The 129,386-nt window shown below is 37.3% G+C and overlaps 32 protein-coding genes across 55 annotated transcripts in view; 17 read left to right on the plus strand and 15 right to left on the minus strand.

The window, feature by feature from the left end:
• Positions 1-7,111: 7,111 nt before the first annotated feature.
• Positions 7,112-8,339, minus strand: LOC109852513 (mitochondrial fission process protein 1). Its single transcript, XM_020423727.1, has 3 exons — positions 8,020-8,339; positions 7,686-7,813; positions 7,112-7,590 (listed from the first exon to the last, which is right to left on the minus strand). Exons 1-3 carry the CDS (start codon positions 8,075-8,077, stop codon positions 7,276-7,278), a joined length of 501 nt encoding a protein of 166 aa, XP_020279316.1. The 5' UTR covers positions 8,078-8,339; the 3' UTR covers positions 7,112-7,275.
• A 637-nt stretch (positions 8,340-8,976) lies between these two features.
• On the plus strand, positions 8,977-11,164 carry LOC109852494 (N-acetylglucosaminyl-phosphatidylinositol de-N-acetylase). Its single transcript, XM_020423691.1, has 5 exons — positions 8,977-9,512; positions 9,646-9,727; positions 9,984-10,180; positions 10,266-10,396; positions 10,498-11,164. The coding sequence occupies exons 1-5, from the start codon at positions 9,194-9,196 to the stop codon at positions 10,636-10,638; spliced, it is 870 nt and encodes a 289-aa protein (XP_020279280.1). The 5' UTR covers positions 8,977-9,193; the 3' UTR covers positions 10,639-11,164.
• On the minus strand, positions 11,156-16,026 carry LOC109852492 (neuronal membrane glycoprotein M6-a). 2 transcript variants are annotated; one of them, XM_020423690.1, is made up of 5 exons: positions 15,948-16,026; positions 14,617-14,753; positions 14,357-14,539; positions 14,114-14,264; positions 11,156-13,988 (listed from the first exon to the last, which is right to left on the minus strand). In XM_020423690.1, exons 1-5 carry the CDS (start codon positions 16,006-16,008, stop codon positions 13,675-13,677), a joined length of 846 nt encoding a protein of 281 aa, XP_020279279.1. In that variant the 5' UTR covers positions 16,009-16,026; the 3' UTR covers positions 11,156-13,674. The 2 variants fall into 2 exon arrangements, with proteins under 2 accessions (XP_020279279.1, XP_020279278.1); XM_020423689.1 differs by lacking the exon at positions 15,948-16,026 and adding an exon at positions 15,117-15,930.
• Positions 16,027-16,375: 349 nt separating this feature from the next.
• On the plus strand, positions 16,376-17,649 carry LOC109852491 (tRNA (adenine(58)-N(1))-methyltransferase catalytic subunit TRMT61A). The gene is made up of 4 exons (XM_020423688.1): positions 16,376-16,750; positions 16,813-17,085; positions 17,192-17,361; positions 17,467-17,649. Exons 1-4 carry the CDS (start codon positions 16,396-16,398, stop codon positions 17,626-17,628), a joined length of 960 nt encoding a protein of 319 aa, XP_020279277.1. The 5' UTR covers positions 16,376-16,395; the 3' UTR covers positions 17,629-17,649.
• Positions 17,650-17,968: 319 nt separating this feature from the next.
• On the plus strand, positions 17,969-20,010 carry LOC109852490 (syntaxin-5). The gene is made up of 5 exons (XM_020423687.1): positions 17,969-18,562; positions 18,646-18,902; positions 19,116-19,307; positions 19,414-19,535; positions 19,618-20,010. Exons 1-5 carry the CDS (start codon positions 18,187-18,189, stop codon positions 19,775-19,777), a joined length of 1,107 nt encoding a protein of 368 aa, XP_020279276.1. The 5' UTR covers positions 17,969-18,186; the 3' UTR covers positions 19,778-20,010.
• A 730-nt stretch (positions 20,011-20,740) lies between these two features.
• On the minus strand, positions 20,741-28,134 carry LOC109852519 (transport and Golgi organization protein 1). 2 transcript variants are annotated; one of them, XM_020423734.1, is made up of 17 exons: positions 27,906-28,134; positions 27,660-27,793; positions 25,746-27,456; positions 25,505-25,639; positions 25,361-25,425; positions 25,142-25,285; positions 24,830-24,946; positions 24,662-24,739; positions 24,349-24,573; positions 23,973-24,140; positions 23,642-23,864; positions 23,364-23,523; positions 23,193-23,282; positions 22,945-23,041; positions 22,739-22,862; positions 21,814-22,350; positions 20,741-21,286 (listed from the first exon to the last, which is right to left on the minus strand). In XM_020423734.1, the coding sequence occupies exons 1-17, from the start codon at positions 28,024-28,026 to the stop codon at positions 21,231-21,233; spliced, it is 4,185 nt and encodes a 1,394-aa protein (XP_020279323.1). In that variant the 5' UTR covers positions 28,027-28,134; the 3' UTR covers positions 20,741-21,230. The 2 variants fall into 2 exon arrangements, with proteins under 2 accessions (XP_020279323.1, XP_020279324.1); XM_020423735.1 differs by lacking the exons at positions 20,741-21,286; positions 21,814-22,350 and adding an exon at positions 21,540-21,635.
• A 569-nt stretch (positions 28,135-28,703) lies between these two features.
• LOC109852531 (BTB/POZ domain-containing protein 6-A-like) lies at positions 28,704-31,810 on the plus strand. The gene is made up of 2 exons (XM_020423758.1): positions 28,704-28,898; positions 29,428-31,810. Exon 2 carries the CDS (start codon positions 29,475-29,477, stop codon positions 30,420-30,422), a length of 948 nt encoding a protein of 315 aa, XP_020279347.1. The 5' UTR covers positions 28,704-28,898; positions 29,428-29,474; the 3' UTR covers positions 30,423-31,810.
• Positions 31,811-31,916: 106 nt separating this feature from the next.
• Positions 31,917-34,020, minus strand: LOC109852530 (dolichyl-diphosphooligosaccharide--protein glycosyltransferase 48 kDa subunit). Its single transcript, XM_020423757.1, has 3 exons — positions 33,814-34,020; positions 32,867-33,493; positions 31,917-32,776 (listed from the first exon to the last, which is right to left on the minus strand). Exons 1-3 carry the CDS (start codon positions 33,959-33,961, stop codon positions 32,232-32,234), a joined length of 1,320 nt encoding a protein of 439 aa, XP_020279346.1. The 5' UTR covers positions 33,962-34,020; the 3' UTR covers positions 31,917-32,231.
• An 88-nt stretch (positions 34,021-34,108) lies between these two features.
• On the plus strand, positions 34,109-36,312 carry LOC109852507 (28S ribosomal protein S5, mitochondrial). Of its 2 annotated transcripts, XM_020423714.1 has the most exons (7): positions 34,109-34,181; positions 34,284-34,366; positions 34,453-34,545; positions 34,633-34,980; positions 35,190-35,420; positions 35,513-35,712; positions 35,797-36,312. In XM_020423714.1, the coding sequence occupies exons 2-7, from the start codon at positions 34,297-34,299 to the stop codon at positions 36,175-36,177; spliced, it is 1,323 nt and encodes a 440-aa protein (XP_020279303.1). In that variant the 5' UTR covers positions 34,109-34,181; positions 34,284-34,296; the 3' UTR covers positions 36,178-36,312. The 2 variants fall into 2 exon arrangements, with proteins under 2 accessions (XP_020279303.1, XP_020279304.1); XM_020423715.1 differs by lacking the exon at positions 34,109-34,181 and having other exon boundaries at positions 34,194-34,366.
• Positions 36,313-37,182: 870 nt separating this feature from the next.
• LOC109852501 (MKI67 FHA domain-interacting nucleolar phosphoprotein-like) lies at positions 37,183-38,389 on the minus strand. The gene is made up of 4 exons (XM_020423705.1): positions 38,152-38,389; positions 37,700-38,044; positions 37,519-37,627; positions 37,183-37,445 (listed from the first exon to the last, which is right to left on the minus strand). Exons 1-4 carry the CDS (start codon positions 38,284-38,286, stop codon positions 37,201-37,203), a joined length of 834 nt encoding a protein of 277 aa, XP_020279294.1. The 5' UTR covers positions 38,287-38,389; the 3' UTR covers positions 37,183-37,200.
• A 165-nt stretch (positions 38,390-38,554) lies between these two features.
• LOC109852499 (serine/threonine-protein phosphatase 2A 65 kDa regulatory subunit A alpha isoform) lies at positions 38,555-42,799 on the plus strand. Its single transcript, XM_020423704.1, has 10 exons — positions 38,555-38,797; positions 39,690-39,881; positions 39,987-40,206; positions 40,318-40,478; positions 40,557-40,712; positions 40,821-41,092; positions 41,179-41,373; positions 41,464-41,707; positions 41,792-42,035; positions 42,136-42,799. Exons 1-10 carry the CDS (start codon positions 38,714-38,716, stop codon positions 42,138-42,140), a joined length of 1,773 nt encoding a protein of 590 aa, XP_020279293.1. The 5' UTR covers positions 38,555-38,713; the 3' UTR covers positions 42,141-42,799.
• A 611-nt stretch (positions 42,800-43,410) lies between these two features.
• Positions 43,411-48,627, minus strand: LOC109852498. Of its 3 annotated transcripts, none has more exons than XM_020423702.1 (10): positions 47,992-48,627; positions 47,219-47,404; positions 46,857-47,096; positions 46,542-46,781; positions 46,365-46,460; positions 46,004-46,272; positions 45,839-45,937; positions 45,465-45,738; positions 45,129-45,373; positions 43,411-45,053 (listed from the first exon to the last, which is right to left on the minus strand). In XM_020423702.1, exons 2-10 carry the CDS (start codon positions 47,357-47,359, stop codon positions 44,897-44,899), a joined length of 1,761 nt encoding a protein of 586 aa, XP_020279291.1. In that variant the 5' UTR covers positions 47,360-47,404; positions 47,992-48,627; the 3' UTR covers positions 43,411-44,896. The 3 variants fall into 3 exon arrangements, with proteins under 3 accessions (XP_020279291.1, XP_020279290.1, XP_020279292.1); XM_020423701.1 differs by lacking the exon at positions 47,992-48,627 and adding an exon at positions 47,903-47,925; XM_020423703.1 differs by lacking the exon at positions 47,992-48,627 and adding an exon at positions 47,530-47,874.
• A 168-nt stretch (positions 48,628-48,795) lies between these two features.
• On the minus strand, positions 48,796-50,029 carry LOC109852520 (THAP domain-containing protein 1-like). The gene is made up of 3 exons (XM_020423736.1): positions 49,853-50,029; positions 49,447-49,656; positions 48,796-49,337 (listed from the first exon to the last, which is right to left on the minus strand). The coding sequence occupies exons 1-3, from the start codon at positions 49,939-49,941 to the stop codon at positions 48,995-48,997; spliced, it is 642 nt and encodes a 213-aa protein (XP_020279325.1). The 5' UTR covers positions 49,942-50,029; the 3' UTR covers positions 48,796-48,994.
• A 119-nt stretch (positions 50,030-50,148) lies between these two features.
• LOC109852510 (nucleolar complex protein 2 homolog) lies at positions 50,149-53,773 on the plus strand. Of its 4 annotated transcripts, none has more exons than XM_020423720.1 (12): positions 50,149-50,248; positions 50,457-50,723; positions 50,824-51,053; positions 51,137-51,243; positions 51,360-51,481; positions 51,588-51,742; positions 51,815-52,036; positions 52,106-52,294; positions 52,371-52,490; positions 52,575-52,706; positions 52,785-53,000; positions 53,091-53,773. In XM_020423720.1, exons 2-12 carry the CDS (start codon positions 50,516-50,518, stop codon positions 53,604-53,606), a joined length of 2,217 nt encoding a protein of 738 aa, XP_020279309.1. In that variant the 5' UTR covers positions 50,149-50,248; positions 50,457-50,515; the 3' UTR covers positions 53,607-53,773. The 4 variants fall into 4 exon arrangements, with proteins under 4 accessions (XP_020279309.1, XP_020279308.1, XP_020279307.1 ...); XM_020423719.1 differs by having other exon boundaries at positions 50,158-50,335; XM_020423718.1 differs by having other exon boundaries at positions 50,158-50,292.
• Positions 53,774-53,794: 21 nt separating this feature from the next.
• Positions 53,795-55,912, minus strand: LOC109852512 (protein TSSC1). Its single transcript, XM_020423726.1, has 6 exons — positions 55,442-55,912; positions 55,099-55,324; positions 54,728-54,945; positions 54,438-54,619; positions 54,059-54,355; positions 53,795-53,975 (listed from the first exon to the last, which is right to left on the minus strand). Exons 1-6 carry the CDS (start codon positions 55,487-55,489, stop codon positions 53,807-53,809), a joined length of 1,140 nt encoding a protein of 379 aa, XP_020279315.1. The 5' UTR covers positions 55,490-55,912; the 3' UTR covers positions 53,795-53,806.
• Positions 55,913-55,931: 19 nt separating this feature from the next.
• LOC109852511 lies at positions 55,932-58,424 on the plus strand. 2 transcript variants are annotated; one of them, XM_020423725.1, is made up of 5 exons: positions 55,932-56,016; positions 56,178-56,372; positions 56,459-56,690; positions 56,888-57,872; positions 57,973-58,424. In XM_020423725.1, the coding sequence occupies exons 3-5, from the start codon at positions 56,466-56,468 to the stop codon at positions 58,131-58,133; spliced, it is 1,371 nt and encodes a 456-aa protein (XP_020279314.1). In that variant the 5' UTR covers positions 55,932-56,016; positions 56,178-56,372; positions 56,459-56,465; the 3' UTR covers positions 58,134-58,424. The 2 variants fall into 2 exon arrangements, with proteins under 2 accessions (XP_020279314.1, XP_020279313.1); XM_020423724.1 differs by lacking the exon at positions 55,932-56,016 and having other exon boundaries at positions 56,150-56,372.
• A 1,742-nt stretch (positions 58,425-60,166) lies between these two features.
• LOC109852504 (la-related protein 6) lies at positions 60,167-63,829 on the plus strand. Of its 2 annotated transcripts, none has more exons than XM_020423710.1 (5): positions 60,167-60,217; positions 60,480-61,438; positions 62,321-62,642; positions 62,773-63,003; positions 63,136-63,829. In XM_020423710.1, exons 2-5 carry the CDS (start codon positions 60,713-60,715, stop codon positions 63,429-63,431), a joined length of 1,575 nt encoding a protein of 524 aa, XP_020279299.1. In that variant the 5' UTR covers positions 60,167-60,217; positions 60,480-60,712; the 3' UTR covers positions 63,432-63,829. The 2 variants fall into 2 exon arrangements, with proteins under 2 accessions (XP_020279299.1, XP_020279298.1); XM_020423709.1 differs by lacking the exon at positions 60,167-60,217 and adding an exon at positions 60,227-60,313.
• A 1,355-nt stretch (positions 63,830-65,184) lies between these two features.
• On the plus strand, positions 65,185-66,970 carry LOC109852486 (odorant receptor 94a-like). The gene is made up of 4 exons (XM_020423682.1): positions 65,185-65,546; positions 65,729-66,064; positions 66,175-66,376; positions 66,532-66,970. Exons 1-4 carry the CDS (start codon positions 65,185-65,187, stop codon positions 66,703-66,705), a joined length of 1,074 nt encoding a protein of 357 aa, XP_020279271.1. The 3' UTR covers positions 66,706-66,970.
• Positions 66,747-69,757, minus strand: LOC109852538 (prenylcysteine oxidase-like). Its single transcript, XM_020423771.1, has 7 exons — positions 69,529-69,757; positions 68,854-69,060; positions 68,640-68,778; positions 68,247-68,559; positions 68,042-68,165; positions 67,615-67,967; positions 66,747-67,503 (listed from the first exon to the last, which is right to left on the minus strand). Exons 1-7 carry the CDS (start codon positions 69,605-69,607, stop codon positions 67,261-67,263), a joined length of 1,458 nt encoding a protein of 485 aa, XP_020279360.1. The 5' UTR covers positions 69,608-69,757; the 3' UTR covers positions 66,747-67,260.
• Positions 69,758-70,411: 654 nt separating this feature from the next.
• On the minus strand, positions 70,412-72,614 carry LOC109852540 (DNA-directed RNA polymerase II subunit RPB9). Its single transcript, XM_020423777.1, has 4 exons — positions 72,479-72,614; positions 71,282-71,482; positions 71,037-71,110; positions 70,412-70,698 (listed from the first exon to the last, which is right to left on the minus strand). Exons 2-4 carry the CDS (start codon positions 71,408-71,410, stop codon positions 70,509-70,511), a joined length of 393 nt encoding a protein of 130 aa, XP_020279366.1. The 5' UTR covers positions 71,411-71,482; positions 72,479-72,614; the 3' UTR covers positions 70,412-70,508.
• LOC109852539 (broad-complex core protein isoforms 1/2/3/4/5-like) lies at positions 70,675-83,299 on the plus strand. 4 transcript variants are annotated; one of them, XM_020423776.1, is made up of 4 exons: positions 70,675-70,744; positions 75,756-76,153; positions 76,351-76,813; positions 76,910-83,299. In XM_020423776.1, exons 2-4 carry the CDS (start codon positions 75,779-75,781, stop codon positions 77,185-77,187), a joined length of 1,116 nt encoding a protein of 371 aa, XP_020279365.1. In that variant the 5' UTR covers positions 70,675-70,744; positions 75,756-75,778; the 3' UTR covers positions 77,188-83,299. The 4 variants fall into 4 exon arrangements, with proteins under 4 accessions (XP_020279365.1, XP_020279362.1, XP_020279364.1 ...); XM_020423773.1 differs by lacking the exon at positions 70,675-70,744 and adding an exon at positions 73,008-73,165; XM_020423775.1 differs by lacking the exon at positions 70,675-70,744 and adding an exon at positions 73,611-73,733.
• Positions 83,300-87,313: 4,014 nt separating this feature from the next.
• Positions 87,314-93,807, plus strand: LOC109852469 (putative ankyrin repeat protein RF_0381). Of its 4 annotated transcripts, none has more exons than XM_020423662.1 (7): positions 87,314-87,452; positions 88,180-90,068; positions 90,349-90,419; positions 90,992-91,335; positions 91,479-91,719; positions 91,865-92,108; positions 92,370-93,807. In XM_020423662.1, the coding sequence occupies exons 2-7, from the start codon at positions 89,933-89,935 to the stop codon at positions 92,921-92,923; spliced, it is 1,590 nt and encodes a 529-aa protein (XP_020279251.1). In that variant the 5' UTR covers positions 87,314-87,452; positions 88,180-89,932; the 3' UTR covers positions 92,924-93,807. The 4 variants fall into 4 exon arrangements, with proteins under 4 accessions (XP_020279251.1, XP_020279252.1, XP_020279254.1 ...); XM_020423663.1 differs by having other exon boundaries at positions 88,180-88,648; XM_020423665.1 differs by having other exon boundaries at positions 87,315-87,452; positions 88,180-88,479; positions 90,349-91,335.
• A 1,277-nt stretch (positions 93,808-95,084) lies between these two features.
• On the plus strand, positions 95,085-102,991 carry LOC109852468 (serine/threonine-protein kinase 11-interacting protein). Of its 5 annotated transcripts, none has more exons than XM_020423657.1 (19): positions 95,085-95,310; positions 95,412-96,027; positions 96,121-96,420; positions 96,556-96,749; positions 96,860-97,172; positions 97,458-97,832; positions 97,910-97,988; positions 98,108-98,282; positions 98,347-98,479; positions 98,565-98,717; positions 99,175-99,255; positions 99,738-99,873; positions 100,042-100,166; positions 100,226-100,366; positions 100,469-100,653; positions 100,741-100,838; positions 100,925-101,127; positions 101,206-101,510; positions 101,627-102,991. In XM_020423657.1, exons 2-19 carry the CDS (start codon positions 95,571-95,573, stop codon positions 101,825-101,827), a joined length of 3,654 nt encoding a protein of 1,217 aa, XP_020279246.1. In that variant the 5' UTR covers positions 95,085-95,310; positions 95,412-95,570; the 3' UTR covers positions 101,828-102,991. The 5 variants fall into 5 exon arrangements, with proteins under 5 accessions (XP_020279246.1, XP_020279249.1, XP_020279250.1 ...); XM_020423658.1 differs by having other exon boundaries at positions 95,093-95,175; XM_020423659.1 differs by having other exon boundaries at positions 95,175-95,191.
• Positions 102,992-103,450: 459 nt separating this feature from the next.
• LOC109852487 (carbonic anhydrase 9-like) lies at positions 103,451-104,843 on the plus strand. Its single transcript, XM_020423684.1, has 6 exons — positions 103,451-103,532; positions 103,651-103,822; positions 103,872-104,045; positions 104,134-104,277; positions 104,398-104,401; positions 104,532-104,843. The coding sequence occupies exons 1-6, from the start codon at positions 103,451-103,453 to the stop codon at positions 104,772-104,774; spliced, it is 819 nt and encodes a 272-aa protein (XP_020279273.1). The 3' UTR covers positions 104,775-104,843.
• LOC109852466 (tail-anchored protein insertion receptor WRB-like) lies at positions 103,959-106,414 on the minus strand. Of its 2 annotated transcripts, XM_020423650.1 has the most exons (6): positions 106,109-106,414; positions 105,742-105,922; positions 105,504-105,571; positions 105,169-105,372; positions 104,851-104,935; positions 103,959-104,254 (listed from the first exon to the last, which is right to left on the minus strand). In XM_020423650.1, the coding sequence occupies exons 1-5, from the start codon at positions 106,175-106,177 to the stop codon at positions 104,915-104,917; spliced, it is 543 nt and encodes a 180-aa protein (XP_020279239.1). In that variant the 5' UTR covers positions 106,178-106,414; the 3' UTR covers positions 103,959-104,254; positions 104,851-104,914. The 2 variants fall into 2 exon arrangements, with proteins under 2 accessions (XP_020279239.1, XP_020279240.1); XM_020423651.1 differs by lacking the exon at positions 103,959-104,254 and having other exon boundaries at positions 105,169-105,337.
• An 88-nt stretch (positions 106,415-106,502) lies between these two features.
• On the minus strand, positions 106,503-109,934 carry LOC109852463 (aspartate--tRNA ligase, cytoplasmic). The gene is made up of 12 exons (XM_020423648.1): positions 109,804-109,934; positions 109,433-109,470; positions 109,195-109,270; positions 108,896-109,082; positions 108,718-108,820; positions 108,312-108,633; positions 108,066-108,237; positions 107,765-107,912; positions 107,493-107,682; positions 107,180-107,260; positions 106,993-107,104; positions 106,503-106,830 (listed from the first exon to the last, which is right to left on the minus strand). Exons 2-12 carry the CDS (start codon positions 109,468-109,470, stop codon positions 106,667-106,669), a joined length of 1,593 nt encoding a protein of 530 aa, XP_020279237.1. The 5' UTR covers positions 109,804-109,934; the 3' UTR covers positions 106,503-106,666.
• Positions 109,935-110,114: 180 nt separating this feature from the next.
• LOC109852464 (thioredoxin-like protein 1) lies at positions 110,115-113,554 on the plus strand. Its single transcript, XM_020423649.1, has 4 exons — positions 110,115-110,360; positions 111,301-111,580; positions 112,518-112,801; positions 112,954-113,554. Exons 1-4 carry the CDS (start codon positions 110,263-110,265, stop codon positions 113,165-113,167), a joined length of 876 nt encoding a protein of 291 aa, XP_020279238.1. The 5' UTR covers positions 110,115-110,262; the 3' UTR covers positions 113,168-113,554.
• A 137-nt stretch (positions 113,555-113,691) lies between these two features.
• Positions 113,692-120,112, minus strand: LOC109852462 (mediator of RNA polymerase II transcription subunit 16). Of its 2 annotated transcripts, XM_020423647.1 has the most exons (14): positions 119,633-120,107; positions 119,400-119,546; positions 119,043-119,241; positions 118,583-118,829; positions 118,347-118,502; positions 118,100-118,269; positions 117,677-118,013; positions 117,356-117,563; positions 117,099-117,276; positions 116,763-116,909; positions 116,426-116,642; positions 114,303-114,412; positions 114,006-114,151; positions 113,692-113,907 (listed from the first exon to the last, which is right to left on the minus strand). In XM_020423647.1, the coding sequence occupies exons 1-14, from the start codon at positions 119,686-119,688 to the stop codon at positions 113,787-113,789; spliced, it is 2,439 nt and encodes an 812-aa protein (XP_020279236.1). In that variant the 5' UTR covers positions 119,689-120,107; the 3' UTR covers positions 113,692-113,786. The 2 variants fall into 2 exon arrangements, 1 of the variants encoding a protein (XP_020279236.1); XR_002250005.1 differs by lacking the exon at positions 113,692-113,907 and having other exon boundaries at positions 114,063-114,151; positions 116,445-116,642; positions 119,633-120,112.
• Positions 120,113-120,838: 726 nt separating this feature from the next.
• Positions 120,839-123,519, minus strand: LOC109852502 (prohibitin-2). Its single transcript, XM_020423706.1, has 6 exons — positions 123,313-123,519; positions 122,599-122,861; positions 122,200-122,517; positions 121,892-121,969; positions 121,644-121,740; positions 120,839-121,266 (listed from the first exon to the last, which is right to left on the minus strand). Exons 1-6 carry the CDS (start codon positions 123,440-123,442, stop codon positions 121,079-121,081), a joined length of 1,074 nt encoding a protein of 357 aa, XP_020279295.1. The 5' UTR covers positions 123,443-123,519; the 3' UTR covers positions 120,839-121,078.
• Positions 123,520-123,713: 194 nt separating this feature from the next.
• Positions 123,714-124,985, plus strand: LOC109852517 (40S ribosomal protein S13-like). The gene is made up of 3 exons (XM_020423732.1): positions 123,714-123,823; positions 124,167-124,294; positions 124,468-124,985. Exons 1-3 carry the CDS (start codon positions 123,801-123,803, stop codon positions 124,770-124,772), a joined length of 456 nt encoding a protein of 151 aa, XP_020279321.1. The 5' UTR covers positions 123,714-123,800; the 3' UTR covers positions 124,773-124,985.
• A 343-nt stretch (positions 124,986-125,328) lies between these two features.
• LOC109852516 (mitochondrial 2-oxoglutarate/malate carrier protein-like) lies at positions 125,329-128,261 on the minus strand. Its single transcript, XM_020423731.1, has 6 exons — positions 127,809-128,261; positions 126,966-127,181; positions 126,755-126,885; positions 126,488-126,658; positions 126,276-126,375; positions 125,329-126,166 (listed from the first exon to the last, which is right to left on the minus strand). Exons 1-6 carry the CDS (start codon positions 127,865-127,867, stop codon positions 125,965-125,967), a joined length of 879 nt encoding a protein of 292 aa, XP_020279320.1. The 5' UTR covers positions 127,868-128,261; the 3' UTR covers positions 125,329-125,964.
• A 485-nt stretch (positions 128,262-128,746) lies between these two features.
• Positions 128,747-129,386, plus strand: part of LOC109852526 (proteasomal ubiquitin receptor ADRM1-B) — a 4,411-nt gene continuing 3,771 nt past the window's right edge. For both annotated transcript variants that reach the window (XM_020423745.1, XM_020423746.1), the window contains exons 1-2: positions 128,747-129,068; positions 129,312-129,386. The exon at positions 129,312-129,386 is cut by the window's right edge and continues 42 nt beyond it. In XM_020423745.1, the coding sequence (XP_020279334.1) occupies positions 128,871-129,068; positions 129,312-129,386 (273 nt within the window). In that variant the 5' untranslated portion in view covers positions 128,747-128,870. The remainder of the gene's footprint in view (positions 129,069-129,311) is intronic.

Below are 129,386 nucleotides of genomic sequence, written 5' to 3' on the forward strand. Positions count from 1 at the left end.
CCCCGTAGCCCTCCACCTCCCCAGCCGCGACAGCGGCCACCCCTGCCCCCACTCCCTCGCCGGGCCCGGGACCACCACCAGGCCCACCTTCGACGGGCCCGTACCGGCCGAACGGTCCCGAGGGCCCCAGTGCACCCACTTTTACTGCGTTGTTATCCCAACGGCCGTTAAATTGCACTTCTCACACTTTCCCCCCCGATACCAGTAATGCCAGCGTTTCCTTTAAAACTTCCCCTCGGCACTCACTGCAAAATTCCCGCCGCGGTTTGCTTTGGTGTTTTCTTTTTCTCAGCACCCTTCGGCGCGGCACAATTCTGCAACTCGTGCTTTGAAGTTGTTCACTGAAGACAAACTTGCACTTTCTCGAAAATACAACGCGTGTTCTCTCAGCTGTCGTCCTGAAAGCGCCTCGCCGTCCTCATGGCCGATCCTGCTCCGTTCCTCTCGCGGATCTTTTTCAGGTGTCTCTTCTGTGGAGCACAACACCCTCTCGCTCACGCTCTCGCTCCGAAAATCTTAAACACCATGACGTTTCGCTCGCTCGAAACGTTTGTCTCAAACACAACCGCGCGACGACGAACGACCTTGATCCAGGAGATGCGTGTCCTTCAGTGGATTATCTCTTTGCTCAAGATACTTGTAAGATACAAACAAAAACTCTCGAAACTCAGATTGCCGCGAAAGGCGATTTCTTTCTCGGATTCTCGTTTCGACACAATTGACCACGCCGGCGAATCAATCCCGGAAATGAGAGAACAGCGGCTTTGGGTGCTTCCGTCGCGTCCGTTTCGCGCACTCCAGGTGCGATTCCCGAGTGTTTGTCGCGGCGACTTGTAATCGCGAGCCGCCGGCCAATGACGCTCTCTGTCTTTCTCTCTGTCTCTCTCTTTCTCTCTTTCTCTTTCTCTTCGCCGAGGTGGGACCGAAGATGCCGGCGCGATACGTCACGTCACGGCAGCGGCGGAGCGAACACGACGATGACGCGAGCACGCTCGCCTCGAGTTCGCCAGCCAACTGGCTGCACCTGCGGCGTCGTCGAATGTGCCCCCCCTCCCCTCGTATCGCCGAGTCCGCTCCTGAAGTCGCGCAAGCCGACGCGAGCCAGCTACGCCCATTGGCCACGACCACCGTGGCCGACGTTGCACGCCGGTGCCGGATTGGCCGTCGACGAGTGGCACGGGCGTAGCCAAGCGGTTGCGCCGCCAGACATGGCCGTGGAATGGCTGCGGTGCTGCATCGGCTTGCGGAGAGGCGCTTCTGTCGTTGCTACTGCTGCTTCTGCCGGCGCTGCTGCTGCTTGGCTGGCTGCTGTGTGTTGTTGCTGGAAATAGGCTGGTGCTGCCGCCGCCGCCGCCGCCGCCGCCGCCACCGCCGCAGCCTGCTTGCTTGCTTCTCTCTTCGGTCCTGACACGCTATCGATCCCGCGGCGTCGCGAGAGACGAGAGGGTAGAAGAGACTGCTTCGCGAAATGCCACAGGTTTCAGGGAATCTTTACCTTTCGCGCCCGCCAAGTGTGTTCCACCTCCTCGTTTTCCCTCCCCCTCCGTCCCGTCCGCCCCCTGTCCTCCGCCCACCGCGTCGTTTCCACCTTGTCTGTTCTATCTGCTTTTCTGCATCTACATGCCTCCCTCTGTTCTTTGTCTATATTTCTGTAGGAGTCGTTCCCGTTGTCTTCTCTCTCTCTCTTTCTCTTTCTCTCCTCTGTCAGACTCGATATCGCAGTTTTGCCTATGAACATCCACCGACTTCCACAGTTTGCTTCTCTCCTCCTCTTCTCTTTTTCGGCCTCTCGTCGTTGTCGCCGGTGATTCCTGTTTTCTTCTCTGTTTTCTCTGGCTGTATCTGCGTCGGTCTATATTCGCACGTCGCTTTTCAGGCATCTTATTAGTTTTCCTCTTCTGACGCTTTAACGTTCTGTCATTCGTGAGCGAAGCGAGTGTACGGCTCTTAGTTAGTCGTTTGTCGACGATTCATTGCATTTTTATTCTTCCGTCTCTTCTTTTGCATCGACTTTTTTCACCTCACTTTTTTTAATGCTTCTCTTCCTTGTTCAGGTGTGCCTTATCATTTTTTTCTCTTTCCTTCAGCGTCCGCAGTTCTTTATCCCCCTTCTTTTATCACTCCATCATCCTTTCTTCCTCCTTCTCGCTCTTCGGACGCTCTTCTTTGTCCTCCTCCGCCTGTCGATCATGTCCGTTCTTTCGTACACACAGCCTCACTCTCTCGCTTCCTTCATCGTCATCGTCGCGATCTTCTTTTTTTTCTCTGTCTTCTGTATCCTTTCATCGTCCTTTTCCTTTTTCTTCCTATCTTCTTTCGCCCATGTTTCTCCGCTTCTCTTTTCTCCGGAGTCTCTCTCTTTTGTTTGCCAGATTATCTTCCATTTTTTCTACAATCTTCAGAATATACAAAGATGTTCTTTCGTACATCTTCATATCTTCTTCCATTTTCTATTTTTCACGCTGTCTTATTCCACTTGTTCATGTTTCATTATTCACTACGCGCAGGAATACAAAACGCGCGTGAATATTTCAGCTCTCGAAACGCGGTGCGTTATCGCACAGACTTGCCGAGCACCACTACGCGTTCCTTTCTATCGATTAAAGGACTCCACGTGCCATTAACCGAGTGGCCGAATGTTACTGCCGCTTGCTGGCGACAGCCTCCTTTTCCCGAGGAACGGAATCAACGAATCGACCGAAGTTAAACACCACCCGAGTGGACGTGTTTGTTTTAACTCGGTCGGGATTGATTAACGCGTCAACAGTGTGACATTTTGAGTCTCGTAATTCATTAAGTAGATTAAAGCACATTGTGCGCGCTTCCATCTTCGTCGATTAAAGTTACCTCTATATTCGTGAGGTTCGAATATTTAATTGGAAATTTGCTACCGCTACCGTTTTCGTTTGATAATTATCTCTTCTCCTCAACATCACACTTTTGAAACGTATAAAAAAATTTATAATATTAAAAAACTGTGCCTTTTATTTGCTTTCATCCCCCTATCGGGAATGTGCGCGATCGATAATCATACGACGTTGTACAGTTCAAGTTATTCCAGTAAATTAATTGTTACGTGTAGTTGCGTATTTGATTTGTCATTTTTATTTGTTTTTGCTACACAGTAACTTACACCGACTGTATCCCAACAAGATTACATTATCGATCTAATCCATTTTACATCGTTGACAATAATACAGTGTCTCACATACGTGTGTAGTTGTTATTTCCTTTATTGACAACAATATACGTATCACATATTGTTATTTTGGTGGAATACGAAATTATTGTATGACATGTTTTCGCGCGTGTATTTCGTTCGGTCATTTTTATCTTTTATCTTAACATCTTATATTGTAAGATATTTTTGCCGAAGAGAGAACGTTCAACCTTAAACTAGTTATTTACTTGATAAAAACATATCCTGCCCGGATTCGTAAATCCCCTTGATGAATATTGGTGTGTTTTGTGATTTTACCGAATCGGAGGATGTTTTTATACTTTGTTTGTTCTCAACATTGCTCAATATTAACAAATAAAATATTTCTAACCGGGACAGGACTTAATATACTCGTCCGAAAAAGAGAGTAAACGCGCGAGATACAGCTGGACGTATAACGGAGGATGTTTCACGCGAGATAGAAGTGCGGGGATCGGAGATAAACTGGCGGACATCGTGTTCGCTTTACCGCGCGTTTCGTCTTCTTCTCTTAATCAGGACCAGCGCGACTTAATGGGCTCTCTTCTCCTCGCACGACCGTAATTCGCCATAATTAGCCGTAAAGAAGTGACTTCTATAAATTATATTGTTGCGCTCGGTTAAGCTTATTATGAGGGTCGAGGGGCCACACGAGACTACCGAAAAGTTAATTCGAGATTATTGCGGAGAGGAAGACTCGCCGTGAAAAATCGTTTCGCTCGGTTTGAAAGTGTCAATTCGTGACGGTGGGACAAATATCATCATCGGTCGTCACACACGTCGTTCTTTATACGCGACTGAAGAAGCTACTTGATGGTTCAGTAAAAAAACAAATTTATTCTTCTTCGCACATATTCTGCTTCCCCTCCTCCCGAAAAATAGAAAATTTAAATATAAATATATAAAATAAATATATTTTTTAAACTGATAGTAGATCAAATCATATATTATTATTGCTATGTTAATCAAAAATCTCATTGTTCGCGCATTACTTGCAATTAAACATTCCCTGTATTATAGAAAATAGATTTAAAAAATTCTTAAATTAACACAGACGGTTGTAATTAACAATGTAACGCAAGATCAATATGCAGAAGGGAAGAGAGGAAGAGGAGGACGGAAACGCAAAGGTTTTCGACCACCTGGAAAGCTTCTGAGACGCGGCTACCTATTATAACTCGAACATATTTATTCCGGGGGATTATCAAAAGGCTTCTGTCTATTGATGATATTTACGGTTCGCCGTGTTCGCGCGCGGGCGAACGAACGACTTCATTGCAATTGCACGCCCGTAGGGGTATTATGGTGAGAGTCGCGCGAGAGTGTGCCGCGGGTATTTATAGTAAGGGCCCTTGCGTTATTAGCGCGGTTAAAACTTTACGGCTAGAGCTAGCTGCCTCATTTACGGCCGTAGCGGCGCCCCGTAATCGCGTAGTTAGAATTATACGATTACGAGCCCCCGGTTCTCGCCGGTATATATTATCGCCGATAGCCATTGAGATTCTTTACGCGCGCGCCCCGCGTAATATTCCGCGCAAGCGTAAAAGACGAGGTATATACCCACGCCGAGACAGGGTTAATTATTAATTATCGAACGTGCGACGTGTCGTTTAAGAGCCGAGAGCAAGCTTCCCCTCTCCTCTCCCGAGCTCGTCACCGGGTTAAGAATTGCTTTGTCACGTGGCCGCAAAATATATTTGTTTAAAAACACAAACATAAAAGCAAATTTTTAATTTAAACAACGTAAAACTTTTTTGAGAGTGACTTTCTGATTATATTTTGCTATTAAATCTCTTTTATCATAAACTTCCGTATTTTCTTGAGGTCACTTCCTAGAAAACTTCCTCGCGCGTTGCCTCAAGTTGCGACACGCATTTTATCGATCGTATTTTATCAACGGGAGAAAAATAACAGCGTAACGCGTGTTTGTGGAACGATAATAACGCAAGGGACATTATCCTCGAGGAAGCGGAATGTCCTTTCTCATCGTGTCGCAAATTGCGCGGAATTTCCCAGCCGTTTTCCGAGACGAGTTGTTCTCTTTCAGAGAAAGATTGTGAACCACGGGACTTTTGCGCGAACGAAGAAATACGATCGCTTCTTCTGACTGACGCGACAAACATTGCGCCATGCGCACGTACACACAAACCGAACAAAAAAAATTGTGACAGGCTATTCGTTTCTTCGTGGTAACGTCATTCAGCGAGTAACACGACGCAAGGACAATAAACGCGCACTGGTTGATTGAAAAATTATATTCGTCCTTTGCGCAAGGACTACAAGAAATTGTAATCACGAGAACACGGAAATTCAATTGCAACGTTTTTAAAAACGTTTTTAAAAAAGCGATATTATTCGATTTTTCCGTTTCTAGCCAACATCGCGTCGTGATTTGCAAATCACGCCAAGTTGCCGCGATGTAACTAAAAAAAATATAGCGCCATATAAAATAAAAAAAAATTTGATATTTTTATTTTCACATAAAAATTCCTGTTTTTTTATAAATGAATTAAAATTCAGTTCAAATTATTCTCACAACATATCGCGCTGTCTATACAAAGAATAGACGGGAAAAAAGAGCGGTCTTAGATTCCAGAGAAATGATTTCTCACGAAATCAGATAGATTTCACGGAGATCAATTCCCTACAATGGGCGCACACGTCGATCGCTCTTATAAATTGTGTATTTTTGCGGAAAACTCACGCGCGGGTCGTTATCTCCGATCGCGAAAATAGCAACGCGCGGAAACACCTAGTCGGTGCCATTGATGTCTTAATGCGGAACTCGCTCGGGGTCGGCTGTTAAAAAATGCGCGTCGATTATAATCGCATTTATCACAAGCGCGGATTTTAGATTTTAGCGCGCGATAGCGGGGAAAATTGTGCAGTACGGAGAGATAATATCTCGTAATATCAGTGCTACTTACGTATAATTATAACGCCGCCACGTCTTGGGTATCATTCTTTTTTTTTTTTTTTTTCCTTTTTTTTGCATGATGCATTTTCATGGAACGGGTGTTGCCCACGTCGCGCGGAGTTATTAACCGTCGAGCGCCGCAGAAACCTTTCGCCGTGTCTCTTTCTCTCGTTACTTACGAAACTATGTATATTTCTACTTCGCGGAAACGTAAATTCTTTCTGAAATCACAAGCACATTTTACTACTTTAGCATGTACAACGAAATGCAAACGTGAGCTGTTTTTGTTCTGATGTAATATTGTAACATTGAGTAAAAAAAAAAAAAAAAGAAACAAATAAATGAAGGACAAGTTGTTAAATAAAATCAAAATCAGCAATGTGACATAATGGTGTTACGCGTATAGTGGAGAATGATCGTGTATGATCAGACAACGGCGGGGTGATGCAGGAAGTGTGTATATGTAGGATCGTAACTTTATTCAACAACTTAACAATATATATTATAACGCAACCTGAAATCTTCTGACATACATACATACAATATTCCACAATATATGTGCGCGTCATAACAAAAATATTTAACAATTTTCTAAGAACACTATTGTTGTACTATTTTAGAATATATAATCGGCAGTAAAAGTATTTCGCTTTTTTTTTTTCTAAACCAGGAGAGGTCACGTACGAAGTTAAGGCCAGTCTTATATTTCTTTGGAATGTTTCGGTAGATTTTAGTATAAAGCTTCGTCTTTCTCTCTCTCTCTCTTTTTCTCTTTCCTCATATTTATATCTTAATAAATATCTTTCCATATTACTTACTTCGTATTTTACTTATCTCGGATAGTAAGCAGGAATTTAATTACATTTGCGTTAATTTACATTTATAGTAGTTAATAATTTCAGTAGCACTTTCGGACAAATTTAACCATTATTGTTTTTTTATACACATAGTTCGTCATGAAAAAATATAATTATATTTTTCCATTACGTTATATATAAATTTAATTACGCTCGCGCACAGGGTCTCTTTATATTATATATTCCATTATAAATATAAGAAAACCTTTTTTAAATTCGTTAATTAGTAAATGATTTAAATACATGTGACCTCTCTCAGGTTGTAATTGCGTACTATAATTTTAATAAGCTATGTGCTTCAATTACTCATGTTTTACTCCACATAAAGGCGCGTTCGGATGGTATCCCGTCCATTTCCTGTATGTAACATCCATCACATCTTCCACAGCGTGGTCTATGGGATGTATTATCAAGGGAATGGACACCAAACCGATAAGCGTTGCGATCCAAGGCTTTTTCAAAGCCACATTTGTACTTTTCTTCTGTGCGAATAGAACTGCCGCGCATATTCTATTTATGGTGAAACCAGGAACTATCACAGATGCAAATGACTGCCATATCAGGGTGTCCGATGTGGACAATAAAACATTTTTGATTTTCTCCGCACTAGTATCCGTCTGTGTACAATAAAATACATAGTTTTTGTTAATCGTCAATTAATTATTTTTGTAAGATTGATTGACCCAATTGGAATCTCATTATTGTCACTTACTCGATAAACTTTTGCACCTCTGTGCATCGTGTCTGCGACAACATATCCGCTGGCTAGTACGTAACTAAACCAAACCACAGTCTTTGGTACTAAGCTTCTGAATGCTTCGCCAACCTCGTTCGCATAACCTAAAAAACACAAATTTACTTTATCAGTTTATGTAAAACCTGTGTTTTAATGTTCAATACACAATTTTTATTGTCTCGTTGTTATGGTATTGTTATGCTTTGAACATGTTTACGTTTTAGAGATTGCAGAGAGACATAAGACACATAACAAGAAAAACATGACAGAAAATTTCAATGACAGCAATTAACATTCTGCTTGTGCTAACCTAAATATCTCACGTATGTGTCCCGATAAAAATCCACCTCTTTCTTACTGTTCTCCATTTCAGAAATGCTCAACTATTCGACCGTCGCGCATATGACATAACCTGTGGCAATTTGCCGGAATGACATTTCACAACGCTCAATGCCAAAACAATTTTCGACACATTGGCGTAGACACGTCAGATACTACATTATGCATACACTCACTAAAGTCTCTTCTAGATACGCGCGAAAATTCTTAAAACAAGCGCAATTGTTTATATTGAGCGAAAAATTGACTAAAGAAACACATCGTTGTAACGCAATTTACAAACCGTACAGAATCTGTGATCCAAATTCCAAGGAACTTCAATAAATCGATAAGCACACGCGGTTGCATTTCGATATATACGCATCGATATATTATGCATCGAGATATCAATGTGTATCGATATTCAAAGCTTTTCTTATTTCTATCTGCTGTGTTCACTTACGTATGTGAAGTTTATAAAATTTTTATACAATTTATTTAAAACTTGTTTAACTTGTAAAACGCGCGCGACAACGTGCAAATCTAATCCATATATCATCACGTTAACGCGCAAAATTATAAAAGAGTTAAGATAAAATATGACAAGAAAATTATTTTTGATAATTACACAAATAAACGAACTTTCAGTATTAAAAAAATAATAATAATAATAATAATACAATAAATAGGAGCCAACGTTAGATGTGTGAAGTATATTTTTTAGTGTAGATTTTACATATACAAATTTCAAATTCTCGAATTAAATTAAAAAAAAAAAATTATTTTTGTCTCTCATTATGTCACACATGTCTAGAGATTAATAAACAATAACAACTGCTGTTTATCATATTTCTTATTTTCGCGTACCTCTCCCTAATCTCTCATTTCGTATCTCTTTTTCTTTCCACAAATTTCTTTCTTTCGGTCTTTTTTTTTTCTTTTCGTTCCGCCGTGCATCTTTGCGAGCAGAATGGCGACTGGTCCGATCATCCACCCTAACCTAACCCGATTGGAGCGGACGTAACCTCAAAACGCGACGATTGCATCGCGACGATGGCGGGAGCGCGCGTTCTCGCACGATAAAACCCGCGGCGCGACATGGCTAATCCGTGACGAGAGTTCGTGTCGACGAACGCGCGTGTTTTTCCACGCGGATCTTCCAAAGGATGATGTTACTCGACCTGGATTACGCGTGGCGTTACCTCGGTCTGCAGATCAACGAGGCGATCTGCTGGTGGTGGTACTACATCAGGGAGATCTCGTGGCAGTTGCTGATCGCCCTGGTGGCGTATCTCTGCGTCTGCGTCTTCCTCTACGCGGTCTTGAAACGGGTGAGCCATGCCGCTTGGCAGCTACCAGGTCCGCCTGGACGATTGCTTCTGGTCATCGCTCATCCGGACGACGAGGTGATGTTCTTCGGGCCGTTGGTGTACTGGCTGGCGCGCGCCAAGACCAGCGAGGTCTACCTGCTCTGCTTGTCCATGGGTACATGTCACTGGCGACCTGTGTTTTACTGTTCGAGATCGCGAGCAACGATCCGGAGAGTATAAAACCAGGCAGGCTCCAGGATAACTCACGCGAACGCTGTGTCTATTGATGTTTACCAGTGTGTTTGCAGGTGGGGACAGAAAGCGAATAGACGAGCTATGGGCATGTACAAAGGTGCTGGGCATTCCAGAGGCTAATGTAACTATTATCATGTGAGTGTTGCGCAAAGTACTCTTGATAACACTCTCACTTAGATCGCTTACATGTCTGAAGGTATAAAAATCTCTCTATTCTACTTGCATATTTAATGCTAAATGTAATTGTTCAATTTCTCTTTTTAAAAAAAAAAAAAAAAACAAGAATTGGACTATATAAATTTTTCATTTGGTACTAAATATGCAGAGAGGATGTAACGAAAATAGAGGTATTAATCTCCCGAGTGATATAGTCCAATCAATGAATGCACAGGAGTAGCGAGTTACCAGATGACCAAAGCGTGCAATGGCCAACAGATACTGTGGCGGAGAGTGTATTGCAATACATAGAGATGTATAAAATCAATGCCGTCGTGACGTTCGACAAGTACGGAGTGAGCGGACACAAGAATCACGTCTCTCTGTACTTTGCGGTCGCCGCACTGTGTATAGAGAAGAAAGTACCTCCTTGTGAGTCTCTCGGTCTGGTCAATTTATGCGCCAACACGTAGCGCGTAGAAGCTGTCGCGATATATTTCAATTTGTCATGTTTCAGATTGTAAATTATATATCCTAGAGTCCGTTAATATAATCAGGAAGTATGTTCAGTTCCTAGATTTGCCTATCAGTTTGCTCTCAGCCTCGTACTGGTATCTCGTGACATATGAGCAGAAACAAACAATCAAAGTAAGTCAAAGCGTTCTAAGAGGATATATCATTTCACGATAAGTCTTATATCTCCGTTTGACTTTCTTCTCTCTTTCTCTCTGTGATTGTCTTTCTTGCAGAGTGCTATGGCCGCGCACAAGTCCCAGTACGTCTGGTTTCGAAAGTTGTACATGATTTTTTCACGATATACATTTATCAATACCCTCCAAGAGGTCAATGCCCTCGATCTGGAGCTGGATCTCCAGTTTGACGAGGACTGAGCGTCGTGTAAAGAACGAAGAATTGTACAAAAACAAAAAAAAATGTGTAATTTAACAATTAAACTGTACATAATTTATCTATTAACTATCGCTATCTTAGCTAATACGTATAAAGTGCATAAAACAAATATTGTAACACACAAAAGAGTATATCGAGATTTTAAAATATACACGCATGTAAACGTAACTTTTTTATAAGCGGGAAATATTTTTTTATTCAGTGCTATAATAGAATATACATCGTAAAGTTGTTTCCGAACGAGAACAGTAAATCGACTTTCTTTGTTTTTTTTTTCCTCGATATTATATATAATGTTCTATTTTCTCTCTATATATATATATATTGATATTGTACACAACCATTCGTACTTGTAATAATTAATAATATATATATAAGTCCAAATGTCACAAAATTGTCACAAAATTTGTCATTTGATATGTACTTATCAGGTGTGTATAATACTTAATTTATATAAATCTACAATTACATATCGTAGATTTAAAAAAAAACAAAAAAACAAATTATTCACAAAAAAAACACGAGAATTATTGCCTGCACATTTCACGAAAATTTAATTGTATAAAGATTTGAGCAAGTAATAACATATAAACAAGAAGTTCTCGAAGAACTCGCGATTGTTCAGAGCCAAAGTCTTTTCTTCTTTCAATTTTTGGCACAACTAACGTGCATAGAAGAATTCAATCTTTTCTTTTTATACATTTAATAGAAATTCTTTTATTCGGAAAAATATAAATTTTTTTTATTTGTGTTTGTGCTTTTTTCACAACAAGAGTCGATATACACATGCACAGGTAGCAGAGAGATTTTGATTTCTTATCAGAATCTATCAATCTAGAGATATATATTCTTCCGCGTGCACATTTTTACGTTTTTTTTTTTTTGTTTTGTCACACTTAATTTTCAGGACAAATTTCTTATTTAATTATAAAAAACTGAGCTTCCTATGTATAATTGCACAAGTGACATAAATATATCGAATATGTTGGAAAAAAATTATTCAACGCAACTTTAATTCGCAACAACAACGTTTAGAACAAATATGAATTACTCTCCTAATTACAATGTTATATAAACAATGTTAGTAATAATTATTCTTTTTGTTAACGTTCGCGATTTTAGCTCCCACACATTTTTCCAACATACTCTAAATATTCGGAATGTAACGAAAATATACATATGCTTTGTTCGGTATGTAAACATATATGTATATGTATAAAAAATACCTTGTAAAAAAATCTCAGTACTGAAGACATTTAGAATACCGTTTGTACGTACACGTACAAGTTCAAGAACAATTAGTACCTAATACCGAAAACTATTAGACCGGTGACGATTTTAAATCGTTGTTGAATCTCGTTAGGCGGTAATATCGGAAAAACAAAATAAAAAACAAAATTAAAAAAAACAAAAAATTCTTTGTGCGCTGCATTCTGTGTGCGTTTAAACCACGTACACGTCAGGATTTCACGTATTTGTAGCTATGTGCGCAAGAGTTTACAAAATGTCATCTAAACATAACTTACATACGTCCGAGATCACAAAAAAAGTTTGCAAATTTACGGATTTAAATCACTGTGAAAAAAAAAAAATCTTACGTATGAGCCGACATGTAAAAGTGAAAAATAACAGAAAATTATTGTATCTGGGAACAGACAGTGTGCTAATTCTTGCTCGATAATCAAAATGTCAACTCAAATAAGAAACGAACGAAGAAACAGACGCGAGATATGTGGACAATCTTAAATATTCAAGTCCAAGCTCGAAAAGCGAGCTTTTAAAATCTTCACGAGCGCGTTAAAGACGTCTACAACTTTTAAAGCGAATAGTACGAACCACAGAAGCGCCTGAACACATTTTTATTCTTAGGGAAAAATTCCGTGGTGAAGTAACAGCAGTGGAGTTGCCAGCGTATAGGCAGTGGCGTAAACGTCTTTAACACATAAAGTTGTAACTTCGACACTGCCTGATAGAAAAGGAACGACCCTCAATCGGATTCATGATCTTTTGATTATCAGTCTCGGATTATAGCAGAGACACGGGTCACTTCATATATATATATATATATATATAATATATATATGTTCTACTCTAAAATTACCATTTCATTTATACGACGTACGAAACGTACCGATTGGTTGCCGACAAATACACAAACAGAGAACTTTCGTCGCGTAGTTGTTAGATTTGTTTACATAATAAAAACTAAGATTTCGATTTTATAAAGCCATCGTCTTCGGATGGCCGATAAATAGTGAAAGGGAATTTATATATATTATCCGTATTCTAATTGATACTTAGTTTCTACGAGATACAGTCTTTCAATCATATGGCCGCAAACAACTACAATGTCTTTATTGACACAGATAGGCTGGAGAGTTATACATTACATATGCAGGTACGCGAAACATATACAACAAATGTTACCACAAAAAAGACCATATCCGACCGGCAGCCAATTGGTATGTTCTATTTGTTGCGCGACAAATGAAATGGTACACCGTAATAAATCTCCTTTATATATAAAATAAAGTAAATGCTTACGCATGACAGTCGCAGATAAAATGGACGGCATAGAGTTGGTTCCCGCAAGATCCTCATATCGGTAAACTAGCAGAATACCGAGTTCAAGGTACACAGAGAAGAGAGGAAAATAAACCCTCGATGTAAGTTAGTCCAGCTTCCTTATACTTGTAACTTGTAACGATAAATTCGTGATCGTTAATGTACGTACGTTGCAAAACATTTTGTCTGAAGACAAAGATTCGTAACTCGTACGTTACAAGTTACAGAATATAGATCCACCGAATAAGTTACTCCTCCTACTCACACATATTTTTACCTGCACTAGTTCGATCACCTTCCATGTTTCACTTATTGCGCACAGTAGACTAACTTGTATCAAGAGTCTATTGTACTCGGAAGAAATTTCCAATCGAGCATAAGGATTTCCTACATATTCCTGGTAAGTAGGCTCCTTACAAAGGATTCAGAGTGAAGATCTCGCGGGCCGTATCCTAGAATCTGTCTTTGCCGCGGGAGGAGCCCAAAGTGCCCATCCCCGGCTGGGGTGAGTCCGGATCGGCCGCGACCTGTATATACTGCAACTCCTGCAGATCCTGGAACTTCTCGTGATCCCGTATGTGCGCGTAATTGGCAGACAAGCACATCAGGTAGTGTATCAAACTCAGAATGACCAGCATGGCAGCCGCGGTTGCCAAGATAAACATCACCTCGGCCTTTTCGACAAAGTCCTTGCAAAAGAGCTTGACCTCCTGAGCTCCGCATACCTGCATATCTTGCACTCGCGTGTTGTTTGGAAACAAGAAACCTGAAATGGCATAAAGTGATTTTCAGTTTTCACGCAACCAAAGAGAGAAAATGCAGATGTACTTTATCAGTTCCTAAAAAACTTTAACTTATCAAAGGTTTTGATTCAAATTATTGAGAACTCACCGAACTGAGTGAAATCAATGCACTCGTCGAGAGACTGAACACGCGGGTTGTTGCACAAACCCCAGAATATTGTGAATATCAGTGTTGTGATAACTAAAAATGCAAATATCAGAAGCCAAGCTATTTGCAGAATGTAGATGATAGTCATAAACTGAAAAAATAACAATATTTCAATTAAGAGACAGAATAATTTTAGTTATCAAATAGACTTATGATAATGAAAACAAAAGTTTTATTACTTACAACAGCACAGGAGATACGTCCACCTACTCTGGATCTCCAAGCTCGATAGACTTTGTGTCTTGTGGCACCGGTTGCGAGGCAACCAACACAAAGAATCATAAATCCCAAAGCTGCCATACAAGCACCAATTGATGCGAACACAAGTTGCACAGCTTCCAACCATCCGAGATGTAAGTGGAACACCTAATCAATTTTATTATTTAAAAAATTGCATAATCCTCAAACCATTTTCAAAAATATATTTTACTGAACTGACGTACCTGGTCCATCATAAGAGCACACAATGTTGCTCCTCTGTACATTGTTCCACAAAAAATGCCAACTCCCAAGCAACACATGATTGTTGCTATGAGAGTTGCGTATGGCACTCTGGCCATACAATCGTTACACATGTTCCCTGATAAAGAGAAAATTTATTCAGTATATTTATCATATTTTTTCATAAAAAATACATTTTATTGCGTACTTATAATCAAAAATTAAATATACAAAAAAACATAATTAGCAAAACAGTTTCAATAGTTCAGTTTAAATCGGAAAAACTTGATAAACATCTGATCTTCAACAAGTCTTAAAATAGAAAAAGTTAATATTTTTTGCAGTTAGTTTGAGTTGCGTAATTTATATAGAGATAGGTAATAAGAAGTCAGATAACATTAATAGCAACAAGTTGTATCGTTTCGACTTTGTTTTTTTTTTTAGTGCAAAAAATGTAACTGTAGTTACATGATTTAATCTTAAGTTATTTGTTTGCACTTACTGCAGCTACGTTCCCTCGTATCAATCCCGTAGAAACTATGTTCGGAATATCTATCTATACTATCCAAACTGCCATTCGCGCATCTGCTACGCATCAGTAAACCTTCGTTGGCGGAACGTATTTCGCTTACTCTTACCATCTTATAACAATCGTACGAAGACGACGGACGATCGAACAAAAATATGAAAAACAAAACGAGCGCGATGCGATCGTGCACAATCGCCGAAAACGAATTATCAGTGACTAACTCGCAGTGTCATAATCCGCTAACTGATGACTAATCGCGTTTATCCGAAGACTCGTCAGATAACGCAACACTTCCAAGTATAAACACGCGCACACAATCTCGTTTTTTCATTAACAACAAGCACGCACATATACGCGCACGTATATACGATCTTCTTTTTCATTCACAAACTCGGTAGCGTGTCGTTCGCGTCGACGGAAATAATTAGCGCGTGACGTTTTATTATTGTCTCGACTCCCGTAATTACGGGCTCGATATAACTGTTAAAGCTGAATAAATTCTCGTCTTTTGAGTCACTCTTCTCTCGCAACACGAGTCAATTGCATCGGGTGCGCAATCGGGATCGTCAATTATCGATCAAGGATCGGCTCTTTTTTATACAAGTTGAACGTCGCTTTTGACTTTTGTGTTTACAACCGTATGGATCGTGGAATCTCCTTGTTGTCATTGACACCCGTTCGCTTGGGGGTTTTCACCGAATACCGATCTTTGTCGCACAACGAACAATCACGTCGATTTACATTTAACGCGCGAAATCGTGCGAAGTAAGAAACAACATTCATTTCAAATTGGGATCAACTTACCCATATTTGCGCTGCGCTCTCTCGCGTTGTTTCCTGATGATAAGGTTAAGAACGCTAGCATTAAGGTAAAAAAAATGGGCAGCGCCCCGAACAGTGACGAGTGACGCTTGACATGCGCAGCAACTGCCCTTGAAACACTTCGCTTGAACCTTTCCTTAAACCCTGTATTCACGGTGCTCGAAGATCAGGATTTCCAACAAAGAAAGATAGTTGACCAATCGAATTTCAAACAATTCGGCCAATTGATCACTGCGATCGGTCAATTCTCTTCTCTCCCTTCTCGCGATCGTCGGACCGACTTCTCGTTGGAACATCGATCGATGACCCAACGTCAGTTGTCCAGCGCAAACAACGTGTCACGTGGGTGAAGGGATAGTTTGTTTAAAGGGTAAACCACCTAACCTGATCTTTGGGATTTAAACATCAACAACAATTTTCTGAGAAAAAGATGAGTTTCAACAAAACCAAGGAAGTTATAGAAGAAGGAGATGTGGTTATTCTGTACTTGAATCCCAAGAGCATGCATTCCTTGGAAGTGAAAGCAAAAGTTTCAAACAAGAAAGGAGAGATTGTAAACAATGTGTTTCAAACCGTGTACGGCGCGTTGAAAGTCATTTCACTTGTCGGACAGAAGTACGGCTCGAAAGTGAAGCTTACCCGTGGCTGGGCTTACGTGTTGCAACCCACACCGGAGTTGTGGACGCTGACGTTACCGCACAGAACCCAGATTGTTTACAGTCCGGATATCAGTCTCATAACGTATCTCATGGATCTCAGACCTGGAAGTATAATTATCGAAACAGGTAAATCCATCGAAACAATGACAATCCTATTGTGTTTTCACAAAGTTGTTCTCGCAATTTAGGTACCGGCAGCGGCTCCCTGTCCCACTCGCTGATTCGAACGATACGTCCGCACGGATACTTGTACACTTTTGATTTTCACGAGCAACGCGTGTCCCAAGTTAGCGCGGAATTCGAGAGACACGGCCTGAGCGATTTTGTCACCGTGCAAAAACGGGACGTTTACACGGAAGGATTTGGCGAGAACTTGAAGCACACAGTTGACGCCGTCTTCTTAGATCTTCCACATCCGTGGTTCGCCATAAAGCACGCTGTTGTTGCCTTAAAAAACACGGGTGAGAATTCATTCTACTTATCGAGCGTTAATTTTAAACATTAATATCTTCTCTCTTTGTAGCTTAATAAATGTGTGTAAACAATGCCTCGTTCGATTTTTAACAGGTGGAAAACTCTGTTCCTTTTCTCCTTGTATCGAGCAGGTTCAGCGCACCTGTTCGACACTGACTTACGAGGGATTTACAGACTTGAGCACGTATGAATGTTTACAAAGAGAAGTTAATGTTCAGTACAGATTTTTGTCGGTACTAGATTTGGAAAGTCTCAAGTACAAAGTATGTACAATTTGTTGTTTGTTGAAGACTTGGTATTTTTTGTACACATAGGGATGTGTTGTTCAAAATCTGCAAGATTGATATGATTGTTTTAATTAATTTTAGCACACGAACGACGATGTAGAGACAAAAAATGAAAAGGGGGAGAAACAAGAAGAGAAACTCCTCACAGCCGCTCACATTCACTCGTTACCCGGCCATACGGGTTTTATTACCGTCGCGACGTTACCTCCACGAATACTCAATAAAAAAACACTGATTGAATAGTGTATTTTTGTTAATTATTTATATAATTTAGTTTACCTTCAACCACATCTCATCGGCGTTGGGCGTAAATTACGTCAATCGATGCGGTTTTGCGAAAAAAAAAAAAAAAAAAAGAAAATCCGGAAAAGTGCAATGCCGCTCTGCGAAACAACAAAAGTCTCGAAAATTATCGAAACTTATCGAATCGATGCGCGCGCACATAACGCGGAAAAGAACCGAATCAATCGATAAAGTAAGCTTTTTTATTCACCGAGTTGGTTCGTAAGTAAGCGCGCGGAATACCGATCGCGGCGCTCGCGAACGGAAACCCACAAGATGCGCTCGTAGCCGTTCTCTTTTTGATAAAAAAAAAAAGCAAAACTGACACTTGGCACTTTTACACGTCTGCTGAATCGTGACATATCCCGCTTGGTGTTCCCGATTGGTGTTGGGTGTCGAGAAATTATGCTATAGCAGACGCGCTCGTCAAAATCTCGCTGATGCGATTTCGAACCGCGTCTAGGTCGGGATTCTCGTGATATACGCGCACGTGGTAAAATCTGAAAGGAGGATGCTGCGATGTCAGCACGCAGACGTCACGTCGGTGGGAGCGAGGTAGAACGCGATTTTGCAGGCGCGAGATCATATGGTTCGTTGTATCGTCACGATGACGACAACGCGGCGGGCAGATTGTTGAGCGAGGAAAACGTCGACCTGTCAAACGAACGATCCGCAACAACGATGACCATGACGTCTCGCGACAGAACCAACGAATTCGTCAACGCGATCCGCTCGATGCAGAGCCGAGCCATCACCACGCAAACCACCATGGTGAACCAGAAGAATCCGCTTCGCAGGCACCAAGTGCAGAGTTATTCGAATTTTATGATGATCGCCAAGAATATTAGCAAAAATATCGCCAGCACGTATACCAAACTGGATAAACTCGCTTTATGTAAGGATTCAGTGTGTGTGCGAATCCGGTCGAAAAAATGCGAAATATGTTACGTTGTGTGTAATATTAATTTTATGTTTCAGTGGCCAAGAAAAAGTCCATATTCAATGACAGACAGACGGAAATCGACGAGCTTACGACTATTATAAAAACGGATCTGAAGAGTTTGAACAATCAAATTGGAAAGTTGCAAGATCTCGGGAAGAGCCAAAGAGAATTTTTCGGTTCTTCTCAGAGTCGTCACATTGCTTCGCATTCCTCCTCGATTGTGATGACGTTACAATCAAAACTGGCAAACATGTCTAATCACTTTAAAAGTGTTTTGGAAGTTCGTTCTGAGGTTTGTATTGTATTTATGTATGTAAATTAAAAGAATTAGAAGCCACACATGTGCATACATATGTGTATACATATTTGTTGGCATTTTATATTTTGCTGCTAATGGATTTGCACAGTTGATTAATGTTAATGAGAAAAAGAAAGTGTATGTAATAATTGTGAAAATTTATAGAAAAATAGATACAGTTTTATGTTAATGTACAAATTTATACAGAATATGAGGGAAGAACAGAGCAGAAGACAGCAATTTACTCAAGGGTCTCTGTCCACCATGCTTCCCCCAAGTGTTGTTTCGGGTCGACAAGGTTCTTTGTTACTGCAAGAAGAAGCTTCTAGTAATTCAGTGATGGAACCAATAATGAACCATCAGTTAACAACTATGCAACAAGCTATACAAGATGACACAGTAAGTGGAAACAAAAAAGCATTATTGAAGAAGATCCATTGTTATAACAATGTCAACCATTCAAGTCGATCTTTACATCATACATATGCATGTTTGTATTTTCAAGGATGCGTACGTTCAATCAAGAACTGAAACAATGCAGAATATAGAATCCACTATAGTTGAATTAGGTGGCATTTTCCAACAATTGGCGCATATGGTTAAAGAGCAAGAAGAAATGGTTGAAAGGTAAAGTTACTTTAAAACATTATCTTCTACATATAAATATTATTTACGCATAAATATTGAATTTCTTATGATTGCTTCACAGAATAGACAGCAACATAGAGGAAACCGAAATGAATGTGGTAGCGGCACACACCGAGATATTAAAATACTTTCAATCTGTGACGGGCAATAGATGGCTGATGATCAAAATATTCGGGGTTCTGATATTTTTCTTCATATTTTTTATAGTGTTCTTGTCATAACTACACACAAAAATAATTGTTCATATATATCATTACTTCATCATCCATATCCGTTATTTGTGATAGAGTTGCAAAAAAAAAAGGATTTTTACAAGGCTACGACACATGTAACATAGACTAAATGAGAGATATTCTGTGCATTCCTGTTTCCTTCAATTGTGAATATTGTAAGTACTGTTTAAATACAATTTATATGTATATATATAATATATGTATATATGTTATATATATATATATATATATACATATTATATATACATATTATATTATATATACATATATATAACGCGTCGCGCATGTTGCTGAATATAAATTGTAAAAAAGAAATCTTTCTATAATAATAAATAAGTAAAATTTATATAAAGCAAATAGTTTCATGTTTGAAAACTATAAATTGTTTTTGTCTAACGATAAAATTTCGGATGAAATACACACCAAATCATAATAAATTACAATTTATTTCAATTTTTAAAACCATATAACAGTTGTATTTTTGATTCTCTACAATGGGTTATAAGAATTGTATTACAATATTCCTTTATCCGCTAGTATATACTCGAGCATCTGATGTTTAGAGTATGCGCATGTTATTATCAGAAAAATGTATGTATAATTTTACCTACAAGTGTGTATTGTGTGCCTTTCAAGTTTTCTTTCCCTTTTTTTTTGTTGCACACAATTCAATTAAAACGTATAAATATTTTTTACAGTACGAAGTTTTTACAAATAATTCATCACATATATATATATAATATATATATATGTATATATATTATACATAATATACTCCATTTCTCAGAATAATACAAAAGAGTCGTCACGTTATACTATTTTACACGATATATAATTAACGATAAGTTGCTTTCCCTAAACAGTGTGAAAATAATATGAAATTGAAACAATACTTTGCATTTTATCATATATAATAATCACAGACGTAAGAACGCGCGCTGACAGACGTGATTTTTTTTTTTTTTTTTTTTGTCTACTGAATCAATTTGACATTGACACAAAAAGATCGAGCTACCCGTCGAACAGCCATTATAATGGTTTTTATAAATGTCAGAAGCAAGAAATGACACAATTCTTGCGTTCTATAGCTTTATACTAATACTTCAGTTTTTTGCCTAGATAGTTAATATCATCATCATACTCGAAAGTGTAAAATATGCCGGAAACTCAGTTACAGCGAAGAGCGGAATTTCTGGCATATTTTACAGATGTTTTGTTACAGAATTACGAAAATATCTGTGTTATAAGGAAAACTAAGAAATATAAAGCTACAGGCCGCACTGATGTTAAAGACGGTTCGACAGGTGACGCTTAACGTAAAAACATTGCAGCATCAGATATTCATATTTACTTGAAATTCTTATACAATGAGTCCGTCACTGTTACAGTGATAGATTTGGCCTTTGTACAAGTATGAAATATGAATAGCATGGTACAAAACTTAAACTTTCCCGTGATGTGCCTTGTCTAATGATTCTCCTGAAGAATGTAACGAACCTGTAAATAAGGTATTTTTATTATATAAGTAAATTACATACCTTTAATTAGTTTTTAGAATTATTATGAAAGAGAGAGAGAGAGAGAGAGAGAAAAAGAAAGAGACGTAAAGTATATACGCGCGAGCGAGAAATATATTAACACATTACAAATTATAGAAAAAGAGACAGAAGAGAGAGAAATAAGTAGTTTTTACCGAAATTATATATATACACACACATATACGTATATATATATATATGTATATATATATATATATGCAGATATATATAATCTATTCGCATCTATTTGGGATTATTTCCTTCCATAGTATTCCAAAATTGTCTCACTTTAGAGAAACGTTTGCGTCCTTGCATGCACAAAAAACAAAAACAGACAGACAGTAATAACAACAAAAACAGATTAGTTCTTTGAACAGACGGAAGCGGAAAGTTAGATATTTATAACAATGTGTGCGACATCCAAGTAAAAGAACATGTAGTGACACGTGTTACTCTCAATCACGTGATTGTTTTTCTTTTACAAACCTTTGTGATTGCGTGCACGCTGCTCTCGTTGATGAGGATGGAAACCAGAATTGCGCGGGAGCGGCAGTGATTTTTCCCCCCATGGATGCGTCGTTCCGAGGGGTGGTGGAGGAGGTAATATAGAGCCGGGTGGAGGAGGAGGTGGGATGTGGTCACCGCCAAAGGAAGGAGGAGGCGGCGGTGATCTGTGACGGCCGAACGGAGGAAGTAAATGCGGCGGAGACATCAGCAGCGGCGGAGAACCGGCGTTCTCGTACCTGTCGCCGGAAGCGGGAGGGGGATGCAATGGTGGCAACGGCGGCGGGGGTGATGATAATCGGCCGCCCAGAGGTGGAGGACGTTGACTGATGTCGTAAGGTGGTAAACCGGGCGGGACTGGTGGCAGAGGCGGCATGTATGGCGTGAAACAAGGTAGATAGTAAGGTGGCGGGGGCGGTGGAACAGTCGAGGAACCGCTAAACATTACGGGAGAACCGGACGTTTCCGCTCCGATAAACAACGACGGCGAGGTCGTTGTGTCTCCATTCGCTTCCAGGCCTGTGTTCGGAAATTAATTCAAAAAACTAGAAAGTCTCGAAATTATAGTGGCAATAACTCGCGTTATCCACCAGTTTGCAGATGAACCCGAACATTTCTGACGCGCTAATTGTCTGAGAGGATAATATTAGTAAAAATTTGAACTACTCTCTCTAAGAAACTACTACCTTACTCTCGCTATTCTACTGATTGCAACATTACTGTACATTGTGATCTTCATAAGATTTTTACGAATTATACGTACATTTTTTTTACGAAAAGTAACGAATACACGTGTTTCTAATTATACAGTTTGACTCAAACTAGGTATTGTGCTAGAAATTTCTCTTTACTGAATTTCTTATCAAATACGTAAACACATGATGAGATTTTTTACGAAAATACTTACGATGCAACTTCGCCTCGGCATCGGAATCGTTTAAATTCTTTTCTACCAGTGTGAGGCGATTACGTAACTGACCAGCTTCGGCTTTCGATTCTACCAAACGGCGCTCGTTCTGCCGGGCAGCAATCTTATGAAGAAAAAAGATTTCACGTAAGAATTTTCACAAACTAACATATACAATTCGAACACTAGCATACAAACACACATACCCATTGTTCATGCGCTTTCTTATCCAAGGCAGATATTTGATTCTTGTATTCTCTTTCCTGATCGACGATTTCTCGTTTTAACATTTCTATTTGTTGTCTAAAATAAAAACTTTCTTAAAAAACTGTTAAAGTAAACAAATCGAAGTACGTATTAACGTTTGGATCCCACTTGGTCCTTTTTTTTGACATACTTATTTGATTCCCATTTCTAAGCCACACAATTCTACTCTGACAAATTTTGTACTTACTTATAACCTTGTATCTCATTTTGCATCGTGTGTATTCTTTCGACTGTCGAGACAACTTCTCCTTGTTTCTCTAACCAGATAGCCTCTTCCCTAGAAGAATTATTTGCAATGTGTTAAATCACTCAGTTGAGGGCGCAACGCAGTTTTTTTAATTAAAAAATTAATCCTCACTTCTGGCGCTCATTTTCTTTCTCTTGGAAGAACTTCGTTAACACTTCGAGCCGTGTTTCCGCATCTTTTTTGTCTTTCTCAGCTATTTTACACTGATTCTCAGCCATTTTACATTGATCGCTTAGCGCAACTATCTCCTCCTTAACAAGCTGCATGTGTTCTGCAATATAGAAATATATATCTTTAGTGCGACAAAATTTAATTTCTCATCAAGAGTCTTCATTATGACAGACAAAATTTAAGCTGGTTGTTATTTTCAAAAAAAAAAAAAAAAATACCTTCTAATAATTGATGAGCGCCCTCGACGTCGTTTAATCGCATTTTTAATTCGTCCCTTTCGTCGCGCAGCAACGCCGCCTCGGTCTTAACGCGAGACACGTCGTACAACTTTTCCAAATCCAAGTTGTTTGACTTGATTTGACTGATCATTTCCGTCAGTTCTTTCATTTCTATTTCTTTCGCTTTCAACTCCTTGTACAACGACGATTTTTCAATACTTAGCTGAAAACAAATATTTTCTAGATTCATATGTCTTTCTCCGAAGTTATACACACAACTTTTGCAACAAGTGATTTTTTTCTAAAGAGAAAGAGAACACTCCAAACTTACTCCATTAACTTGCTCCTCTAAATCGTGTATTTTATCCGTTAGTGTTTCTTCTATGTTATTCATGAGTTCACTCTGAGTCGCCAGTTTATTCTGCGTTTCTGAAAGTTTTATCTCAAGTGCGTTACACTTTCTCTTAAAAGAAGCGAGCTCCGTAGATAGGCTTTCGATCTGCAACAAAATATACATCTCTTTTATTTATCCCCAGTTGTTTACGTAAAAATTTATCTGTTAACCATTAAAAGCAAATAAATGAGAAAAACTAAAAATTGTAAATAAAAGGACGAAAAGTATTTTCTTGAAATCAAAATAAAAAAGAAACTTATCTACGTATAAATATTTTACGTGCGCAAATAAAGTGAGCAAATTGAACTTTTACCTCTTGAGCTTTAAGATTCAACGCGTTTGATAGGGATTCGTTTGCAGTTTGTTGAGCATCTAATCGTGCTTGCAAATCTTCGATCGACTTAGCCAATGGACTGACTTCATTGTTCGACGATATAACTGCGCTTAACATCTTCTCAAGTTCCAATCCAGCTTCTGTTGCATTTTCCAAATCCTTCTCCAACATGGCCACTTGTTCTTCCAACTCTGTCCTCATGATCTACAAGAGAGAAAGATTCGCATGTAGGAGAATATAATATTTTTATAACTTGTACGCGTATATAAACAAACAATAGCTGCACATATACCTGTGACGCTTCTAATTCAGCTTTCAGCGACGCAACCATCTCGTTAGAACCGAGTGAATCATCTGTGAGCCAATTCAACTGAAATATTTATATTTTAGCACAATGACGTATATATTCCAATTTAAATAACAAAAAAAAAAAAAAATGGTTCGGAATTAATTTGCTCACCTTCTTCTCGGTGGTCTTCAGATTTTCGCTAAGTACCTCGCACTCTTTTGTCGAGACCAAAAGTTTTTTCTCGAGTTCGTTGATTCTCGCTATGAGTTGCCCGTCTCTCCTTGTATTCTGCTCGACGGAATTTTTAAAAGAAAAAAAATTTGTCAACAAAGTTTACTTGTGTGCAATCATCTTGACTTAATTTACTTAATTGTGTTTTTGACTATCACAGTGTTCGTCACGAAACGTTACAGTATATCATGTGTAATCAGAGCGATCATTTTACGATCTTGTTATGTAAAAGTAGAATATCATATTATGTACCTCAATGTAATAATATCCGAGAGTAAAGACGAGTGTTGTGAAAGCTGTTACGCACAGATATATCAATGTTTTCCAATAATTGTAATCCAAGTTTGTTACGTTCACTCCGAAGTCATCTTCTTCAACCTTAGATTCTTCCACGTGCTGTAGATTATCATGTACATTAAGTAAATCAGTTGGAATATGATTATCACGAAAATATAATTCTGTGAGACTTACTTGTTCTGGCAACTCGGTTGCTATACTTTCAGTTGTACACTTGTCATCGAGCAAACAAGCTTCATCTGAAATTGAGCAAAACTATTGTCATTGTACATGTTTAAGAAAAGCAGCATTATACATTTAGACAGCAACAGTTCACACCTTGATCTACAGATACAGATTTTGATTCTAATCTCTCAGCATCATCTTCGTCTTTATACGCAACCTTCTCCTCTCTGTGATCATCATGAAGCAAGGTTTCTTCATTTTTCACAGAGCTGACTATTTGACTCTCAACTAAACATACAAAGCGTCTAAATTTAGACATACCTATATGCTACACTTGATATCATTTAATTTAAAGTTTTTCCATATCATTAATCGTTTCGTTAATTTAACTTACTGTCTGTACGTTCCGAGTCTCCTTCAATGTTGAATAAATTTTGATTCTGAGGATCCTGATTGAAAGTCGTTGTTTTCTCCGAGATCACACTCTCGTGACTAGAATCTACGGATCGCTCCACACTGCTGAACTTCGTGCCGTCGGAGAACTCGTTCGGTTGTTTAGGAACATTGTCAGAGATAGATTCGGTAATTAAATTATCGTTTTTATTTACATTGGTATGTACAATTACGTTTTCGTTTGGCTGGCTATTCGCGGCGCTATGACTCAATGTCTCGTCCGCAATCTCTGTATTCTCCTCAACGGTGTGACTCTCAGGAAGTGACTCAATTTTGTTACTTTCCGTGGTTTCCTCAAGAGACGAAAATTTGTTAATTTCTGGAACTTTATCAATATTTTGTGGTAGCTTCTGGTCAATGTCATTACTCTTCTGATCAGTGCCACTTTCTTCCGTTACAGTTTCTCGAGTATCTGAAACGATCGATTCTTCTACAATACTACCTGTAATTTGTTTCTCATTTACTTCCTGTACTTGAATATTCACGTGACTATTATCGGTTTTCGCAAAAGTTGAAGTATCATTTGAAATCAAAGCCGGTTCGTTAGAGTGCTTATCAGCATCTACATGTAAAAAATTATCAGAAGGCACATTGCTTGAAGATTCAGTAGTTTCCGATGGAACTGAAGATGCTTCTTTATCTACATTCTCGTGTTTGACTTCTTGCTCTATCTCTACTTTCTCTTTGTTTGTAAAATCTGAATCAAGATTTGTATCTACCTCTTGAACAGTTGGAATTGTGTCAGTTACATCTTCACTTTTATCTTTTGCTACTTCCTTTGGTGAATTGTTCTCTGTGGTAACTTCAGTGGCAGGTAAACTGCTATCGCTGCTTTGAGTATCTTCCGCAGTTGTATCGGAACTAGACAACATTTTGAACGTGTTGGTCAGTGACGCAAATATACCTTCATTTTTCGCACTGTCTTCTGTAACTTCTTCTTTCTTATCTTCCGCTATACTTTCCTCAGCATTGTTATCCGATTTTTCTTCCTGTTCCGCAATCTCAGACGGTTCATCTTCTACAGACTTGCTGTTCCCATTAAGTGTTAAAATATCATCTTTACTTTCTGTACTCAAAATTGCATCTTCTATTGCTTCTGAACTTTCTAAGTGTACTTCACTACTGTCCTCTTCAGCAGTATTCGTTGTTTTAATTACTTCAATACTAGCATCTTCTGCGTCTGCTTGAAATTCTTTATCATTGACAAATGAATTCTTGTTAGACAATGGTTCATTGTGACTAGTATCTGTTTTAGTATCAGTAACTGATTCTAAAACAGCATCTTGTTCATTCGCTAATCTGTTAGGCTGTGCAACATCGGATACAGAACTGGACGATACAGATGGCACGTCCATATAAACTGTAGTACCATCTATTACTTCGTAGGGAGATAATGTGCTGTCCGGATTGATCGCCTTTGATTCCTGATCGCCATTTTCGTCTACGGATTTGATCGATGATGTCTCTTTATTGTTTAGCGCCTCATCTTTCAATGGAGGATGTGGTTTTTCTATTGAATCAAGTGTGGTGGTTTGTACTTTGTTTACCTCGCCAGTAAACTTATAAACAGGCACTTCGTATGACAATTTATGTTGCAAGACTTTGTATTCTTTTAAAAATGTTTTTGGTACAAATCCACGTTTACCGCTTATCTATGATTAAAAAAATTCAGAGATTCATATACACATAGAGAAAATATCTTGTTATAATATTTAAAAAAAAAACATCAATCTGTACACGACATGTATGTGTACAAGTAAACATTTAAAATGCATACAAATGTAAAAATATTATCGGTAGAAATACAGTATGTTTAATAAATGCTCAATACAGATATATAGCGTGTAAAACATACCTCGACACCCCACAAATCCGTTCTCTTTCCAGCCCCCTTACTAAAAACTTTAACATCTACATTAAGGCCAAACGCCATCAACTCGGGATCAATCGGTCTGTAAGAGAGTATAGTCCTGGCCATTGAAATGGGTTCTGAATAACAAAACAAGCAACAAAATTTGTAACGCATATGCGATTGGGAATGACAAATGGAAAAAACGTGTTATATGGAGAGTTTAGTGGCATAGTGTAGGGCTTCACTTACTCGAGCAATCGGGGTCATAACATAATTGTTTGTCGGACAGTGCGGCCAGGCATTGCGTTATCGTGCATAGAATTATTGCGAGGAGCGAAAACACGTGTGCAATTCGGATTATTTTCATCATATTTTCACTATTGCAAAGTTCCACATCACTACCAATCACTAGCGACCACCACTAACTCCGAAGGGGGGGGACACACGGACACACGAGTACGTAGGCACGTCAGCGCGACTCACGGTTTTGTTAAAACCATAGACGTATAATATATAGACTGCGCGTTCCCTACCTTTGCCATGTTAAGAAAATGTCTTCAACGTTGAGAGAGAGACAGCTGGTGTTGAATAGTAGCCTCATCTTAGTCTAGCAAAGTAGTGAGGTAAGTGATAGACAGAGAAAGAGTTACTATTCAAAGTATGTTGTCTCTCTCAACGTTGAAGACATCTTTTCAGCCAAACGCGCANTCTATATATTATACGTCTATGGTTAAAACCGGACAACGGAGTACGCGCAGAGAGAAGCCTGAGAGCGACCTCCGTGGACGCGCGTTTCTCATCCTTTTTCGCCCCAGAGCGCTACGATGTCCACATTTTGCGCACGTGAACTACACGAGCCAATTCGTGCTGCAGCGAATGAAAAACGCTAGCTTTTCGCGATTGAGAAATAGTAATCAACTTGATGCTCGCAACCAATCACATTTGTCAATTCGGACAATTGAATGGGACATTGTGGAGCCGGCCAGCTCGGTCGACTACTACTACGCTCGTGGTGGGGATTGTTGCCCAACCAAAACTTGTTTCATTCATCAGCTGCAGTACCAGCGTAATTCTTGTAGGAGCAGAAGCAAGTAGGAGTGTCCGAAAGTTTCGGAGCATCTTCGAAATTTCGAGAAAGTTTTTTTGTTTCCTTAGAAAAACGTGCTTTTGCTTCTCCAGAGCGTAGGAATTTCTTGCGCGTTGCTATTTACACATAACGGCCTGTACTCTATTTGAAAATAGGTGAGTATCTTATTTGCACACACGCGACCACGTGCGTTGTCTCGGATAATGCGTGTACGGATGTAATTTTTTTAATGATGCGAGTCAATGATTATTTGCTTACTTTATTTATAAAATTTATTACAACAAATTGAAATTCCAATTGACCGAGAACGTTTCTGACTCGCGCGACAGTAATGGCTCCTGCACACAGAACGCGACGCTTGGCAATGTTTGCCGCACGTCTCTCAAGTTAATAATTAGGAAATAACGCGATCAATCATCTCGTTTTTTTTTCGAGAGCATATGCTATTTATTTTCAAAGAAACGAGTCGTTAATGTATGACCACTGCGTTATTTTCTTTAACCAATTTTTCGACCGCGTGGCGAGCGTTGATGTTGTGTGCAATAGCCATAAAACAAAGTTTTTCATTGAAGCATTTTTTTTTTTTTCAATTAGAAGCGTCATTTAAAATCTAAAAAATTGATCTGCCTTATGTTTTCCACATATTTCCAAGTTCACTTGAATAACTCTCTGTTTCTTTCACAGTGGGAGGTGTATATACACAAATATCTAGTTACTGCATTGTGTGCAATATGGAGTCTCCTCTTGACTGTTGGAGCATAGACAAGCTCTTGGGACATGGTGAGGTACTGTTGAAGACTGGACAGTGGTCAGATTGCCAGTTTGTTCTAGGAGAAGAACCTCAGCAGGAAATTGTTAAATGTCACAAAGTGTATCTGGCAAAGTTCAGTCCAGTATTTGAGGCCATGTTCTTTGGTGTCATGGCTGAGACAAGTAGTTTGATACCAATAAAAGATATACAGCCTGAGGTGTTCAAGATCTTTTTGAAGTACATGTACACAGACAAAGTCGAGTTGGACTCTTTGGAGTTGGCTTTTGAATTATGTTACTGCGCTCAAAAATACATAGTGACGTTGCTGGTGGAAGAATGTATGAAATATGTGCATTCCAAAATCTTGCCGGAGAATGCCTGCAGGATATACGAATTCGCCAGGCTTTTCGACGATTCCGTAATAATGGACAAGTGTATGTACGTCATACGCACGAATACGGTGACGATATTCAGGGATCCAAGCTGGGAAGATGTGCAATTGACTACAGTTCTCACGATTTTGGAGCAGAACGAGTTGCAAATCAGTTCGGAGATAGAATTATTTCGTGCGGTGGAGCGATGGGCGAAATCAGAATGTCGTAGAAAGTCTCTCGATCCGACCAATGAAAAGTCGATGAAGTCTGTTGTCGGAAATGCGCTTTCTAAAATAAGATTTTTGAGTTTGACCGCACAAGAATTCGCAAATGGTCCTGGCGTGTCGCCTCTGCTCACAAGGGACGAATCCTCCGTGATATTTGCGAATATATTGAAGCAGGAAAAGTTTCAGCCATTTACGTCTAATAAGTATCAGAAACAATACGCAATATTTCCCCATAAGCAGAAAAACCAACAGTATTATCCTTGTTACAAGCAAAAATTCGTTGCCATTGCCTACCATGGCCAAAAAAATATAGGATATAGAAGATGAATATATTATGTTTAGTATATAGTAACACACAAAATATCTGTTCGAGGATCAATACGAATAGAGCAATCAATGACTGTTTTAAATGTAAGTAACACAGATTGCAATTTAAACAATGAATCGATTGCAAGAGTTATATGTATATATTTGCAATGATTATTAATTTGTGATATATTAATACATAATCAATTAATTTGTGATATATTAATACATAATCAATGATGACGCGACATATTGCGCGCATACATTGATATGTATTATGCCTTTTTACCGTCCGGGATGAAGTTAAGCGTTGTGATTGTTTTCCACATGTTTCTTCGACAGTGGAAAAAGAAATACTCAGTCTGCCTTTCCTGCTCAATATTAGTACAAATATCTTTATGTTAAAAAAAGAAAAAAAATTGTAAGATTTTGTACAGGATGCTAAGTAACTCAGCCTAAAGACTGCCCTTATAAATGACTTTTTGTAAATCTGCAAGAAGCAATAATTCGGCTAATAGTAAGAGATACATTACACGAATTTTTTTATTTGAATTTTACATCTGATGCTTGATTTGTGTAGAAAAAAATCACAAATTGTGTTGAAAGAAATCAGTCGCTATTGCGGAAAATAAAACATGATCAGAAATCGAATGTCCGAATGTCTGCACTTATTAGCCGTGTTATTATTACTTGTAGGTGATTTAACACTGTAAGTTTTTGTATAAAAATATTTGAGCACAACCAAAGATCTTCATATTTTCTGTGAAAATAGGTTATTTTCGCTAATATGCAGTTTGATCGAATACAGATTTTTTATAGTTTCATAATCTTTATTGTCTATTTTTTTTATTGACGAGAATCCGAACATGGGCTCAAAACGTTTATTGTATTGATTATATTGATTAAACAATTTTTTTGTACTCAAAACTGTATTTTGTCTTTTTTCATGTTTAGATTATTAAGAATCTATCTACTTTTATCTGTGATTTTTTATACTATGTATTTGCGGGAAAAAAATCATTTCCTTTAAATACCCCGTATCAGAGTTATTTTCTGACTTGGATACTAAATCAATAAATTTATTGCATGTAAAAGTTTATTTAGGAAAACAACATGATACAAAATATTACTGAATTATTTATTTAATTGACATTTTTGACATGTTTATGAAAGATATCGAATCACACAACAATTTTATTATATATTTAATGAACTGTGTGCAAATATATTAATAAACAATTATATTCGTAAATAAAATTTTGCAAAATTGAAAGAAATTTCTTAGAAATCACAAAACAACGAATACATAAAAATAATTTTACTAAAATTCTTATCTTTGTCTACATTTAAGGAGGAATAGAGAAAAGAGAATAAAGCATTTTTGTAGCGCGACCTTATCCAAGTTTACAGTACAAGAATATACGGTAGTTCACTCGCGAGCTTTCTCTCAAGATTTTTAAAAAAAAGTAACCATCATTCTCAACAAGAAAAACCACAATTATAACGAACTTGTAATATACTTACAATATATACTATTTTATTCTCTTATACGTAACGTACATGTACAAAATAAAAACTTCTATTTGCTTTTTACAGCTTTCAATTAAGTTATTCAGTTGAGTGCGCTGGTACGGAGAAAATATATTACTATCAAATGTCAAACTTGCGGACTCAGTGCGCATTACGTATTATTCACACTTACTTTCGCGGATTTTTTCAATTTGCATGTTTTTCCAAAGCAAAGAGACGCAACGCTATGCACTTTTATTTCGATAATATGATCCGCGAAGGAAAAAAAAGAGAAATGAAGAACGACACTGTTCGTGCACATCATTCGGATTTAACCTTTGCGTCCTCCTTGTAATGCAAGAATACAAGCGAGAACAGGAACACGCCACCCATCATGGAGAACGCGCTCACGTAGTACGGGAATGCGCTCGGTATGAAGCGTTCGTACTGTGTGTGCTGCAGCGGACGAACGGAGACCTGCGTGGTGCTGTAGAGATGCGTCAATCCGATGCGCGTATAATCCACTTTAAACTGATATACACCGTATACGTCGGGGATCTTGAATCTGCCTTCGTAACGGCCGTTTCCTACCGGCTTCATGGTCATGCGTACAAACGGATCGATACGCACAAACTCCAACTGCAAATCATTCGTCTCGTAGGGTATCCACTTGCCGTCCAACAGCCGCTCGACCTCGATCGAGTAGACCACGTCGTCCATGATTGTGTACGCGGCAGGCGGTTCTGTCTCGCCGACTCGGTGATGGTGAACGGACGACACGCGTATCACGCCGTTTTCCTTGAACACCCACTGCGCCATTGCCTTGGCCACAACTTGGTTGCCGGATTTCTCATACTTCTGACCACCTGCAATCGATTAAATTTTAAACAAATGTGTTACAAAAAAACACTTTGAAGAATTAACACAAACATGTTTTATTGTGTTATTTATTATACCTTGTCCTTTTTGAACTGGACTGGTGAATGCTTCGTCGCTGAAGAAAAATAGCGAACCCGAGAACAGAACTCGCGCGTTATTTCTGGCCTGAAGGGCTGCTATAAGCAACGTATTTTTGCCAACGCTGTGCGGATATTCTTTGACCGGGTGGTCAGGATTGTAAGTGTAAGCCGAACTGGACGCTGACAGTAAGCGTAAAATTAAAGGATTGTCCGCGTCAGCAATCAGCCCGGTTCCTTGATACAGTAACGGAGGAACATCCTTGCTTCCGATAATAACCGGAGCGTCTATCAGATTCACCGAATCCGCTACTATAGTGGTGTGCTGACCGCTGTCGGAAACGTCGTAATTCATGTGATCGATAACGGCGGAGCCCTCTTCGTCTATTTCCAAGCCGCATTCGGACGCTAATTCGTGCAGAGCATCACCGGATTGTGAGGAGCCAGCGACCAGAACGTTCCCACCTCCGTCTATAAATTCCGTTATCGCTTCCACGCTCAGAGCACCGCCGAACTCTTCGACCGTTGGTGCGAATATTATCAGATGTTCGTACAAGTATTCACCGTATTTGGAAAGTTGCAAATTTGCGTCATCAGCCAGCTTGTAGGTCAACGCGTAGCCACTATCTGCAACATGATTTTAAAATTCACCAAAGAGACATAAAACATACATTTTTAAGTATCTTAAAAGTAGCGAACAATCTACTTGACAGGAGAGACTGAAGTACATCAAAACATTTCTTCTTATTGACTGATAATGTTTACAGACACAGCTGGAGTTTTGTATTTAAATTGATATTATTGATATTACGATTGATATTATTGACATATTTGGAAAATTTCGGGAAATGTTGTCAAAAAAAATCGCTCGGAGCGATCGAAGTATCAGCGATATCACTGATGATCAGTGTAAACAGAAGGGTGAGAATGTTATCACAGGAAATTACCTTGCAACGTTTTGAAGAACATGGAGTGGCTCTCCTTGATCGCGAGATTGTCGAGCAAGACGAGGGTCGGGCCGCCGGCGTTCGCGCCGGCGAACGCCAAAAGCAGGCAGAATAACCTATTCAAAAACTTCATTGTAATCGACACCATCCTGATCGAATTCGACTCGGAATCTCGCCACCGCTCGCGGTTTGCCACGAGACAGTTCAGCCGGATGACGTGTGCGCATTGCGCGGCATGGCGTGTAAAGGAACTACGAAGAAGGGTATTTATTTATTTGCAGTTTGCGCTGCGCGCGCAACCGCATATATTTATCTGAGAAAGATTGTTTTCTAGGGTAAACTTATGATGATTCGATAATCTCTAATATGTACGTGCGCGGATTTCGTTCATAATCTAGAATTTCTATTGATATTTCGGCGATACACATGAAATATTTTTATAATGTGTTAATTTCTCACATGTTTTTCAGTTAATTTTCAAAAATGGCTCAACTATTACGAGTGGTCAAAGTCGTGGAAAATTCGTTTAGAAGTACTCAGCTTATGAGCAACGGTACGGTAACATATATTTATAAAGTTAATGTTTTTAGATATTATTTTGTTAATTTAATGTTTATTGAAAGGTTTTAAAACTTTCAGCTAATGTTTTGGCTCTGGCTCATTCACACTTGCTGAAAACATGTGTTCCTTTATTGAGCAGCACGAGAGGTACAACAACAATCTTTGACAGAAGTAAGTCAACTTTTGTACATGCGATATTCATTTAGAATTGCATCTAATGATACATTATTGTTAAAAAATGCACGTTGTCTTCTGCAGAAAGTGCGGACGAGCTGTGGAGAGGTGTGACCAGTGTTAGTAATGCAGGAAGACGCAGAGGCAGAGCAAAAGGATTACCACGAAAGAAAGATCTGAATAAGGGTCAGATTATTGGCGTGGGCAAAGTTGCGATACAATTTCCTGGTTTGACCACTCCCGTGTTCAGGGGAAAACAATTGGTTAAGCAGCAAAAGCTGCCTCCAGATCCTGAAAGAGAAGAAAAACTTATAAAGTTAAGGGAGATGCAAAGTAGATCTAGACGAATCAAGCTGTCGCCACTGGAACGCGGTTGGACGAGCGCTGGGATGGGTGGTAGAAAGATAGGACCACCTGATCCCATTGGAGAAGGTTGCTAAGATTGCACTAGTTCTGTACATTTTTTCAAATTGCAAAATTATTTAATATAGTTTTAGTTATTATTTAATCTTTTTAATAGTGATTTTTGTACTTTATAAAAATGTTCATTATTGATAAATAAATAAACTCGCGAAGATTCATTTCTTAACTCGATAGCATTAAAATATTGACGCAAAAAAACTGATATATCTTGTTTACAGATACTTTCGAAGGCTTTGAAACCTGGATTTTGCAGAACAAACTAGTAAGTTGTATGACTGGAAATTTAGGGCGCAAGAGTAGGATTAGTGCATTTGTTGTGACAGGAAATAGAAATGGACTGGCTGGTTTTTCATTGACTAAAGCACCTATGAGCAAAGTAGCTTTAACAAAAGCTAAAAATAGAGCGGGTCAAAGATTGATGTATATTCCTAGATACAAGGAACACACTGGTAAAAAAAAAAATAAGATTATTCATAAAACTTACATATTATACATTTCTTTCGCTTGACGATATATGATAATTTTATTGTTGGTTTTTTAGTGTTACACGACTTTTACACACAATTTGGAAGTACCAAGATATTTGTAAGTAAAATGCACGAAGGATATGGACTTGTTTGTCATCGTGTGATTAAGTGTATGTGCGAGGCAATTGGCATAAAGGATTTGTATGCTAAAGTGGAAGGACCTAAAAATGTACAGCATATAGTCAAGGCTTTCTTTATAGGCTTGTTGCAACAGGTACTTACATAAAAATGTAGTATGTTCACCTGTAATTAAAATTTAATTAAATCGAAGAGAGAAATATAAAACATTTTTTTGCAGAAATCACATCAACAACTAGCGGACGAAAAACAATTGCATTTGGTTGAGTTTAGATCAGAGACCGAAAATATCCCGATAGTAGTTGCTTCGCCATCGAAAGTGAGAAAGGAAGAAGAAATACTGTCCAACGAGGTCCTCGATTTTACTCGATACGTACTGGATGGCAGAATAGTATTGAAAAGAAAAAAATACACCCCGTTTTATACTAGACTTCCAAGTTTTCAAAACCATTTGTTAAAAGTGGAACGATTCAGGAACTCCGACGAGACGAGATTAAGATTAAGAGCACAATACGGTGCATTGCAAAGTTTCCTGACCGAAAAATATCCGGAAGCAAAAATACAACCATGGAAGAAAAGAGAAGCTGAAGAAGAGAGCTGAAGTACATACTTTTTATGCTGCTAATGTAACATTTTTTTTTGTTTTGTTTTGAAATATAATATTTCTTGAGTCAAATGTGAGATATTGCATGTATCAAAAGAAAAACTCAAGATTTTAATTTTGGTATTCTTTAAAGTTTACAGAATGATTTTGAAACAAGTAGATTTTCCCCCTGAAGTAAGACGAATAGTTTTTGTCAAACATAAAGGTTGCCGACGCGTCGTTACCTCATGCAACGTCTAAGGATTGAATTATATCTTGAACAGTTATTTTCTATTGCAAGACACAAAATATGATACACTGACAGCAGGCGCGCGGCCTTGGCGGGGTCACTGACCTCGGCCGCGCAGCCTTGGCGGGGTCATTGACCTCGGCCGCGCGGCCTTGGCGGGGTTACTGACCTCGGCCGCGCAGCCTTGGCGGGGTCACTGACCTCGGCCGCGCGGCCTTGGCAGGGCACTGACCTCGGTCGCGCGGCCTTGGTGGGGGGAGGGGGGTCACTGACCTCGGCCGCGTGACCGCGGCGGTGTTACTGACTTCGGTCACGTGATTACGGTATATATATATACATATATATATGCGTATGTGTGTATTATATATAGATATAGAATATGATATTATATATAGGTATATAATATATATAATATTCTCTTTTTTACCCTTTTCCCTGTCACGTGACTTTAGTCATGTGTTGTTTTTCCACTTCTCTCTCTCACTATTTTTTGAGTTTGATCTTCATGCGTTATTTCTGACATTTCTCATATGTGTATTATATGGTTTATAAGACATATATACTATCTGTCATCGCGGTGACAGGTTGTGTTCACTGACAACACGTTAAATAAAAATAACAATAGCGTACGCGTAGCGCGCTTGTGTGTTGTGCTAGTAATTTATAAATTTTAATAACGCAAAAGCACATCCATTACCAAAGACGCATCTGTTATGTTCTTCGATAGAAATAATTTATAATGATTAATTATATATAAATAATTAAGCAAATAATATGTTTTTAATTATTTATTATGTTTCCGGCACATCAACAGGCTGAAAGTTTAAACTGATTCCTTTTTCTTGCAATTTACTTTCTAACGCAGAAAGTTTCTTGAGTGAACGCTTAACATACTTTTCATGATTTTCAACACTCTGAGGAGCATTTTTGTGCAAGTTTTCCTTTTTTCTGTTTCTTAGTTTTGGACAGTTTTGTTCTGTCCAAGAGTAACCGCAAAAGTATCGAGAATGCTGTTTTTCAGGTGGAATATAAGTAGCTGAAAACCACATTCAATGTATGAAATAAAAAGTCAGTTTTTTGGTACAACGTAACATTAAGTTGAACAGTACCTTTCAGTAATCGATTACACATGAGATAATTATTCATTGATTCTGCAGCAACTTTAGCAACTTCTGGGACTAAGAATTCAATGTAGCCATAGCCACGACTTTTCCCGGTCTAAATAAAATTTTAAAAAGCTTGTAATATATATAATACATTAATATTAAATTTATTTAAACAAGTACGCACCTTTTTTGATCGTGCAACTCTTACTCGTGTCACTGTTCCAAATTGTTTAAAATAGTCTTTTATTTGGTCCTCATAAAACCCATGAGGAATGTGTCCTAAATAAATCACTCCTTTATTTCCAGTAAATTTTCTTAATCTCTTGGATTTGCGTGTGGGTTTTGTTAGCTGTTTCTCTTTGCGTGTGGGTTTTGTTAGCTGTTTCTCTTTGGGTGTGGGTTTTGTTAGCTGTTTCTCTTTGGGTGTGGGTTTTGTTAGCTGTTTCTCTTTGCGTGTGGGTTTTGTCAGCTGTTTCTCTTTTTTACCAACAACAGACTTTTCCTTAGTTTTAGTTGCTGCTCCTTTTTTCTGTAAATAACAAAAGTTAAATTATATAAACTGCTGTGGCAAATGGCAATTACCGTGCAGTAGAAAATAATTTACAACGCAGATGGTTATCGAAGGTTATGTCCGACCTTAGAAATTTTTTTAACATTTTTCACAGCCTTTTCGACATTAGTTCCTGCACTACTAGATTTTGATATTTTGCTCTTGGCGACTTTTTTCAAAACCGACTTTTCTGACACCGTACTTATCTTCTTCGCTTTCATGTTTTACTTAACAATCAACGGACAACGTGGAGAAATGGTAGCATTTATCACCATCAGCGGACGAGACACCGCTTTTGCACTCAGGTTCTGTGATTGGCGGATGCTTTTACATTCTCATGGTAGATCTAGAAAAATTATCCAATCACAGGCAATAAAAACGCGACAGTTAAGAGCAGGAACAAGTCGCGCTGCGTACGCTTCGAAGTGTGATTCTCTCGTTGCCGAAGTCGTTCGCGCGCACGCGCACGAACGAAATTCTGCCGAGCTACCATTGTTTGCTCCAACAAGCATCAGGCGTCATCGCCCAACGGTTGTTCAGCGGTTCGATATAATCGACGACGATAAACGCGAAGCAACAGCGGAGACGGACGGAAAGCAAGTCCACGATCGTACGGTGCATTGACTTGCCTGTGTGTCCAGCAGCGAAATGGCAGCGAGCGATCCTACCACGGACGATAGCCTGTATCCGATCGCGGTGCTGATCGACGAATTAAAGAATGAAGATGTCCAGGTAATCGATACAGTGACACATGATCACGATGTGTGCAAACCTTCACCGCGTCTCTCAAAAAATTTGTTTTTTTCTCGGTCTCACGCTTCTGATCGCTAAACGCGAGCTAGATAGCGATTTTTCACAAAAAAAACTCCCGTAGTTTCTGGTCTGCTGAAAGATAACACGTATATGAGTTATAAATGCATATTTGTTGGAACGTGTTTGCCGGAAAGAGAACTCTGTGTGTGTGTGAAGATGAAATTGAAATTCCGAGTCTGTTGTAAAAAAAAAAAAATACAAAATCTTTTTCCTGACTTCTCTTATTCATTAGATCAGAATCGCGATCTCATCTCTTTCATCTCTGTAATCTTCTTCTCCATCTTCTAACTCATCGCGTGTTATGAATCATATTTAGTCAAAACCTGACGCAATTTTTTTCACTACTCGTTCAATTCCGCGACACTGGACTCTCGTGCTCTGTTTTAGAAACCATCGTCGTCGTATCTTGTATTTTTGCATGAGACATTCCTTCAATTTTTATGATCCGTATTCTCACGAAAAGCGACTCTTTCAATTCATCTATTTTTCTCGTGCTTTTGGACCCCCCCACTTCCGACTACTACGAACACTCGAACTGATAATCGCGCATGTCAAAACACAGAGCTTCCGTATGCGCGGTATCGTTTTGCGCAAGATTTTTGCAAAAAGCGGGGAATTACGGGAGGCGTGAGAATAGAGCGAGTTTATCCCGACGACGTGAGAATAAAGGAAATGCGCTGCATTCTTTTTGTTGAAAAACATTTTAATTATAATTCCAAAGAGATAAAAATATTGTTAATATTCTGTTATTATTCTCTTTGTCTTGTAACAACAAATATAATAAAATATTCGATCTGACACTTTGTTATAGTTACGTCTGAACTCCATCAAGAAGTTATCGACAATTGCGCTCGCACTGGGCATTGAACGAACAAGAAGTGAATTAATCCCATTTCTAACAGAAACTATCTACGACGAGGATGAAGTTCTTCTTGCACTGGCTGAGCAGCTTGGTACATTTACTCCTCTTGTCGGAGGTCCAGAATTTGTGCATTGTTTATTGGTAATAATAAATTATAAAATTCAATGTTTTGTTAACTTACTAACAATTTTTTTTTGTTTTTAACTTTTCTGACAGATAAATTTTCTTCTGATTTGGTTTTTTTAGCCACCGCTAGAGTCTCTTGCTACTGTAGAGGAAACCGTAGTTCGCGACAAAGCTGTGGAATCTTTGAGAAATATCGCAAGCCAGCACAGTTCTGCGGATTTAGAGGAACACTTTGTTCCGTTGGTAACACGCTTAGCTTCAGGAGACTGGTTTACATCAAGAACATCAGCATGTGGCTTGTTCAGTGTTTGTTATCCAAGAGTCAGCCCTGCCATCAAAGGTAACTGTACAATAATTGCTCTTGCAATTTTATATAGTGTGCATCTATATTTTTATATAAAATGAATATAAAAATATAAATCCTAACATTTGTCTTCAAACTATTTTGCAGCGGAATTGCGAAATCATTTTCGCAGCTTATGCCAGGATGATACACCCATGGCACGAAGGTCGGCTGCCTCTAAACTAGGTGAATTTGCAAAAGTTGTGGAAGTCGAGTATCTTAAATCTGATATAATACCCATGTTTGTTATACTTGCTCAGGATGAACAAGTGAGTGTGTTGAAATCACGAAACAATTTGTTATTTTTAAGTTAAAAATGATAAAATTAACACGAGATTACTTTTAAGGATTCGGTTCGCCTTCTGGCTGTCGAAGCTTGTGTCAGCATTGCAGCATTGCTGCAACAGGAGGACGTTGAACAGTTGGTTATGCCTACACTTAGGCAGTGCGCTGGCGATCAGTCGTGGCGTGTTCGCTATATGGTGGCCGACAAATTTACGGATGTGTGTAAGATTGTCGAAATCGATTGAAGAATTATGTAAATTTAGAATAAGTTTATTATTTTATTTATTACTTACTGAAAATGTTTCTATAAATATTTTTCCCTGTAGCTTCAAAAAGCCGTCGGTCCGGTAATAACGAAATCCGATCTCGTGCCGGCGTTCCAATTGTTATTAAAGGATATCGAAGCCGAAGTGCGAGCCGCGGCTGCTGATAAAGTTCGCGATTTCTGCCAAAATCTGGACCCGATGTATCAAGAATCTATAATAATGAGTAGTATTTTACCTCTAGTTAAAGAACTTGTGGCAGACCCCAATCAGCACGTGAAGTCCGCTTTGGCGAGCGTGATAATGGGACTGAGTCCTATCCTCGGCAAACACAAGTAAGAACATGCGATTTCAATATGCGAAACATAGCGAAATAATGTAAACAAATGAATTAACAACTTTATATTCTATATTTTTGCAGCACAATCGAGCATCTGTTACCTCTATTTTTATCTCAGCTTAGAGATGAATGTCCGGAAGTACGACTGAATATTATCAGCAATCTCGAGTGTGTAAATGAGGTCATCGGAATACAGCAACTATCGCAGTCTCTCTTACCTGCCATTGTAGAATTGGCGGAGGACTCGAAATGGCGGGTGCGACTGGCTATTATCGAGTAATTACGATCAGTTGTTTAATTTAATTTGAGTCAATATGACAGAAAACAGAATAACAAGTTCGTAATAACGATTCCAATTTTTTTTAGATACATGCCGTTGTTAGCTGGACAGTTGGGAGTAGAATTCTTCGATGAGAAGTTGAATTCTTTGTGTATGACTTGGCTGGTTGATCATGTTTACGCGATACGGGAAGCGGCTACATTGAACCTGAAAAAATTGGTAGAGAAGTTCGGACCCGACTGGGCACAAAATACGGTGATACCGAAGGTCTTGGCCATGTCTAGGGATCAGAACTATCTTCACAGGATGACGTGCTTATTCTGCATCAATGTAAGATATTGCATGCTAAAATATTAAAATTAACAGTATTCAACGGTGATATAGTTTAACATTTATAAAATCTATTTTATTCAGGTTTTGGCCGAAGTGTGCGGTCCAGAGATAACAACCAAGGTGATGCTTCCAACTGTACTGACAATGGCCACTGATAACGTTGCAAATGTAAGATTTAACGTTGCGAAAACTCTTCAACGAATTGGACCTTACCTCGAGCCTTCGGCAATCCAAACCCAAGTGAAACCCGTTCTCGATAAACTCAACACCGATAGCGACGTAGATGTGAAATATTTTGCTTCGGAAGCAATCGCTGGCATCGCAGGTGAAATATTGCTATTATTACATAAAATACAGATGTGTGATAAAGTTGTCAGTTTCTTATCTCGTTACATGTGGTTTTGATGATTGTTTCTTTCTCACAGGTTGAACCACGCGGAGTGCATTTATTACGTACCCATTAATATTCAACCTTAAACTTAAGACAAAACATTATATGTATACAGACTACATTTCACTTATACGTGTAACATACTTTATTATATAGCAATTAATAAGGACATATATTGTACATTATCACAGGTTATATTACTATTATTGTTTAATAAGAGTTTTTCGGTACATATTTATATGTTAGATTTGATATTCGTAAATATAAATGTAACATACGTCGGTATATAATAAAGACAACAATGTTTCGTCACTTAAGCTTAATACAAGCCAAGTCTAACTTTTAATTTGCAATAATAGCAAATAATGAAATTTGCCGTTTCTATAAAATAGAAATCAATCAATATTGCTTTTGATAATGACTTCTACTTTATATGGGCAATTTCGTATGATTTTTATGTACTATATATATGTACGATGAACAGGTACAATTTAACACAATTGACACATTAATATAATCATCCATATAATAGTTATTCAATTTTCCGCTCATTTGTTTTTATTAGAGATATGAGCTATTATTGCACAATCTTTTATGGTGTAATTTAACTCTGCTAAATACTGCATTGTACTTACGAAGCTTTAGAACACAAAAAAAAACAATACTGCTTTACAATATAAATTTTATTAGATACAGAATGCTGTGTTTTTGTCCTTTAAGAATTCACTGAACATTTTTGAAACCCTTTTCTTTAGTCACTATTAAGACTTGGTAGTATATATTTTTTTTTTAGTCCCTTTATAAGTAATATATCAATGACACTTCCTCTCAGAATAACATTTTGTGATGTATAACGTTCTAGACTTTCTCGCATAAAAATAATAACTTAGTTACTTGACAAGAAACGAATTCCTATCATTTTTTTTTGCAATATTTTCCTTTTGTAATTTTCCGTCACACAAAGTGTGTGAACTATGAAATATATTATCTATATGGCTTTTACGCATATAAGTGCGTATGAATAAAAATATGACATTTAATATTCTATGAAATAATTCTTTCATATATAACTACTAAGTAATCAACTCTTCCAATATGTAATTATAATCTCTTATCCTCTCTGCTACAATTATTAGTTTTAACTGCATAGTTAATTATTGTTTATTTATCCTTGCAGAAGAATTTCAGGGAAACTAATATCATCATCTCATCAAGTAACATCAACATCTTTGCACGTAATACAGGATATGTCGAATCTACATATAAATTTAATGACAAAAGAATTTAAAACAATTGAATGACATATATATATATATATATTACCCATAGCAAGTTTATATAAATTCAATGTGACTTATTACAGCATCAGATGTTACAATGTTACATAGTCATGTCTTCAAAATTATACTTTTTAGCTGTGTGTACAGCTAGAAGACGCAAAATCAAAATTAATTTTTCAATATAAATCTGTAATAGCAAGGTTCATTTCACCCTCTTCAAGCACTTATTAATATAGAACTTTTAGTTTATGTGATAAAAAAAATAAAATAAAATAATTTAAAAAAAAACAAATTCTTTGAAATTTATTAATTTCAATTATTCTTAATCATTTATGTATATCTTAACTCATAAAGTATATATATATACATATACATATATATATATATATATATAATAATTATATTAGTATGCACTCTCTCTCTAATAACTCTATTATTACTATTCTACTACAATCGGTCCTATTACTATTTTTTCACATAAAGCTGCATTAATTTTTGTTAAGTTCAGATATTTATGAGTCGTGAGTGTAACTGGTTTTTTCAAGAACGCAGCAACATAAAAATCTAAACTCACGATGCATGAACATCCACACAAATTGAACTGATTCGACTCGAGAATTGACGCAACTTTACGTGAGCAGACATCATTAATAGAACCAACAGAATACTTTGTAACATTCTTCTTAAATATTTATCATCAGTAAAGTATTAAATAATGGTTAGTAATTGCACCAATGACATGATTATTTTAATGATATGTATATGTATGTATATATATATATATTTATATTTATATATATTTGTTTATGTATATATACGTACATATATAATGTTTATATTCATGAAAAACTTCTCTTTGAAAATGTTCCTTTGAAGCAAATGATTGTGAAAAAAAAAAAAAAACCACTATGCCAATTTCATTTTGATGAATATATCCAAAGTGTTTTTAGACATATACTTACAAGTGTGCAAATGAGAAATTTATTAAAATTTAATACGAACGCAATCAAGGTACGTGTAATTGCGTATCGTTCGCATTTTATGAAAAACTTTTTATGAAATGTTAGACGTGAAGTATTTATGCAATGTAAAATACGAGTAAAATCCTATACAAAAAATCGATCTTCGCGAGTTATATACTTATGTAACGACCTAATCAAGACGTAAAATATGAATTGTTTGGCAACTTCAATGTAAACTCTTAGTGAAACAGCAGGCGCGGTGTGTTTTCCTTCCAGCCGTATTATTTATTTTCGCGAAGCTCCGTTATCTCACAAAAAAGAGATACATAAAAAAAAAAAAAATAAAAAAAAATAAAAAAAAATAAAAAAAAACATAAAAAAAAACATAAAACTTTGACCTAAAAACACACCGCGCCTTATAATCACTATCGCGCGCTATATACACATGGGGTCGAAAAGAGAATGTACATCTATACATTATATCTACCCTCTCTACCTTGAATTGATCTCAAGCAGGAAGATATATCTGTGTTATATCGCGGCAAGTACAAATTTATATCGTAGCCATGTCCGATTTCGTCAAGTCTACGGAAATCGTGTGACTGATCGTCGCGACGTGCGCACTTCCGCTGCTCTCGCCGCTGTTGGCGATGTTCAAAGAAGCAATTTTTGCTCGCTGATACGCCACGACGGTGTTCATGCTCAAAAATCTGAAACAAGCGATTCAATGAGTAACAAAGGAATGCCGATGATATTTGTTATTCGGTAAATCAGCGTTCGCTCACCTTATGCAGACGTACATGATCAGCAACGCGGTTCCGGCTGCGAACATTCTGATAATTGGCCCTTCCACAAGTTGAATGACTATCCACGCGGCGGCGGAAGACGCGCACATCGTGGTAACAATAGCGATAGTTTGCAAACAATGGCGCGGAGTCAAACTGTTTTGCCAATCCAATCGACTGGCGTGTTCGACGTTGTATTGTGTGTTGCAAACTTTGCAGATAAGGCTGTCAGCATTCACGGAGCTCTGAAGGTCAACGATTAACGCATGAAACAACGGTACATCGCACCGACAATTAATACACGTAGCAAAAAAATTATATGGGCGATTGACTCACCTCAACGAGCCAACGACGCAGGCAATCGTGATGCACAGCGCTCACGTCGCCTCTGCAGTGGCATGGCTGTATCAACGGGCCCGCATCCTGTCGCTCGCTGTCGTAACAAATCCAACAATCTTTACTGTTAATCGATGCCGTATCCGCGGAAAGAAACGCGGTGTCTTGGGACGCATTTTTCTCTTGCAGTTCGATTTCCTTGATGTGCTTTCCCTGATCGAGATCGAGTCTCTTCAGTATGCGTTTCGGGTTTAGAATCCATAGTTGCTCCGGACTGATGAACAAAATAACGAAACGGTTGTAGGCACAAATGTATATTACAAAAGAAAATTTATGCGTGTTTACACAAAAACGTATGTAAATGTACAACGTACCTTATACAGTTCCATAAAACGCACGGAAACCACAATGCCACACCGACTTCGATAACACGAAATACTACATCATGCCAATTCCTGCTATACAATGGTACTCTGAAAGATAAAGAAAAATATACTTTCGCAACACTTCAAGATTTTTTTTTTTTTTTGCAATCTTACTTTGTTTTCCAAAATTCACTGAGAGTCTCACTAAACAAAAAGCCCACTACTATAAACAGCATGAAAGCTTGCGAGAGCAATCCAAATCTCGACTGATGCAACTGAGACGTGTTCACTTGCTGCAAAGGATCAACTGTGGATGCAGATGAAGATGGGGCGAATAGCTTTGCCGTTGCCTGATCTTCGGCGTGAACTTTCATTTCATCGGCTATACGTTTGTTCGTTGCGATGGAAGTAACTTGATATTCGTTCAAAAATCCACCGCGAACCTGTTAGAAAATATCATCATACATTTAAAAACATGGATACTAAAGACTGTATTAAACATGTACATATATTTATGGATATGAATAAAACATACTTTGAAGAATACTTCCACTCCGTATATTAAGAAGAAAATTACCACAATGAATAAGAGCACTGCGTAACAACCGTTGAATACATGTGTATAAAAACTCTGAAAGATCACAAACACATTTCGTCAGAAAATTACAATTTGATCAGATATATAAAAATTATTTTCACTCTTTTTCCTTACTTGATCTTCTTGCGAGTATGTCTGAGCTGTGATAAATTCCGCGAGCAGGAGGGAATACGTTATTATATTGAAGACAACAAAGGCCAGAAAAGACTTTGATAAAAACTGAGGTTTGTCCCATCGAATGTCTCTCAGATGAACCACCTCAGCCCAAAAACAGACAATTAATGATGATCCACTTAAAAGCAGTGGATAATACGCCGACAGTAAACTTCTGGACCATCCTCCTTTAAAAGCGGTCTAAAAAGAACAAAAAATACATTAAGATATATCTTCGATCGAAATATCTTTGAATACAAATTTTTTTTTACTTACTGGTGATGTGAAATATGCGCCTCTTATAACCGATGCGAGGAACACCACAAAATACAACACCTTCTGAGTGGTAACTCGACACGCTCTCAGAAACGAAGGCGCCTTCATTCTCTGCCATTCGGCGACGATACACATTACCAGTTGTATCAAGCAAACAAATGCCAAGAGAAAGAAGATTGTGGAAAAGGCGATGTAATAACTTAGATTCGGGATATGGCATTCAGGTCCATCAAATTGGATCTACAACGAAACAGACAGTTTTGATATTTGTTTGGAAACAAAACAAAAAAAAACAAAAAAAAAAACAAAAAAAAAAACAAAAATACAAAAAGTGAGACATTGCCAAAAACAAACAGCGTTACCTCGCATAGACAAGTCCCGTTATGACATTCTCCATGGCCGGAACAGTTTTCGATTCCGCAACTGTTATTCCAAGCCATCATGCCAAACTTAACGAGTAGAGACAATGGATTTTGCGTGCTCAGAGCGATCATTTGTTCCATGATCGCGAGATGTAGAGCAAATGCTCTAATGTAGTTTTCTGAAAACTATTTGAAAACACATGAATCAATTTTTCTCAATTAATTAAAAATTGAGTCGTTAATTTTGCATATGTTACACCGTCATTATATTGGTGTCAAACACTACGCATCGAAAGGTGAGACAGACCCACCTAACATTTTCGAAATCGTTAAAAACTAAGCGAGCAACACAGCGTATTCGAATCTCGAACGGAGAAACATACTGTTTGCGATTACGCGAGGGAGAGACCCGACAACTCTCCTACATGCAATAAATTACTTGTGTCACCAGTTATTGACAAAAGAATCCCACAACACGATAAATATCGTGTCTGTATCTATTCCTCATACGCAAAAACGAATGTTAAAAAGCATATCCAATAGTATCGAACGGCATAAACGCGCTCGTTGTGATAACAATGATATCGATTCGCGTACTCCTAGATATCGCGTATATTTAGATTCGCTCATTAGAGGAGAACCCAGCTAAACGCGATGCACACACTGATAACGAGTAATAATAACCATTGTGCGCGTTGTGTAAACGGCGAGAGAAATCAAGTTTTTTCTTTATCCGAGGGCAATGGATTTCCCTTATCGCCACACACACTCACCGTTCGTTCGATCCAATATTGTTGTGAAAACGTCGCGAACACAGTACACTCGGTGCAAACTGAGTACAAGCGCACGCGATGACGCCGAGGTACGAGCGTCCGTCACATCGGTCAGCTGTCTCACTGTTCTGCGCACTGAGGGAAGTCCTCGCTTGCGTTGCACGCACACGCATCGACCTCGATTCACATCAATGACGCATACCCGAGACCCGAGTCGCGTTGTCGATAACTAACGCTCTTTTTCACATTATGTACTTTGTCAAATCTCCCTCAACGAACCTTCACTCAACGGTCCCCATCAGCTCTTGTCTAATCTGAATTAATTTCTGACCACATAATAATGTATAAATAGTAAATCGTTGAAATAATCGTCTCTTTCTCTCTCTCTCTCTCTCTCTCTCTCTCTCTCTCTCTCTCGATTATATAACACAAAGCTCAGTTTCTATCAAATTTGATTTTGTCCAAATCTGACCAATAGCAGAGAGATCTTTTTCTAGAACAAATCTTGGATGTGCGCAGACACAAAAGAACGCAGCCAATATAACGTGACCCTCACGAAACATCGCTTATGATTGGCTGTGTCTGTTTCGCATCCGAAAACTCATAATATAAATTTTATATAAAATCAACACAAAGACAAAAATAATCTTACAAACATATTTTATGTAAGCAGTGTTATTTCCAGCTGCTATATTTCCATGATAAAAAAAAAAACTAATTTTAATAAATTAAAAAGGAATGAAGTAAATACAAAATATTCAACTTTATATAAAAATTTTATTATTCAATATGTGAAACTGACTGGAATATGTATTAAATATACAATGCAAGTGTTTTTTATTTATTTTGTATTTGTTAGAAAATATTCTTGTGTAATGAGTTTTCAATAGAATTGAAATCAATTCTTTTCATATGATCAACTTTTTCACTCTTTCACGATTGGTAAAACAATTTTGTAGAATAATTATTGGTAGAACAGTTGTTTTTCACTTTTTTTTTTTTTTTATACCTGTACAGTGTCTGATGAAACCGGAGGAAGGAGATTTCTTTCACGAAGTGCAGCTAATAAAGCCTCTAAGCTCTCTATTTTTCTCTTTTGGCGAAAGTGCTGTACCCTCAATCGATTAATTATTTTGTCTTTCTTTTCGCAGGATTTCTTCAACATATTCAGTGTTCTCACCAACATTTTTGACGACATGTTTTTGATGTTTCCAGAATTTACATCAACTATATAGTAAATTTGTTTTATAGGAGGAGTTTGACAAATCTCATCTTCACATTGAGCAACAGTTTCTATTTCCATGGATGACTTATTTGATGGTCCAGGATTCTCATTATCAGTTATACTAAACAGATAACAATGAAAATGTATAAATAGTTTACCAACTAAATAACGAGTTTTTACAAAAGATTTCAACTAATATTTAATCATGTACAAAATATCAGTATTATTGCCTTTCTTCTGGTGCATTTGGAAATATTGTTGGCACAGAGTTTGGTTTTAAACGACCACTTGAAAAACCAATGGTTTCGATGCAATCTTGAGCAAAATGTAGGCTGCATATTCGGCTACATTTTGTAATCCTTGCCACATGTTCTTTTTTATGACCGGAATTAATAAGGGCTTGTATCCACTTCTCTCGCAAAATTGAGTTTGTTGGAAATCTATTTAGTTACAAATGTCAAATTAACATATCACCATATATTTCAAATACTAATATTAAAAATAAGAAAAAAAACAATATTACATCTAACAAATGTCTATAATTATTTCTACGAGCTAAATAATCTTATAAAATGTGTTTGATTACAATTGACTGTGACACATTTCAAATTACAATAAAATAACCTAATAACTTACCCAAAAAATGTTAAGACTTTCTTACACTTCTCTTTAACACTTTTGTATTTGGTTGATTTACAACCTTCTATAAAACAATAAACCACCATTGCGCGGTCACTTTATTAATATAAATTATTAGACACTCAAAACAGTCACAAATTGTATGTACACACAGAGAGAAAACTGGAGCCAGCCGCCAAGGCCATATGACTGTAATAAAAACATGCCACTTTAGTATTGGAAATTGCCACTTAGGCTATAGAGGCGCTGTTAATCTTCGATTTAGCAGAAATATGGCGTTGAAATTGAAACTCGAAACTGGCTTTTGCTCCTCACGTGCAGCGTGCAGGAACGTGCGTGCGCCATACATGCAAAGAAGAAGAAGAAGAAGAAACTCGAAACCATCGTCACGTGGTGAGCTAGAACTGTGAAACGTGCAAAAAGTTCTTGTTTTTAATGTAAGATTATATTTAATTTGTTATACACTAGTAATTTTTTGAGGTAAAAACAAAAAATACTTATTTCTCTTTCTCTCAATTATGAAAAGAAAAAAATAAAGAGAGTGTTACGTATGTTGTTGTTTGATATGTTTTATGTTTAACCTTAAACTTTTTTTTTCTAGGTTTATTTGCTAGCTCGTTATTTTATTCATATAAGTAAAAATACAGGCTTATTATAATCATGAAGATAAAGAAAGTAAATGAAAAACCTCGTAAGTCTGTAAAAGGAAAAAAAACAACAAATATTAAAAAACAAAAAAAACATTTGAGTAAAGTAACTACTGCAGAATTTTTTGAACAGAATTTTGAAGATAATACAGATGATAGTGAAAATGAGATAATTAAGAAACCAAACAATGCGTCTATACGTAATGATAAAAATATAGGTATAATTTTTACATGTATATTTAAGTATGTGTGTGTTAATTACACAATATATTTTAAGTTTTGTACTTTTTTTCTCAATATTTTTACATTTTTTTTATTTAGATAAAAACAGCAAGCAGGATGATAGTGAATCTAATTCAGATAGCGATGAAGGCAATTTGGATCCTGTGGAGCATAAAAAAGTATTAATGAAATTGAAAGATCTTGATCCTGAATTTTATGAGTATCTTCAAGAAAATGACCAAAATCTCTTGGACTTCAACATATCTGATGATGAAGAAGATGATGATGATCAAAATAATGACAGACATATTCCAAATGAAAATTTGGAGGTATGTACTGTATATAAATTTATTTTTAAGTTTTGTCCATTTAAATGCTTGTAGCATATTTGATCTTTTTTGTTAAATTATAGATTGCTAGTGACGATAGCGACTTTGACGGAGAAACTGAAAATGTGTCTAAAAAGAAAGTCACATTGCAATTACTGAAAACTTGGCAAGAACAATTACAAACACATAAGTATGTTAATTATTTGCATTCAGTTAATATGTATTTAAATATAGTATGTACATGTATATGTATGTATATGTATATTTAAGTTTATAGTAACCGTACAATCTGCCTTTAATTTGTAGATCATCTACTGTTATTAAGTGTGCTGTGGATGCTTTTCACGCAGCGTTAAACAGCGTTCAAGTATTACCGGCAGATAAAAATGATACAGTACCTGATGAATATGTAGTAGAAGGAAGTAAAGGTAAAGTTAAACTTTTTTGCACATATCAAATTACTGCGTTTTGAAGAATTCTGTTTTTATCTCGGAAAATAATAATGTTATTGAAAAATTCTACTTTTATTTGTAGTATTTAATGGTGTGATACAACTCTGCGTTACATATTTACCCACCGCATTTAAAGACTACTTAAAGTGTGACCCAAAAATTGACGAAATACACAAATCCAAGAGATTTAGAAAAATACGAGGAATTTTAAAATCATATCTGGCAGATTTAATTAAAGTATGTTATTCTGAGTGAGTTTTTGCAAATTAAAAATTTATTAATTATTCTAAGAGCGTGTCTTTGTCGTAGCTATTGCAATGTGTCGGATCGCCCAGCAGTCAAGTGATACTTCTCAAGCATCTTCGTGAAATGATGCCTTATGCGCAAGCATTTTCATCTTTAACAAAACCACTGCTGAAGATTCTTTTACAGTTGTGGGCCGTAACCGATGATGACGCTGTACGCGTCACAGCTTTTTTAAATACGTTCTATATCGCTTCCCGGCGTAAGGAACTCGAGAAGTTGTTAAAGGTAATGAATTTGTGATTAAAAGAATTTATTCAGGATGATCAATTACGGTGTCGTTCTTTCCTCCTGCAGATTATGTATATAAAATACGTGCAAAATGCCAAGTTTGTGTCACCAAATTCTTTGCCGGGCATTAACTTTATGATGCATTCCTTGGTCGAGATTTATCTGATCGATCCTAATCTTTCGTATAGCTACGCCTTTGTTTTTATACGACAATTAGCAATACATTTGAGAAACGCCATAACACTGAAGAAAAAGGTAATTAATTAATTGGAAATAAACATTTATGATATGTAATTTGCATTTTTATATATTTTATTTTTGTTTGTTTCAGGAAAACTTTCAAACTGTATACAATTGGCAGTACATAAATTCTTTACGCTTTTGGATGAATCTGCTGATAAAATCAAAAGAAAACTCGATGTTACGATCTCTGGTATATCCGTTAGTTCAGGTACTGAAGTTCGCAAGTGAGCGAAAAAATCTAATTTCGCATTTAATCAGATGCATCATTAATCGAAATTAATGTTTAATACAGATTATTACTGGAACCATAAAATTGATTCCAACCGCGCAGTACTACCCCTTGCGATTCCATTGCGTGGAAATGTTAATAAACATTTCCAAAGAAATAGGAAGTTTTATACCTATTTTGCCTTTTCTGCTCGAGGTATCGATCATTTTCTGTTATGTTTGTATTTATCTGATCATATATACGTGAGAATGTATAACAAATATTCTGTTTTAGGTACTGAATTCGTACGACTTCAACAAGAAACACAAAACGGTCTCGATGCGACCTCTACTATTTATGTATACGTTAAGGGCGTCGAAATCGCAACTTGTGGAAAATGGATTTAAAAACAGTGTTTTTGAGACCATTCACAAACTTTTGTTCGAGTACGCTGCGAATGAAAGTCATCATATATATTTCCCAGATTTATTTATCTTTTGCACAATACAGGTACGCGCAAAAAATTTATAACAGTCGAAAACTTTTCGTATAAATGCATTAACAGATGTGTTAAAAATTAAAAACGCACATGTTTTCTAGGTGAGAGTTTTTCTGAAGAAATGCAAGATAGCCACTTTTTGCAACGAGATGAAAAAACTACTCCGCATGATCGAAGAAAATAGGAAATACATCGAAACGGAGCGTTCCAGAACGGTGATGAGTTTGAAGGATACGGCAGAGATTGCAAATTGGGAGAATAGGATAAAAACGGACGGTACGAAACTCGCCAAATCTTACGCTTCGTGGATCAAGATTTACGAGTCGCAGAAACTTAAACATCTTGCGAAGAAGAGCGAAGAAGAGATCGTAGTGCCCGCAGTACGAAAATCGAAGAAACACAAGCTTGAGGAAAATGCGGAGGATAGCGACAGCGAGAGCGAGTTTGAACTTCGGATAAAAGGCAGTGAAGAAGAAATAGAAGAATCATCACATAATATTACGAAAAAGAAGAAGATTAAAAAGAAAAAGAAGTTAGCCAACAACGCTAAGGATGAAGAACTACCAAGAGAAAATACAGATATTGTTCAAGATATAGATATTAATGATTGGGATTGAAAATGAAATTTGATATGGATGTATATAAAAGACGTAATGTACACGTGTGATCATAAAAATTTGTAATACTAAGCTAATGTTTCTAATGTTTCTTTCTGCAATGCTCTTTAACTTAAGGAGTTAGTTTCGTTCTGTTAAATTCACGTGAAAAATTCACTTCAAGTGTTTACTGCTCGTCTTTTATCCCAAGAATGATAAGTTTATAAAAGGTTCATAATTTGGAACTTGTGCTTACGCGGCACCTTGTTCAGAACTAATTTACCGTCGTAACTGAGAGATGCGAATGTCCAGGGATCAGCAGATGACCATTCTACCGCGTATACGCTATCTTCGTGCTCTTCGTACCTGCCTATAAGACTGTCTTCCAATCTGAAACGTTTATATAAACACGTCAAAAGGTTTATATTTTTGATAAATATTAGCTACTTTTGCTGCAAATGTTCTTAGTTTACTTTTTTTTACTGCAGGATTCTTCGTTTTGCGAAGATTCGTCTTCGGCCGACACTATGTGTCCGAATGGTTCAGACGAGATGGACGCGATATTGCACAGTATCACTCGGGAATCGCTGCTAGACGTTAAAACTAGCTGATCGTGAAAACGGTTGATCCTTATGTTCCACACCCAGTGCGAGTGTTCCATGCGCGACAACACCGGTTCTGTGGGCAATCGAATATCCCAGAACTTCATGTATCCGTCGTCACCGCAGGTGGACAAAAAATATTGGCGATTTGCATTGAAATCTAAATCCCTAGAAAACGAATCTAAATGTTTATTAACGCATTGAAATCTTGGTATTAAAGATAATCTCAATTTTTACACCGTATTGTTACCTGATAATTTGCGAATGCGCGGATAAAATAGACCACGCTTCGCTCGCTGGACTTCTGAAGTCCCATCCGCGTACATTGTTCTCGTTCAGTGTTACGAACTGATTGGCGCCGTTGTGAGGATTCCATTTGCCGTTCGTGAATCGCGGCTGACCCTTGCCCGTCAAGGTACCCGATACCGCAACCTGAATCAAGCGAAGAATAATTATTGAGTTACAAAAGTAACGTAGAAATCCGGATCGAAGAAAGATTTTAAGTGAAACGGTTCTCTCGTGCAAACGAGAAGATCGCACCTTTGGTGTTTCGCTCGCCAGATCCCACAAAACAAAATTATTATCTACAACGGAGCACACTTTCTTACTGTCCGTAGGATGGTAGGCGATGGTCTTGAGATCAGCGCCGTACGGGATTGTGTCAATGTCTGCCAGTTTCTGAAGATGTAAAATGTCGGTGGACTCGTTTGTCTCAGGAAACCGCCAGATCGCTCCTTTCATTTGGCAGATGCCATCTTCTAAAAATACAAACATTTTACAAATTGAGAGAATATAATTTTTAAATAAGCACAACTGTTAGGAAAATTTAATTTGTGTTTTAATTTGTACATATGAGCAAAAAAAAAAATTATTTCCCGAAAGGAAGTCAAATATACAAATGTGATATTTACCGCTCAAACTATTGTAACATGTAATAAATATATCAGGTTCGACTGGAGAAGCTTGTAGAGACCAAATTTCTCCTATTTGGTGCTGGAACACTTGAGTCTTCAAATTTCCCGTTTCCTCATTGAGTTCCACTAGGTGAACTTGATTGTTGCTAAATTCTAAAGACTGTGTTCCCACCAGAAATCGTACGATATCGGTTTCGGCAGTTTGGGCGGACAGTGCTCTGGTCTAAAATATAAAAACAGCAATGTGCAGCTATATATTTTATTGTTTACAATTTTATTTTCTCAGGTAAAATACTATACATGTAGATAGTGTGACAAGTTATACAGTAAAGGTTCATACTTGAAATTCAAGTCCATATATGACAGGATTATCATTTTCCATGTCCATTGATTTTGTTAGAATTTATTTATATTATATGTAGAAAAATTATTACGTATTACAAAAATATAATTGACAAAATAAAAAACTACTATTTTACAGAGTCTCTTTACATAGCAGACAAGAGTACATGTGACATGTGACACAGCTGTGAAAAATCTGGAACAATAAAAACATGTAAATCTTATTTACAGATAAATTCAATATTGGTGTGAAAACGATAAAACAAGCTTCCTCGAAGTTTGCTGCAATAAGCAAACTTAATTAAACAGCTGTGAGTATCGACGAACGATAAAGTTAGATAAAGATATAAATATATTTATCAGCGACATCAGAGGGCGCATCTCATGGAATAAAACATAACTCGTGAAATTGAGCAATCGGCGTTGATCCGCGACCGAGCAATGCGATTGGCATTTCTGAACCGAGATCTCGATCAATTCCCAGCCTCGTGCACAAGCCCTAAAGAACCAATTGATTTTGTAATAGGAAACCGTGAATAATAATAGTGGGGCTCTGATCTTGCGAGACGATTGGTTTTTGTTATTTACCCTTTTCGCCGAATAGACCAATCCTATCGTGAGATGATCTATGAAACTTATCAAAACAAAATGACTTCATGTGTACGCGCACATGTCCGTTGTATACGTTGTGTATTTTCAACATTTGTCTGCTCGTGTTTTTCATGTTGTTTAAGAACTTTTTGAGATGTAAAAGCGTCGGAAGAGAAAGCAAACTCGTTCATTCAATCGCTCGTAATTAGTACATAAAAAAAATACAATCTTCGAATGTAACGAAAACATTTGAAAACATTTTATGTCAGAATAACCTGTACGCGATGTTGGTTTTTTGTCCGCCAACAATATGAGGAATACATAAACAAATAGAATGTGTAATAACTGATATTACGTTTGTTTTGTAATTTGTAATTTAAATAATATTTAAATGTATTTTTCAAACGCATTACTCAATTTTCAGCTCCGTCATGACTCGCAAGTGCGCTTTGTGTAAGGACACCAATTACAAAAATAAATTCAGCTTCTTCTCGGCGCCAAAGAATGCGGATTTGCGCAAAAAGTGGCAAAATGCTTTGTATCGCGCCAGAAGAAATGTTACTGTCACAGACGACACGTTTGTGTGTAGCAGACATTTTGACAAGGACGACATTATTACGCACTGGGTTAGCGGAGTGCCGCCTCATGTAGTAACGGCAAGTGTTTAATTTTCATTACACGCAAAATGTAATTTGTACAATACAGTCAATTATTAAGTGTTCGAACTTAATCCCCAGTTTTGTGTAACACATTGAGATTGTTTCTTGTACAAAAATGTTCCTTGCGGTAGACAGTAATTTGCATTAAATCCATATATTGTTGTATTGATGTTATCATCAATATTGTCACACAGATTGAGTACAAGAAGTGTCGACTGCGTCCAGGAGCTGTGCCAAGTAGAAATCTTCATTCAGCTGCTAGTTCAGACACTGATACCGCGGATGTATGTAAAATAAATGAAAATGTTTTAACATTGAGAAAGGGAAAAATGTCAGAAGAAACTTTCTTAATACCTAGGAGAGAGAGAAGCGCAAGTGATGAGAACAGAAATGCCTACTATTGCGGTTATTCCAAGTCGCAAGATTACACTGGTGAGGAAAATAACGATTTCAATAACATCCAGTTGTCGCATGTGAGAGACACGAATAGGGAAAATTCAAACGCTTGTGTAAGTAACGCGAAAGAGTCAAGATGCAGAAAGAAAGAAACGAGCGAAGCACTCGAGTGTGAAACAAGTTCTAATTTAGAGCTTATGAATAACGTTGCAGAGAAAAGAAATAAGAAGAGAAAAGTATGCAACATGTCCGGTGTAAATGTACTCGATAGAACGAAGGATTTTTCCATCAACGAGCACAGTTTCTCTGACAGGAGCGAAACGGCAGTAGAAACGAGTGGACACAGTAAAACCACAGACAGTAGCCTACAGCCACTTACCGGCATGTACATGGATAACGAAGTGTCGCTTACTGAAAATTACGCCGCTTTAGATTCGTGGGACAGCGAGTTGTGTAGCGACGACAGCAACATGCTATTCGAAGATTTTCTCGATGTTTGCACAGAAGTGTCTATTCCGCATGGCTGGTCGTGTCTAGTGACATCGAGAGGTCACAGTACAACTGTCGTCTATCTCTGTATGAACATAACAGACAACGGACTGCCATTTGTAGAGAAACAAGTTTTTTTAAGAAGCGACATGATCGCGCACTTCGTCGCGGTCAATAAAGAAATCGATCCGCTCGAGCACAGTCTTGTAAAAGAGAGAAAGCACAACAAAGTGAAAAGTTTGTCGGACGTAGAAATGCTTATTAACAAGTTTGACCAGCGAGTGATTTGTCAAGGTGCGAATTACAAATGTTTTCGTTTCGAGAGATCCTTACAATTGGCTTACAATTGCATTTCAATAATAAACTTCTTTTTTCTTTTTTTGTCTCAAAACAGGCATATACGATTTCAACGAGTACGAGGATGACGACATAGCTAAAGTTGTATGCACGGACGGACTGAAATGGAGACACATGTTTTGTCCATTGATAGTGGGCAACGATTCGTCCAGATGTTTGAAGTGCACCACGCTGTCCCGTATGTTACGAAAATCCTGAGAACATTTGCCAAACCAGGAGCTTATCGAATCGAAGAAGGAATGCGAGGAAGACGTCGAAGCAAAATGAAATTTGCGCGAAGATACGTTGGCTAGTCTATTCTGTAACTTTGTTATTAACACGCGCGTTACAGTTATCGAAAATCTCCGCGCGGACGAAACGTTACGAAATAGTTGCGCAACGAAGTAACGAAATTTTTAATACCGAACAATGTGTGAACTGATGTGTATGTGTGTATTTTATGATAAATTATACAAAAAAAAATCGTGTACAAAAAAAAAATAAATAAAATTGTAAACTGCCAAGTCGAAGGATTCCAGTCTCACGCTTATTTTTCACGCGATTCACCGTGTGGATCGCCGTGTTCGGCGTGCGACGCTAAGAAAATCCTCTTGACACGTATGATCGATAATATCGCTTCCTATATGCGTGTAAAAAAGATTCCCATCAATTCCAATCACATTACATATTGCGTATATACTGACGATAACAATTATTTTCCAAATTACGTAAGAGAGCGAGTAATTACTCGTACGGTTCTTTTCAAAAATTTTCTCAAGTACAAAAAAATATACATGAAATATATATTTATACATTTATTATATTTATATATATTCATGTATTGTATATTTATTATAATATTATATAAGAAATATAAAAAAACTATAAATCGAGTAATCTCTAAAAACGTGTGAGAAAAATATGTGTGAATAAATTTTGCGCTTATAAATCTACATGTGAGTAAGCAACGTTCGAATATTCAATTATAGTGTCTTGAGATTCTCCGTAAGAATTACGGAAAGAACCTGCGAGAAAAACTATAATTGACGAAGTTACATATCGAAGAAAACTCCCACATACACTCACAAATCTATCGTTCTTGTTTTTTTTTTTTTAATGCTATATATCTATTTCCGAGATATGTGTGTTTCCCACATGCTAAATTACATCCTTCGTGATACTCGAAGATAATATAGTTTTTTTTTTTTTCTCGCATCTCTTTTATTATACTTGTTTGGCCGAGATTGACGAAACGATCGCGTTAATTTTCAAAACCTATATCAACAACTTGTTTCGACGCCTAAAGGGATTTCAGTTAAGAAACCGAATCCTTTCGATGACTCGCAGATCGTTTCGTCCTTCGTATAGCCATACGTGGTACCAGCCGCACTTGACCTATATATTGTTATGCTTGTAACGTTCAAATGCAGCGTATGTTTGTGAATACGCCCGCAGGGCCTTACCGAGGTTTTTTGACTATAAACTTAATCACGCTTCCTGCATTAATCCTGAAACGAACTAAACGTCTAAATTTCTTGACTAAGCGGACAACAGTCGTTGACAGAAATCCGATATCAACACAACCTTCTCTTGCGCGTAACGTTTGTTTTTAATTATTTCATAACTGTTAGCGCAATAAGTGATAAAAATAACAATCAATATTAATAATCAAAAGAAAAGTGATATAGTGAAACTTTAAATGTAGACATATCTTGTACAAGAGATCAGTGTGCGATCAGTGATTGTTTTTGAGAGGAACAGTTTCGTCATTTCTGATTAAATCAATCAACCAGTCGATTCGGCTAATCAATCAACGCGATTGATCAATTCCGATGGCACAATCGGCCGATTAATTTAATCGCGGATGGCGAAATTTTGCCCTAAAAAAAAAAAAAAAAACATAGAACACGTGCGTTTATCATTCCGATCGATATACTCGATCGATCGATTATTGTAACTCATCTTTTCAAAGGACGCTGACCTCGACAACGCGTGTCAAGGTGAAGGTCGGTAAGAAAACGTACAAGATTACAAATTTTATATTGTACCTTGGTTTGTGTTGTGCTTTAATTTATTTGTCTCCTAGGTCAGATGGGACTTTTTCCGCAAACCCAATGTGCATCTCAAACTCCCTTTCGTTTGCTTCAAGGCTCGCGATTCGAGTGCCCTTCAGTTGTTCATCGAATGCCTCACTCTTGACCAGATTTAAGAAGGCCACGAGACTATATATTATATCTCCGGCGCGCACCGCACACCGTTTGTCCAACCGCGGCTATAAAAAGGATCCGCGTGCAACATGGAAGGTCAGTGCGCGAACGAGTTCGCTCCGCGTATATATAAAAGTTTCATATCTCTTGCATTCGTCCTGCGTCTCTTCCTGAATTGTTTCTTTCTCTCTCGTAATTATTTCACAATCTAACTGAGTTTTTTTCAATCCGTTTAAAGTTCGATGTCACATCTTGTCATTTGATCTTTTTCTATTTATATTATGTAAACGCTAAAATAATTAAAAACTATAGTTTAATCAAACGACTTAGTTTTGCTTTTCTTTGCGCTTTTTTTTAGATGATTCGACTTTTATAAGGACTAGCAACAGGACGAGGGATAATCATCACAAGCGACATGTGAAGATATCGCTGCGAAAAGGAAGACGGTTTTTAGTGACGTATTCTTGACAAAAAAAACTTTGTCCGCAAAAAAAGGACGTAAAACAAATTGAATGAAGATTGCAATAATTGAAGTAGCCCCAGTTGTACTAATATCTTCTAATATCTTTGGGAGACAGCTGCTTTTTTCAAATGGAGGTCCAGCAACAATTGAAGGAAGAGATCGGCAGTCCACCGCCGTTCTCGCCTCCGATCATGAAGAAATCCGATACGAGGGACAGCATCTCCTCGGTCGACAGTGACGTCAGCCTTTCGTTTGACAGGAGAGGATCGAAAAGCGAAGAGGCCGATTTGTCCGATTACGACAGCGAGATCAAGCCCGTGAAGGACGTCGATATCGATCAGGATTCTGGCGCGGACATCGGAGACGAGAAGCAAAAAGAAGCAGACGTATTCGCGTCCGAAACTCCGACAGTTGATGACAAAACAACCAATTCCGTTGAGTTGACTGACGAGTTGGCCGACAAGATATGCGCACAGGTAGAATTTTACTTCTCCGACGAGAATATCCTGAAGGATGCCTTTCTGCTGAAACACGTGAGGAGAAACAAGGAGGGCTACGTGTCCTTAAAGTTGATATCCAGCTTCAAGAGGGTGAAACATCTCAGCAAGGATTGGAAGGTAGTTGGAGCGGCCTTAGCGAGATCTAAAAAAATCAAAGTCAATCCGGAAGGAACGAAACTGCGCAGAGTGGATCCCTTGCCTCCTTTCGACCAAACGGCGCCTTCCAGAACAATCTTGGCGGCCAGGCTGCCAATAGAGAAGCTTACGATCGAATCTGTCGCCGAAATTTTTAAGACCTGCGGCGAAATAGCGTTCATAAGAGTTCTCCGACCCGGACATCCCGTTCCTTCTGAGGTAAGTTTGATAAATAATTTTATTAATTAATAAATTAATTACAACTGCAAATTTATATTAGCCAAGAAATTATATCGATAGAAATCATATCGATCAAACTCTGTATGTATAAATCTTCGTGAAATTTTTACTAATGTAAAAACTAAACGAGTTATCTCTTGAAAAACGTAAAATAATAACGGCAATATTAGGCAAATATATAAATTGCACAGATTTGGATGTTAAACTCAACAAGAAACTTGTATCAAATTAAAAAATTATATCGAAAACAACATAAATACCGATATCGGTCAAACGTTAGCGTATCGTGTTATCATCGGGATTACACGACAAGTTGTGATTCACAACTTGGCAATTACTATCGTCGATTCAACGGAGCAGAACACTGCATAAATCCATTGATGATAACTAGTACGACTTGGATAATGACCGTTTACTACGTCTTACGATTCGGTTCTTACTCACGAAATTTTCCATCGCAAAAATTTCCATTTTGACGTAATTGTTTTCGAGTTGTAATCTCGCTTACACGTGACAACTCACTTTCTAAGTGGGTACAATTTGGATCGCAAGGCCTGTAATTTGTATGATTTCATGATTGATCAACCAGGTGTATTAGATCTGGTAAATTAACTTAACTGTTATCAATTGAGAATATATTATTAATTTTTAATTAATTAGCAATTAATTATTTAATTTCATTATTTAATTATTTAATTTACTAGTCATTAATTATTTAATATTAATGACTCGTGTGGCTTATTTTTTAAATATATTAATAAATACCTAGCGCAATATTTCTGATACTTTTTTGGCAACGAATCTAAAACATATACATTTAAAATATTGAAACAAGAGACAAGAGTGTTTACTTACGATTAGGTGCGACAAGCGATTTCCAAAAGACCGGAACTGTCATCCAGCGAGGAGTGCGCCCTGATCGAGTTTACCGATTCGACTTCCGCACGTATCGCCACGCAAATGGCTTTGAGCAACGCCAAAATATTCGAATTACATCAGTCGGCTGACAAAAAGAAGAAGTACCAAACGAAGAAAGGTGTTCTCGGTAAAGTGACGAAGGAGGAAAATTATAATTCGTCCAGTTGCCCCAGTGGTTCCGAACCTGAGGATGGAAGAGTAAAACACAGGAAAAGCGTTCAAGGATGTCCGATGTATCACATTCATACGGGTTATCCCTTCCAAGGTACCGGGTTCTTTCTTTTTTCACAGAAGATACACTAAAATTTCTTAGTTATTTTACAACTCGCGAAATACATTAGAAAAAAAAGCTGAATTTTATTTAAAAAAAGTGTTATTTATTTTTATAATAATAGGATCACCATCAGATGCGTGGTTATCGCGCAAGTTCTCTTCCTGCTCTATATCCAGTTCCGAAAACGGTTTCATGTTCCGGCGTCTGTCATCGTGTTCCGGGTCCAGTTCGGACTCCGGCAGGCGCTATTCCACAAGTTCATCCGGCTCCGAGGCAGCTTTCTTCCATCCGGGCTACTCGAACAACTTCTATCATCACGACAATCGCCGTTACTCTTGTTGCTCTACCACCGGTTCGTAATTTTGTATTTTAACTTTTCCTTTTATTTTCTAATGTTTTTAAAATTGTTTTTTTTTCATTTTTATTTTATTTTCATATGAAAATGTTTTTACTTATATAAATTAATTATTTATCATGCGCACAGGTTCTCCCATAGAGTGCGGAAGGGGCTGCGTCGCGGATCGTCGTGGTTCGGCCGACTACGGCCCATTTGTGAGAAGATTGTCCACGTGTAGCCGCGATTCCGGTTACAATGTAAACGTCAGGAGGATGTCTTTGTGTTCTTCCAACTCGGAACAGAACGGATTTTGCCGATCGAGAGGTAACAACATCGCGATGACTCATTTGCCCGAAAACGTGACGAGAATGCCGTCAGGACCCGATGGCACTCGCGGTTTCTTCGGTCGTTCCATGCGAATGCCAATAGAACATTCTTGTTAAACACACACGTGAGATTTAAGTACATCGTTGTTGTAGTGATAGCGTTGCACAATATTATTTTAATTATTAAGATAAACGCACAATCAAAACGATGCTGTTCTTGAACAAAAAAAAAGTATTGTGTCATTACTATTTTTTACGATTCATATTTTGCTTCCTCTCCGGTTTGTGTTCGCTCGCAACAGCAAAACCGATAATAAAAGAACACATGTGATAATATATCTATAGAATAGATTGCAACAGTGAAATAAATAAAACGAGATAAGAGATTAAATAAAAGTTAAATAAGTAAAAACCGATTTTTTTAGACGACGCACAATTGAGAATATATAAATATGTTAAAATATACAGATATGATAAGAATATATCTGACGTTTTTTTTTTTACACATGTATGAGTCTTCGATGCGTCTTCGTTTTGTTTTATATAACATAGAAATATTGTATGTCTTAAAAAAAAATAAGGATAAAAAAAGATTTTATTTTTTATTTGCTCTGTCTGTTTCTTATATTTGAAGCATTATAATTTAATATCATTTTCCTCCTCTTTCAAATAGTATACATATTCGTATATATACTATAAAGTAATATAAAATTTTATATTATAAAATTTTAATAAAGTTTATATTTCTCACCTTATTTATATATTATATACTTGTTTATATATTATTTTCTTTATATATACGCGTATTAACGAAATGATTCTTGTATTTTCAACATATGACAATAGACTGTAGGCTTTGCAGACGATATGATAACAAAAACCATTGCTGTGTATAAATTTTCGCATAGACGTAACGTCCATTAGACGTCTAAGTGAACATTTAATGGAGGTTTCTATAGAACGTTGTTTCGCGTGGGAAAGTACTAAGTTATAAAGATTTCATGAACTCAAATTACAGTCGAAATTCATTATGCATTCCTAATATTCATTTTGTAAATTCACAAAATTATGAAAATGTAGCGGAAATAATATACGTACGTCGATATTGATGAATAATGAAAAATGAGTTTAGAGAACGAAATTCAAGGCACTTATTCTTCTCTTCGTATCTATCTTCCCTCTGTGTCTGTCTTTATGAAAGTTTTATGTCAAGTTTTTACATAATGTTCCGTGTCATATAAGAGGCACGTATCTTGGAAAAAAAAAAAAAAAAAAATATTGCGTCTCGATATTCATGAAAATATTATTATTTCAAAAGTATGTCGCTATGATACGCTGAATGACACGATAATAATAATGAGGTGGACTTGCCACGACGAGTCTAATACCACGACGGACAAAAAACATCTATTGTGAATCTATAGACGTTGTCTGTTGTTATTTTAGGAGAGACAAACGTTCATCGAATAAAAACAAGTGAAGTTCCTACAAGCTGTTTACTGCGAACAGTGTTTTTTTTTTTTTTTTTATCTCCGACAATACGCGATAGACAGAATACAAATCAGCAATGCAAATTATACTTGAAACATCTGTCTGAATATGCGTGTGTACAAAAGCATAATCTAGCTTCAAAAGAAAATAGTAAAAATAAATGCTTTTTGCCGTTTAACATTTCTGTGTTTCTTAATGCAATTGAAATATGATTTTTTTGTTTTCAGCTGTTCGGAACTCGCTTTAGCGTATCGGTGCTTTCAGCTCACATGCCGATAAAAAATTTTTCATTGACGCAAAAGTGATTTTTTAATGACGGGAATTCACATGTAGATGTGAAACGCGTAAATCCTTGTGCGCTGTCGGGAAAGCTCGAAACATGGGCGTGCTGAAATTCACGCTCGTGATTTGCGCGCTCGCTGGATTGTGGCAACCGCTCTCGTGGACGTCGTTGCTGAAACGCGCAACTTACAAAGCTTACGCGGTATTTCTCGTCTCCTCATTGCACGCGTTTCTAATGTCGCAATGTGTTCACATAGCGCTGAACGTTGACAATTCCGACGAATTCACCGACGCCCTGTACATGATGCTGACCGTGTTCGTCGCGGGCTACAAACAAATTTACATGTGGATAGATCGCGAGAATATGAAAACTCTGATAAACGTGTTCGTCGAGAAGCCTTTCGCGCCGTACGAAACACACGAACTAATGATTCAAGAAAAGTTTGAAAAAAGTATACGGTCAGTATATCGCACATAAAAAAAAAAAAAAACTATCCCTGATTGACGATTTTTTAAAATGCACTTATTTCTCGAAGTTCTCTCTTTTTTTCAAATAAAATAATGATCAATCTCGCGATATATTAAAAAAAAATAAAAATAATTTCAAAATTGATCTAATTTCACGAGCGATTATTTCTTAGGAACAATACAACGCGGTATTTAATTATTGTCACAATGTCCGTTATGTCGATAATTTCGACGTCGGTTTTGATGGACTTTACAAAACAAAGACTCACGTACAAGGCATGGGTGCCGTTCAATTATTCATCTTTTGCTCTTTACAATCTGGTGTATTTTCATCAATTGATAGCGATGTCCACTTCCGGTATAGTGAACGTCGCTTGCGAGAGCTTAATTTTCGGACTGTTGCTGCACATCTGCGGCCAAATTGAAATTCTGGAGCATCGATTGACAAAAATCACGCATTGCAAGAACATTGTGCGGGACTGCGTCGAGCATCACAACTGCATTTTTGAGTCAGTCAATTTTCATATACGTATATATTTTCAAAATAGTTACTTTCTAAATCATATTTTAGACGTTATTTACTTGCCGGACTTAGAAGAAACTTCTGTTCTAATCGCAGGTACGCGTACACGGTAAACAACACATTCGCGAAAATAATTGGTATCCAATTTGCGGTCAGTATGCTGGTGGTATGCTCGAATCTATATCGAATAGCCATGGCGACGAACTATCTAAGCTTCGTTCCGTTACTGATGTACACGAGTGCCATATTGGTGCAGATCTTCATTTACTGCTGGTTTGGAAACGAAGTCAAGCTAAAAGTTTATACTTTTATTTACATAAATTATATATTTGTTCTGTTTTACATAGTTCAAATATATTAAAAAACTAGAGAATTATATGTGTATATATCTGTTGTATCACTAAATAACGAATAGACCGACAGTTCAAATTGTACATTTGGCTTTTCTTGTAGAGTTTATACTTGATGAACAGTATTTACGAAATGAACTGGCTGGCGCTTGATAACGGTGATAGAAAAGCTCTCTTGTTGTTTATGAGACGCTCGATGAATCCCATAGAATTCAATAGCGCTTACATCATCACGATGAATCTTGATTCGTTCGTGATAGTTAGTATCAGTCAGTAAAAATGTAATATAACAACTTTGTTAATAACTGTATGCGATTGTTTTTTTTCTTTTTTTACAGTTGCTCAAGATGTCATATTCAATTTTCAATTTATTGCGTCAAACGCAAGAGCAGTGATTCGTAAGAAATTAGTTGCTATTTTTACGATACTTCTTACGTTAAAATGTGAGTACAAACATTCTCTTATCTTAGTGATATCGTGTATACATATATATGGTATCACGTTTATAGCTCGTACAAATATCCACAGTTGTGCAAACATGTCGTTAAAAAAATAAAAATTACCTGTATACCAAAAAAAGCACATATATGAATAAAAAATTCAGTCTCTAAAGATATGAAAACGTTATAAGCATTAAAAAAAAAATACATTTTATTTCTCTGTTCTAACCGTTTTTTCTTGTCCTGTTTTTCCAACCGCTTTTATACCTAGACTAATGTGGTTTTAGATTTTTTTTATTGTACAGGTAGTCTAACTAAAATACGTCGTTAAAAATAAAACTCGTTATACGTAACAACGTTCTTACGTAAATCATTCCCAACAAACGAATATGTTACAACTCGTGAGACACGTGTACGTGATTTTCTGACAATGTGGAATCGTGTTTTTGAAGAAAATCATTGCTCGCCAAAAGAGCGACATTTTTCCCAGCTATCGAGCTCATTTCCATCGCGCTTGCCGCCCATTCGATCGCATTGACGTGATACAACGCGTCGTGAAGCTTGAACTTGTCGTGACGTTCGTCCGTTGAATAGTGTGGAGACATTTTCCAAACAACTTCCTTCTTTTCGTCGATCTTGATAAAAAAGAAAACATTATTAATTAACGTAGTAATCAACATAAATTTTTAATATCTGGTCTAAAAAATCAAATCCAAATAAAGTATCAAACAAAAAAATATACATACATTAGAAAACATCTTGTTTATAAGATTGTCTATGGGATTTCTGCTGAAGATTTTCCAAACTCGCAGGTCCTTCTTAGTCGATCCATCAACGGGACTCTGTTTTCCAATCGCGGAGAATTTCGTTTTGTCGCATTTGCAGGATATGATATCATCTAAAGCGTGAGAGAGCCCGAAATATTTTGGTTTTAAATCCGCATTGACGAATGTCACGTGCGTCGTTCGAAAGGTTCCCGGAAAACTCAAGGATTCCGGAAATCCCACAAACTCTATCGGGAACGCCTGATCCTGAGTGAGCGGTGTGGCAATAATCACAATGTCGTAGTTGGACGTCGTTGGATCCGTGTTATCTGAATCTACAATACGACATAATTAAATCAAACACATTACAGTCTCGATATTTAGTTAATTAAATCTTCACTGGTTATACCTTTGTCCACGTAAGTTAATTCGTATTGACTCGAGTCGCTATTGTCCGCCAGATAACGAATCTTTGTAACACGACTTGACAATACATTTACATTTTTATTCTTATAAATGAGACGTTTCGGTACCTAAATTAAAAATTATAAAATATATAATTTTTGACACATATATGTACATATATGTAATAAAAATTTATTGTAATATATTACCAGATTATTTCCACCTTTAACTGACCAAAGACTACCATCGGTTGGTATTGTAGCAGCAAGCGATACCAAACTAACGAAACTCTGAATGTTGACATCCTCACCAAAATTGGCCAAAATAGCAGCTTGCACCAATTCGTCAATCAATTTCTCACTGAAACCCATATGCAGAAGATGATCTTTCGCGGATATCTGCAGTAATTGTGGAAAATCTTTATTTATAGCTGCCAGCAGTGCGGTGACATTGTTAAAAGATCTGCCAGCGTCCTGCAGGTCGTATATTCTCATGAAATCTTCCAGTATTTTGTTTACATGTCTGTTGAAAAATATAACGTAAAATAATTTTTTGCACTTCTATAGTGTCCGCTATATTTTTATAATACAAGGTTTTAATACTCTATAAGTTTAGGCACTTGAGTGCCATATCTGAGAAATAGTTGTGCCTTGATCGCCAAGCCGCTTCCTTTACATATGAACTCATCTCCCGTCCACACACCCATACTTCCGTCGCCAATGGCATCAATTTGCTCTAAACCTATACATTCAAAATAAAAATTGCTTATTAATGTTGTTTTTTGCTGAACAATCAAAAATGCTGAAACATATTTACCCAGCATTTCGATAAACTTTTGCATGTACATGTTTTTAGCGTGTATGATTGAACCGCCGGCTTCGAAGTCATAATTATTGATTCTTACGGTCGCCAATCGTCCGCCGACGGTTTTTGCATCGTACAGGTCAATTTTCAAACTGTTGTTCAGGAGTTCCGTCAGGAAATGTGACGTCGAAGCACCACCGATGCCACCTCCAATAATAGCTAAAAAAAGATTAATTGTGAGATAATTGCATGAGAAAATTCAGAGTTGTCTGCTTCTGACTTTTGATACTATATATTTAAAAAATGCTCGGCACTCTCGAATAAAAATTAAAGTAAATAATTATCGCATAATCTTTAAATTGAAGTTTTCAGAAGTCCATTTCACAAAAGTAGTTTTGTAAATACTAGCAACTGTACTAAATATGTTACTGATTTTACGTAGAATAAAATAGTCATATGTTTCCTAGACAGTTGCTAACATTATGAGACTTTATAATTTTATGAGTTCTGGAAAAAAGAATTACATGACAGAAATTAAAAAATATCTCAATGCACAAAGTTGAAAGAAATGTGAAGAGATTCGAAAAGCAGCCTATATATTATTCCTGGTGTGTTAAGAAAGGATCTCCGTATGTTAAAAAATTTATTCAAATATTTTTTTAAATAAAAATATAGCAATTTTCTTACCAACCCGTGGTACTTTCGAAGATGCGACATAATTAAATATCAGTAACGTCGACACCAACAATACAACGTTCCTTCTCATGATTGCAAAAAAAATGAGAAGTTGCACTTTATTCAATTTCTGTGAGCTCGTCTGACTTGTCTTGCACAAAAATTATCTCGTGCGCTCGTAACACAGATAACAAAAAACACTTCGCTAAAATCGCACCAGAGCGTCTTGGCGTTGATTTGCCAGGAGCATGCGGGTTATCAAAGGTTGATATAGCGTACTATACATTTATATGACATATGTATAGCAATCACGTGACGCGGGAAGAATTACCGGGCGAACCCAAGCTAGAGCGATTGAATCAGTATGGCTGAGCATGGCCCAGATAAACAGCTGGGTGTAGTCCCAGAGTGTCTTCCAAAAACATAGCTTCATATTATCATCGCAAAAGTCGTCAACGCGACGTTTTTTCACGCTCGACCAATTGGCGAAATAAGAATTTCAACAATTAATCACTTCCGTGTGCCAATGAGAGCTCTCAGGCATTGCGAAATTTCTCGGTTCCGCGAGAGATCACGATAACAGTTCGCACCTCTAGCGGGATGTGTCGCGATCGCACAACATAATACAAAATTTTTCGTAACGCTGATCACAAAAAAAAAAAAAAAAAAAAAATCCCACGGTGATCGTAATCGCGAACTTACATAGTGAACGAGAATATAAATGCACGGCGCGAGTGCAGACGTTGCGAGCCGTGCTTTAAGCCTTACGGTAATTTATTCAGTCTCTTGCACGAGTGTTTTTTTACTATTTTATTCTATATATATATATATATATAATACCCCTTACAACATGCATTCACAATCTTCCATACAATTTTACAGTTTTTTTTTTTTCTATAATAGCGTTTACATATAATTTTAACTATTTGATTGTTTATATACAAAAGTAGCAAGAGAAGAAGCAACACGAATCCCACGGAGAGATAATTCTTTCACTCCGTCCATCTGTGGGAGCAATGTTGATTTGTGCACACGTAATACAGTCTCATTTCTTCTTCAGCTCGCCTAGTTTGTGCCTGGAAAAATACAGCTTCTCTGTGACTGCACTTCGGGCATGGATGTTCCTCGGTTCTCGGCAATGTAGGATCCGATATTACGTCGGCGACAATGTGCGTCAGCTCGCTAAAAACAAAAAAAAAACACAGAAAAATGATTAAATAAATCAATGGTGAGCACAAGACACGAAAGTTTCTCAAAAGTGTGCGATTAGCGCACACATTCTCTCTTTCTCTTTTCACAAGTTTGAATTTTACAGCAAAGTTCCTTGAATTTGTGAAAGCGCATCATTTTGTATAACAGATCAGCGCACAAAATGATACGTTCCTTCCTTCGCACGTGTTAGAAATTTTTAAAAGAGAGAAATTTGTTGTAACACATTTCACACGCACACACACACATAAGTGTGTTGTTTTACTAATGTTTTACTAATATTTTTATCTACTTATATTCTCAACACTTACTCTATTTCGTGCATGATCTTGTTCACATAGATGCAGTTACTGTCCGCCAGTTGCTTGAAGTCACAGTTTCTGCACTGTAAAACAAAAAACACTTCCGTCATAAAAAATATTGCCTTGTTATTCTTGAATTCTTGTTCCTTTTTCTTTCGCAATTCAAATTTGTATTTAATTTTCCTTCCGGTGGGTATCAACGGCGCACTAACCGCTTGTCACAAAAAAAAAAAAAAAAAGCAAGATGTACTTACCGCGTACATGAGCACCTTGTTCTCCTTATCCTCTTTCGGATACAACATGTTGTTGCATTCCTGACAAAATCGAATACCGACGAATCCCGGACCGTCGTCGTGTGTGTCGTAGCCGGTTATCTTCGACATGACAGCGCGTTGTTGTTTTTTTTTTTTTTTCTAAGCTCGCTTCAATCAGACGTAAATTAATCGTCGAGTCGCCTGCAAATTAAACGCTGTCAGTCAATGGACGCGACCATACGATGACAATAACAATGGAGGAGTCGTAGGGCGATACAACGTACAGATCAGAGGGCGCGACAAGTACTTTGAGAAATTCGAATTCATTTCATACAAATGTGTATGAAATGCACATCGGTGTTCCAACTCCGGTTTAATTTAATCCAGTGGTTATGAAACCTCCTCGATTCGCAGCGATTTGTAAAAATTATTTTTGTGCAAAATTAAAAAGCTACATTTCATCACAGACGTAATAAATATAATTTATACAAAAAATAATTGGTTTTAAATATTTTCGACACATTTGGCCAACCTTTTGCGATTCGCCGTTTTGTGAGAATCATCTGATTACGGTCGATCGAGCGTCAACCGCGATTGGTCAATTTGATTAATACGAGTGATCAATTTCAACAGAGCAATCGATTAATCAGTGATCTCCTCCAAAATAAAAAAAACCAAGCAAAGTGACCAATAATCGAGCAATTTTGATCGAGCAATTGCAATCGGTCATTCCACTTGCTGTTTGTTTCTTTATAACCCCTTTGTTCAAGTTCAACCGGAGTGAATAATAAAACTTAGTCCTTACAAATCCTCATTCACAACCGTGAACCGAGCTTTATTGTTCGCAAGCGTCAAGTCACAGATTCAACCAATCAGATTCAATTGCTATACACACACGACGAATTACTGATCTCCAACCTGAAAAGCACCGATCTAACCTGAAGAGCACCCTTGTCTTTCGCAGTGCTCTCAAATGAGAATCAGTCGAAATTTACAAAAGAAAAAAAAACATAACCGACCTGAAGAATCATTTCGTTATTCTGTTTTTTTTTTTTTTTTTTTTCATACGATTGCAACACGTGACGAAACTTCAACAAATCAAAAGACTTCCCTCCACAAGTGAAACGCTCTGTAGAGAGAATTTCTCATTCGAACAATTGAAAAACCGTACTTCTCTCGGTTACTTCTTTTACTTACCTCCCGCGTGAAACAAAAAAAGTCTCAATTTTACTTGTATTTGCTTCGTGCAAAATTTTCTAGGCTTTTAATTTTTCCTCGATTATCGTTTCCTCGAACGTTTTTGCGCGGACGAGGGAGAAGAAGCGAGACGCGCTTGTTTATCCTCCTCAAACCGAAAGACAAAAACGTAAACGGAGCACGGGAGATGTAAATTACACAGAAGGGCACTTCGCAATCGTGCGTGTAAATTTCCTTCGGGCGGTTTCCATGGAGGGGGGGAGGGGGAGATCGCGGTCGACGAACGTCAGACTCTCTCCTCGCGCTGTTGCTTTCGCGTTTTAGATGCGAAAAAAGACGTTCTCTCCCCCGTTGATATCATCCGCGTAATTGCACGCGAAAAATTGCAAATTACGCGCGCAAGGGCGCCGTAATAAGCGACGGCTTTGAGCGCGCGCGGTCGATCGACCGCGGCGGCGTGCCGAAAAAAAGGCAGTAAGAAGCCCGTCTAAGAAACGCGGTCCGTGATGACGGGAGATGAGACACGATCGGTAAAGTTGGACGGCCTGGCGCGGATGCGTGCTATAAAGGTGCACGACGCTAGGCTGAGTTCTAGCGATATTTTAACAAATAGAGTGGCGTGTTTCGAGACGATCAAAAGGCGGTGTCGGGGCGACGACGCGAATATATCTCCTTGACTTGGCCCGCGTAAGTATCGATCAACGGGGTAGCGACCGGGGTGCGGATTGATTTTTCGCCTGTTCCTCTTCGTGTGACAGCTTACCCGGTACCCTCTCGGCGGGTTCGGAATCTCTAGCGTCGTATATATAGCAAGTTCGCGCGACGCAAGAGCCGCGCGCGCTAGTGTCCCTCCCCTTTCCCCTTCTATGTGTCGTGAGAGCGACCACACAGACGCATGCACGCGCGCGCGCGCGCGCACGCACACAAACACACGCACGCACATGCACATGCACATGCATACACACACAACATTGGAAAAAGGAGCCGCCGCCGCCGACGACCAACGCGACCAATCTACCTCGGAGCATCCGCCTCCTGTCCCCGACCCCTTCGTTCTCTTCTCGGTATTCTCGCTCTCTCGGTTCTTCGTGTTCTCTATACTGTCTCCCCACCCCTTCCGGCCGCTAGCTCCCCTAGTTGCCCCTAGTCGGGGGAATCGGAGATCTGCAAATCTCGACTGTCGAATGTTTTATTAAGGAACTTTCTTTTGCAACGTTTGAGCGACAAAACACGGACGCATTCTAATCTCAGAAAGGTATACTGTGCAATTTTTATCGTGATTAGAGTTTCCTCTTCCTCTCCTCTTTCCGAGAGTGCGTGCATTTCAAACTTGACGTTCGCGTGCGTGTGTCGCGGCTCCCTTTGCACGACGGAGGTGTGCGCGGCGGCGACGACGACGACGAAGACGACGACGACAACGACGACAACGCAACGTTTTTTCAAACATCTCTTTTGCCGAAAAACGTTGGAGCGTCTCGTGGGTGCATAAACGAAAACGTGTGCAAAACGAGAAATGCGCCGGATAAAGCACGGAGTGCGAACCGCCTCGCCGTGGCGTTTCTATATGGGGTGACGTGCGCTCCCGTCTCTCCCACAAAGATCTTGTTTTTATTCCCGGAGACGACGGCGACGCCGAGAAGCGGGCCGACCAGTCGTCCGGTGTCGCGCGCGCGTGAACGACGACGCTTCTTAACCTCTTTTGTTCTGTTCGATCTTCTGATCGGGAAACATAGTCGAAGCGGTCATCGTGTGTGCCGGCACGTGATTTTATAGACGGGACGCGTACGGTCGCCGGCAACGTTTCTTTCTTTTCTCTCCTCTTCGTGCGTGTGTTTCTTTCTTGCATGCGGTGCGTGTGAACGCGAAGTAACACATTGTACGCGCATCGCGTCGCCACGACCTCGGATCGCCGCCGCCGCCGCCGCCGACGACGAGCCCGATCGTCTTTTCGGCGTGACAGCGCCCGTCTGCATCCGGATTGCTGATCGATCTCACGACGCTACTCTCGATCGCGGTAACGTTCATATCGGTTGCAGGCTTCGTTTCATACATAATTGCAATATATATTATTCTCACATGTATGTGCGCTGTGTATATGTGTATACGTGTGTGTGTGTGGTGGCGTGTATGTATGTGCGTGTGTGTGCGCGCGTATGTGAATATGTGAACGCATATATATATGGTACGTAACCGAATGTGTGTGAGTGCGTACGTACGTATATACGCGCGCGGATATTGTTGTTACTAGACCTATGCCAGACAGCCATATTGTACATTTTTTTTTTTTTTTAACTCAACCGCTCATGTTTGTTCATTAGCGCGGCTCGAAAATCACCGACGTATCTTTTATTTGTACAGCGATCAGGCCCGTTCGACTAAAAATGATGTGCATTTTTCAAATTGCGGACAATTCTCGATCATATTTCGAGAGATCGGATTGCTCCACGCAGAAGACCGTTCTTTGTCTTTGTTCAAATGACGTTCCCTATTGGAGTTTGGATGCTTCCTTTACTAAAAAGTAATGCGTCGCTTTGTTGGTTTTTTTTTTTTTTTTTTTTTTTACTAGCCCAAGACGAGAGCGTTTATTCGTCCGCCTTTCCGTTATATTTAGGAATAAGCTAGGGTAAGCTTTAGTAAATTTAACGTCGGTTTTTGTCAAATTTACGATTATGTTTTTTTTTCCATAACGTACAAAAATAGTCGTGGAGGGAGAAACCCAAGCATGGCTACACAGCTAAGAACGCTTTTTTTTTTTTGAATATCTTCTAAATTATTGGTGGCGTCTTCGTTGAAAAACCATTTTGTCTTCGTTATGTACTTGTGTATCAGTTTACGCTATCAATACGACTTCACGTACTGGAATATTTCGTTCGATGTTAATAATTTTTTTTAAGTAATGAGCAATATCGAAAAAGGAAGAATTTCCCGTTTTATTGTAAAATATAAAATAGCTTGAAAGCATTTTATATTATCTGGTTTTGCAGCTTGTTGCACGTGTAAAATTTTTGTTTTTTTTTTTTAGTTACAGAGTAAATAACAAATTTCTATACATGTAATTGTAAAAAAGTTGTGATTTTATGTAATTGTATAGATGTAACATTTTTAAAAATATAATACACAAAGTATGTATTATATTTTAAATAATTTTCTATTATTAAATATAATTATATATTATTTTTTTACAATTAAAACAGTATATATAGAATAAAACACTTTCTTAAGAGATAAAAAAAAAACAAAATTGATTGAAGTCTAATGACATTCTTATATTTGACAGGCACATTGGACTAGACCGCTAAAATGGACACGAGCAATACAGGAATTCCCAGTACAGGAAATTATCCAGGAGACCGGCAGCAATTCTGTGTCTCTTGGAATTCCCACCAATCAAACATGCATAGTGCGTTTCCAAAGTTGCTGAGTTCAGAACAGTTTGTTGACGTTACTCTAGCCTGTGACGGAGGTTCAATAAAATGTCACAAAGTTGTACTGTCCGCCTGCAGTGACTATTTGGAACGTTTACTGCTGGACATACCATGCTCTCATCCCGTCATCTTTTTGAGAGACATGAAAATGTGGGAACTACAAGCTCTGGTCGAATTTATGTATCGTGGAGAAGTATATGTCGAGCAACAACAACTAGCTACATTAATGCAAGCAGCAGAAGTTTTGCAGGTATATTATTGACGTGCACCTATATTTAACGGTTGATTTTCTTTGTTCGTTTTCTTGAGTTTTATGAAATTTTTGACTTTCTCTTGTGAATTTTCTTTTTATAGTTTGTATTATTGTAATTAAACTCTATTGAATCTTATAGAGATTCGCACAAATTATTGTACACTGTATATTTCTCGATGTATATTTCTCGATAGATACGTGGCTTATCCACTCAGGGATGTGACAACTCAAGCGAGAACACTCAAGTCGACTCGAATCCACCTGTACCTCCATCAACCCCTACTCATATCGGGGACGACGCCAGTATTTTCAAAACAGAAAACTCTTCCAACCATGACGAGAACACATCTGATTTTCTCCCCTGTTCTGCAATGGCTGCGACCAGCACAGGGAACAACTCTACAACCACTATTACGCCCATCTCACAAAATCCCAATTCATCATCTAATTTCGTCAATATAGAGCAAAATGAGGCACTGCAAAATCTCGAAAAGGCTCTCAGCGCTTGTGAGGCGACTCTTACCGAGACGCAAGGTATGGTGAAGATGGAACCAGACGAACAGTTCTCGCAGCAGGAAGTCAAGCCGTACTCCATCAGTATGGTGCGAAGCAGCAGTAACTGCAGCAATCCCAGCAGCCCGTTTCCGGCGATCGAAGGTGAATAATACTGTATATACTTTCCAAACATCGATATACAGCACGTTTGAGCCACAACATCGTTGACATCGTTTCTACCTGAATATATCTCCGTAGGATATCAAAGAAGACAAAGACGTTCGGAAGAAGAACTGAAACAGGCATCGGACATGGTCGCACGTGGAATGACATTTCAGGTAGCCTCGGAGAAGTACAATATACCGATCAGCACTATTCGATTTTACATGGTTAGAAAGGGCATTCTGCAGAGGAGGAAACGCGGACGCGGTTCGAGCAATCTCGGTATGAATAGCCAACCGAGCAGCCCTGGTAGTCCGCCGTATCATATGATGAGTTATCGCCTGCCTGAGAGCCTAAATTCCAGTCTACCGTAGTGCTGTATGAAGAAGTAGTGAGTTTTTAGACTTCAGTTTTCGATCGAACAAATTTTTTATCGTCGCCTTATATAGAGCTGTTCCAGACAAGATGTCTCGCTCGACACTTTTAGCCTTCTCTTTCACATTTCTCGGTTTCACATATTCATATTTTATTTTTTTTTCTTTTTGCTTTCAGTTTAAATAATGCGCTTCATATCATTTCGCTCGCGGCGTGCTCTGCGCGCTGGTTTATAAGACTACTACTATGTTCACGACGTGAAAAGTAGTGAGAAAGAAGAAACTAAATCATTCTTGTCATTTCGTTTCATTATACATCTCTCTCTCTTTATATAATCGCGCGATAGACGATAAAAAGAAAAATAGACATGTAGAGATATGATTTGTGTCTCGAACAGCTCCGCGCTCCATGTATATATAAAAAATAAAAGAATACCATATGTACACAGTTCGGACACAGCATTAAGCTAAGAAGTTCGCAGAGTGTGCGAGTGTGCACGCGTATAATTGTATCATGTTTACGTTGACTACAGTGACCTCAATAAGACTGCCTAAAGGAGACAAAAAAGAGCCCAGATATTTTCTTTTTTAAGTACAAAGATACATATTAAATATATTGTAAAGAGTACACACTATCATGCCTATTTAAATACATTTAAGAGAGATCCACACACACGTAATAATATATATTAATGTATATCTCTTATGTGTGCATATAATTAGTATATATTATTATAAAAAATTTTTTTTCATCACAAACTTACAGAACACTTGTGTACTTCTCTCATTATTCATTTGTACATTCCGCAGAAGATGTGCCTTAACATATAAAGTAGAAAGTTGGACAAGCGTTGGAAAAAACGTTTCTTTTCCCCGTAGAGCTTTAAAATCATCAGTCGAGCTTGAAGCAAAACTTTTCGAATGGTATCTTTTCCATAAAGAATTTTATTGGTTTTCTATAATGTAATCATAACGCATGAATCTCTTTTTTAGAAGCGATGCGCACGCATTTTTTTTAAATAAACAAGTATCGATGGAACACAGCTTTATTTGTTAAGGTATGTTTAACACCGAGTGTACACAAAAACAAAATGAAACGATATCGAGGAAACAGACTGCTTGCACGCGCGATCTCAATCTCATTAAATCGATAGTACGCTTATTCTCGCGCGCATTTGACGCATTTCAACGCCCGGAGATTTTAACGAATCGAATCTCAAGTTCGAACGTTCGTAAATACTTTAAATCTTTTCGCACAGAGCTCGAATTCAGTCAGACCGAAGAACAACATTGAGCAAAATGTGTTTGCCTCTCACTGCAAATGCTTATTCTAAATTTCACGTATTCGATCGAACAGTTCGAACGGTTTTTTTTTGTCGTGCGCGCATTTCGAGCCTCCGCTTGGAAGCGGAAATTATTTCCTCGATACTTCGTCGATCAGATCAAATTCAGCGACATCGTTCCCTAAGTCTCGCATTCATTTATAAATTATACGTCGAAATAAATTATACCTGTAATCTGTATTTTTAAACAAATTAAAATGAAAAGGTCAGTATCAAGCAAAACCAAATTTTAATAGTATATCGTGCAATCAGAATCACAAAACAGAGTTACAAAACGCGAATATCTGGCATCGTTCTTGATACAATTGTTCGAAGTGTACTATTTTCTTGGTTGAGGTGAGCAATATAATTTTATTGATCCCTCCAGAATTAATCTCTTTCGATTACAACCCATCATTGAATAGTGTTTTTTCTGCACAACTCACTCAATATGACATTCAACAAAAAAAGAAAATATACAATGAGATGGAGCGTGACAGGCTATATCTAAGGTTTTTGAAGAGAAAAGAAAACATGGCAAAACCACCCTCCAAATGAGAAATTTTGGAGTGATCAATAAACCATATTGCTCACTTTCGCCAAGAAAACAGTACACTTCGAACAAAAAGACAATTGTATCAAGAACGATGCCAGTACTCGCGTTTTGTAACTCCGTTTTGTGATTCTGACTACGATATACCATTAAAATCTTTTTTTAATATTACCATTAAAATTTCTCTTTGCTCGGTACTGACCTCTTCATTTTAATTTGTTTTTACGAGCGTTTTTCATTTTGTTACTGTATTTTTAAGAGTGCCTATATTGTAAGGCTGAAAGATCAAAGTCCATCTAAATATTACGAAAAAAAAAAAAAAAAGAAAAAAAACGAGCATTTCACAAATTTGAATCTTTATCGTTTCGAGTCGTTTTATCCGCAGGATTTCTATATGTAAGCACACTTTAATGAAGTAACCACGCGATGTAAAGTAGAAACATATAAAGATAATCACAAATGATGTAAATGACAATTCCTTTATGCTGTGGACGAACGCTAAACACGTATGGTTGGTCGATTCTCAGCCGTGTTCCGTTCTTCTACTTAGTGACCGGTGTAGTTAGCTTTGCATACGAAAGATATAAATGTGGGAGGAATGAATTTTTGTATTATGCATCATTATCGCTCCGAACCGTAGCGAGACAGAGAAGATTTACAAAGTACAGTTCAAAACAAAAACAAAAAAAAATGAAAAAAAAAAAAAAAGACAAGAGAAAGCACGAGAAAGAAAAAGAAAAGAAAGGAGATTGATAAACTATTCAAGGTAATCAATAATATTTTTTTAATGTGACCTCGAAATGTTTTTCGACGGAGAAGAAATTTCCCCAAGAGTGTATAAGTTATTTTTTAATTGTACCATACAATTAACGCGCATGACTCAGTCCGTCTTATCTCTCGAGTTAAGTTATCTGTGACATCCGTACGACACATGTTAATGTAATAATATTTAGCGAGTATTTATCTTTCAGATATTTTAAATAAGTCCTATATAAAAAAAAAAAGTAACGGGATTGATTGAGAGAAAAAGCAATTCCGAATATCCCTTTATATATCCCGCACCAGAGTGATGCTTAAAGATCAAAAAGAAAAAAAAACAAAGTGTATACAATTGTAGAAAGACAACTGGATTTGTCCGTGTAAAACGTCGAATTAGTAGTCACTATGTTTAAGACTGGTAATACGTGGCTAAAAACAAAAACAAAAAATAAAAAAAACAACAAGATTTAAGGTCTTAGACACAGCAATCCTCAATCTATTATACAGATATTTTTGTAGGCACACTTTGTCGAGGAAGGTTTCTTCTTTCTGCCTTTATTCTATAATAATACCTTGATAACTTATACAGTGTAAGAGGGAAAAAAAAAGAACCGGTATTTATTCGAAGTTCACCATTTAGCTTTGTTGAACATCACAAGAGATTGAATGAAACATGACGTGCGTAGTGAAAATGCTTTTTACATGCTAGTGTACAAAATATAAAGAAAAAAAAACAACATTGTAATCGATGATAAGAATCAATCCGGTGTCTGTAAAAATCGGCGAAACGTCGTCGCCGATTGTCCCGGCTTCCAACGCCGGCGACGGTGATGATTTTTTTCGTGATTTTTACGCGCGCTGGTTCTGCCTTTTCAAAGAAGTTTAATTGTACGACAGCCGTGGCGCGCATATACAATGTAATTGTAAAACGGTATATTGCCTTTGTTAAATAGCGTTTGGATAAAAGCCATATTTTTCCATGCAACGCAATAATCCAGCAGAATAAATTACAGTTAAACTGAGAAGCAGCCTAAAAATAGGAAAGAGTGCCAGATTTATTACAAAACAAGAAAAAGTGGACGACATGAACAATAAATAAATAAACACATAGAGGATAAAGTAAAGTTTATCTATCACTTAGAGTGTAACTGCCTTTCTCTGGCCTCTTAATAACTGGATTATTAATTTATTTATATTAGACAATATATACGAGAGAAGAGAGATACATTTAAAGGATGATAAAAAAAAAAAAAAAAAAAAAAACCACAAATCTAACTCTTAGAAGGCTTGTTAGAGAGCTTTTTATCGCAGTAAGACTGCTGTCATCCGACTGATGAAACACGTTCTCAAGAAGTTGAACATTTTTGATCGAAGCATACATGTCACAGATCTTACATAAACCGTATTTATTCTCATTTTTCATTTCCCAGTACGATAACGATTAACGTCTCAATATGAAATATATATATATATATATACATATATATATATATATGTATATCGAGAGAAAAAAAAGAGAAGAAAACATTAGTCGCGTAATCGATATTATAATGTTAATGCGAACTGAGAAGAAGAGAAACACAAACAAACATGACTTACAATTGTTGCCTGTTGTAATGTCTTCAGTGACAGTTGAACTGAAATGACTTACTCGTACATAGCATTCTTTCCGGTGAGGAATCAGTATCGTGTAAATCATTGTTCTTAAAACAAGTTCCAGTTGATAAAGGATTTTATACGGATCTACTGAAAAACAAAAAAAAAAAAAAAAAAAAAAAAACCAGTATTTCAAACCAATGAAGAATAATTAGTTTTCTAATAATAAATACAATACCTTTTATTGCGAATTTAGTACCGCGCTTAAGTCAGTAAATGCTCAGCGTAAACGCTATAACATATTTTTAGTGAAAAATCCGTGTCATACTCACAGTGTATCATAATGTCTTTAAAGTATGTAACTAAAAAAAAAAAAAAAAGAACCCACAATCAAAGACGTGTGAAACGATACTTAATGACTACTATCGTAAATAGCCACTATTTGTAGCAGTAAAATAGGTAGCCACTTGGAGGCAGTTTATATTATATTTAATTATATATTACCCTTATATTGCTTTTCTCTTTTGTTTCTATATACTTTTACGACGGTATTATTACTTGTAGATAGAATTGTAATACCTAGAAAAACTTGATTGAGATGTATCAGCGTAACGTTTAAGTCTTTTTTTACAGTTACCGAGTATGTAATGGAATTAAATAGGCAATGCAATTAAACACATATGTATATGTACACACTTATATACCTTTACACGTGACATACACGCACAAACACAAACACACACACACATACAGACACACATTATGAGATCTGTTTTTTTTTTTTTTTCGTTTCGCAATCGACGCGATTGTGTTTTGTCTTTGGATTTTCGATTAGTGTGTATACGACGTGACTTCTATTATACAGGCAACAGCGTTAATGCCTTTACACATGTGAGTAAGTTTAGACGGGGGTTGCACTTTGCGTTAAAATAACGGACGTTTATTTTACATCCGATGTTGTACAAATACTGAAAACAAACGCGACTTAGTCACACGCACGTATACAATCCGTAAACAATTAAGATACAACAACGTTCATTGTAACATAGGCGTTGTTTTAACGCAAGTGTGCCTCCGTTCTTAGGTGAGATGTGACGAGAACGCTGTAAGTTCGGATGTAATGAGTCTGCGAAGTAAGTGAACTCACTTTAAAGTAGTATTTTTTATATCATTTTACTAGAACTTAAGTTTTTATTATATAGTAGAGAGCGATTCTTGGTAGAAAGTGTGAGGTTCGCGTTAAACTTTTCAATGTAACGCATAGCATAAGGAAGTTTAGAGGAGACTCGAGTAAAAACAAAGAGACTGCGTCGCACAGAAAAAAACAAAAAAACGGAAACGTCAATGTGTTTCTGCGCGACGATTTTCGCGAGATTACAACCGAGAGGAACCGAATAAACTTTCGCGTTACATCGGAAATCGTTAAATGCGAAAAAAACACAAGAAACTAAGAGCTAAGAGATATATCCGCTTTAAATGTAGGTCTATATTCTAAATACGTTAGTCTTCTCTAAACTACAGGAAAATAAAATATTGATCACCGATCGATCTCTGGGTAGCTATTATGTAACTTTTCGGAATCGATTTCGATCGGAATAATACCGACATTTTTACTATTATTCCTTTTTCATTGAAACGAAAAAAAAAGAACGACAAATCGACATCATTCCAATCGAGAAATTGATTCCAAATAGTTCGCATCGATAGCCACCTTTCCCTCCCCTCCGATTGCATGTAGAGTTGCTTGCCTATTTACTACAGAGGTTGCGTGCTTTGATGTTTGTTTTCTTTCTAAGTAAGTTGTGTTGCGCGAGAAACGATCAGACAAACTGGTTTTGTAAATTTTAATTTTTAATTGTAGATAAAAAAAAAAAAAAAAAAAGAACCGTAATGAAATAAAAAATTGTCTTCTTGATCGACCGGATCTAGTACGATCTATACAAAATGGCTTTATATGATATATGCGAAAAAAAAAAAAAAACAAAGTACTTGCGATATTGCGCTGAATCACCGCCGACGCTTCCGATTTCACACAATTTCTCCGAAGACTCACCTCCTCGCTTCGCGGCGCACTTGCGCGCGCGGGGTTATTCAGTATTATATTAAATAACACATCGCGTGCGAAAGCCTTTGACTGCAATCCGTTTCACGGTTAGATCCTGTAAGCGTCCTGTAAGATAAGATATAGTTACACTTATTGTTACTACACAAATGTTTGCGTTGTCAAAACCGTATTCAAGACGCTCTACGCGCGCAATTCACGTTTTCTCTCTCTTTCCACTTTTTATCTCAGAGAAATCCATTATAATTCTTTAAAACTGCGTATAACATGACGATAATGCACGTGTCAGTGATTCTGGGAAGTTATCTCGTCCGTGTGGTGTACTTGTTTATTCTCAATCTTTCTCGATCGAGAAACAACAAGTGGACAGCGCGCTGGAGGAGTGAGCGAGACGTTCTCTTTAGGCAGAGAATTGCGGCGACGTTGGATGAGGAAAAACATCGATGAGAGGAAAACTCGGTAACAAGATCGCGCTCAGAATCACCGACGCGTACACATTACATAATCGATATAAATGTAAAATATTTTTAAAACTTATATATAAACACACTTATATACTAGATAATATATATTATATAGAAGTAGAGTTATATTCTCTGTCCTACACATCCAAAAATTATGGTTAGTGCAATGAAGCTGTAATATATATTATACGTATAATTACACAAAGATAAATACACGTGTATACTATACGTATATTTGTTTGTGTGTATTTACATATATATATATATGTGTATATATATACATATATATACAATATATATATACATAAATATATGTGTATAGTATATATGTACATATATATTATGTATAATGTTTAAAAATATTTTACATTTTTGCATTCTTTGCTGCATTATCAACAACAAAAAATAACGCAATTCTCCAAATTCTTTCTTCCAAACGAGTTTAAAAATCTTGAACGCACCCGAGATAACGTAATGTGACGACTGAATTAACAAACACTGAATTACTCATGTGTACAGCGCGTTCTCTATTAATATTCATACGTTTCACGATTAATCCAAAGAGTAGTCGAGTGAGTTACATGTTATCCTATGAAAGTGAAAGCCGTTTTCGCAAGCAACATGTCTGTGTTTGATAAAAACATTTTTCATTGTTTTTTTATCCGGTCTTTGTAACAAAATCTGCATCGAGAGTGTTACTGAATGAAACAAACAGCAATTCTTAATAGCCTCGTTTATAACGATGGCTTTTAATTGAGATGATGCACATCTTGCGCGACTACTCTCTCAGATTGATCGAAGCTGATTCTGTTTTGGGTGAGCGAAGGGGAAGAGATGAAGCGAAAAAAAAAAAAAAAAAAATAGAGCGATCCGTCATCTTGCGATCCGTTGGCGCGAGAGCGATCAAGGGAACCAAGATGATGTCGGCTCGGTTGTTAGAACGCACTGGTTAAGCGTCGTCGTAAACGCGTTCTGAATACGGGATTTCCCAAGCGTGCGGATTCAGTGTAATATACACAACGGGGAGAGACGAATGTGTGTACGACGAAAACGCGCACATAAATATATATATATATATATATATATATGTAATACAAAAATGAATTAATAATAAACGGAAAAAAACGAGACACATAAAAAAAACGAACTAACGAAGGTTTCGAAAAACTGTATCTCGTCGTCTTGTGACCGTATTAACTCGCAAAGAAATAATTGTATTGTTCCCGGGTATTTGCTGATCGCAATAAACTACCAGAGAAAGAAATTTTTGTAATTGCGCGGGTAAGGTCCGCGTTACCGTTAGAGTGTGGTCTTAATTACGTTGGTTACATATTATATAAATATTATACACAAGTGTACATTGCGGGGTACATTTTCACAAGGAGTGTATGTCACACGGAAGCAAAACAGAAAGAGAGAGAGAAAGAGAGAGAGAGAAAAACAAATGCAAAGCGATGTGACTGTGTACGCACGGGAGAAACGGAAAAAATGAATATACAAAAAAGAAAAACTTAGCGACTTTTAGTGTTAAGTGTTGTGTATCGGAGAGGGTTTTGTATTTGAGCGAACACACGGAGATATATATATTGGCAAGCACGTCGAGGAACAAAAAAAGATGGTTTTGTTTTTCGACGAGGTGGGTGATATACCCGCTGTCGTGGATCATGGATCATGTGTGAGCGTGTGTGTATCTCAATGCGAACGTTTGTGAAAGTAAAAACCCTGATTCTCAGTCGTAAGGGAGTTTATAAACGGTAAAAAAATAAAAAAAATAAAAAAAAAAAGAAGAAGAAGAGAAACGTGCGCGCGCGCCCGTAGGGAATATTCGATATATCGAGATTCATGTTTATTTCCGACGGGAATCGCGCCGCGAACTAGATTGTAAGCAAGTTGGGAAAAGGAAGTGTCATTTATAAATTACTTTATTTTATTTTATACTTATTAACGCCCGGCGAGAGATCGTAGCTCGTATTCTCGATTATGAGATCTTTATAGCGAAGCGACTTTATTAGACTTAATTAGACACTGTAATTGTAATTTCGTGGGTCAGTCCGATTCTGTCACGATTGTGCGGCGACTGTCTACGCCCTCCCCACACCGCCCGCCCACCAGTGTGTATACACCCGTCTTCCTTTTTGCTCTATTCATGTAAACTTTCAGTTTTGTAAAAACTTCGCGGCATTTAGAATTTTATATTGCGTGGCTTCTTTTTTTCGTCGAAAAAGAGCCGCGTATCATAAGCGATATCTCTGGTAAATCTGCAGAAAAACTCGGCGTTTCCCTCGTCGTTGCATTTTTTTCATCGAATATATGTCGTTGTTTGAGTTTTTTTTTTTTTTTTTTTTTTGTATGACAAACAAACAATCTGTATTTTAAGAAGAGTCTCGAAGAGAAAGAGAATTTTTGCATATAATTTTAAGATCGTGTAACAATGTGTTAGTGAAAGCATGCTTCATAGAGTGATAGGACAGTGCTATATAACAACTGAATAACAACTAAATATTATATAAAGATTAAAGTTAATTAGGATTATAAGGCATTTATTAAGTGCAGAGTATTTCCTAATAAAAGTGCTACTGAAAAAAAAAACCAAGATGCTCTGTGGCTCTTTTATTGTCATCATCACTCTTTCCGAGAGAACGACGATTCTTCGCGTTTTTAGACAAGAACGCGAACAAGAAAGAGTCTTTCTCTTTGTGTCTAAGACGCGCCCCGTACATTTGTCGCGCGCGTCATCGTCGTCACCCGGTTGTCGACTTTGTTTTCGCGCACTTCTCAAGGCCCGGCAATGAAATTTTCACAACTAGTGCAACTCTTTTCATCTCTGCGTGTACGTGGTACGCGGTTTAGTCGGATCGCGCTATTAATCATGTAATTAACGCGTTACAAAAACTCACGTACAGGACCTATAAATATGTTTGGAGTAACAACTTGACGTTCCTAATATTAATTGAGTCATAAATAACTTCGCCGCGAAACTCCCGAAATAAATGTAAGGGAAGGAAAACCGAATATTTATTTATAATCCGATTTAATGTTTTTCTTGCGAAAAGAAACTTGTATGTGATCAATTACGTTATATTAGATTGGTTTTTTTTTTTTTTTTTTTTAGAAAATAGTTTTATTTTATAAATAATGGAAACGTGCGTGTGTGTGAATTTTATATACCGGTTTCTTACATGCAAAACTCTACGGATTTGTTCACAATCATTTGATTGACTCTTTGCAGGCTTGTTTCTCGATCGTCGGCAAGTAAGACGATTGCACCCAAGAGCGCGTGAATTTTAAGTGTCACCCGGCCGCGAATGAAACGCTCGACTGCATTTGGATCTGTAAGTACAGAGAAATCGAGTGGTTTGGTTTAATTTCGGATCGGGAAGGATCACTGAACTTTCCGAAAGACGTAGTTGTAGACAAACGCCGCGCGCCGGGACTATTACATACCCGGTGGGAGAATCTCTTTGTGCGTCGCAGCCGCGTTAAAAAGAATTATATACGAAACAACAAAGGTAAGTATAAGACAAATATAAATCACATTGTCAGATCACAAATTGAAAACGCAACTTTCGATGAGCAGATGAAACGCAAACAGCAATTCCATCTAGAAACTAAATTTCTCGAATTATTTTGTGTCACTCGAGATCGCAGAATTTGGAAATTTGATTTGAAAAAAGAAAGTCTATACCCTATCGGAAGCAAAAATTTAATGATTTAAATCGTTCGCGATTAACTGCTCGCTCCAATAACAGAGCGATTCTCGATTCGAGTGTCGTAGAGATTCCCACGCGCGTAGTGTAACAACGTGCGACATTTGTCATTGACGTCACTGTTTCTTGTTTTTCTCTATCACTATTTCCCGCACAGATCTAGCGATTGATTTACGATTTTAGTTAATTCTCTTACAACGTTCACGATTTCTGCTATTAGGATCATTATTTTTGCAAACTTTCAAGCGGCGCTAATACACGGTGTGATTATAGACTTTTCGGGGGTTACTCGAGCGGAAGATTTTTGCACGACGCACTGCGTATATTATTGTTGCAATTTTGCCAAATGCGTTTTTGCCGCGATTTTCTCACGCGCGCGTCAAAACAAATCATAAACTATTTTCAAAGCAAACGCGTGCGAAAGAAAAAAACCAATAGGATAAAGAATTATCAATTTTTAATTAATAGTTCGCGCGCGAGAATTCGGATCTTGAAGGATCGCGGAATAAGATTGATTCTCCCTTCCCAGATACGAGCGGATGATGTCGCGGGGTTCGAAGGTCGGTAAAATTGACACGTGAGAAAGAAAACGCTTCTTTTTACTTTTCAAACTCGGACCGTGTCGAGTCTACGGCGATGAAAAGAAAAAATTGCGTAGCAGCCAGAAGACACATGCGCAAACTCCCGCGCGCCGTCGTCCCTTTGTGTTATTTTCGGATAGCGAATCACGTCGACTTCGTCGGAGACTTTAAATAGGACCGGGCTGTTCGACGAAGAAGATAGTACGTGACATCGTTCCTACATGCTGGAGCATCGCACAGTTTTTCAAGTGAGTAAACAAGGAAATGTCAAATTCAACATGCGGATGTATTCATCATCGACATCGTCGTCGTCGTCATCATCAGTTTTGCGTGATCAAATAATCTGCCAAACAGAAAGAAGATATTAGTGACAAGTTGTCTGACGGATGTTCGCGCAGTACGAATCTCTGTGGTGCGGTGAGAAATTTTTGATTAATGCAAGATCGAGAGAAAAGTTATTGAGAAATTTTTTCGTGTATCACAAGGTCTTAAAAAGTTCTTTACTACTCGAATTAAATCAAATTTTCCATTTGAATATTAACAAAGGGAAATTTATTGTAAAGAAAATATAGAATGGAAATTACTGAGAATGATTATATCAAGAGAATCAGAGAGAGTGAGTTATATTTCCTCTTTAATGATCTAACAATTGTTTTAAACTACTAAGTGCCGACTGTTATAAATCACTCTAACTTTTTTACATCAACAAGAAAAAATTAATATTCTAAACCCTGCTTGTTTGACAGTTCCGCGGCAGAATCTCATCACCTTCGCGCGACAGGTGTCAAATTTGTTCTCTGACGGTTAATCCGAAACATCTTATTTCCGCTTTGCCATTGTGTTTCGCCAATTGCGCAATGTTATCGAGATCTTGCATTAATCCGGTAACTAAATATTTATGACGCACAGCTATAAAGCAACAGAAAATTGGCATTGAATATTGACTTTTCTGCGCCGTTACGCCAACCAATCCGATCGATCTGAATCTTACGTAGTTTCTAGATTTCTTGATGGTGAAATAGAATGATCTATACACGCTTTTACTAATTAATAGTTCGAGAATTTTTTTATAGAAAAAAATAATACTGAGTAGAATGGTTTTCATGTTGATTAACACACTTAATCTGCGGGTCATGGAATATTCTGTTCTCTGCGACCTATGCGTTATCTGCGGCTCACGGAATTTTCCGTTCTCTGCGACCTTTGTTGAAAATTTGATAATTTATAAATATTTTATTGAAAAACACTATATTAACTTTCTTCTAAGCGCGAAAAGCTTCGCCCACGCGTTACGCAAAAGTCGCGCCCACAACCAACCCGCAGATCAAGTGTTAATGGAGCAATTTTTAAATTTGTTAAAATATATTAAATTAAACAATGTTGTCATAAATCTGCATTTAGATTGATTTTGTCAAGTTCTGAAGAAAAAAAAAGAACATAAAGTTAAAGGAGTTCTTCGCATTGAATTCCTAAATTATTGTGCAACAAAGACATTTGCTGAGAGGATGCTGAGTGCGTAAGACAGATGCACCCGGTATCTCGTGCGTTGTATTCGCGGAGGAGACGCAGACTGCGTGATTTCCCGATCGACGATGATGCCACGTGACTTCCGGCATCATCGCCAAAATTGCGCCGTCCTCTTGGCAAGGTTTCTAAAAGCTCGTGACGCGCGTGTCAGTGAAGTTCCCGGGGCGGGAGCAGATGATCGCGTTGCTCGTTCATCGTCAGCCAAATCGCGCGAAGCGATCGTCGCAGAGTTATCACCGTTGGAGGAAAATCTTTACGAGCGCGTTTGACGAAGACGCACTGTCAACTATGTCCGGAATCGGGAATCGAGGTCTTCTGTTAATGTCTTTGTCTCTTACGCAAATACACTACAGAAAAACATGACAGAAGAAATTTTACTTTCACGTACACATTGCAAGAAAATACACAACATTTCGCACCCAATCTTTTTACACGCCACTTATAATACAATTTTATTATACTTCATCTGTTCGTCAATTATCACGTACAGCAAAACATGCAGTATCCTGTTTTGTAACAGTGAAACTTTTTGAGAGTTGTCACGCGGTTCATTGACTCTCATTAATTTTTTCTATTTTCTTGTATTGCAGATTTCTCAGGTTTTCACGCTCGTCGTTTAAGGCACATACGGGACGAAATCAGACTCGAAATTAAATTTAAAGTGCGTATTGACACACACACACGTAACAGAATGCATGTTTGTAATGCATGTCAGGTGGTTCGTCCTCAAAGATTTTTCTCTGACTTTGAATTTTTTGAAGTATCAAAAACGCGCGCGCAAAAACCAGTTCGATTTAAAATTCCTTTCAATCGATACATTTGTCGATGATGACAAAAATGATTGGTGATGTTTTAGTAAAAAAGATAAATTTATGCATGAGTATATTAAGAACTGAGCGATCGATATATACACATAATGTATATAAAAAGTTCGTGTTACGAAGTTTTAGCTTCTTCGGAAATTTTAGTGCTTGCAACAATCATTCGGGAAGTACAGTTCTTAAATTTACGGATCTTCGTCTCTTTTCCCGTTGCTACGAATAATAATAAAATAACAAAATTCAACGAGAGCGATTTCTCGCAACGTTGACAAGTTACGTACCGATAAATTCTCCTGTCTATTGTCTCGCTATAAATTTTCTCTGCCGAATGCGCGCGGCCGTTATGTAATCTTTCCGTCTCCTTTTGTCTCTGATTTTGTGTCTCTTTTACCGGTGTTGCGCCACCGAGTAGATGCCGACCGAGTGCATCGCCAACCCGTTGCAGCGGGAGCTGGCCGACGCGATAATACGGTTGCAGCCGCTCGACGAGATCCGCATCCTGCTTGCGTGCGGCGCCAAACCCAACGAGCCGGTTACCCAGGGCCTCAGGCCCCTGCACTACGCCGTCTGGCAGCGTTACACCGAGGCCGCGCAACTGTTGCTGGTGCGCGGCGCCGACATCGACGCCACCGACGAGTGCGGCTACTCGGCGCTCCATCTCGCCGCCGAACACGGCTATTTGGACCTGGTGAAACTGCTGCTTAAGTATGGCGCCAAGGTGGACCATCGACAGGACACGGGAGAACTGTTTCCCAGGTGGTGACATATAGAACATGTGTATTACATTTATTTCTTGTTCAAGATTTGTGGATAAAAGTTGATATCAAAAAAAAAAAAGATTTTACAAAATTCGTATTACCTACGTATGTTTCATTGTTGTAATGTTCGTTTCGACTTAGAACCATGTTGTGCGACGAGCCGCTGCGTCTGGCTTTACGGAACCGTCACGTGGATGTTGCAAGAACTTTGCTCGAGGCCGGTGCCAATCCAAACAAGAGATATTTCTTCGGCTCTGAGATTAATCTGGTGTCTCCCTTAGATATGGAGTGCATGGAGCTGCTGTTGGCCTTTGGTGCTCAGCCGAACACACGTGATCGCGCCGGGTTAACGCCTCTCATGAAGGCTGCTAGACTGCCACAGGTAAAAAAATAGAAGAACAAATTACTCTTTCGCAAAACACACGCCGGAAAAGCGTTTTTATTTACTTCACATGTACTACTTCTTGTATTTTTTTAATTCTTAAAAAAAGGGCCTTAGTTTTTTAACTAAAACTTTTCTGTCACAGGGTATAGCTTCGGTGCTTTTGTTGCTGAGCTACGGCGCGGACGTGAACTCGATGGCGGACGCCAGGCACGATTATCGGACGGTGTTGCATTACGCGATCCTTGGTGGCGATCCAGCGGTGATCAATCTGCTGTTAAAACAGGGCGCCCGATTGGATCTCGGGCCCGACTACCAGAAACCAACGGCCTTGGACTTGGCCATTCTCAAGGGAGACCCGTCGATCGTCGAGATGCTGCTCGTGTCAGGTACGTTACAAACGATTACGTGATGATATCAAGATAACATCTAATTGGCATACGGCCGAATCGCGCGGTATTCGAAGGTCGTCGCGTGCCGAATACGATCACGTCAATTTAATCATTTCTTCTCTCGACATATAGAGACAAACAATCTAAACTATTATCCTAAAAATATTGTTCCAAAATATATTACGGTAATGTTAATTATAATGTTATAGCCTCTAGATTTAATACAAAATAAAGTAACAACAACAATGGCGCGTTTAGGTGCAGACGTGAACGCTACGTCGCCGATTATCGGCTCGCCGTTGCATGTGGCGTGCGCGGACAACATTCCGAATCGGCTGGAGATCCTGCGCATGTTGTTGGAACGCGGAGCCGATCCGAATCTGGTGATACGCAGCGACGACGGGCCGGCGTTGCGACCGGTCCTCGCCGAGTACGTGGCCTCGAACGAGAATCCGGCGGTGGAGGTGGTTGCCTTGCTGCTGAAGTACGGAGCGCGAGTGGTGATCAAGACGCAGTTTCGCGATCCGCACGGGATCCTCAATTCCTTGCAGAACACGGCGGACAAACCGCGGCTGTTGCGCGCGCTGCTGGAGGCCGCCGAGAGCTTCGACCCCTGCATGATACGACGGTCCAGCAGTCTGACGGACGCGCAGAAGGCGCTGGTGATGGAGGCCGCGAGAACCCCGTTGCCGTTGACGCATCAGGCGAGGCTGATAGTCCGCAGGCTCTGCGGCACTCGGCTGCCGAAGATCGTCAAGAAGCTGCAGCTCCCGCAGTCGTTACATCGTTATCTCCTCTACGATTTTTATTAGCGAAATATTCGCTCGACGAGAAAAACGTTATATATGCTCGTCTTTCCTGTATATTTTTGGTGAAAATTGCAAAGATCTTATATTCCATTTGCTTAGGCCGACGCTTGGGAATACAAAACTGCAAACTCCGAGATACAAACAAGTATTGAAAAAAAATCTTGTAGTTTTTTTTTATTTTGAAGAGGATTTATTAATGTTGCGCGCGCAAAATATATTTTTTGCAATTATACAACTTGAACCTGAACGTCAAGAACGTTTGTTAATCTCATCTTACTTTGTATCTTGAAGTTTTGGTTTGGTATCAAATTTGTATACTCGGCGTAAAGGAAACACTGTGAGAGTCACGTCGTCCTCCATGTGCTACTCGATGAGTACAATGACAAGGCTGTTTGAGGCGCCACCCTCTTATATATATTTCTACTTAGTATTCTACTTTTTACACGCGTAAGGGCGAACAACGTGATTTGTAACCGCCTGCGTGAACACGAGAAATGTATATTTTACCTACTTGCTATACTCGTATTTTAGTCGCCAAATTTACACATTTTGTATTTCCTCTTTTTCCGCGCGCGTGTGCGGAAGAAAGCTCGTTCGCGACAGAAGACGAACCTCGTCCGTTTGCTCAAACGTCCGAACGTGGACGTAGCGGCGACAATTTTTTTTTTTGCGCTTAATGCAAAAAAAAAAAAAAAACAAAAACGGACACGTTTGAAAATTTCGAGTTTACGACTTTAAAGCTTCTGTCGTCGATCGATCGAACATCCAGGTTTCTTCCAGCTACGGAGCGCGAAGTGATTTTGACTTTTGTACCTTTGTACATATATACACAACGCGATATATACGCTCAATGTACAGTGTAAGGAAAATAAAGAAGATTCAAATTAGAATGCGCTCTTGTTTCTACGTTATATACATGCGACACAATCGACGAACGGATGCGACTCGACGACGGCGATTACGACGAGTGCGACAGAATGTCGGCGGCCGTTCTCTCGGTTGGGAGCAAACAATGATCCATGCGCTATCTCGCGCCATTCTCGAAATAGCAGCCTCAATACCGTGACTTGCGTCAAACTTTTGGCAATCAAACTCGTTCGCGAAGCCACCCGAAGTTCCCGCATCTTCGCGGCGCATTAATGAGAGCGCGATCTTGTCCTGTAAGTAAATAAACGAATCGAGACCTTTAATCTTCTTGAATCTTATGTGGTAGTACCGCAACACTTTTGATATGAAAAAAATTTACATATTTTTAAAAATAATATTTACTTTTTGAATTTTATATATATATATATATATATAAAACGACTACTTATAATTTTTTATTACTATAATATTAATAATATTACTATGTTCTTGGTCTCTCTCTTTCTCTTTATATACTTCAAGAATAACACACATAATGAACCGCGCGTTGTGTGTGCGCCGCACATTAGATTCTCAGAAAGAGCGCGCACCGAAATTCCACACACACATGGCGTTCTTCCAAGAATCGAAATATCCGCGAAAAGCGACAGTTTCTACGATTTTGTTTTGTCAAAACAATTTTGCCTTTTTGCGACCGCGAATTTCAAGTTTAGATACAAACAGAAGTAAAACAAAACAAAGGTCAAGATCCCTATCGCGTGCGTGACGTTTTGCCGATTGCGATTCGTACTTGGAAAAAAACAAATAAAAATTGTGTCAAAATCCAAGAAAATAACAAACTACGACCAGAGGAAGATTATCGTTCTACAATTATCTAATTACATCTTTTTGCTTGAAGAAATATAATTACGCTCGAATTAAATAACAAATTTATTTTTAAAAGATGGCGCAAATAAGTTTTCGAAAAATTTATGTTTCTATTTGACGAAATAATTTAACATAAATAATATTCTGCTATCATCAATAAAATTGTTTGTATTCAAGGAAAATTATCAAAAGAATTAAATAAGAGAAATTGCGGTATACCTGAAATACGCGACTTTTTTACCGTTTTGCGTTTCGAAGAAAAAACATTTGAGTCTCCAGTTTGGTTAATATGAGAATTGGAAAGTAACTGAACCCCCGCTACTTCATCCGCACAATAGAGAATTTCTGTTTTTTTTTTTTTAATATTGGCGAACCTGCGTCTCTCGAGTTTGCCGCACGGGGTCGTTGAAGACTGTCTGATCTTTTTTCTGGTCTCGCACTCCATCTGTCATGTTCCAAATTCCGTGCTGTCAAAATGGCAGCCTGATTTTGACAATACGTCGTGATTAATTAATTGCGTAGTATGTATTTGTGCGTGTGTGTAAACAATAATATTATTGCAATTACATATCAGAAACGTTTTCGCGATGATACCGACGAAGAAAGTTCAATTTTTTTTTAAATTTAAAAGTTCCAGTCGCGACGCGTGTATTAAAGTATTTTTTAACAATTATTATGATTTTTAAATAATCAACGAGAAAGAAAACACGCATTGTCACGCTGTGTGCATGTACATATATCTAGTTTTCTATTTCAGAAAGAGAAAGATAGTTAAATATGAACCATGAAACTTTGGCAGGGATGTATATTTTTGTATGAGTACGACGTGGTGGAAAGCCGCGGGGCACAAAGTTCATTTTGACGATTATAGTGAACGAGCGAAGTAGTAAATTCCTTGAATAAGACATCCTGAGACATGGCCAGCCGTTTGCAAGACACAGTCAGCATGCAGGGAGTAGTGGAATTGGCAAAGATCCTTCGGCAAAACGGCGACGAACTTCTGAGCGCCTCCAGCAAGCTCTCGCTGTCCACGAAGCTCCTCAACAGCCTCAACGAGGCGTTCTCGCTGATCGTGGTGGAGTCCGAGGAGCTCGACACTTCGTTCCACGTGTGCAACAGTTCCAAGATAGATATATTCCACGATGTGAAGTTCCTACACGACTTTGTGCAGAAGATCGTTGGTCTGAAAGTGACGCATTGTTCCTCTGACGTTAGAGTCATCATTGACATTTCCAAGTTCAAACATCTGAAATATCTGGAACTGAGAAAGGTGTCAATTGAGTGGGTCAAGGGTCTGCAAAGTGTCAGAGGTCAATTGGAAAGCATTTTGTGTACTGGTAGAAAGGGAGTGTCTACAATTAGTCAATTGCTAGGTAGTGTAATAGCTTTAAAAGCTGATTTTTAGATTTTTAACAAAAATAATATTTTGTTGTTATTATTTGGCAACTTGTTTGCATTATTTGTAGCTGAATGCGGAGGTGACACTGTTGGTATTGGATTTGTGTGGGCATCTCTGAAACAATTGATATTGCCACACAATGCTCTGGAACATTTGGATGAATCATTGGAATTAGCACCTTGGCTTCAGATATTAGACCTGAGTCACAATATGATCACTAGTGCTAAAGAGATATCCTGCTTATCAAACCTGAAGTATGTTAATTTGGGCTACAACAAATTGGAGGAAGTTCCTGTGTTCAATAAGACAGCGTTACATTTATTACAAGTGTTGGTTTTGAAGAACAATTACATTGAGAACCTGATTGGTGAGTCAATTAGCACTCCTGACCATAGTGACACATCAGTAATGACACATCATTGAGTAATTCGTGTGCTATATTCGATAACTTTTTGACATTGTGATTTATTTATACAAGTTTTTACATATTGATTTCTGCCAGGACTCGAAGGCCTAGAATGTCTGACGGAATTGGATTTATCGTACAATTGTTTAATGGAACATTCAATGCTCTGGCCACTTCAAACAATGTCTACTCTGATGTGGATGTCTTTGGAGGGAAATCCTTTGTCGTATCATCCGCAGCATCGAGCGCTGTCTATAATACACTTGCATCCGAGTCTGTCGGATAGCAAGGTATTTGCGCACTGAATAATCGTATTTTTAAAATTTACACAAATTTACGGAACGGCATTTAATGCGTGTATTGTGCGTAACATGGCGCAGATTTGAGTAAACTCTCGCAGTTTGTTTTAGATCATTTGCCACTTTCGAAGTTGGAGAAGTCACTGATCGCGGAAAACAGAGTCTTCACGATACGCGCGAATCTATCCAAATCTCTGAACAGCTCGATATCGACGTACATGACGGACACGTCCGAGTTCACCGAGGATGCATCGAATCTTCAGTCGGCTTCGTGCGAGACTTTAGATGATAACAGTGTGCCGAATAGTGTACCGAAGAGCAAAAAAAAATTGAAGAAAGTGATTATCGCTGAGATCGATCAGGATAAGGAAGAATTTAAGAAACTACCGGATGTGGTTGCGTCTTCTCATATGAGTAATTATTGAAAAACTCGATAAATAATGCGAATATCAGTAGAAAACCAGAAATCAATCAGAATATATTGCGTGTAACAATATTTCATGTTTTCTGACAATGTTTCGGCAAGCGTTGCACAAGACGTTGCAGAACGTTACTTTCTCTTTTTAGAGAATCTGCAAGTTTCACTCGGATAATAACGGTCTTTTTTAGAGATTAACATTATAGTGTCGATATTACTCAAATTAATTGATACAACAAAAAATAATGATGTTTCTACGATGTCAACACTTATCTTTTTAGACTCGTCGAAAACTCATTTGGAGATGAAAGAACGCATTAAAGCGCTGCGAGAGAAGTTCGGCGAGGACAATTGGCTGAGCAGTCAGGGAGGAACTTTCGTCCAGAACATTATGGGTCTGCATTCTTCCCCGCAACCGTCAACACCACCAATTCCCAAGATAAAGACTTGGACTGATATTACCACCGCACCGACTCTTTACGATACTCTGATTTATACAATGAATAACGAAAACTCATCCGACGCGTCCAAGTTGAACGAAACCACGGAATATGCGGTGGAAGATGAAAATGTTGCTCAGGACGAAGGAATCGTGCCGGACGAACTTCCTAATCTGGAACTTTCTATGCCGAACGAACTTCCTGATTCTGATGAAGGTGATTTGTTCGCAAGATGTGTTTTACATTTAATATTAGCTACGCAATTAAGCAGAACAGTTTGTTTTATCGTTTAGAAGTTGGAGATTTGTATTTTGTTCGGAAGAGGAAAAACGATGAAGAAATGGAGGACATCTTCTTAGCGATAACTCCCGAGTAAGTCGCTCTTCTAGTCTTTCACAGCATAAAATACACGTATTTTTTTTATTTTTAAAAGAATCGTCTTATATTTGCTACGTTTTGTGTTATATTATTGAAAAAGATGTTTGTTTTAGAGATATTAAGGAAAAAAATACGCTTAATGGAAAAGTGATGTACTGTTGGTCAACGAACTCCGTACTGTCTTGCGTCCTCGGCAGAAGCGATCCACCGACAGTCGACATAATTTTCGATACCACTCGAAAGGATCGGGAGAACAGGCGGTACTTCGTAGAACTGGAAGACGCGAAGGTACAAATGAAAAGATTTATAATTGTACCGTTCACAAATTTAGAAAACGTAATTCTGTTTTCAGAAAATCGTGGCGACGCTTAACGCGCAGATTGAAATGCGACCGATACTGTTGAAGATTTTCAAATGTATGAAGTGTTCGACACAATTCTCGCAGGAGGAGGAATACGAGACGCGCGTCGTTAAGTCGCTGGCAGGTTCGCATCGCGATGAAACGGCGTCTTTTCATTGATTTGATAATTTATAACTTTGTGTGTAAAATTTACCTAATTTCTTTTTCAGGTGTAAAACAGCTCAAATGTCCCACTTGCAACAGCACTCTGGTCATCGAAATCGACGCTCCTTCTAACGCGGACGCCGAAACTGCGAAAACTCAATCAGCGGAAAGTACCGTGAAGAGTAACTTGAAACATTCTGAATCAATTTCCAGTATCGGTAAGTCTCTCTGTGCTTGCAGCATGCAGGATGATTTTTAAACGAGAACGGAGTGAATTTTTTGAAAACTGCACGGGTCACGCAGATACAATCCGTCCTTGAAAAAAAAATAAAAACATTGGATCTTAATAAGTAGATCATATACATGTACGATAATTAGTCGTTTTCTTTTGTGTGTTTAATTTAAAAACTAACCGACTTTGCGTGGCCCGTGCGAAGTAATGTTGAAATTAGCTTAGGAGTTTACTTAACTTTTTTATCTTGAGAAGGATCAGTGAAATTCTTGATTCTTGGCAAAACTCTGATTAATTAATCGAATGATTGCGAATGCGCTCTAATAATGGTTCATGTATATGTTAATGTGTATGAATATATACACTGACCGATGCGTACGCACGCGTGTCTGTGCGTTTTCGTCACACATTTGATGGGAACTACCAACAATACTAATCCCAAGGTGCAGGTGGAATGGAGGGTGGAGCTAAATCTGTCACCACTTCTCTGCACTCCGACTCTCACACCCAAGCTCAAGTCTGCTGTAAGCTTTAGCAAACACTAATTTATGTTACAGCATTCCTTCTATATCTTTCTCTCTCTCTTTCTTTCTCTTTCTCTTTCCTTTCCTTTCCTTCTCTCCTTTCCCTCATCTTTTTTCTTTCTTTCTCTCTTTGTAAATTTATATACAGCCGTCTGAAAATGAAAATTGACTTTCTTTTTTTTTTTCTGGAAAATACTTGCAAACAAACACGATTAAAAGTCTGCAACACAATCGAACATTTATAAAAATAGTTTATACTTTTTTTTACATATACATTTTTTTCGCCGGCGCTTAAAGTAGCGACGGTAATTTTTAAGTTGCACTTGTAAGTATAACGCGACATGTTTAAAACAACTATTTTGATTTAAAATCTTTTCGAATTAACTGTTCTCTCTCTCTCTCTCTTAATTTCTAAAAAAACATGTAACTACGAAATGTTACGAATCTTTGATTTTTATCAAATGTTTTTGTCGTCGTCACAGGTTCAGCGACGAGTTTGGATGAGTCGAGGGAATCCACGCCGTCTGCGAATGCCATAACGAAGAAATACGAGAGCGACATAGAAATTCTCAGTAATCCAAGTCAGAGCAGCATCGAGGTTTTGGACGAAACCCAAAAGTTAGTGATACTCAACGTTTAGACTTTATATCCTTTTTTGTCCATTGCTTGCAACATAATAACAAATAGAAAAAATTACACAATAAAATAATAATTATATATATTATCTTATCAATCGTTCGTCATACGTGTTTGTATTAATTGTTTGGATCATGATATTTATTGCAGAACAAATGTGACGCCGATTCGGAAGTGTTCAACGGAGGAAAAACGCGCCGCGATCGCTTCTTCCTTGATAACAATTCCAGATACCACGCCAGTCCTAACAGGCTTAACAGAGAGCAGTTCTTCAGGTTTGTGTATTGAATATCTTTTGTTTAATTGTCACTTAACAAGAATTCGTATTACACAGGCTCGCTGACAGATAGCATATGCACAGCGTACGAAAACAAGATGAGCAAGTCGATGAACATTGATACAAAATCTCACAGCAGCGATGGCGAGAAAGAAAGTGGGCTCCCTACTGTGACGAACTTAACGTCGATGCTGGGAGGTAAAAATCAACAGTCGTTACGCTATTGCGTGTTATAATAAACGTTTGATTGTACATACGAATAAGATAAATCACGCTTTACTCGCACGTTACCATTCGCAGGCTTGCTACAGAGCATCAAAGTTGGCAGTAACAAAATGCTGAAAGACGAGGAGACCTCTAGTCTTTTTGGCACCAGTGTGCAGTATTCGTATACCGATTTTAGCAGTGTAGATCACAGAATCAAACTACATATCATTCTAAATGTGTTCGAATATGAAAACGAAGAGCTGGTGCTTCTTCTGAGGGTATAAATTTCATTCAATATAATTTACACTGAGTTTGACAGTCATAGAATTGACGATTTTATTTTCTTTTATTACTCTCACGCGTAGGCAGAAATCTTGATGAATTCTACGCAAGAGACGTTTCCTGGATGCTTGGTTTTGTCCACGTCTAAGGTTTATGTTCTCAGAATTGACGGTCCGGAAGGGTAAGTTGCTTGATATAAGAAAATCTTGTGAGATATTCATTAGAATAGGAAGACAAAAAATTGAATAATTAAAAACTTGATAACAGAGAAGATCCACAGCGTTGGCTTCACAAGGAAATCAGCTGGACGATGGACAGACTGAGATCCTTCGTTCCGTTGCCGTTTAAGCAAGGCGTTCTGATCGAGTTGCAACAATCCAGTAAGATAGGCGAGGAACATCTTACTATCCCGTTACTTTGCATCTTGCAAGACTTCCAGAGAACGTCGAATTTCTTATTTTATCTCACAGGTAAAGTGTTTATAACGGATAGAATAAAATAGATTAACTTACCAAGTTCTCTGTTCACGGTATGTGTTATATTGATAGATCTACACTTGCCTCCGAGTTGCGAAGTGGAGTTCTCCGTTCCGGAGCACTGCAATCCCTTGATGCAAAACCTGTTAACAAATACTGCCAATTATCAAAATGGAGACGTCGTGAGATTGCTGGCGATATTTTCCTCCGCGATTCTGAAGTATCAAAACGTCACCACTAAGCTGAAACTGTCCGGACTTATACTGACAACTTCGGCACTGGTGATTTTGAAAGATAACGTTCAGTGGCTCATACCAAGAAGCAATCAAGTGCCTGTAGTTGCCAGAGAGCAAGCAATGAGCAACTTGCTCTCAATAGTGAGTAATTTGCGATAGTTTCTTTATTTATTGTGACCAAAAAAATAAAAATGGTATTATATATGAAATATGTATTTTATGCACGCGAAGTAACAGATTAATGACGTATTTTTTAGGAACACTGTGACTCTACATTGACTTTAAATTTTTTGGATGAAGTCGCAGGACTTGAAGAGAAATGGAATCTTTCATTCGTTTCTCCCGGTGCTGTGGAAGCTGTAATCAGTTCTGTGCAGTCTCCGTGGGAAGAGTTGTTCTCGATACCTCTGCAAGTGACCAAATGCGTTTCACAGGATAACAATGCGGAGAAGATGTAAACGGTGCGCAAATCAAATCTTTAGTTAATCTTTTTTGAGCATAAAATTATATACTCAAGTTCAAAAAAGAAAACAGATTAGAAAAATCTATCTAAGAGGCATTCTATGTGTTTCTATTTTACACTTTTTACGTATAATTCGAATATTTTATATACTGTTTAATATATATCATTATACACATTATATAAGTATACACACTACTGTAATTACAGTATTACTGCCAATACGTTGTAAGTAATATTGCTATATACGCTCGGTATTGCAAATCGAAGGCATGTGCTTTTTCACTTCGAAGATTTGTTCGATTTATTTGATTGAGCGGCTGTGTTTGCGTTCAGGTGCTTAAACGCCTCCGATTTGCAAAATCGAATCGTGTAAAACAGCAGTCTGTATATCGTTGGATTTTGATTCGTGATACATCTTTTGTGTAATGTTTGATATTTTAAACCAAGTCCACGAATTCACATCACACAAATACAAAGATATAGAATAGTAGACTATAGAGAAATATGTATATATATTATAATTAATATTCTATATACAATATGTAAATATATTTATATATGTATATAGACTTTTTTTGTGCACGGTTTGCGAATTGAAACCGCGTTCGTGTCGCTTATTTTTTTTATGTTTTGTGGACATTTCAGTTCAATGACACAAGTTCAGTGACGCAAACGCGGCTCCAATCCGGAAATTGTGCGCATGAATTTTTGCAACATACCGCGAAAGCATCGAATATCATGTATACAGACTATCGATATAGTGTAGCGTAGTAAAATCGTATGGTGCTATCTCAGGCATTATAATATTTCCAATTGGAGATTCTTTCTTTCACACGTGATGACTCTTTTCTACATCTCAAGATCTTTCTTTTATGATATTCAGCGCAGTGCAATATATATTTTGTGGAGTTGAGAGAAATTGAGATATTTAATTTCTCGCGAATCCGACATTCGAGTTGATCAACTTCTGATTGTAACTGTTTGACTGTGATATGTATATTTCGAGATTTACAATAAATACCGAAAAAAAAAAAAGAAAAATTATCATAGACACATTGTATATATTCAACGAAGATACACATGTAATTTTGTTTTGTAACGAAGTATATACGTGCTACAACCTCAAGATGCACATATTTTTCTTCCACTCACCTACAGTCCTAGTTTTTCTTTTTTTTTTTTTTTTTTTTTTTTTCGAAAGACAACAATGAATTGTCCTACATAACGGAAACAGCACTCTGCCTACCTTTGTGTTTTTTGTGTTAATTTAAAAGGCTGCCATATGCAACTGACAATGATATACACTGCTATTTAAGACACTTGTTCTCAATGTCTTGTGCAGTGTGAACGTTCCAGTTATCGTTTTAATATCAAAAGTAATGCAAAGAACAATTTAAAGATTATGTAAAAAAGCTATAACATAAAATTAAAAAGTGGTAGTTGTATGTGTGATAAAAAATAAATAAAATTTACTCGTATATTATTTTAATTGAATGTATAATAATACATATTGGGATAACGCGATTTATGTAATTTATATATTTGTTAATATATTTCTATATTTGTTATTTATATTTTTACTTATATATTGGAATAACTTTTACTCACAAATTTAGAAATGCATATCATACAAATTGCAATGACCTGGCTTGTTTTCAACACTATACCAAGCATCAAAGGCTATGGCTACAGTAAGAAAGGTAAAAATAAATTTTTTTACACATCTTTTTTACACATATTGCTCTTGACATCATACGAAAAAAGATATATTTACAAACTTGAAAAGCAAGTTGTACATTACTAACACCCTTGTATTAGAGCAACATTTGTGGCCAAAGAAAGAGAAACTTTGCGCGGGGAAGCTGCAATCGCCAGTAGCTATATCGACGTCCAAAGCGGTTCCTCTGTCTCTTCCGGCGCTCGAAATGATCGGTTACCATGACTTCCTCCCGACACCGCAGATACTGGAGAATACTGGACACACCGGCAAGCATTCCCGAGTTGCAAAATTTTGATGGGATATCTATCACTTACTAAAGTTGCTCTCTCTCTCTCTTTATAGTCAAGCTGATCGTGAACAAGACCGCAAAACGATTGCCGTACATATTCGGTGCCGTGTTGAAGGAAAATCAACGGTACGAGATAGAACAATTGCACTTTCACTGGGGCACGAAAAATAACAGGGGTGCCGAACACGTTTTGAACGGTATAAGGTGACACATCCTCGTTTTATTTTTACGATAAACCAAGAAGATAATATATTAACAACACATTATAAAAAAAAAAAAACAACGTAAGTAGATACCCAATGGAAGTACATATTGTACATCGCAACATGGCATATTCGAACTTCTCCGACGCGTTATGGCACGAAGACGGTGTGGTCGTAGTAGCTGCTTTCTTCCAGGTAATTCAACAATTCCTAAGTTTGAAATCGCGTTGTCAGTATTAACATACTTTTTTTTTTTTAAATAAAAATCCAACAATATACAAAAAGATACGAGACCGGGTCGCGATCCAAGTGTGTCTGTTTTGAAATCAATTTTTTCTCAATCTTACATAAAGAATAGTTTTTTAACTTTGTATATAATTAATCATTTCTCTCTTTCATCTTAACAACAAAAACTAAAACATTTGTTTTTCAAATCTTTGTAAGTCTAAAAACATGTACATCTGAACGTAATTACGTTTTTTTTTAGTTGCAAGATGAAAATAACGAGTTTCTACAGTCTTTCGTGAAAAAATTAGCGGACGTGCAATGGGCGTATACAGAAGTGTCGATTAATATAAATGTAACTCTGACATCTCTGATACCTTCGAACACCGACATTTTTTACACGTACAAAGGATCGCTCACGACCCCGCCTTGCAGCGAAGCGGTCACTTGGATAATATTCGCCAATCCGGTCCCAATATCTTTTCGCCAAGTACGTCAGTTGTGAAGTTTTTACGAATTATTTTTGTAACAATTACAGAAAAACGATCTTTTATTAATAAATCAGAATATTTGTTCTTTACTTTTCATCAAAATTCGCCTTTTCAGATGAACATGTTTCGGACGCTCTCCAGCGGCGAGGAAACACTAGGCGACAATTTCAGACATCTGCAAGACATCGGTTATCGTAAGATATACGTTAGAAGATTAAGCTCCGTCAAACACGACAACTTACAGCTAAACTTCGCAAACTTAAGTTGGTTCTGGTCATAGTACAATATAAAAGTAGTGATTTCTATTTGTAAAATTAAATTTTGAGAAATTTCAATAAAAAAAAAAAAAAAAATGCACAATAAGTATTGTGATTGTTGTCACAAACTTACAATTTTATATGTACTTACGTGATACAAGTCATTAAAAAGTAAGAGTTCTTTGAATCCAGACACCCCCAATCGAGCGATTACAATCCATGATAACAAAGAAATGGCATTCTCGTGTTCGGATGGCCAACTGAAATAGTTCTGGAATGGCCACAAAGCACCTTCTGGGAGAATGATTATTGGCTGTTTCCTATACATATATAAAAGGTATGCCATATAAATACCCTGAAAGAAATTATTTAGTTAGTTGAGTAGAATAGTTTAGATAGTTGAGCAGAGAAATCATGAAAAATATGTTACTAAAAACAAAATATTTTTATACAAGAGACCAGAAATCTCAAGCAATGGTTACATACATTTAATGCACTTAAGATGCGAATTAATATCGTCTCGTATGCTGCCTTTCTGTTCAGCTTGTTCCTTACTGTAACAATAAATTATATTAAATTATAAATTTCGTAATATGATAAAAAAACAACATATAATTTATCACACTTTGTAGATGGTAAAAAAAAAACTGTAAAGCTATATAATTTTATTGAAATAAATGTGTCTCACATTTTGATAGGACAGAGAAGAAATATAGAAACTTACTCTTTTCATTGAAAGTATTGTTTACTTGATTGAATTTGCGTTGAAGCCTGGCGTATTTCGCAAACTCATCGTGAACCGAGATGTGCGACATTTCCTTTTTCATATTCTTTAATTCATCTCTCATTTTGATATCATCTGCCGTGTATGAATATCGCAGTTTTGTAAAGAAAAATGTTGAAATCTACGTGTATAGAAAAAATCGATTATTAATGAATTATAGACGTCTGAATATTTAAATGTCACAAAAATTGGGCATACGACTCAAAGAAACTTTTTTATACAATAATATAAAAAGATTTTGACATTTAATACAGAACCTATGAACAAAACCTACGCAATTTAAATATTCGAGACAAAAAATACTTACATATCTGACTAAAAATGGCAAAATAGTATCGATGACACAACTCAAAGTAGTCGTCACGAGTAAATTCATCTTGAACCTTGAACTATATGCTAAATACTTCGTAATACAAATAATGCAAATAATTGCATCACGTAATAATCAATAAATTTATAAGAAACAAGAAGGAACAGGTTTTATTTGGTATCTTTCAAACTCTCTTTACAACAAAACGTGTTGTTGATCAGCTGATACGTTAACATTGTGTTGTGTCGGAAGCCAGTAGAGGTTACGGTTAGGTTGTAGCCGACGATGCAACATTGTCGCCATCCAGCAGCAACAGACGAAACTGCACGAACGGGAGATACTCTTGTAGCTCAGGAGAAAATCAAAAGGAAAATAACAGAACACGTTGAACGCCTGTATAAAGTGTATATATTCAATTTAAAAGATATTTTTATATACTCCGTCTTCGGTATAACTATACTGTAATGTATACCGAAATATATATATATATGTATAGAAATCACAATTTCTCTCTTTTCCTAAGTTCTCGAAGAAATTCAGTTCTCCTCGAATTCTTTAAGGAGTGAGACGCTTAGGATCACGCGGGAACATGGACACCTTCCGGATATTGTCCAGGCCGAGATACAGCATCACCACACGTTCCATGCCAATGCCGCCACCGGCGTGCGGCGGACAGCCGTATCTGAAGGCGTCGATGTACGCCTTGATCTTCTCGATATCTGAAACAAAAGTCTCCGTTATTTTCGTTCCCACGACATCTGATATGATTAATGATTGAGGAACAGAGAGAAAGCGGTGTGAATGGGGCTTATAAGTTTCAACAAAATTGAAACAGAAATGTTTCCACGATATAAACAAAAGTTTCTCTTCAGGAACGTTACCGATTCCATGATGCTTAGCTCGTTCGGTGAGGAAGTCCGGGTCGTGAATACGTTGCGCGCCGGATATGATCTCTTCTCCTCGCATGAACATGTCATAAGAGTTAGATATTTTCTATAATGCAAGACCGACTATTAGCACGAAGGAAACCAATGAATTCTCTATTGAATGATAATGAGAATACTTTACAGGATTATTCGGGTCCGGCATAGTGTAAAACGGTCTCACAGCAAGAGGATACTTGTCCAAAATGTAAAAATCTGTATCGTACTGAAAAAAAAAAAAACAAACATTCTTTGATTAAAAAACAAATTGGAATGAAAGATGACAAGTCACGTTTTAAAACAGTTATATCATCGAGTGAGAAAAATGATAACAAATTAAAATTCTAGTAAAAAAAACTTTTAACACCTTACCATACATCAATTTTTGTTTTTTTTTACTGCATTAAAATTTTAGAGTTGTTAGATTTTACTTGTTCTGAAAGTTTTCATCGTCTTACTTTGGCTTTGACGATTTTTCCCAAGAGTTTTTCATCCGGTGTCGACAGATCGTCCTCCTCTCCAAGCGTCACACCCGCTTCCGCCAGCAACTCGATCGCCTGCGAATACTCCAGTCTCAGAGCTGGTTCGAGAAACTTGAACGGCTCCACCGGATATTGCTGACTGACTGCTGCTATATCATCCGCATACCTATTGAGACCGATTGCTATAACAACTGTTAAATATTATGTGTATTGAATATTTAATACAAGAATATTTAAGTATTATTAACTTGTCACGCAAGCCTTTGAATAGCTCGGTAAACATTTGCCCAATGGTGTCAACGACTTCGTGATAATGATACTTGAACGCCATCTCCAAATCGAGTCCTACGAACTCCGTCAAATGTCTGTGCGTATTAGAATCTTCCGCTCTGAAAACTAATTTTAAGACAAATCTTAATAAGCTACTATTAAAGGTATACAATAAATGTAACACGCGTTTTATCAGAGTTTAGTACCTAATGGACCTTTCAATTATTGAAAGAACCACTTTTTTATTTCTATTCAATAAATTTGAGTTGTTTTAAGTACCTGCTCCAACGGTGAAAACTTTGTCGAAGTCAGCAGCAATCGCCATCTGCTTGTATAACTGCGGCGATTGAGCCAAGTAAGCATTGCTCTTGAAATAAGATACCGTAAAAACATTCGCACCACCCTCGCTAGCTGCGGAGATGATCTTGGGAGTGTGGATTTCAACAAAGCCCTGAAGAGCAAACGCTTCGATGAAAAGTATGCAATAAAATTGTTTTGTTTAGAAACGAACATTGTTAGACTCACTTTTTCCGTCAAAATGTCTCTGAACAGTTTACAAATAGCAGCTTCTACTCTGAAAATTGCCTGATTAGCTGGAGTACGCAGATCCAGCACTCTGTTGTCCAGTCTGGTGTCCTGATTCACTCGGATATTCAACGTCGATTCATCCGCTTCGTTAACGGATCTCGCGGCGTCTTCTATCTGCAAAGGAAGCTGCGGTTTCGCCGCGCTTGCCACAAAGACTTCTTCCAGATGGACTTCCACATCTTTTTGCGAGCACGATTCGATTTGTTTTGGTACAGACTTCACCACAGCCTTGACATCGACTATAGACTCTTTCGTGATGCTAAAAATATAACAGTATTGTGTCAAATTCTATGTAAAACATATAACATAATTTCAAATTTTTTTTTAAGTTTGTAGAATTTACTTGGATATAAATTTAATCATTTGTTTGCTAATCTGATCATTTACAGCAGCTAATCCTTGCACAGTGTAGGATTGTTGTCTCAACACAATGAAGCACTGCTTGCCTTAAATAAATTATAAAATTAATAAGATCTAGCATGTATCGATGGAAAATTATTTTTTCTCTACAAGATATTTACCCTTTGCACGACTAGTATGTAAGCGACCTCTTAACCAAACTGTTTGATTCTCTAGATTTTTATTTAGCTCGTTGATTGATATAAATTTCCTATCTGAAAATTTCTCCTTGCTCTGAATCATGTCCATTTGTCCATATTTTCCCAGAGACACATCCTCAGCTTCACTTGCAGATTCTGACTGAGATGACTGAAAACAATATTTATTCAATTTTTGAAAATTAAATATATAATTGTTCAACTATAACATTCTTGTGATTAATGAGTAAAAACTAAAAATTTACATGTAAACACACACTTACAGTTTTTTCTACTTTCTTTGCTGCTTTTTCTGCTTCTTTCTGTTGTTTTTTTAGTGCTTTCTTAGACATCTTGTCTCTTTACATAAAGAAATAATAAATTGTTGCGTTATTATCTGACTGACTTACTGTTAGGTTTCAGAAAATAAGAAAAAGTTGTTGAAACTAATAAAATAAAAAGTTCAATGAACAATATATATAAAAACTTAAATTTGCAAGTTACATATCTCTGTTCTCTTACCCTGCAGGAGAACATTCCTCTGAATTGTCTACAACCATCTGTAAAGAATGATGTAATGCAACTTTAGTAGCAATAAGAGAATAGATTACATCATTCTATTTGTTGTTTAAAAACTACAGTACTTGCAAACCTTATTACAAAAGATGTTATTTTATTACTTCTATTTTTTTTTACTTTGTTTAGATATGAATGTGTAAGCAAACGTGAATGACTTCATATGTAGGAATACATGCGCACTTATACATAGTTATCAAGTAACGTGTTCTTTTTATAAGTCAGATGTTTAACCTCAGAAGTTAAAAAAAAAAAAAAAAAAACAACAAATAAATTTTACAAAACTTAAACGCAAAATCAATTTAAGAGAAATATACCTTTGTTTCTTCAATAACTTGATCTGCAGCGACAACAAATAAATTCTTTTTTATAAATATACAATTTACAACAATCTGTCAGACTATCATAACCTTTTCACCTCAGCACCTCGTGTCCGGTTTGAGATTAAACAATTGCATTGATCGATTGTTCACAATCGATCAATCGCGTTCGAAACAAATTGATCAACGCGATAGATCGATTGCGCTGGACGGCGACGGTCGAGCCAATGACAACCTCGTATGCGGAGAACTTTGCGACTTTACCGCGCGAGGTCTTCGGAATCAAGTTGGCATCGAGTTGGTCACCTCTGTTGGTACAGAAGCAAACTGCGAGTCATTCTCTCGGCTAAAGCTGGATAAGGCGGTTTCAATTAGCGCGAGTAGTTTTGTAATTTGTATATATATCGTTTGCGGGGTGTTAGTCGGTGCAGTGTGTAATCCAAATATTCCAAAATAATGGGAGCGGTACGAGTAATTAACGACGATTCTCACTTTAACGGTGAGCTGGCCAATGCCGGACAGAAGCTCGTCGTCGTAGATTTTACAGCGAGTTGGTGAGCCTCCGATTTAGGTTATATTTCTCATATTACTTCCCCCCCCGTTTGCGTATTTATATTTGATGTACCGGTTTTCGGAAAAAGAGCGATATACATCTTAACGCGATTTCATTGATTCCTGCATTGATTTTTTTTCAGTTCGTAGAAACATTTCGAGATGAGAAAAAAATCGAGACAGATTGTTTGCAAGTAGAATACGAACTGTCACAGTGGGACGTAAAACTGTCAGAATCTTCTCGTTTGTTCGGGAGTGATGTTTTGACATGTTTCGCTTGATGTTCGATTTGTCTTTGTCAGTGAACTCTACGCTATCTAAGAATGACGTGGCACTCTCAAAGTGTGTTGTAAAGTGTTTGGATACATGTACAATGTGAACAATTAATTTGGAAACTTTGTCTTTTGTTTTCAATTTATAAAGTGCATTATTTGAGTCAATAGGACGAGTGACCAGAAGAGTGGAAACTATTTTACTATTTTAAATTATTTTATTATTTTTATTTCTTAGAATTTTAATTAATCAGTTTTGAAGTGAGGCTTAAAATTGTATTTATATTTTTAAATTAAATAAACATTCAAATAGAATAGAGTTCACTGGTTTTCATTAAAAGATCAATGTTTTTCCCAATGTAATAGGAAATCACAAATTAGTTTAATTCCAAAGGTCAGTTATGTCATATCCGATTAAGTTGATCAGCTGATTTAACATCAGCTGTGATATACTCAATTTTGCCAAGTAATCAATTAATAAGTAAATTAATAAATTGATCAATTTTGATAAATAACTAAATTATAACCAAATTAATAAATTTCTAACGAAATAATTGATTGAATGAAAATTAATTGGAAATGAATAAAACTGATTCTATGAGCAAAGTTCCAAGAATTCTAATTTTTTCTTTCATCGTTACAATGACAAATATGATTGTGTGTGTCGCAGGTGCGGACCGTGTCAAAGAATTGCTCCGGTGTTCGAGCAACTGTCGCTAAAGTATCCTAAGGCGGTGTTTCTGAAAGTCGACGTGGACAAGTGTACGGTCACAGCGACGGTACAGAATGTCAACGCGATGCCCACTTTCATCTTCTACCGTAGACGCACGAAACTGGGCCAGTGTCAGGGCGCAGATCCGGTGAGCCTGGAATCGAAGATCCAGCAGTTCTACGGCAGTGGCGACGGCGACGACGACGACGACTCGGCCGCGGATTCCGTGTCTGGTCATGTACGAAATAACGAGAATGCCTATCAACATATTTTAGGAATGATTCTTCTCGTCACGATTTTGTACTTCTGGAATAAGTACCAAAATGAAAAAGACTAAACTGTTTGTTTTTTTTTCAGCAAAATAATATGATAAGACTAACAGATCGCTGATAAACTCAAAAAAAAAAAAAACAATGAATGTTTTTAAAATTAAAAAATTAAAGAATTAAAACATCTCGTGACTTATTGTTGTTAATTACTTGATTAATTTTTCTCACGTTTATCAGTGGTCTATCGCTCTTATTGCATTATTTTGATTTGACAGACAGCTTTGTTAAATACTTTACATACGTTACAATTGTTTTCCACAAAAAATTTAATTCTTGTCTTCTTGGATTTTGAATTTTACTTGACTCACACACAGAAGTTTATTCCGTATATATAAATTATATATTATATATATATATATATATATATTTCTTTTTTCAATAAATTGTACAACCAAGGTGTTGTATACATTTTTGTACTTTTCGAGATTTATTCGTCGAAATCCCTTACCTTGTCTAAATCGAATAAATCTTTTAGGTTTGTATTCACAAACAAATATAAGCAACGAAAGTATTGTAAAGTGGTTTATTAATATCATTTAGATTATTTAATGAAAAGAAATTATGCATGCAATACGAAACAAGTAGCAATAAAAACTTATTTACTTGATGAGAAACAATTCAATATTAATTAGATAAATTATCATACATTTAAATACATGTTTTTCAAAAATAAAAATTTGCTTTTTATTAATTGTCCTATTTGCATTCTTACACAAATAAAAATAATTATTTTTAAAATTGCTCTCAAAAAACTAACGTTAGAATTTTTAAAGTTAATGTCAATCAACATAGATTTGATTTACTTTTCTAGTTTAACGGATTTCGTGGTAAAATCTTGTCTTACAGATGGACCTGACGAGATTCATAATGAAACAGCAGTGCGAGTGTTTGAACGAGTCGGATTATCATACGTTCTCTCAGTGTTTAAATTCGGATAGCGGGTATCTTCAGAGCGACACGGACGAGCAGTTGATAATGTCCATTACGTTCTCGCAGCCCGTTAAAGTTCATTCGCTTAAGATCAAAGCGCCCGCGGAGAACGGACCGAAAAATATCAAATTATTTATCAACCAACCCAGGACAATCGATTTCGAAATGGCAAGCTCCAACACGAGTACTCAAGATCTAGCGTAAGTGAAATAAATATACTTTATGTGCAGATTTCTAAAAAAAAAAAAGAAAAAACAAAAATTTATATATTTAATTATCTGAAGAGAATACACATTTTTTCACGAAATGATCTTCAAACATGAGAAATTAATATGTTAATTTTGTAACCTAGGTTGTCGGCCAAGGACCTTGAAGAAGAGAATCCGATTTTACTTCGCTACGTTAAATTTCAAAATGTGCAGAATCTTCAGATCTTCGTGATAGACAATCAGAACGGTTCGGAAACCACGAGAATCGACCATTTAGTTATAATCGGTCGACCAATTTCAACAACCAACATGGGCGAGTTCAAGAGAGTGTCCGGCAAGAAAGGAGAGAGTCACTGAGCGATTTCTTTTTGCAACGATATTATCAGGAATAATTGAAAATTTCGATTTGCACATTCCTCAAATCGTTTTCTTCTCTTGGCAAAATCCGACGTTGTAAGACTAAACAAATAAAAGATAATAAAATATGAATTGATAGTGTAAAACTAACATTTATTATTAATTATCACGCAAAAGCAATAAATTCAATAAATTTACTGCATGCGTATGTATGTTTTCACGTGTCACGAATAAGTTTGTTCTGAGGTAGAGTTTCCATTTACCTTTTTGAGCACTCGCAATTATTCCTGAGTACATTCACTTCTTTTTCATGTCTAGGAAAACAATCTACGCAACAATACGTTTGATTATTATAAATAACTTTGTTTTCTGTAATTATCTTCTTCGTGTGAACGTGTATAAAAAAATTTCGTTTTTAATTTTTTTCACATGTACGTTATAAAATAAAACAATTGCTGTAAAGTGTCTAAAAAACCTTAAATATAAAAATTACAGCTTGACAAGCGAACCAACTCTCTCAATCGTAAGTTGGATTTTGTTCGATGGATGGCTCGCGTAAACTTTGATATAAAAGTTAATAGTTAGAAACACGGTGATTTCTAATTCGATTCTCGAGTCGTTAGCAGGCTTTGTGAATCCGCCAAACGCCACCACACCGACAAGCACGTGTCCATCTTTGGTCCCAAGCTCTGATCGCAGCTGTTCTCGTCATGTTTTGTACTTGTGCTTTACCTCCGCATCTACAACATGACGAAGACAATTATAAGACCGTGTGTATTTTATTATTTTCTTCTTTTCAACATTGTTAATTATTATAAGCAATGAATCAATAGAATACCTTGTGCATTGCTTCACTAAAAGCGGCTGCTTTCCCAAGTATAAATGTCGTATCGTGTCCACGATCTGTCCGCTGTGCATACAACCTTCGATGGCGTTTATTTCAGGTGTAAAAACTAATTGTTCAGGCTCGACTCCGTACTCCAACTGCAATCGTAAATTGTAATGATCAATAGGTATTGTAATAACAAATATATATATATATATAAAATTGAATATTTGTCAAGAAAATTAATCTACTATCATTTTATTCTTCTTCGTTAAAATAATTACTTAAGCTTTAATAATTAGAACTTACCTGTAGCGGCAAGTTTTGATAAAATAAAAGCGGTGATACTATGGCAGTTATGCTGTTGCCTTGATGCAACTGCGGGATCATGATTTGATTTGGCAACAAGCAGCAGTCATCTGAAAAAGAGTTTGTATTAACAAAATTGCACGTAAGTTCTCGATAAAAAATTTCGTAACAATTTTGATTAAACCATCAAAAAGATTAATAATTAAAAAATACATATCTTTTGGACACACAATAGCAATTAATTTTCATAAAGCAAGAAAGTAGATACAAAAAACACGTTCATACTGTGTGTTAATATAAAATCTTTTATTTGAACACATTAATTTTTTTAAATAAAATCTCGATTTCTGTTCTCAGTTCATATTTTATGTTGTTTAATTAATTATCTTAGTGATTCGTGTCTTTTTAGTAATTTAATTAGCTTGTTGAATTGTCTTCGTTCGATTGCAATAGTAGCACTGGTTTCTCCACAATCACTTCCGTTGGATCGGCACTCATGTCCGGATCGATATGAAGGAAGACCTCCGTTTTCTCACTGACCGGACTATCCACATTCGCTATGAAATAACTCGACTCGCTCGTCCTATTCTTCTCGTCTCTCGAGTCCTCATCTTTCACATCCTTTCTGTCTTCCGTGTCCTCGTTCTTTCCTTCTTCCGCATTTGTTTCATTCTTCGTATCATTCTCGCTTGTTTCATTCGGAAAGAAATACGTTCTCGATTTCGACGAGTTCGCCTTCTCGGCTTCTTCGGCTCCGCGAATCAAATCGATGAAGAATAGATCTCGTGGTGACATCGGCGTTTTGGGAGCCACCTCTTCTTCCTTTGTCGGTGATATCGTCACCAATTGCAGATAATCCTGCAAAGGATTTTTCGCAACGTAATCACTGGCAACGTCCGAGCGAGTTTCCCCATTTCGTTCACCGTGAACGACTGCAGTATCCTCAATATTTTCACCAGATATTCGTTTGTGTATCATCAAAGGCAACAGCTTCTTGCTTTCTCGATCGTTCTTCTGTGATTCTGGATCACGCTCTAAATCGATCTTCGTTCCCAGAGACTCCGCATCTTCGGACGACGTCTGCAAGACGCCGAGAGGTCTGCCCACGCTGTCCGAGCCGTACTTAGAAATCACGCTGATCTCGGAATTTTGTTTCACTTGCAAACATCTCCAACAAATTAGTATCAAAATCATAATAACGAACCAGATTAAAAACGAGACAATCCAGAAGATTAAAGACTCGTGCGGAAAGCTGAACAAGGAGAAACACACAGCAAACATTATAGGACATATGATAAGCCAATAGACCAGGAACATGCTCAAAGTAAGACAAGGCAGCGACAGATATCTGTATTTCATCTTGCAAACTTCTTGTTTTTCTCCGTGTTTCGATTTATTCTCTTTCAACGCGAGAGAATCTTTGTGTTTGAGCGCGAGTTTGCTACTCATCTTTCTTGTTTCTTCGCTGGCAACGTCGCTTCTTCCTCTGTATTATATTTTTTTATCAGACTTGTGTACTTATTCGTACATCATATACACATAAAAAGTATATAAATTAATTTTGTTACACAATAAATTGTATATTGTGCATTACTTGTAATACACTTTTTTGTTGTTTACGCGTTCTAATGTCTACTTGTACCGCTATTGAGTCTGTGCTGCGTATTATGCAATACGGTATGCAATTACGTTACGCGCGATATGAAGTGTGTTAAAATGTTGCCGAACGCGAGTTTATTTTATCTAGTTTGATAATAATAACTATTCAGGATGTGGTTATTATCAAACTTCCGGAACGCGAAGTAACCAAGTACGAAATGTACACGATAAGAAGTTTGATTTGCATCTGCTTTCTTGTTTACGAATATACTTTACATTATATTATAAATTTGATTATACACTGGATATTTTTCGCACAATTAAAAGTGATTCCCTTATTTTGATAAATGGTGTGTAAATACTTTAAATTTACTAAAGAATAATAAAAACAGTATACTCTCAATGTATACTCTTCGAAAAATAAATAAATTATAATAAAAACTAAATACATTTAATAAACTATCTGTTATACTCTCTATGTGTTATACTACCAAAATTTAACCAAATTTAGCAAATATATATACCAATTAAACCGTCATCCACCTGTTGTTGCTGCTGCGCGTCTCCATTGGGTTGCACCAATTTTGATAACAAGCGAAACAACAAGGCTAGAACATCCAACGAGTCTGCGCTGCGAAGAAACACCGGGAGACACGAAGGACGAAGTAATCCCCAAATACGTATCATGACCAGCAGCTCTCGTATTGTATTTAAAGCCTTGTGATCCTTGAGAAGTTCGTACTGCAAAAAAATGTAAGAAAATAAATTAAAAGAAACAAAAGATTTAAAGACAGACAATAATTCCGAGACCGTTGGAACAATTTTAAATGTTAATTAATCTAACCTCAACGATATACTCACACCGCCAGTTTTCATTTGCATCCTTTGCTCGGGTAGCCTGGCGAGCAAGTTCAAAGCTAAGTCAGCGACCCACTGAATGAGTTGCTGCAACGACTGCAGCGTGCTCGGTTCCACTGTAAATTCTTTCGGATCGAGATGCAACAGTACCTAATACAAAATATTAAACTTAAATAAAACAGTTTAACTAAAACTGCCATCATTGATTATCAAACTTTTAGAAAAAAAATCAGAGTGCCTGTAGTCCAAGGTAAAGATAGACCACAGGCTCTCTGGTTTTTTGTAGCATAAGAAAAACAAAACGTTAATTGAAAGTTCAAAGTATATGGATTGTATTACTTTGTCAATGTTATCGGTAATAACATCTGTGAGCACTGCGGCCAAACTCTCTGCCGGCCCTTTGTCGTGGGTTATCAAGTCCGACGGTCTTAACAGAGACTTGAATGCCGTGGCTACAGAGTGTATCATTAGCAGCGACGATAAATCCGCTGCCTTATTTTGCCCCGATATAAGCATTCTGTAAACGTCGACTTTATAATTGCATCTTACTTTTGAGACATTTGCTTATTTTACTATGAGAAATTTAACACATTTACCTGTACAATGACGTCTTGATGCATAAAAATTGAATATAGTGATATTGCTGCGTGGGTTGCGATTGCCGGTTGAAGGAAACGTCTAATCGCTCGCACAACGCTTCGATCATGGACGATCTCAAGCACAAAAGTATGTCCAGCCAATCTAGTCCCGTCACTAAACAATACTCCAATAAAGTGCAAGCGTAGCTCAAAGACATCGATGAGCCTGCGAAATAAAAAATCACATCTCGAATATGCAACATCAGGATTTTTATAATTATTCGATTTTTCACTGCAATTTCTTCACACGATAAAGAAAATTTTATGCCTATCTCATACCTGTGGTGCCGTCCGGCAACAATTTGTAGAGATACAGATTGCCGTGAGTGTCGCACGCGAGGAGTACACAGCCCAGCCACGAGAGATCCATATGAGCAACGGATACCGAGCTCTTAAAGTGTTTGCTGCTTGGCTCATCTTGACGCCAGCCCATGTTCAATGACGAGTACGCTACTTCTTTGAGGCAGTCAAGGCGATTAAGGCAATGCACTGACGAGTCTGCCAACGCAATTATAACGTAGCTCGGAGGCGGTAACGTTGTCACTATAGACAGCTTCGTAGTCGCTATTGCCGTAACCGGTGACTGACAGCGGTACTGCGACTGATACTGCCAAACCTATGATTGTGGGCAAAGCATGGCAATAAAATATTTATAATATTATTAAAACGACTTCTATATGTACGTATGAATAAAATACCTACAACAGTCTTAAAAGGTTCTAGACTCTTTGGCTGAAATAATTTGTGAACCGGTTGCGACTTTTCTCGCAACTCCCAAACTTCCACGAATCCACTAGTTTCGCTATTCGCCGCGATTACAAGAGAATCCGCATCTTCTCTGACCACAAACTTTAAATGCGTCACATTTGTACCTGGAAAAAATGAAACAAATGCACAATCACAGAATAAATTAATGTTTCCAAACTTCTTGTAATATTATTAAGCTTACATAAATTATCCTTGGGTGCTCCGTCTTGCAGGAAGAAACTCGGTAGAGCTTGCGACGTGATAGTACATTTATCATCGTTTTTTCGTACCAATACCCTGTAACATCTTATTGGCAAGCAAGTACTGCCGCTGCTGACTGCGACGAGAAAGTGACCGTCTAAAATTCAGACAAATTTTTGCAACACATGTCCATATATAATATTCGTGAATTATGTTTCATATGTGTTTCAATCCTACTTTTTCCATAACACAAATCCACCGCGGTTATTCTGTGTCTTGCGTTGCCAAGACTCTCTGTTGAGTAACAAATCGGAACCTGAAGATCTTTTGTGATCATGACTGCACCAACCATGCCAGTAGTTGACACAACCAGCACACCTTCAGCTGCTCTGTTACCAAATTGTCTTACTGAAGGTGCAAACAATAAATGATTGAATTTTTCACTGTAATGCATGCTGTCTTTCTTTTCAGTTACTAGCCCTGTCTGAAAAATTATTGTAAAAAAATAAAAGGTAACACATTGTATATGAAAAAAATTTTAAGTATGACATAAATATTTTTAATATATTCTTGTAAATTATAATAATATAAAATAACAATGTAAACTAAGTAAAAAAGTATTTTAGTATACAAGAATTGTTCTTGAAAAAAATATGAAAATAACTGTTGTTACTTAGCAAGTTAGTATGTACAATACCTTTTTGCCATTATGGAACCAAGCTGCACCCAATATGTGTTCACCAGAAAAATATGTGGAACCTATCAACATCCAGTCACTTAAAACATGATCTTTAAACATCCACAACTGCACATTTCCAGCTGTATCTGCTACCACCAACTTGTCACCAGGCAAATCCCACTCTAGTGCAGTGATATTGTGTTTATTTGAAAGCACTCTGAAGATATAAAAGAATTTCATGTTTAATCTCTGAATTTTTGACAATTTAGAGAATTCAAGTTATTAAAACAATTTATTGACTAACAAGAGATCTTTTATCTAATACTGTTATAAACAAAAAATATTAGACACTTTAAATGATATAAAATATTGTACTTGTGAGCATGCCACGGCATATTTAAATCTTCCACATAAACATGACAACCACGTGTTTTGCCACTATTATCATCTAACTCTATCATTGTAGTAAATGCTGCTATATTTCGACTGGACAAGGAACACAAGGACTGACCAACATATAAACTGAAACAAATTAACAGAATTGTGTTAGGTATATTTTACAGTTAATACACAAATGTTGCAAAAGACATGTATTTTTTCAAACATACCATTCTTGATTCGACTTAGGAGAATTTCTCCTATTGACAGTATATAACAAATCCATTTCATCGGATAATTGATTCAATAAATATATTTAAAGTACACCCATATGTCAACTTAGAATAAATAAATAAATGACGATTCTATGAAATCCTGACTGATTTTGTTTCTCCTTTCTTGATCAGTCAGGATTGTGTTTCCACATAAATTAACGTATCAAATTTATTTTTGTATTTATTAAAATCTCTAACATCTTCTGATCGATACGTTAGTGATAAAATCAATGCGATAAAAGTTGATACAAAAGTTTTTTTTTTTTTTTATGTAGTCTTTTTCACGTGCCCAATAACCGCCGCAGCGATCTTTGCGAGCACTGGCGAGCACAAGGTTGATACAAAAGAAATGTAATTAGGTTAGGTTATAGGTTGGATTTCTAGCGCATGTGCTATTATAAACACTGTACGGCGCAGTGTTTTTAATCCATTTCATTACTGCGTTTCCGTACAACATAAAGATTTGATTGGCTATCGGATAGAGTTCTCTAGAGACTTTTATTATTTAGAAATGCGAGACGTGTTGATTGGCCACCGCGTTATTGCTACGTTCCTACCAGAGAGATATATTATATATAACATTAAATAATACATATTATACATATAATTTATTATATATTTATAATATTATAATTTATATTGTATTATATGTATTATATACATACTACAGAGTAATGTCACTGACCCCCGCCGCGCGACTTTGGCGGGGTTACTGACCTCGGCCGCGCGGCCTTGGCGGGGTCACTGACCTCGGCCGTGCGGCCTTGACGGGGCATTGACCTCGGCCGCGCGGCCTTGGTGGGGGGAAGGGTCACTGACCACGGCCGCGCGGCCTTGGCGGGGCATTGACCTCGGCCCCGCAGTCTTGGTGGGGGAGGGGTCACTGACCGCGGCGATGTTACTGACTTCGGTCACGTGATTACGGTATATATATATATATATTATATACATATATGCGTATGTGTGTGTATTATATATAGATATAAAATATTACACATATATAATATTCTCTTTTACATCAAATTTACTATAATGTTTTATATATCGCAAATAAGTAGCCTTTTATAATATACCAAAATAATTTGTACATATAGTCTATTAAATATTTTTTATTATCGCCAATGTTATACTTATCACTTTTTCAATATTATTTTGATTTTTATTTTAGTAATTAATATCTTATATTTCTTTTTTGTTTTCTTTTAAAATTTCTCCGTAACTTCTATTTACCCAAGTACAAAATATAAAATTACAATGTAAAACACAAGTGCGCGATAAAAAAAACGAATCTTACACTACTTATCATCAAAAATAATATGCACGGGACATGTTCTTGGACAGGATAGCGGAACAAAGAAGGATCTGTGTTAGAGACATGCTCGCGTCGCAGAATTATTTTCATCACGGTACTATTCGCTTAGCACCGTCGTCGGCCAGTTCTAGTAGAGAGGACGAGGATGAGACGTCTGCTCTGTCTGATCGAGCCTCGATGCCGAGCGTTTCGTCAATTAACAGCGCTTGTTGGGAACTACTTAAACTCCGAGCGACATTGTCAGCTGCCTCATTCCAGTTTCTCCATGCTTTGTGATCTGAAAAATCCAGTATTGGACGTCTACGCGTAAGCAACTACAGTCTACAGTGTGCTGCCTATACAAAGACCAATTGCGAGAAAACATTCGATAAGAACAGTTACATAATTGATCACATATAAAATTATCTGCGAGCGAGCATGGTCGTGAGGAAAGTAACAAGGAGATGAATGAAGTCAGTGATGGGGATATACACGTCGTATACATAGATTAATCATAAATTTGGAAAACCCTTTGATGACTCTTATTCGTAATATTTCGACACATAATTGTACAATAACAATTTGATGCTTTGAGCTGAGTAAAAATACAACTTTACAAAAAGAAAATCAAAGAAAAAGAATGGCGCACGTTTTGACGAGTGTTTTACTTCTTACTTTTCAGCTTGTCACTGCCTTCGTCGAAAGTCGGATCTTGAATATTCAACATCAAACTATTGCCACTGAGGAATATTCTGTTCTGAGAGTTGGCGATCTAAAACAACCGAATCGTTTTTAGCGATTAATTTTAGATATTTAATTAAGCGTGCGAGATATCTCTTTAAAATTTATACGCAAAGTGACGCAACTTCTTGTCTTTTGATTTTAAACTTTGAGATAGCAAATTTTAGCGTTACGATGCTTACCGTGCGCGAGATTGTCTGCGCGGCTCGTATCTTACGCAGTTTCAGATAGCCAGGGTTCTGGCCGACAGCTAAACCAAGGTGCACTGCAGTTAAGGCAATTATAAATTTATTTTAAATATTAATATAATTGCTCACAAACTTGCTAAAATTGCAAAGTTCCAGCTTTTAATAATTTAAAAAAAAAAAAGTTAAAGTTGGACTATATCTTTCCACAATCTATTTGCGCAAGTAAAAAATCATGTAAAACAAAAGAAAAATTGCTTATATCGCAAAGTAGCTAGAAAATCGATTAGTTCTCTAAAGGATATCATTTTGGCTGCTTCGGCTTCTCCCTCAGCCTGCACAATCTTTTGCTGTTTTTCTTGCTTGGCTCTTTCCACTACGAAAGCAGCTCGTTGAGCTTCCTGGTGAGCTACTTGCTTGGCTTCTACCGCAGCGGTATATTCCTTGCCGAAACTAAGCTCTGTTATCGATACATCGTCCAAAACAATATTGAAGTCCCGAGCGCGCTCGGTCAATTCCTTGCGCACCAAATTGGAAACCTGTTGTCTTTGCGTGATCAATTGCGAGGCGTTAAACTTAGCAACAACAGACTTCAACACTTCGTTACAGATGCTTGGTAATACCTGAAAAATTAATCAATTTTATGTATAAATTTTTTATACATAAAACCAATTTTTAAACGTTTGCATTTATATGTTGATTACTTTTTCATCATAATCAAGACCAAGTTGTCGATACATAGCCGGCAAAGTAGCCGCGTCAGGACGCGAGAGAACACGCAAGGAAATGTTAACCATTTGCAAGTCTTTGGAACCCGTAGGCGAAGAGATTTTCCTAGGCCTGCTTCTAATATCGTAAATTATCGGATAATGGAACCATGGAATACGAAAGTGCAGACCCTCGGTCATAATATCTTTCTGGATACCTCCCAGTCGAGAGAATATAATAGCTCTGTGACCTGCTTCCACTGAAATATACAAAGTTAATTGACAGTTTTGTACAAAAACTTATCTGTTGTGATATCTTTAACTTATATAATTTATATAACAAATAAATAACTTTTTTTTTTTATCAGAACTTTCCTAAAAAATATGAGAGAAATGTTTCAGAAAACATGACACTTTTTTGTAGACTAGTAATAACAAAATCTTGAAAGAAATTTTGTGTAAAAGTTTCATTATATTACTACGTTTGTCTACTGAATTGCATCAGTCGATTAAAAAATTACATAACCACACAAACTTCCAGTAATCCTGGAACACAAGATACATGAAAAAAAAAAAACTATAGATTTGGGCAATTCACTGAACGCATTTAGATCTATTATTATTTATTCAAAGACAAAAAACAACAATTAGGACGTAGGGCGCGATTGTCGTTAAAGAGAAAAGGAGAATGAACAAAAAATTGAGGTTAACCTGTGTACATGGATTTCGAGACGCTGTAAGCCGCGACACCGGCGGCAGCGAGGACTTTTACGCTCATCGGCACTCCGTTCGTGCCCTTGCCGAAACGCGAGGCCATCTCGCTAAATTTATTTTGCGCCATCGCGTCTAAAAAATTAACACGATAATCGGAAACAAGCCGGTGACAGACTTAAGAAATTCAGACAGAGATGATCGGTAGTTCCCGACTATCATCGGCAATCGCCGTGTCACGCCGTGTTAGGGCTGCGTTTTCAAATCCTATTTTGTCCAGAGAAATGTAAGGCAGCCTTAGTGATTGAAGATTCTCGTTCGATTGGCTATCGGATGGAGATTTCACCAAGGTAATCAGAGTTGGTCAAACTGGTTCCAAAGTGGAATTTCGCTGCGCATGCGCGAAAATAGTAGTGTATTTCTCTTACCTGACATCGCGTGGACTAAACGTTGTTTCTGGACATTTCTGTGAAAGAAATTCTGTCAAAATGGGTCGTATGCACTCACATGGGTAACACAACGATATTTGTTATATCAGTAAACTTGTGTCAATGCATCAGTATCTCGAAAACTTTGTAACAATGTCGATAATTCTCGATATTCGTCACCCTCGTGATTGTGTCTCTATTCTCTTTTTTCTATTGAAATATATGTCATCTCTTAAGTTATTAATTAATCTACTACTTGCAATCGTCTTAATTATTTGATTTTTTTTTTATTATCGTAAATTTCGTTTGACGTACATGCGCGATCGTTTAATTAGTGCATATAATTTTAAGTATGTTAAATTCAATATGTGTGTGTGTGTGATAAAATTAAGAATACTGTATTTCAGTAACATATTAGTTTTTCAGAAAAGGTATATCCCAGTCTGCCCTCCCCTATCGACGAAGTGTACCAACTTGGTTGAAATTGACACCAGAAGATTGCAAAGAACTTATTTACAAGGAAGCGAAAAAGGGACGTACACCTTCACAAATTGGTAAAATTATTGTAGTTGTTTTACTAGTAAAATATATATGTATAATTATATGTTTTCAGCTTGTTGAATATTTATATATGTATAAGTTTTTTTTTAGCAATCAGTTAAGAGTGTTGTCACAGATCGTCATCAATTTCATAAATTAGGAAAATTATAAAGTATTACATTTGCAGGTGTTATACTTCGAGATTCTCATGGTGTGGCTCAGGTGCGATTTCGTACAGGAAACAAGATTCTGCGTATTGTGAAGAGTATGGGCTTGGCTCCGGATCTACCAGAAGATCTGTATTATTTGATCAAGAAAGCTGTTGCTGTGCGTAAACACTTGGAGCGGAACAGGAAGGACAAGGACAGCAAATTCCGTTTAATTCTGGTCGAGTCTAGAATTCACAGATTGGCGCGTTATTATAAAACAAAAGGATCGCTGCCACCGAACTGGAAATACGAAAGCTCGACAGCTAGCGCTCTTGTAGCCTAATTTTGTTATATACTTATGTTTTTATTATAAAAAAAGAAATATCAACAAATTACATATGTCCAAATCTATCCTTATCTCAAAGAGAGTAAAAAAGATATACACAAATATTTAAAAACTACTAAAATAAAGATTTAAAAATAAGAAATTATGTAGCTACACAATAGAGGCCATCATGAATGAAGAAAAATAAAGATAAAATGCTTATATAACAAATTTTTTTTCTTATTTACCTACATTTTCTTCTTTTCTCTCTTTCAGTTTACTCGATCTATCAGAGCGTAGTAGTCGGTCCAAAAAGTCGAGTTATAATAGAATGTGGGAAAAAACAAACTGTCATTATTGCCTCTTATGTATTGCAATCAGATGCGTTTTGTTGTGCAAAATATTATTTCGATTAGACAATAAAATACAATCAAAAGCATTTTACATTTAAAATATATATTTCTTTTGTTACATTTGCTATGTCCTCAGTATTTTAGTAGACTATGCGCACAAATATGTACGCTCAATATTTCACTGATTATAATATTATTAATAACATATATTACATATTATAATATTATTAATAACATATATACATATTTTCCCATTTTCCACTTTTGTTAAATTTATATTCTTATTAACACAAATGGCAATATACATCTTACACAAAAAACGCTGACCTTCATGCCGCAAGTAGTATAATACACAAAATAACAAAGAATTACATGTAGATGAATTGAACGATCGTTAGCAGAGGAAGAAAAGCTAACGTGTTTATTTATATTTGTGTATATAGAATGTACGCTTTTTGTTTTTCTATACCTAAATGTGAACTGTACGACTGGTGGAATATAAAATGCCATATATAAGAACACAATTGTTCCTAACTAAGATAGGAATATTTTTTTTTGTTTCTTATGAAAAATATATCGAAAATTCTAATACACGTACGACTACTAGGTTTCTTTAATTCGCTATACATGTCTATGTAATTTTTATTACAGGTATAAGAAAATAAATTCTATGGGTGTATATACATATCGACATATTGCAATTGTGTGCGTGACCTTTGACATAAAAGGATATAATACACTAACAAAATAGATTTGTCAAAAAAATAACACTTGTAAAAATACGAGAAAAGTTACAAAAAAATATTCAGAAGACTGATAACATTGATAACACTTTGTTTGACAATGTATACCTGTTGTTATGCTAAATACGTTTTGTACGAAGCGGTCATTTGTTCCAAAAAGATGAACGTCAACACTGTATGTGGACCTAGACGCGCGTAATACGGGAAGAAGCCTTTCCACAATGCAAACAAACCCTCGTTTCTTATGACTTTGCTCAGAACGTCAATCGCGCCTGTAAATTCTGGTTTGCCGTTTATAGTTTTCATGTTTTGAATTCTGAAAGAAAACGATTAACAAATCAACAGAGAATCCGTATATTAAAAAAACCAAAAAAAGACTTCAAACGATTTTTGAATTGAATTCCAAACTTATTGCAGAAACTTACCTCGTCTTGGCTATATCCACAGGCATGGAAGCAGTAGTAGTGACCAAACCAGAAATCATAGAGCTCGCAAAGTGTAACACAATATTTTCCTCGAAATATCCTAGTTTCAAGAAAAAAATATACAATTTGTCACTCAACAGGTAATAAAATAAATAAATATTTCCAATACACAAATCTTAATAAAACATTTGACAGATTTATAATATTCCTACCTGTATTCAACAGTGCCTGTTTGGCTTGGGAATAAGATGCCAATTGTGCTGCGTTTACAACCATGGCACGTCCCATCGTGGGAATGGCGCCACGCCATAACATGAAGAGACCCTCTTCTCTAATTATACGGAATAATGCATCAAACACATTTTTGTAATTGCGTCTATCGGCTGAAAACATATATAAATTCTACGATAATAACGTGATTAAAAAATCGCAAATATCGTACAGCAATCGTGTACAAAAATATAAACGTGATTATATACCTATCGGTAATCTTCCATCAGCAGTCATCCTAATTAAAGCTACTTCCGCAGGTGTACCTACAAATGCTCCGACACAACCAGCAGTCATGCCAAGTGCCGCTTTCGTGATAAAACTTGGTTGGCTATCTTTCCTGAATAAGAAACATGTATATTTTTTAACACATATAACTTGTCAATATAATTCTTATGTGTCTGTACCAGTTGCACTTACGAAGCAATTTCCATAAGCCAGGTGTATATACCGAGTCTAGTGGTAGTGTATGTGGCTTGTCGCATTAAACCAGCAGACAAACCGGAATATAATGCCAAAGCGCCTTCGTTCTTCAGAATTCCCGATGTAACGCTAAACGTGGATGTTTTTGTGCCACTTAATTGCATGCGATTTTTTATTAAATCTAATGGCTGTACAAAACATGTAGCTGCCATGCTGTAAACGTAATGATATTTATTATTTTTCATAAAAATAATTAAAGATTTTGCAAAATATATAATCAAACTTATAAATGATATGTAAAAGTATTATAGTATCTTGTGCGTTCAATATACAAGTACAAATTACATTTTAAAACGTGTCAATATTAATCTTAGAGCATTGTAAGAATTTCTCAATAAAATATTGCAAATATTTGTCAGTCATAAGATAGCTAAAAACTTTTTTTCGTGAAATCTAGCAGAGTCAACAAAGTTGCCAGTTGTCCAGGGTTACAGTTATTTATAACTTTGTGTGTATATATATTCTATTAGCATCTCTATGTATATCTGTCTATACATGTATATATTGCGTCACTGGGGAAACAATTCTTGGTCAATTTTTTTGTAACTAACAAATAATACTAATTAAACAATTCGCGAGAAATACTCTTTATAAAACTCAAAATGTTCCAGCTACTTGTCTTCTCCTTTGTTCAACAATTATATAAATTTATGTTTCGTGAAACTCTAATGAAAAACAATGTACATACAAATTTATTTGTTCAAACAGTTGATTGACGATTGTTTGCTTACAAATCTAAGTTCAATAATGAAACAACACTTTATAAAGAAAAACACAAACCCAGAAGTGCCTCCAATTAGGAACTTAACGGCGTTCGGCACCGTCTTTTGATTGCTCATTTTTGATGCGATTCGATCAAATCGATATGACGTGCAGATTCGTACCGATCCTGTTACTTGTTGCTGTCGCGCAAAGTAACAACAATCGCGATAAACCAAATGATATAAACAAAAATTAATTAACAAAACGGAAGGACGTGCGTTTCATCGAGCGGCACCGTTCATGACCGCGGAAGATACTGGAATCGGTTAGATTTCGCTCTATGATCATATCTGCTACGATCACCCTTTGGACAGTCGTGTCATATGTCATCAGCTGATGCGAAATTGTGAAATTAGCGCCACCTTCCCGGCATCGATACGCAAATAAAACGAAACGAATCTAAATCGATCTCGAGACCAAGTTCAAAATTAAGGTCTCGCAGAATCGCACATCTTCGCGCGGGAATTGCGTTACTTTATAATTATTCCACATTAACCCCTTCTCCCTTTACTTTATAATTGCTCTATATATATATATATATATATATATATATATATAATAGTATATATATTACGTAATGATATATAGACAGGTTTAAAAGTGTTTAACAACGTTGTGTTTGACTCTTATACATGTGCATACATTTTTTTTTTCAGTTGAATTAGCACAATTCAGGAAGAAAATATTGAAAAAGTTGCTGTAAATATAAAAAATAACGTCAAAAGTTACACTCGCAAAACCTCGCACATTCTCCATCTCGATGAGAATGCGCCAAAATAGCGAACGATTTGCGAGATACACAAACGATGATGTTCCCCGTCCTTTCTGTGTGTGCATCACACAAAGATATTGTTCAAGTAGAAAAATTCTTGACTCATTTCGCCTTCTTCCTCGTTTTCGTCTCGTCGAGCATCTTCCCACTCCCTCCCTCTTGCATCAATTTAGCGCCACGTCGCCATCTTGAAATGCAGTGTCATCGTCGGCGCGCCTCGTGTGCCCGTAGGAGTGTGAACAGAGCAGTTGCGAGTGAGACGGAAGTTTTCTTGTTCGGTGCAACGATATTTTTCTACATTAACAATCATGTCAAGCGGAGCGCTTTTCGGCAATGCCTCGCGCGGCGCCTCGAAAAATCTAGTAGAGTTCAAGGCCGGCAAAATGACCGTGAAAGGGAAAATGGTCTATCCGGACACGCGAAAGGGCCAGCTGTACGTCTACCAGTCCGACGACTCCTTAATGCACTTTTGTTGGAAGGACCGCACGACCGGGGTGGTTGAAGATGTAGGAACACAATCTCCTTATTCTTTAAACGGAGCTCTAAAACAAATTTTTGCAAAACCTGCGAGAATGTACGCTTCTCGTTCGATCTCGTAAAAAAATTGCTCCTTTCTCTCTCTCTCTCTCTCTCTCTCTCTCTCTCTCTCTCTCTCTGTTCCTTTCTGTCATATCTTGATTTGCTGTGAAACGTACGATACACAAGATATACTTGTCTGTTTGTTTATTTGTTGTATTTTTCTTTTTCAGGACCTGATCATCTTCCCTGATGACTGTGAATTTAAACACGTTCCTCAGTGCAAAACAGGCAGAGTGTATTTGTTA

Source organism: Pseudomyrmex gracilis, unplaced genomic scaffold, assembly GCF_002006095.1.
Source record: "Pseudomyrmex gracilis isolate BER0280 unplaced genomic scaffold, ASM200609v1 scaffold_30, whole genome shotgun sequence".
Classification (NCBI taxonomy): domain Eukaryota; kingdom Metazoa; phylum Arthropoda; class Insecta; order Hymenoptera; family Formicidae; genus Pseudomyrmex; species Pseudomyrmex gracilis.

Excerpts from the sequence above, each read along its gene's own strand:
- LOC109852519 (XM_020423734.1), bottom strand. The coding sequence starts at position 28,026 with ATGATGAAAATAATCCGAATTGCACACGTGTTTTCGCTCCTCGCAATA. Across the intron at positions 25,640-25,745 it reads AGACTCGGAACGTACAGACA|TTGAGAGTCAAATAGTCAGC; the intron begins GTAAGTTAAATT and ends TTGTATGTTTAG. Across the intron at positions 24,740-24,829 it reads TGAAGACCACCGAGAAGAAG|TTGAATTGGCTCACAGATGA; the intron begins GTGAGCAAATTA and ends TAAATATTTCAG.
- LOC109852530 (XM_020423757.1), bottom strand. The coding sequence starts at position 33,961 with ATGGTGTCGATTACAATGAAGTTTTTGAATAGGTTATTCTGCCTGCTT. Across the intron at positions 33,494-33,813 it reads GTTCTTCAAAACGTTGCAAG|ATAGTGGCTACGCGTTGACC; the intron begins GTAATTTCCTGT and ends ATCATGTTGCAG. Across the intron at positions 32,777-32,866 it reads TCCAGTTCAAAAAGGACAAG|GTGGTCAGAAGTATGAGAAA; the intron begins GTATAATAAATA and ends AATCGATTGCAG.
- LOC109852492 (XM_020423689.1), bottom strand. The coding sequence starts at position 15,255 with ATGGTAAGAGTAAGCGAAATACGTTCCGCCAACGAAGGTTTACTGATG. Across the intron at positions 14,754-15,116 it reads TACGAGGGAACGTAGCTGCA|GGAACATGTGTAACGATTGT; the intron begins GTAAGTGCAAAC and ends TCTCTTTATCAG. Across the intron at positions 13,989-14,113 it reads CATTGATTTCACTCAGTTCG|GTTTCTTGTTTCCAAACAAC; the intron begins GTGAGTTCTCAA and ends ATGCCATTTCAG.
- LOC109852539 (XM_020423776.1), top strand. The coding sequence starts at position 75,779 with ATGGACACGAGCAATACAGGAATTCCCAGTACAGGAAATTATCCAGGA. Across the intron at positions 76,154-76,350 it reads AAGCAGCAGAAGTTTTGCAG|ATACGTGGCTTATCCACTCA; the intron begins GTATATTATTGA and ends ATTTCTCGATAG. Across the intron at positions 76,814-76,909 it reads CCCGTTTCCGGCGATCGAAG|GATATCAAAGAAGACAAAGA; the intron begins GTGAATAATACT and ends ATATCTCCGTAG.
- LOC109852494 (XM_020423691.1), top strand. The coding sequence starts at position 9,194 with ATGATGTTACTCGACCTGGATTACGCGTGGCGTTACCTCGGTCTGCAG. Across the intron at positions 9,513-9,645 it reads CCTGCTCTGCTTGTCCATGG|GTGGGGACAGAAAGCGAATA; the intron begins GTACATGTCACT and ends GTGTGTTTGCAG. Across the intron at positions 9,728-9,983 it reads GCTAATGTAACTATTATCAT|GAGTAGCGAGTTACCAGATG; the intron begins GTGAGTGTTGCG and ends ATGAATGCACAG.
- LOC109852462 (XM_020423647.1), bottom strand. The coding sequence starts at position 119,688 with ATGGATTTGTTATATACTGTCAATAGGAGAAATTCTCCTAAGTCGAAT. Across the intron at positions 118,014-118,099 it reads TAGAACCTTTTAAGACTGTT|GTTTGGCAGTATCAGTCGCA; the intron begins GTAGGTATTTTA and ends CCACAATCATAG. Across the intron at positions 116,643-116,762 it reads TGCAAATGAAAACTGGCGGT|TACGAACTTCTCAAGGATCA; the intron begins GTGAGTATATCG and ends ATTTTTTTGCAG.
- LOC109852490 (XM_020423687.1), top strand. The coding sequence starts at position 18,187 with ATGTCAGCACGCAGACGTCACGTCGGTGGGAGCGAGGTAGAACGCGAT. Across the intron at positions 18,563-18,645 it reads ACTGGATAAACTCGCTTTAT|TGGCCAAGAAAAAGTCCATA; the intron begins GTAAGGATTCAG and ends TTTATGTTTCAG. Across the intron at positions 19,536-19,617 it reads CAAGAAGAAATGGTTGAAAG|AATAGACAGCAACATAGAGG; the intron begins GTAAAGTTACTT and ends ATTGCTTCACAG.
- LOC109852468 (XM_020423657.1), top strand. The coding sequence starts at position 95,571 with ATGGCCAGCCGTTTGCAAGACACAGTCAGCATGCAGGGAGTAGTGGAA. Across the intron at positions 97,173-97,457 it reads GGTTGCGTCTTCTCATATGA|ACTCGTCGAAAACTCATTTG; the intron begins GTAATTATTGAA and ends TTATCTTTTTAG. Across the intron at positions 99,256-99,737 it reads CACCCAAGCTCAAGTCTGCT|GTTCAGCGACGAGTTTGGAT; the intron begins GTAAGCTTTAGC and ends TCGTCGTCACAG.
- LOC109852517 (XM_020423732.1), top strand. The coding sequence starts at position 123,801 with ATGGGTCGTATGCACTCACATGG. Across the intron at positions 123,824-124,166 it reads GGTCGTATGCACTCACATGG|AAAAGGTATATCCCAGTCTG; the intron begins GTAACACAACGA and ends TTAGTTTTTCAG. Across the intron at positions 124,295-124,467 it reads ACGTACACCTTCACAAATTG|GTGTTATACTTCGAGATTCT; the intron begins GTAAAATTATTG and ends TTACATTTGCAG.
- LOC109852501 (XM_020423705.1), bottom strand. The coding sequence starts at position 38,286 with ATGAAAGCGAAGAAGATAAGTACGGTGTCAGAAAAGTCGGTTTTGAAA. Across the intron at positions 38,045-38,151 it reads ATGTTAAAAAAATTTCTAAG|AAAAAAGGAGCAGCAACTAA; the intron begins GTCGGACATAAC and ends TGTTATTTACAG. Across the intron at positions 37,628-37,699 it reads GAGTTGCACGATCAAAAAAG|ACCGGGAAAAGTCGTGGCTA; the intron begins GTGCGTACTTGT and ends AATTTTATTTAG.
- LOC109852511 (XM_020423725.1), top strand. The coding sequence starts at position 56,466 with ATGACTCGCAAGTGCGCTTTGTGTAAGGACACCAATTACAAAAATAAA. Across the intron at positions 56,691-56,887 it reads TGCCGCCTCATGTAGTAACG|ATTGAGTACAAGAAGTGTCG; the intron begins GCAAGTGTTTAA and ends ATTGTCACACAG. Across the intron at positions 57,873-57,972 it reads CCAGCGAGTGATTTGTCAAG|GCATATACGATTTCAACGAG; the intron begins GTGCGAATTACA and ends GTCTCAAAACAG.
- LOC109852513 (XM_020423727.1), bottom strand. The coding sequence starts at position 8,077 with ATGGAGAACAGTAAGAAAGAGGTGGATTTTTATCGGGACACATACGTG. Across the intron at positions 7,814-8,019 it reads CACATACGTGAGATATTTAG|GTTATGCGAACGAGGTTGGC; the intron begins GTTAGCACAAGC and ends TGTGTTTTTTAG. Across the intron at positions 7,591-7,685 it reads GAGGTGCAAAAGTTTATCGA|ACGGATACTAGTGCGGAGAA; the intron begins GTAAGTGACAAT and ends TATTGTACACAG.
- LOC109852464 (XM_020423649.1), top strand. The coding sequence starts at position 110,263 with ATGGGAGCGGTACGAGTAATTAACGACGATTCTCACTTTAACGGTGAG. Across the intron at positions 110,361-111,300 it reads GTAGATTTTACAGCGAGTTG|GTGCGGACCGTGTCAAAGAA; the intron begins GTGAGCCTCCGA and ends TGTGTGTCGCAG. Across the intron at positions 112,802-112,953 it reads ACGAGTACTCAAGATCTAGC|GTTGTCGGCCAAGGACCTTG; the intron begins GTAAGTGAAATA and ends TTTGTAACCTAG.
- LOC109852466 (XM_020423650.1), bottom strand. The coding sequence starts at position 106,177 with ATGAATTTACTCGTGACGACTACTTTGAGTTGTGTCATCGATACTATT. Across the intron at positions 105,923-106,108 it reads TGCCATTTTTAGTCAGATAT|ATTTCAACATTTTTCTTTAC; the intron begins GTAAGTATTTTT and ends CTATACACGTAG. Across the intron at positions 104,936-105,168 it reads TTTTTAATGACTTGTATCAC|ATGTCTGAAATTGTCGCCTA; the intron begins GTAAGTACATAT and ends GATGTCTTGCAG.
- LOC109852502 (XM_020423706.1), bottom strand. The coding sequence starts at position 123,442 with ATGGCGCAAAATAAATTTAGCGAGATGGCCTCGCGTTTCGGCAAGGGC. Across the intron at positions 122,518-122,598 it reads GTCTTGATTATGATGAAAAA|GTATTACCAAGCATCTGTAA; the intron begins GTAATCAACATA and ends TTAATTTTTCAG. Across the intron at positions 121,970-122,199 it reads AAGCCGAAGCAGCCAAAATG|CTTGGTTTAGCTGTCGGCCA; the intron begins ATATCCTTTAGA and ends ACTGCAGTGCAC.
- LOC109852491 (XM_020423688.1), top strand. The coding sequence starts at position 16,396 with ATGAGTTTCAACAAAACCAAGGAAGTTATAGAAGAAGGAGATGTGGTT. Across the intron at positions 17,086-17,191 it reads TGTTGCCTTAAAAAACACGG|GTGGAAAACTCTGTTCCTTT; the intron begins GTGAGAATTCAT and ends GATTTTTAACAG. Across the intron at positions 17,362-17,466 it reads TGGAAAGTCTCAAGTACAAA|CACACGAACGACGATGTAGA; the intron begins GTATGTACAATT and ends AATTAATTTTAG.
- LOC109852499 (XM_020423704.1), top strand. The coding sequence starts at position 38,714 with ATGGCAGCGAGCGATCCTACCACGGACGATAGCCTGTATCCGATCGCG. Across the intron at positions 40,207-40,317 it reads AGTCAGCCCTGCCATCAAAG|CGGAATTGCGAAATCATTTT; the intron begins GTAACTGTACAA and ends ACTATTTTGCAG. Across the intron at positions 41,374-41,463 it reads GTGCGACTGGCTATTATCGA|ATACATGCCGTTGTTAGCTG; the intron begins GTAATTACGATC and ends AATTTTTTTTAG.
- LOC109852510 (XM_020423720.1), top strand. The coding sequence starts at position 50,516 with ATGAAGATAAAGAAAGTAAATGAAAAACCTCGTAAGTCTGTAAAAGGA. Across the intron at positions 52,295-52,370 it reads CCATAACACTGAAGAAAAAG|GAAAACTTTCAAACTGTATA; the intron begins GTAATTAATTAA and ends TGTTTGTTTCAG. Across the intron at positions 52,707-52,784 it reads TTTTGCCTTTTCTGCTCGAG|GTACTGAATTCGTACGACTT; the intron begins GTATCGATCATT and ends ATTCTGTTTTAG.
- LOC109852469 (XM_020423662.1), top strand. The coding sequence starts at position 89,933 with ATGATCGCGTTGCTCGTTCATCGTCAGCCAAATCGCGCGAAGCGATCG. Across the intron at positions 90,069-90,348 it reads GTCCGGAATCGGGAATCGAG|ATTTCTCAGGTTTTCACGCT; the intron begins GTCTTCTGTTAA and ends CTTGTATTGCAG. Across the intron at positions 91,720-91,864 it reads AGGCTGCTAGACTGCCACAG|GGTATAGCTTCGGTGCTTTT; the intron begins GTAAAAAAATAG and ends TTTCTGTCACAG.
- LOC109852498 (XM_020423701.1), bottom strand. Across the intron at positions 45,739-45,838 it reads GTTTTATGGAACTGTATAAG|TCCGGAGCAACTATGGATTC; the intron begins GTACGTTGTACA and ends TTTGTTCATCAG. Across the intron at positions 45,374-45,464 it reads TGCGTCGTTGGCTCGTTGAG|AGCTCCGTGAATGCTGACAG; the intron begins GTGAGTCAATCG and ends GTTGACCTTCAG.
- LOC109852538 (XM_020423771.1), bottom strand. The coding sequence starts at position 69,607 with ATGAGAAGGAACGTTGTATTGTTGGTGTCGACGTTACTGATATTTAAT. Across the intron at positions 68,560-68,639 it reads CAAGTGCCTAAACTTATAGA|ACATGTAAACAAAATACTGG; the intron begins GTATTAAAACCT and ends ATTTTTCAACAG. Across the intron at positions 68,166-68,246 it reads TTAAAGGTGGAAATAATCTG|GTACCGAAACGTCTCATTTA; the intron begins GTAATATATTAC and ends TTTTTAATTTAG.
- LOC109852540 (XM_020423777.1), bottom strand. The coding sequence starts at position 71,410 with ATGTCGAAGATAACCGGCTACGACACACACGACGACGGTCCGGGATTC. Across the intron at positions 71,111-71,281 it reads ACAAGGTGCTCATGTACGCG|TGCAGAAACTGTGACTTCAA; the intron begins GTAAGTACATCT and ends TTTGTTTTACAG. Across the intron at positions 70,699-71,036 it reads AAGATCATGCACGAAATAGA|CGAGCTGACGCACATTGTCG; the intron begins GTAAGTGTTGAG and ends TTTTGTTTTTAG.
- LOC109852512 (XM_020423726.1), bottom strand. The coding sequence starts at position 55,489 with ATGGACATGGAAAATGATAATCCTGTCATATATGGACTTGAATTTCAA. Across the intron at positions 54,620-54,727 it reads TGGCGAGCGAAACACCAAAG|GTTGCGGTATCGGGTACCTT; the intron begins GTGCGATCTTCT and ends CGCTTGATTCAG. Across the intron at positions 53,976-54,058 it reads GAATCCTGCAGTAAAAAAAA|ATTGGAAGACAGTCTTATAG; the intron begins GTAAACTAAGAA and ends TAAACGTTTCAG.
- LOC109852507 (XM_020423714.1), top strand. The coding sequence starts at position 34,297 with ATGGCTCAACTATTACGAGTGGTCAAAGTCGTGGAAAATTCGTTTAGA. Across the intron at positions 34,367-34,452 it reads TACTCAGCTTATGAGCAACG|CTAATGTTTTGGCTCTGGCT; the intron begins GTACGGTAACAT and ends TAAAACTTTCAG. Across the intron at positions 34,981-35,189 it reads ACCTGATCCCATTGGAGAAG|ATACTTTCGAAGGCTTTGAA; the intron begins GTTGCTAAGATT and ends TCTTGTTTACAG.
- LOC109852504 (XM_020423710.1), top strand. The coding sequence starts at position 60,713 with ATGGAGGTCCAGCAACAATTGAAGGAAGAGATCGGCAGTCCACCGCCG. Across the intron at positions 61,439-62,320 it reads GACATCCCGTTCCTTCTGAG|GTGCGACAAGCGATTTCCAA; the intron begins GTAAGTTTGATA and ends ACTTACGATTAG. Across the intron at positions 62,643-62,772 it reads TACGGGTTATCCCTTCCAAG|GATCACCATCAGATGCGTGG; the intron begins GTACCGGGTTCT and ends TTATAATAATAG.
- LOC109852487 (XM_020423684.1), top strand. The coding sequence starts at position 103,451 with ATGCATATCATACAAATTGCAATGACCTGGCTTGTTTTCAACACTATA. Across the intron at positions 103,823-103,871 it reads AATACTGGACACACCGGCAA|TTGCTCTCTCTCTCTCTTTA; the intron begins GCATTCCCGAGT and ends CACTTACTAAAG. Across the intron at positions 104,046-104,133 it reads CACGTTTTGAACGGTATAAG|ATACCCAATGGAAGTACATA; the intron begins GTGACACATCCT and ends CAACGTAAGTAG.
- LOC109852486 (XM_020423682.1), top strand. The coding sequence starts at position 65,185 with ATGGGCGTGCTGAAATTCACGCTCGTGATTTGCGCGCTCGCTGGATTG. Across the intron at positions 65,547-65,728 it reads AAGTTTGAAAAAAGTATACG|GAACAATACAACGCGGTATT; the intron begins GTCAGTATATCG and ends ATTATTTCTTAG. Across the intron at positions 66,377-66,531 it reads GAAACGAAGTCAAGCTAAAA|AGTTTATACTTGATGAACAG; the intron begins GTTTATACTTTT and ends CTTTTCTTGTAG.
- LOC109852520 (XM_020423736.1), bottom strand. The coding sequence starts at position 49,941 with ATGGTGGTTTATTGTTTTATAGAAGGTTGTAAATCAACCAAATACAAA. Across the intron at positions 49,657-49,852 it reads AAAGTCTTAACATTTTTTGG|ATTTCCAACAAACTCAATTT; the intron begins GTAAGTTATTAG and ends GTAACTAAATAG. Across the intron at positions 49,338-49,446 it reads CCAAATGCACCAGAAGAAAG|TATAACTGATAATGAGAATC; the intron begins GCAATAATACTG and ends TTATCTGTTTAG.
- LOC109852531 (XM_020423758.1), top strand. The coding sequence starts at position 29,475 with ATGGAGTCTCCTCTTGACTGTTGGAGCATAGACAAGCTCTTGGGACAT.
- LOC109852463 (XM_020423648.1), bottom strand. The coding sequence starts at position 109,470 with ATGGTTGTAGACAATTCAGAGGAATGTTCTCCTGCAGG. Across the intron at positions 108,634-108,717 it reads ATGATTAAATTTATATCCAA|CATCACGAAAGAGTCTATAG; the intron begins GTAAATTCTACA and ends TTATATTTTTAG. Across the intron at positions 107,105-107,179 it reads TGCCGGACCCGAATAATCCT|AAAATATCTAACTCTTATGA; the intron begins GTAAAGTATTCT and ends CTTGCATTATAG.
- LOC109852516 (XM_020423731.1), bottom strand. The coding sequence starts at position 127,867 with ATGAGCAATCAAAAGACGGTGCCGAACGCCGTTAAGTTCCTAATTGGA. Across the intron at positions 126,659-126,754 it reads TGATGGAAGATTACCGATAG|CCGATAGACGCAATTACAAA; the intron begins GTATATAATCAC and ends ATATGTTTTCAG. Across the intron at positions 126,167-126,275 it reads GTGGATATAGCCAAGACGAG|AATTCAAAACATGAAAACTA; the intron begins GTAAGTTTCTGC and ends GTTTTCTTTCAG.